Genomic DNA, 142875 nt, shown 5'->3' on the forward strand with positions numbered 1-142875 from the left:
CACACACACACACACACACACACACCCTCACAAAGGAACTCTGTTTCCCAGGCTCCGTCCCCCCCCTTGGATCCCCCCAGTCTGAGTGCACTCTACACACACACACACACCAGGCACTCACATGTCTGTTTCCCTGGCACACATGCCCTGCCCCTTGCACATGCCCACGTGCCCACCCACCCACCTAGCCCCACGCCCTGTTCCTCACTCCCTGCAAAGGAGCTGGATTCTTTCTGTTTGGAAGTGACACATAAGGCCTCACATGAGAGGCTCCAATTTGGAAACGACCCAGGGGGCTGGTGTACCCCGGGGGGTGGTGGTAGGAGCAGGACCCAGAGGGCTGAGCAGGCAGGGTTGTGCCTATATCCCCCTCACGCCCAGGGTGTGAATATGGAAGTGTGGAGCGGGGTGCCTCGTCCATGCACTGCAGAGTGACCCTCACAGGTGCATCCCCCAGTTCCCAGGTCACCACGCAGCCTGAGTAAGAGCAGGTGTGGGTCTGGAGTCAGGGCGAGTGTGTATGCGTCTGTATTCAGCATGTGTCTGAGTGTTGCCCAACTGTGGGACTTGCTAATTCTGACAAGCGAGGCAGCCTTTACCTCCCTGCTTGCTCCACCCCCAGCTTCCACTTGGAAGACAGACAGACAGGCAGGCAGACAGACAGCTCTCCTCCCAGCTTGTCAAATTCTGTCTCCCTTGACTCCCACTCAGGGATCACAGGTGTGTGCACCTGGGAAGTGATGAACTTGCCCTCCCCACCTACCTGAGCCCCACTCCTTGGTCCACCCCTCACCAAGTCCCACAGGCTGGATTGGATTTCTGTGTTGAGTTTCCTCAGAGATGGAATCCCCCCCCCCCCCCGGGGGGGGGGGACCTTTGTCATAGAGACCTGAGCTCTGCACTGCCCTCACCTGGCCCTAAGACCTCCCAGGAAGCTGACGGTGGGAGGAGGTATGGGAGGCTGGTGCTGGAGCTGTCCCATGTCTTTTGTCCTGGGGTGCCTGGGAGGGTGGGCTGAGATTGTCTGCAGCCCTATTATGGGTATGTTTGGACTAAGACCCTGGGCTCAGGGCTCTGAGATGTCCAAGAGGGCTCAGGCTCAGATTCATCCCACCACTCTTCTGCTGCCCATTTCCCCCACCAAGCACCCCAATTCAGTGTTGATGTCTTAGGGTCATCTCTGGGCTTGGAGATCAGGTGGAGGGCAGAGAGTGAAATCCTCCCTCCCCACCCCACAGGTGGCAGGGACGTGTTGGGGGCATCTCTGCCTCCAGGGTATTAGAGCGGTCACCTAGTCCTCCTTCTTTCTAAGGAGGAGTCTCAGACCAGCCTGTCCCACCCCAGGGTCAGCCAACAGGTCAGGGGTCAGAGGTCAGCCTCTGGCTGGGTTGGGGCTGCCCCCTACGGGGCTGGGGTTGGGGCTGCAGAGCACTTGTGCGCATACACGTGGCAGAGAGTGGGGGTGTCAGGCCTCCACGCTCCACATCCATTTCCGAGTCTGAATCAGGCTCTCTCTTTACCTCCACCCCCCTCCCCAATCTCCTTGGTCTCCCTTTTTTTCTTCTCCCCCGCCTCTGCACACGTCCTTTTAGAAATAAAAACACTTATTTTGTAGGCGGGAGGGGAGGGTGTCCAGCTTCCCCCCTGCCTCCTCTAGAGTGCTCCCCCCACCACCACCATAGCGTGTTTTTAAAATTTATTATCATTTTTCCTTCAGGTCCCTGAGGCCCTAGAGACGAGGGGTGGGGGTGTGGGGTGGAATGATCTCTCCAAACCCCACCCCACCCCAAGGATGGTTTGCCCGTTCAGACTTGGTTGGGTCCCGCTGACCAGATGGGGAAACTGAGGCAGGAAGGGAGAAGGGGAGGTAGGGCCGGGAGAAGCTCTCCCACCCGGCTCTCTCACCGCCCCCGCACCCGCGCCCGATTTAGCCGTGGGGAGGCTGGGAACATTGTCTTTATTTTAAGCCGCCCGAGTGAAGCACGAACGCTGCAGCTCGCCACAAAGGGCTCCGCTGGGCGGCGACAGGCTGCGCACGTGGGGGCTGGCCCAGCCCCGGCCCAGCGCGACCCTCCACCCCCAGGCCGGTGGAACCCGGGCTGGCGCTGGACACCCTGGTCTCGCCTCCCCCCGCGCCGGCAGGCTGGCTGGCTGCTGTTCTGAGCTCTTTGCCCCACAAGCTCCAGGACAGCAGGTGCTCTGAGTGCGAATCCAACCGGGCTTCTTCCTAGTTGAACCACCCCTGCAAGTCAGGGTCTCTCTCTGCAGGCCAGGCATGCCTGCCTTTCTCTCTCTAATTTTTTAATCATCTTTATTTATTGGATAGAGACAGCCAGAAATTGAGAGGGTAAATGGAGATAGAGAGGAAGAGAGAGAGAGGAGACAGACAGACAGACAGACAGAAACACACACACACACACACACACACACACACACACACACACACACACAGAGAGACTTGCAGCATTGCTTCACCACCACTCGCAAAGCTTTCCTTCTGCAGGTGGGGACCAGGGGCTTGAACCTGGGTCCTTGAGCACTGTAACATACATGCTTAACCAGGTGTACCACCACCTGGTCCCTGCTTTTCTTTCTCTCTTTTCCTTCCTTCCTTTCTAATCTATATTTTATTTATTTAGTTAACTACTTAATGAGAGAGAAAGAGACACCATAGCACTGCTCAATTTTGGCTTATGATGGTGCTGGGGATTGAACATGGGACCTCAGAGCCTCAGGCAGGAAAGTCTTTCTGCAGAACCATTATGCTGTCTCCCCAGCCCTAGGCCTTACTTTCTTCATCAGCACCACAGGGGTTTGAAAAAAAAATCTGCTTGACAAGGGCAATGTTGGATGATTAGTCACAGCTAAATGATTAGTTTGCTGCAAGTGAAAGGCCTTCTTGCTGTTCATTCTCACTGGGTCGAGCTCAGTAAGCACCTAACACTTCATCTGTTTATGGAGTGCCACCAGGGCTATCCCTGGACTCGGTGCCTGAACGGCTCCACCATTCCCACAGGCCATTTAAAAATATATATTCTTGGGAGTTGGGCGGTAGCATAGTGGGTTAAGCTCAGGTGGCACAAAGTGCAAGGATCGGCGTAAGGATCCGGGTTCTAGACCCTGGTTCCCCACCTGCAGGGGAGTCGTTTCACAGGTGGTGAAGCAGGTCTGCAGGTGTCTATCTTTCTTTCCCCCTCTCTGTCTTCCCCTCCTCTCTCTATTTCTCTCTTTCCTATCCAACAACAATGACATCAATAACAACAACAATAATGACTACAACAATAAAACACCAAGGGCAACAAAAGGGAATAAAAATATTTAGAAAAATAAAATATATATATTCTTATTATTTATTGGATAAAGACAAAGATAAATCAAAAGGGAAGGGGAAGATAGAGCGGGAGAGAGAAAGAGAGACACCCACAACACTGCTTCACCTCTCATGAAGCTCTCCCCACTGTAGGTGGGGACAGGGGGCTTGAACCTGGATCCTTGTGCACTGTAATGTGTGCATTTAACTAGTTGTGCCACCACCTGGCTTAGAGACTCTTTTTGACAGAGGTAAGAGATAGAGAGAAGGAGGAGAGAGAGAGAGAGAGAGAGAGAGAGAGGAGATACACCTGCAACACTATTCCACCACTTGCGAAGCTTGTCCCTGCAGGTGGGAAAGGGAGCTTGACCCCAGGTCCTGTGCACATGTTTTGTGTGAGCTCTACCAGGTGAACCACCACTGGGCTCCACAGGAAACTCTTCAACTGGTTTGCCTCTTATTGTAATATTCTGTGGCAGATTCTTTTCTCACTCCCATTTTGCAGATGAGTAGATTTGCACGTTGTGCCTGTCCCCAGGGCTTCCTGGAGGTTGTGCTCTGCATCCCTGGGGACACTTGAATGGCTAGGGGATGCAGAGGAATGTGCAGGCTGCAGTTCCAGAAGTGGTAGAGAGCAGAGGGACAGTATTTAGAGAAAACCAGCAACCAACCCACCAACTAGCCAACCAGCCAACAAGCCTGGGGATCTAGGCTGATGGTCGCCCTAGGAGGGAGGCACTCTGCTCTGGGAGGTACTCTAGCTGTGTACTCACTTGTAATCCCTCTGTTCATTTATTCATTTACTTCTATTGATTTTATTTATTTATTTATTTTAAAATACTTTATTTATTGGATAGAGACAGAGAAAAATTAAGAGGGAAAAGAGAGAGGAAGAGGGAGGAAGGGGGCTCGACCGCTGCAGCACTGCTCTACGACTTGGGAAGTTTTTCTCCTGCAAGTGGGGACTGGGGGCTTGGAGCTGGCTCCCTATATATGGCAACATGTGAGCTCAACCAGGTACACTGCTATCCGGCCCTTACTTTTAAAAAAAATTTATTTTAGTTAGACACCTGAGAAAGAGAGAGAGTGTGTCGGTTAGTTTGAGGCTTCAGGAGACTGAAGTCAGAACACCACTCTGGTGTATGTTGTGCTGAGAATTGAACCAGGAACCTCAGGTGAACAAGCCCAATGCTCTACTAGTTGAGCCACCTGCCCAGTCGCAAGCCCTATGATTTGTTTTTAATGCTTAACATTTATTTATTTATTTATTCATTCATTTATTTATGTTTACCAGAGCACGGCTCAGCTCTGGCTTATGGTGGTGTGGGGGATTGAACCTGGGACTTCAGGTGCCTTAGAGATGGAAGTTTCTTACATAGCCATTATGCTGTTCTCTCTCCCCTCCCTCATCCCACCAGTTTAAATTTTTTTTTTTCTCCAGGGTTATTGCTGGGCTCGGTGCCTGCACCATGAATCCACCACTCCTGGAGGCCATTTTTCCCCCTTTTTGTTGCCCTAGTTGTTGCAGCCTCGTTGCGGTTATTATTGCCATTGTTGACGTTGCTTTGTTGTTGGATAGGACAGAGAGAAATGGAGAGAGGAGGGGAAGACAGAAAGAGAGGGGGAGAGAAAGATAGACACCTGCAGACCTGCTTTACTGCCCGTGAAGCGACTCCCCTGCAGGTGGGGAGCCAGGATCCTTACACCGGTTCCTGCGCTTTGTGCCACGTGTGCTTAACCCACTGCGCCACTGCCCGACCCCCCAGTTTAAACTTTTATCCATTCCAGAAGTTCAAACTCAGAAACACCACCACCCACTGCTACTGCTTTTGTCTTGGGAAATTTGAATGGGTGATTCTCTTTGCTCAAGACTGACCCAGGAGACCAGCTAGATGGTGCTCAGTACCCCAGGCTAGGGGGCTTGGGCTGGTGGTCCCATGGGGGGGGGAGGGATGCGAGGAGACCAATCCCAGATTTAAAAAGACAAAATTATCATCCACGGTGGGGCTGTCATTAAAGGAGGATGCGGGGGTGGGCGGGAGAAAAGTGGCTGCGACAAGGACATCATCCTGGGGCAGGAAATCAAAATCTGGGTTCCCAAGTTCAAACTAGAAGCACTTCCTCTCCACCTTTTGGGGGCTTCATTTCCCTGGCCTGGCTGGGACCTTCTGGGCAGGAGAGTGTCCGGAAGCAGATCCACTCCACCCTCCTGGAGCTTCAAGGTCAGTTTCCCAAGAAAGAGTGGGATGGGATGCCAGGATGAGGGGGTTGGTAGTGCATGCTGGGAACCAGGACAATAGCCTGGAAGAGTTGTCTGTCCCAGGGGGCATCTCTAAGCCTTCTCTGTCCCACCTGTGATGCCAGATCACTGAGTCCCGGTCACTTACTATCACAGTGGATGCAGCCAGCTGGGGGGGGGGTGGAGTGGGGGGCGGGAAGCGCACTTTTCTTTGTTATGGAGGCCCCATGCTTCCTGCTTAAATATCTGTGGACTAGGATAGCTTGGAAAAAAGTCTGCTTTACTGGGAGTCGGGCGGTAGCGCAGCGGGTTAAGCGCAGGTGGCATGAAGCACAAGCACTGGTGTAAGGATCCTGGTTTGAGCCCCTGGCTCCCCACCTGCAGGGGCATCGCTTCACAGGTGGTGAAGCAGGCCTGCAGGTGTCTATCTTTCTCTCCCCCCTCTGTCTTCCCCTCCTCTCTCCATTTCTCTCTGTCCTATCTAACAATGATGACATTAATAACTACAACAACAAGCAACAAGGGCAACAAAAGGGAAAATAAATAAAATTAAAAAAAAATCTGCTTTACTGAGATGACTTTGCTTCACAGGGTTGTTAAGCGTCTCAGTGCCCAAGTTTCCCAATACATGGTGTGTGTGTGTGTGTGTGTGTGTGTGTGTGTGTGTGTGTGTTTAGGCTCAGATCTAGGCTGATGGGACACTGCTGGAGAGAGATGGAATGAAACTTTGGGCTCGGAACTGGGGCCTGAGCTTCTTGTCCCCAGGGCTCCACCTTCTTAAGTCTCCACAGCTGAATCAGTTTGCTTGGGAAGTCACTTGGGTAAGTAAGGCAGGACCAGTTTGGGCCTTCCCTACCTCAGGCCTGGTTAAACTTGCTTCTTTTCTTGTCTTCTTAATTTTTTTTTAAAAAAATTACTTATAAATAAAAAAGAGAAATTGAGAGGGGAGGGGGAGATAGAGAAGGAAAAAGACAACGGGCTGGATGGTGGTCCACCTGGTTGAGCACATATGCTACAATGCGCAAAGACCTAAGTTCAAGTCCCCGATCCCTTCCTGTAGGGGGAAAGCTTTGTGAGTGGTGAAGCAGGGCTGCAGGTATCTCTCCGTCTCTCTCCATCTTTATCTCTCCCTTTCCCCTTGATTTCTGCCTGTCTCTATCCAATGAATAAAGATAAAAAAAAGAGAGGGAGAAGGAAAGAGACACCTGCAGCCTGGCTTCACCACTTGTGAAGCATTCCTCCTGCAGGCGGGGAGCAGGGCTTTGAACCTGGGTCCTTATACATGGTAATGTGTGTGCTTAACCAGGTGTGCGACTGCCTGAGCCCTTCTTTCCTTTCTTCTTGTTTTTAAAAATTTCTTTTGGCTGGGAGTATGGACCGACCTGCTAACGCCCATGTTCAGTAGGGAAGCAATTACAGAAGCCAGACCTTCTACCTTCTGCACCCCATAATGAACCTGGGTCCATATTCTCAGAGGGCTAAAGAATAGGAAAGCTATCAGGGGAGAGGATGGGATACAGAGCTCTGGTGGTGGGAATTGTACCCCTTTTACCCTATGGTCTTGTCAGTGTTTCCATTTTATAAATAAATAAATTAAAAATAAAAAATTCTTTTTCTCTTTATTGGATTGGACAGAGAGAAATTGGGGGGGCGGGCAAGTAGAGAGGGAGAGAAACAGAGAGATGGCTGCAGTGTTTACTCCATTGCTAATGAAGCTTCCTCTCTGTAGGTGGGGAGTTCAGGCTCAAACCTGGGTCCTAGAGCATGTTTTTTTTTTATGTTAACTCACTTTTATTTATTTATTTTTAAATTTTTTATTTAAGAAAGGATTAATGAACAAAAACATAAGGTGGGGGGGTACAACTCCACACAATTCCCACCACCCAATCTCCATAACCCACCCCCTCCCATGGTAGCTTTCCCATTCTCTAGCCCTCTGGGAGCATGGACCCAGGGTCGTTGAGGGTTGCAGAAGGTAGAAGGTCTGGCTTCTGTAATTGCTTCCCCGCTGAACATGGGCGTTGACTGGTTGGTCCATACTCCCAGTCTGCCTTTCTCTTTCCCTAGTAAGATGTGTCTCTGGGGAAGCTGAGCTCCAGGACATATTGGTGGGGTCTTCAATCCAGGGAAGCCTGGCCAGCATCCTGGTGGCATCTGGAACCTGGTGATTGAAAAGAGAGTTAACATACGAAGCCAAACAATTTGTTGAGCAATCATGGATCCCAAGCTTGGAATAGTGGAGAGGAAGTGTTAGGGAGGTACTCACTGCAAACTCTAGTGTACTTCTGCTTTCAGGTATATATTTTGTAGTAGTTTATGGATACGTGTGAACATAAGCTCTCTCTCACAGAAACTGGTGTATATCTACGTTATGGGACTTTGTTAGAAAGTGAACTACCTGAGTTGAAATTAGAGTGTACTATGAAAGGAAAGGTCTCACCCGAGTAATGAAGCTGAAGGGTTGTCATTCCACACGTGAAGTCTCTGGACACAGTCTGAGGTGAAGCATGTTGAGGTGGCAATCGTTGTGTTGGTTAGGTTGTGATCGGCGGATGCAATATTATTTGGTTTGGATTGGGAGATGCATACGGGAAAGTGGGCCCTATCCAAGGGTTCCAGGACTGGGGAAGTAGAGGCTCTATAGTGGAGATGTGAGGTTCCTGCTGTCTTAGGGTTCAAAAAGACAATCGATAGTTAATGTTATCATCACATTATTTGTTAATTGGGTTAACTTTTTAATATATAGGCTGTGTATTTGATATAAGGTCCTAGAGCATGTTAACGTGAGCACTTAACCTGGTGTGCCACCGCCCAGCCTCCCACTAGCTTCCTCTTCTGGTCATTCCCCTTATCCTTAACTCCTGGGTGTGTATGCCTTGCCTTGTCCCCAAAGAGAGTGATATTAAAGCTCAGAGCCCACTATGCAAAGAGCAAGATGGATCCAAAGAGTGGAACCTCTGCCCTGAGACTTCTGCCTACCTGGCTGGGTCTACCTTGCAGGAGGAGTGAGCATGTGAGCGGCCAGGGGGCTGCCCCTTATCCTCCCCCCCTAGACTGTGGCATCACAGCCTTCCTTGGTTTGCTGTAGCCCTTGGTCTTAGCGCCCACTTCCCCAGTTTGTTCAGGGGCTTCCTGCCACATCTGCCCCTCCCCTAGTGGTAAGCCTGGCTCCATGTCCAGCAGGCTTATCTGGTGCCAGGAGCTCACTTTCCTTCTAAGGGAGAGGAGCTTATATATTCTTCTAAGTTCATATTCCTCCTTCATGCCCTACAGTACTGGTCTTTCTTTTTTTAAATTTTATTTTATTTGATAGAACAGAGAGAAATTTAGAGGGAGGGGGAGATAGAGAGGGAGAGAGACACCTGCAGTACTGCGCCACTGCTCATGAAGTTTTCCCCTTGTAGGTGGGGACCAGAAGCAGATATTCTTGTGCATGATAATATGTGCACTTAACTAGGTGCACCACCACCCAGCCCCTTTCTCTCTCCCCCCTCTCCATACATATATATATGTGTGTGTGTGTGTTAATGAAAAACTTACAGAGAGGGAGACACACAGAGAACAGTGCTCAGCTCTGGCTTTTGGTGGTGCTGGGGATTGAATCTGGGACCTCAGAGCCTCAGACATGATATATATATATATTATATATATAATATATATATTATATATATATATTTCATAATCACTATGCTGTCTTCTTGGCCCAAGTGCTGGCCTTCTGTTGCCAGGAGTGGGGGAAAGGAAGGCTCAGATCTGACGCTCAGGAGGGAGTAGAAGCTGGATGTCCTTCGCTGAGTACCTACTACTGGTTACTGCATTCAAAAAGCATTCTCACTCCTCCCTAACAACCCCATTCATGACCTCGGTTTTTATCAAGAGAAAACTGAGGTCCAGAGAAAAACCAAGGTCAACTCAGCTGGCCCTTTGGCACCTTCACAGTGTGTAGGTTTGGGCCCCAGCTTGGAACTATTTGTATGACAGAGGGGGCTGCTGGGAAATTGATTTAACTGGTGCTTACATAGTCCTGACTGTGTGTTGGCACTATTGTCAGTGTCTTTAGCTGACTTACTTGTAGGAACCCAGCAGAGTAGCTAGAATCACTACCCCCATTTTATAGATGAGGACACTGAGGTGCTGGGAATCGCAGTCATTTCTTAGGTCCATTTCTCCATCCATTGCTTTTGCCCCATATCCTAAAGTGCCTATATCAGAATGGTGGTGTGTTCATGTTGTTCTCCCCTTACTGCTCCTCCATCCTACCTTGGGAGTCCCCCCTCCCCTTGTCCCCACGGATTCCTGGACGATGGGCAACCAGGCTTTCTGTGAGGGCTTAACCTGACCCTAGTCTCCTGATTCCCCATTTCCTGGATCAGCGCCCCACCCCCCCTCCTGGAGCCTCCAGCCATCCCCAGCCCTGAAGGCCTGAGCAAGGATGGGCGAGCTTGCTCAGACCTCAGAGGACTCCTGTTTATGCTGAGGCGGACACACAGCTGTGATTAACAGGCACAATTGAGTTAGGGTTCCAGCAGGAGGCTGTGGCCTGAGAGGGGTGGGGCCTGCTGACTTGAATGCTTCTGGGGCACAAGGAAGGGGGTTTGCAGGAAGCTGGGGTTCCCTAGAGAAAGATGAAGAAGGGGGTGCACCCAAGGGGTGGGGGTGGGGTTGGGGAGCCTGTGCCTCTGCCTGTGACCTTCTTCCTTTTTCCAGCTCCCATCAGAGGAAGGAAACCGACCACAGAATGACAGGAAAGCAGGCAGGGAGCAGGGAGGACAGGCTGAGTTCAGGTTGGGTTGGAAGATGGGAAGCCACCGTTTGGGTCTCGAGATGCCTCACTTCTGGGCTGAAGTTGTATCTGTGTTTTTCTTCTAGATATGCAGACCTTTCTCTCTAGAACACATGCCCTACCCAGTCTAGCATTTCTCTTTTCTTTTCTTTCTTTTCTTTTCTTTTCTTTTCTTTTCTTTTCTTTTCTTTTCTTTTCTTTTCTTCTCTTTTCTCTTCTTTTCTCTTTTCTTTTCCTTTCTTTCTTTCTCTCTCTTCCTTCTTTCTTTCTTTCCTTCCTCCCTCCCTCCCTCCCCTCCCTCCCTTCTTTCTTTCTTTTCCTCCAGGGTTGTCATTGGGGCTCTGTGCTGGTACCATGAATCCACTGCTCCTGGCAGCCATTTTTCCCATTGTTTTTTCAATTGGACAGGACAGAGAGAAATTGAGAAGGGAGGGAGGAGATATAGAGGGAGAGAGAACAAGAGACACCTATACACCTGATTCACCATTTGTGAAGGGTCCCCCGAGAAGGTGGGGAGCGAGGGTTTGAACCTGGATCCTTGCGCGGGTTCTTGCGCTTGGTACTGTGTGCACTTAACTGGGTTCACCACTGCCCAATCACCTTCCCTCCCTTTTAATATAGTTTTTATTATTTTCAGTCTATGTTTTTTTTTTTTTTTGCCTCTAGGGTTATTGCTGGGGCTCAGTGCCTGCACCATGAATCCACTGCTCCTGGAGGCCATTTTTTCCCTTTTTGTTGCCCTTGTTGTAGCCTTGTTGTGGTTATTATTGTTGTTGATGATGTTGTTCATTGTTGGATAGGACAGAGAGAAATGGAGAGAGGAGGGGAAGACAGAGAGGGGGAGAGAAAGACAGACACCTGAAGACCTGCTTCACTACCTGTGAAGTGAGTCCCCTGCAGGTGAGGAGCCGGGGGCTCGAACCAGAGTCCTTACTCCGGTCCTTGCACTTTGCGCCATGTGCACTTAACCTGCTGCGCTACCGTCTGACCCCCCAGTCTAGCTTTTCTAACAACAGTAGCTGGAGGGGTGACACCGTAAACCACCAGGCATGGAGTAGGGAGGATGCAGATACAAGCTCAGTCCTGGTTCAGTCCATGTCATGGGACCCTTTTGCTTCCTTGCACTACATTCTAGGAATAGCTCTAACAGCCCTCCTGGTGACCCCCTTCCCCTTCTCCCCCTACCAAATTTTCTCCTTGAAGTCATTGGCAGCAGCGGGCACGCTGTGCAGCCCGGAAAGCATGTCCTGCTTCCTTTAGATGGAGGCACCCAGCCCCACCCCAAGGAGACATTCTAGAGTTGTGCTCAGCACCCTGCTGGACTTTGAGGGGCAAATCACTCTCCTTTTTCTTTTCTCTCTTTTTTAAAAAAGTATTTATTTATTCACACAAAGTGCAAGGACCGGCAGAAGGATCCAGGTTCGAGCCCCTGGCTCCCCACCTACAGGGGAGTCACTTCACAGTTGGTGAAGCAGGTCTGCAGGTGTCTGTCTTTCTCTCCCCCTCTCTGTCTTCCTCTCCTCTCTCCATTTCTCTCTGTCCTATCCAACAACAACGACATATAATAACTACAACAACAATAAAAAAGTATTTACTGATTTACTTTGGATAGAGACAGAGACGTTGAGAGAGAAGGGAGGAGACAGAGAAGAGAGAGAGAAAGACACCTGCAGCCCTGCTTTACCACGTGTGAAGTTCCCCCCTGGAGGCGGAGGCTGGAGTCCTAAAGCTGGGTCCCTGTGCATTGTGTCACATGCACCACCACAGGGGTCCTTCACTCCCCTTTCCTGACTTCTGGTTTCCAGGAAGTGAGATAGCTTGTCTACTATTCCCCAGAGTCTACTGGGGAATGTTAATAGGTGTAAGTTATTAGGAAATAAAGGGACTCATGATAAGATGGGACATTAATTAGGTGCTCTTTATTGCAGGAAACTACAGTGCCTGTTGTTGTTGTTATTAAAGTGCTGGGGAATGAACTCAGGATTCCCGCCCCCCCCCCAACGCAGTACATGGCCTGAGTTACATCCCTTGGCACTAGCAGAGATTAATTTTTTTTTTTTTTTAGGGAAGAAGACATAGCATATGCTATGTCTTATGTGCTTATACAAAAAGACTTTCATGTGTGTGAGTTCTACTTTGAATACTTCTCGTTTTGTGGCAAATGCTTCTCAAATTAAAAATACTATTAGTATTACAGCTGTTAGTGAAATAAATGATTCTATCTGAGGCATCAAGGTCCTAAGCATCACCATAAACCAGAATGGACAGTGCTCTGGTTACAGAAAAAAAATGATTAAAAATTATATTTTATTTATTTATTATTATTATTTTTTTTGAATAAATAAAATTTTTTATTGGGGAATTAATGTTTTACATTCAACAGTAAGTACAATAGTTTGTACATGTATAATATTCCCCAGTTTCCCATATAACAATACAACCCCCACTTATATTTTATTTTTAAAAAATATTTTATTTATCTACTAGAGAGAGAGAGTGGGTGCCACATGGTGGCACATCTGGTTGAGTGCACATTTTACAATGTGCAAGGATTCAAGTTCAAGCCCCCAGTCCCCACCTGCAGGGAGAAAGCTTCACGAGTGGTTAAGCAGTGCTACAGGTGTCTTTCTCTCTCTATGTATCTTCCCCTTCCTCTCAATTTCTGGCTGTCTCTACCTAATAAATAAATAAATAAAGATAATAAAAATAAAAAAATGAAACTGAATTCAATCAAATAAATTAAAAAGAGAGAGAGAGAACCAGAGAATCACTCTGGCATATGTAATGTTGGGAATTGAACTTGGGATCTCATGCTTGACAGTCCAGTGCTCTAGCTACCAAACAACCTCCTGGGCCTTTAAATGCCAAATGTGAACTAAGTGTCTCTAAGGGCAGAATACATGCAATGTCTCCCAAACTGAGAGCTCACCCCAAGAGGTGAGGACAAATTTACAAGTATTCCCCCCCCCCCAAGTCTGGTTTTAGACAAGGAAACTCCTTGTAGGCAAAAGTATATATTGATAGATTAGGAACTAGAGCATTCTGGTGAGATGGTTGTGGAGAGTGAGGGAGAATGGATGGCAAGTGTAGGGGGCCAGGGGGGATGTAATGGCAAGTTTGATTCAGCAGGTAATCTTGGGACAGGGCTGATACTAAGAGCCAACAGTTGATCCACAGAAAGGAGAAACACAAAGCAGAACTTGGCCTGGGTTTGGTGTATTGCACCAAAATAAAGGACCCTAAGGGGTCGGTGGGTTTCAGGTCCTGGTGCATGATGGTGGAGTAGGACCTACTGGAGGTGACAGTGTTTTGCAGAAAGCTGAGAAATTTTACACATGTACCAACAACTGTGTTTACTGAAAACCATTCATCATCATCATCATACTACTGCCAACAGTTAAGCATAAAGGGTTATTTTACAGATGTGGAAACTGAGTCCACTCATTCACTCATGGCTACATAGAAATCCAGTGGCCATTCCCAAACAGACATGGTGGGCCTAGACCTCGAACAAATCCCTCTCTCTATTGTTACTGGTCATCTATATCAGGAACAATAAAACAGATGCCTTTGTGGGCCCCCATAGAACCTTGCCCCCAACTTGAATCAACAACGGTAGAGAATGTTCCATAGTCTGAAGGGAGGCTGGACAACATGCTCTATGCTACACCTGAAGAAGATGGGTCCTGATATTGGGGCAGCTTGGAATGTTCCTACTCATGACCACAGAATGTGAGCTCAGATCTACAGGGATGCAGAGATCACATAGGCTCCTAAGCTGAATATGGTCCCCAGATCACATCAAATCAACGGGGTTTACAATCAACAATATTCATACACCTCTCCCATATTTTGGAGCTACTCTCTTCCCTGATCCATCTTTCTGGTCCTTTTTCCAAACATGACATCATCTCCCCAGACAATAACTAGGATCTACCTGCATATCAGATTTCAGGCTCAGGGAAAAAAAAAGTAGTATAGCCACAGGCCCTTTGGAATATAACTAAAATATGCCTACTAGCTATCTACAGAATGGAGACGCCCCCCCCCCCCCCCCAACTGTTGATCTGCACTGTTCCAGCCTTTAGGTCCATGATTGGTCAACAACTTGTTTGACTTTATATGTTAACGCTCTTTTCAGCCACCAGGTTCCAGATGTTATCATGATGCCAACCAGACTTCCCTGGACAGACAACCCCATCAATGGGTCCTGGAGCTCCAATTCCCCAGAACCCCTACCCACTAGGGAAAGAGAGAGACAGGCTGGGAGTATGGATTGACCTGTCAATGTCCATGTTCAGCAGGGAAGCAATTACAGAAGCCAGACCTTCCACCTTCTGCAACCCACAATAACCTTGGGTCCATACTCCCAGAGGGTTAAAGAATAGGAAAGCTATCAGGGGAGGGGATGGGATATGGAGTTCTGGTGGTGGGAATTGTGTGGAGTTGTACCCCTCTTATCCTATGGTTTTATCAATGTCTCTCTCTCTCTCTTTTTTTTTTTGCCTCCAGGGTTATTGCTGGGGCTCGGTGCCTGCACTATGAATCCACTGCTCCTGGAGGCTATTTTGTTGCCCTTTTTGTGCTTGTTGTTATAGCTGTTGTTGTTGGATAGAACAGAGAGAAATGGAGAGAGGAGGGGAAGACAGAGAGGAGGAGAGAAAGATAGACCCCTGCAGACCTGCTTCACTACTTGTGAAACGACCTCCTGCAGGTGGGGAGCCGGGGGCTCGAACCAGAATCCTTATGCTGGTCCTTGCGCTTTACACCATGTGCGCTTAACCTGCTGCGCTACTGCCCGACTTCCCCAATATCTCTTTTTTATAAATAAAAAATAATAAAAAAAGAAATCCAGTGGCCAGCCACTAAACCAAAATTGTGTCCACTCCTTGTGAAGTCAATCTGAAGTTCCCAGACTGCTTTCTCTTCATCACTTCCTCCTAGAAACACTTTCTGTACTTAGCTTCTGGATCCCTCAGGTTCTCATACCACTCTTGGTCGTTCGCTTTCAGTCTCCTTTGCTACCACATTTATTTATTATTATTATCTTTATTTCCTGGATAGAGACAGCCAGAAATTGAGAGAGAAGGGGGTGATAGAGAGGGAGAGAGACAGAGAGACACCTGCAGCACTGTTTTACCACTGGCAATGCTTTCCTCCTGCAGGTGGGGACTGGGAGCTTGAACCCAGATCCTTGTGCATTGTAACACATGGACTTAACCAGGTGCACCACCACCTAGACCTTTTATTGTTATTATTTTATGTAGCACCAGGGTATAAACCCAGGATCTCATGCTTGAATGGAACCATTGAGTCACCTGTCTGGCCAAATTTTATGTTCTTTTCTTTTAATAATTAAAATATTTTATTTCTTTATTTTGGATACAGGCAGTCAGAAATTGAGAGAAAAGGGAAAGATAAGGGGGAAAGTGTGTGTGAGAGAGAGAGAGAGAGAGAGAGAGAGAGAGAGAGGGAGAGAGAGAGAGAGACGTTTGTAGGGCTGCTTCACCACTCTTGAAGCTTCCCCCCTGCAGGTAAGGGACAAAGCCTTGAACTACAGTCCTTCCACATTGTGGCATGTGCAGTCTACCAACGTACTAGATGTACATCATTTTTTATTAGTGATTTATTTTTGATTTACAAAATTATGAGATAACATGGGTGTAATTCCACACCATTCCCACCACCAAAATTTTGTGTCACCATTCCCTCCACTGGAAACTACAGCAGTTCTTCCAAGGTTACAGATATGTTGACTATTATTTCTTTTTTTATTTTTTAAATTAAAAAAAATATTTATTTATTCCTTTTTGTTGTCCTTGTTGTTGTACTTTAGTGATTGTTATTACTGTTGTTGTTATTGATGTCGTCATTGTTGGATAGGACAGAGGGAAATGGAGAAAGGAGGGGAAGACAGAGAGGGGGGAGAGAAAGACAGATACTTGCAGACCTGCTTCAATGCCTGTGATGCAACTCCCCTGCAGGTGGGGAGCCGTGGCTTGAACCGGGATCCTTCTGTTGGTCCTTGCGCTTAACCCGGGAATTACTACCTGACTCCTTCCCCCCCCTTTTTTTTTTAAAGAGTCAGGGGAGATAGATATAGAGATGAGAGATCCCACAGCACTGATCCACCATCCATGGAGCTCTCGCTCTGGTCCTCTTCATGGTGCTCCTATGTGGTGCCAGGGTTTGAACCCAGGGCCACACACAGCAGTGTATGCACTTTACCCAATGAGCTATTGCCTGACTCTGCCTTCCAATTTTATGGTCTTGATTGGAGAATCAAGACCATTCAATATTCTTTCCTCTGTAAACTGGGGCTTATCTTAGCTCTGTATCATTGGGTTAAATGAGTCAAGCCATGGAAAGTGCTGGAAGAGTGCCCAGCTAAGAATGAATGCCGAGTCTGGGGCTGTGATTACCGTTATCACCGTCATTACTGCTACCTGCCAACTCCACTTGACATCAAAAATCATCTCAGACATGACTCACCCCAAACCTCAAATCTGCTTCCTCTACAGCCTTGCAGTAGATGGCAACCCTGTCCTTCTAGTCACTCAGGCCCCGGGCCTTGAAGTCACCTTGACTATTATTTGAGTTGCATCACAAATCGAACACACTGAAAAATCCTGTTGTCAGGGTGGTAGTACATCTGGTTAAGTGCATAGATTACCATGTGCAAGGACCCAGGTTCAAACCCCCGTCCACACCTACAGAGGGAAACTTCAAGCGGTGAAACAGGGCTGTAGGTATCTCTCAGCCTCTCTCCCTCTTTATCTCCCCCTTCCTCTCAATTTCTCTGTTCTATCAAATAAAACAAATAAATAAGGTTAAAAAAAGAACTTCAAAAAAAAAAAAGGGGGAAGGAAGGAAGAAAGGAAGAAAGAAAGAAAACCCTGTTTTCTCATCTTTAAAATATGCTCAGGGTGCACCCTGTGTTGTGGGCCCCTGTCATCTCTCACTTGGATTACAGTCTGCACACCAGTGTCACCACTCTTACTCAGTCTCATTTACAGTCTGCTGTTAATGCAAGGACCTGGGTTCGAGTCCCTGGTCCCCACCTACAAGCCTCACGAGTGGTGAAGCAGGGCTGCAGGTGTCTCTCTGTTTCTCTCCCACTCTATCTCCCCCACCCCTCTCAATCTCTGGCTATCTCTATCTAATAAATTAAAATGATAAAAATTAAAAATAAATATTGTATTCATTTATTATTTATTGGATGGAGACAGAAAAATCAAGAAGGAAGAGGAAAATATAAAGGGAGAGAGACTCTCACTTTCTACTTCTCCTCTCTCAATTTCTCTCTAGTCTATCAAATAAATAACTAAAGTCTAAAAAATTATGAAGACAGAGAGAAAGATTTCTGCAGCCCTGCTCCACCACTTGTGAAGATTCCTCCCTGCAAGTGGGGACCAGGGGCTTGAACCCATGTCCTTGTGCACTATATAACATGTGTGCTCAACCTGATGCCCCACCTTGCCCTTTATTGTAATATGCATGCTCAATCTGATGTTCCACCTTGACCTTTTTTTTTTTTTTCAATTGAGAGAGAGACCAGAGCACAATTCCATTATAAATGGTGCTGGGAACTGAACCCAGGAACTCATTCATGCAAGACAGGAGCTCTACTGCTGACCTTCCTCTCTGGCTTTGTGACTTCTCATGTTTTTCAGAGTAAAACCCAAGCAGACTCTGCTTCCCTCCTTCACTGCATTTCCTTCCTCAGACTCTACAACACTCTGTTCTTTCTAGAAGACACCAAGCACTTTCCTGCCTCAAGGTCTTTGCATTAATGTTCCTTGGCCCAGGTTCTAGTAAACATCCCAGCTTTCTATAAGGTGAAGGTTCTGATGAGCTCATACAACAGGGCTTGGGGCAGCAGGCATAGAGAAGGGGCCAAGGGACCTTAACTGAGGCCAGGCTACAAAAACCCTTGAGAAGTGAGCAGTCCAGAAATGTGTGTGCCAGACTAAAGAGTCATCGTTAAGGTATGCCAATCTCTTGCCCTTATTCAGTTTTTGTTGTCCTTATTTTTTGTGTGTGACATGGTTAGCTTTGGAGTGATTTGGGAAGTGCAATAATAGAAGGTAAGTGAGGAGGGTATCTAGGTCTAAGTAGAAACTGTTTCATTAGGTACTTTAAAGTATCTTTTTAGTTCTTTCTACTTCTTGCTTCATTTATTGACTCACTGAAAATTATTGTGCACTTTTGCTTTAAGGTATGTATTTTTCCCTAACTTATGGGTACATGCACATATGCCCTGTCTCATGGGCCCTGGTCTATATCTAGGTTTTGAGGTTTTGTTAAGAAGTGTGCTACTCGAAATGGAGTTAAGGAGTCCTGTGAGCTAGGGAAGGTCTCAGCAGAGTAATGAAGCTGAAAAGTTGACATTCCATGCCTGATGTCTCTGGACACAGTCTAAAGTGAAACATGCTTAGGTGGTAGTAGTTGCATTGATTATTTATTGATTGATTTATTTATTGCCTCCAGGGTTATTGCTGGAGCTCAGTGCCTGCACTTCTTGTTGTTTATCATTGTTGTTGTTATTATTATTATTGTTATTGCTGTCATTGCTATTGGAGAGGACAGAGAAAAATCAAGAGAAGAGGGGAAGACAGACAGGGGGAGAGAAAAATAGATACACGCAGACCTGCTTCAATGCTTGTGAAACGAGCCCCCACCCCTAGGTGGGGAGCCAGTGGCTCAGACTGGGATCCTTCCTCTGGTTCTTGAGCTTCGTGCCATTTGCTCTTAACCTATTGCACTACCGCCCAGCCTGTTTGTTTGTTTGTTTATTTATTTATATTTTTTCTTATCTTTATTTATAGGATAGAGACAGCCAGAAATTGAGAGGGGAGGGAGGGAAAGAAAGGAAGAGAGACAGAGACACCTGCAGCCCTGCTTCACCACTCATGAAGCACTCCCCCTGCAGGTGGGGACCAGGGGCTTGAACCTGGGCCCTTGCGCATTGTAGTATATACATTTAACCAGGTGCGCCACCACCTGGCCCTCTATTTATTTTCTTTTAAGTAGTTTATTTATTTATTATTGGATAGAGATAGAGGTAAATTCCGAGGGGCAAGGGAGATATAGGGACAAAGACAGAGGGACAAAGACAGAGAGACACCTGCAGCCTTGCTTCACCAATTGTGAAGCTTTCCCTCTGCAGGTGGGGACCAGGGGCTTGAACCTGGGTCTTTGCACACTGTAATTTGTGTGCTTAACCAGGGGCGCCACCACCTGGCCACATTAATTTTATTTGTATATTTATTATCATTTATTTATTTTTAAAAGTGACATATTTCTTTTTAAAAATTTAAATATTTATTTATTCCCTTTTCTTGCCCTTGTTGTTTTATTGTTGTAGTTATTATTGATGTCATTGTTGTTGGATAGGACAGAGAGAAATGCAGAGAGGAGGGGAAAGACAGAGAGGGGGAGAGAAAGATAGACACCTGCAGACCTGCCTCACCACCTGTGAAGTGACTCCTCTGCAGATGGGGATCCGGGGACTCAAACCAGGATCCTTAAGCTGGTCCTTGTGCTTTACGCCATGTGCACTTAACCTGCTGCACTACCACCCGACTCCCGACATATTTCTTTTTTTATTATTTATTTTCCCTTTTGTTGCCCTTGTTTTATTATTGTAGTTGTTATTGTTGTTGTCGGTGTTGGATAGGACAGAGAGAAATGGAGAGAGGAGGAGAAGACAGAGAGTGGGAGAGAAAGATAGACACCTGCAGACCTGCTTCACCGCCTGTGAAGCGACTCCCCTGCAGGTGGGGAGCCGGGGGCTCAAACTGGGATCCTTATGCCGGTCCTTGCTGTGCCATGTGCGCTTAACCTGCTGCACTACTGCCTGACCCCCCAAAAGCCAACTATTCTATCGCATATAACGTGCACTCTTTTATCTGTATATTCTTGTAAAATGGATATGATTTTTTTTGTGTGCTGATATCTTTACTTCCTTAAATGGCGTTGAAAATAAATCTCAGTCTATTTCTCCTTTCATTTAACCCTCTGTTCCAGAATGCTCTCTCCATAGTTTACCTAGACATCTAGGTTGTTGCCACTACTCATGACCTCAGCCTCTGTAGTGGTGCACTTGAACTTTCTCCAGAACCAAATAAATGTGAATTACAATGAGGTGCTTTTTTGGGTGCTTCTGGATGAAGTAAACTTCATTGTTGATGAAGTAAACATACCACTTTGCTGGAGAATAGGTTGGCAATATTTGTGTAAAAGTCTTACATATTTTTGATTCAGTAATTTCACTTTTTATGTTGATCCCAAGGGATACCAGATAGATGTATGGAAGTATTACCATGGCCTTGACTATGATTGGAAAGAGCTGGAAAGAACCTGCGTCCACCACTGGTAATGATAAAATGAATGATGAAGAGTTGAATCTTGGAGATATGTAAAGGATAAAGAGAAACAGACAGTGCTTTAAAAATCTTGTGTGTGTCTCTCTGTTTGTGTGTGTCTGGAAGAGATGGAAGAGATGAGAAAGAGATGGAGTCTGGGAGGTGTTTGTGAGGAGAACAGGAATAAAATAATACGGTGGAGGTTTTGAGTGATGAATAAAAGGAATATACTCTGTGTGCCCCCAGAATTTGTAGAGTGGGTCTTCTGTTTCTGCTGCCAGTGTAGGCATAACCAGTAAGTCACACGCTTGTGAATTCTCCTGTCTCCTCCATCTCTTAATACTACTGCAGGAAACTAGAAATGGGTGGAGCCTCTTGTTATTCGCTGTGGCAAACTGCTGCCTTCATTGTTTCTCCCGCCCCATGGCACAACCAAAGAAAATAGAGTCCATTTTACTCTAAACAAATAAACAAATATAATCCAGGTACTCTGAGAATGACTCAAAGTATTTTGAGTCTGACACAGAGCAGTAGATCCAAAGACACCCAGGGAATGTGTCAGTTGTCTAGAATGTCAGCCTAAAGACTTCCACCTTCTGCTCCCCATAAAGATCTTTGGTCCAGGGCGGGGTGTTGGTGCACCTGGTTGAGCGCACATGTTACAGGGCTCAAGGACCCAGGTTTGAGACCCCGGTCCCCACCTGCAGGGGAAAAGCTTTGCGTGTGGTGAAGCAGGGTTGCAGGTGTCTTTCTCTCTCCTTCTCTGTCTCTCCTTTTCTCTCGACTTCTGACTGTCTCTATCCAATAAATAAATAAAAGATTATAAAAAAACATAAAAAGATCTTTGGTCCATATTCTCAGAGGGATAAAGAATAGGGAAACTTCCAATGGAGGGGAAGGGATATGGAACGCTGGTGGTGGGAATTGTATGGAATTGTACCCTATCTTATCCCACAATCTTGTCAATCATTATTAAATCACCAATAAAAATTACTAAAAAAAAGTCAGCCTATAAAGATTGAAATCAACTGAGTTTTGACCACTTGAAGGTGTCAGGTTTGGAGACATTTTTATTTTTGATCACCTAAATAGAATGAAAAGCAGCAGAACAATCTGCCTTCATCAGTAGTTTTTCATGTTTTAAACTCAAAATACTTAGAGCCATTCCCAGAATTGCTGGGTTATATTTTAGCAAATCACTTGTTTAGAGCAAAGAGGCTGCCCACATCTTGAAGGTAGTGACTGAAGCATGTGTGTGTGTGTGTGTGTGTGTCCTGATGAGCAGAAAGAAACAGTACCATCTGAGTCACCTGTAAGCATTCTCAATTAATAGTTGAGTGGGTTCATTCAATACAAATAGTATTACAATCAGTAGGACCTAATTCAACAGGTGAAAATTTTCACTCTGCAAGCTCAGAATGAAACTAAGACTTAAAAGAATTTGCTTTTGGGTAAGGATCTGGTTTGATCCTCCGGCTACCCACCTGTGTGTGGGGGGTCACTTCATAGGCAGTGAAGGTCTGCAGGTGTCTATCTTTCTCTCCCACTCTCTGTCTTCCCCTCCTCTCTCTTGATTTCTCTGTCCTAGCAACAACAGCTGTGACAACAACAATAATAATAACGATGACAACAATGGTAACAAAATGGGAAAAATGGCCTTCAGGAGCAGTGTATTTGTGGTGTTCATGGTGCAGGCACCAAGCCCCAGCAATCACCCTGGAGAAAAAAAAAAAAAAAGGAAAAAGGAAAAAAGAAAGAAGAATTTGCTTTTGGGAGCTTTGGAAAGCTCAAAAACTGGAACATAAAGTATCAAACAAATATCTATTTAAAAAATAAAGAAAAGAAACCACTAGGTGGGGGAGAGCCAGTGTGAATACAGGGCCAAATGTTCAGGTCAGTAATGAATGACACGGAAAGATGTTCATGAATTATTATGGGATACAATTCTAGAACTGGGAGTCGGGTGGTAGTGCAGCGGGTTAAGTGCACATGGCACAAAGCGCAAGGACAGGCGTAAGGATCCCGGTTCGAGCCCCCGGCTCCCCACCTGCAGGAGAGTCACTTCACAGGCGGTGGAGCAGGTCTGCAGGTGTCTATCTTTCTCTCCCACTCTCTGTCTTCCCCTCCTCTCTCCATTTCTCTCTGTCCTATCCAACAATGACGACATCAATAACAACAATAATACAACAAAGGCAACAAAAGGGAATAAATAAATATTAAAAAAATTCTAGAACTTTAGTAGGCATGTGACTGCTCTTTTATAACTGCATGTAATTTAAATTAATATGTTTTTAATATTTACTATATATGCAAGTGATTAGTAATGATTTAATTAGTGATTTAATAATGATTGACAAGATTGTGGGATGAGGGGTATTACTTCACACAACTCACAACACCAGAACTCCATATCCCATCACCTCCACTGGAAATTTCCCTATTCTTTATTTTTCTGGGAGTATGGACCAAAGATCTTTATGGGAAGCAGGAGGTGGAAAGTCTGGCTTCTGTAATTGCTTCTCCAATGGACATGGGTGTTGACAGGCGAATCCATACCCCCAGCTTGTTTTTGTCTTTCCTTGGAGGGGTAGATCTCTGGAGAGGTGGAGTTCCAGGACACATTGGTGAGGTTATCTGGCCAGGGAAGTCAGGTTGGTGCCACGGTAGCATCTGCAACTTGGTGGCGGAAAAGCATTAAAATACAAAGCAGAAAAAATTGTTTACTAGTCAGGAACTTAAAGGTAAGAGTATAGTAGATGAAATTTGGGGTCTTCATGTTGGAAAGAGCTGGGAAGTCTATCTTAGGAATATTCCAAGGGGCCCATGGCTTTACTAATTCTTTGCTGAGCCCCACAGCTAAAATGCAGGTGGGCTAAGAGTATTGTCTGAGAAGATGGCATCAGAGTTGAGGACAGGACTAGGAAGCTGGATCAGGGGAGTGTTTCTTATATATTTGGATGGAAATATAGCAGTATGTTAATGGTGGATATTTTTGGAATATGAGATTAGGAAATTGTTGAAAGTCTTTTGCTTGTTTATCCCTACTGCCCAATATTATTATTATTATTATTATTATTATTTTTAATCAGAACACTGCTGGTTATGGTGGTATGGGAGAATTGAACCTAGGACTATGGAGCTTCAGGCATGAGATTCCATTTGAATAACCATTATGCTATCTATTTGCCAAACCCCAATATTACTTTATAAATGTGGATTACCTGTATGTTTTTCTTCAGAGTTATTATGGAAATATACAAATTAAGTGAAGTCCTGTGACTAGTGGGGGAGATAGTGGTTAAGCATTTCATGCCCAGATTCCCAGGGTCCCAGGTTGAATAATATGCCAGAGTTAATCAGTGTTCTGGTTTCTCTGTCTGCCTCTGTCGTTAAAATCAAGAAGTAGATTTTGAACTAATAAAGTGAAGACATTGTGGGTGGGTCCAGTCTCATTTTCTTTTTCTGGTGGAGTTGAGGGCCTTGGGCTGGGTTCGGCATTTAAGGAGTATCTCTCCCTATGTCACCATCTTTCTCATTATCTTCTCTGAGTGAGATTTATTGAACTGATTTCAAATCAGGTAAAAAAAAAAACACCTTGGGAGTTGGGCAGTAGCATTGCAGGTTAAGTGCACATGGTGCAAAGCACAAGGACCATCGTAAGGATCCTGGGAAAATAAATAAATAAATAAAATATAAAAAAAAAAAAACCAACAAAACACCATTTGGGGAATCAGGCGGTAGTGCAGTGGCTAAGCACAGGTGGCGTGAAGCACAAGGAGCAGCATAAGGATCCCAGTTCGAGCCCCTGGCTCCCCACCTGCAGGAGAGTCACTTCACAGGCGGTGAAGCAGGTCTGCAGGTGTCTTTCTCTCTCCCTCTCTGTCTTCCCCTCCTCTCTCCATTTCTCTCTGTCCTATCCAACACCGACAACAACAATAATAACTACAACAATAAAACAACAAGGACAACAAAAGGGAATAAATAAATAAACATAAGGAAAATTAAAAAAAACACCTTTTAGGGAGTCGGGCTGTAGCACAGCGGGTTAAGCGCAGGTGGCGCAAAGCACAAGGACCGGCATAAGGATCCCGGTTCGAACCCCGGCTCCCCACCTGCAGGGGAGTCGCTTCACAGGCGGTGAAGCAGGTCTGCAGGTGTCTGTCTTTCTCTCCTCCTCTCTGTCTTCCCCTCCTCTCTCCATTTCTCTCTGTCCTATCCAACAACGACGACATCAATTAACAACAACAATAATAACTACAACAATAAAACAACAAGGGCAACAAAAGGGAATAAATAAAAAAAAAATAAAAAAACACCTTTTGATGCTGCCTACTTAGAGTACTCTCCCTTCTCTCTCTCTCTCTCTTTCTCTTTATTTCCTTTTTGTAGCCCTTGTTTTTATTGTAGTTATTATTGTTGTTGTTATTTATGTTGTCGTTGTTGGATAGAGCAGAGAGAAATGGAGAGAGGAGGGGGAGACGGGGGGGGGGAGAAAGATAGACACCTGCAGACCTGCTTCACTGCCTGTGAAGTGACTCCCCTGCAGGTGGGGAGCCAGGGGCTTGAACCGGGATTCTTACACTGGTCCTTGCACTTTGCACCACATGCATTTAACCATCTGCGCTACTGCCTGACTCCCTCTCTCACTTAAAATTTTTTTTTTTTAATTTAAGAAAGGAGACATTAACAAAACCACAGAATAAGAAGGGTATAATTCCGCACAATTCCCATAACCTGATCTCCATATCCCATCCCCTCCCCTTATAGCCTTCCCATTCTCTATCTCTCTGGGAGTATGGATCCAGGGTCGTTGTGGGTTGCAGAGGGTGGAAGGTCTGGCTTTTGTAATTGCTTCCCCGCTGAACATGGGCGTTGACTGGTCGATCCATATTCCCAACCTGCCTCTCTCTTTCCCTAGTAGGGTGGGGCTCTGAGGAAGTGGAGCTCCAATACACAATTGATGGGGTCGTCTGTCCAGGGAAGTCTGGTCAGCATCTTGCTGGCATCCGGAACCTGGTGGCTGAAAAGAGAGTTAACATACAAAGCCAAACAAATTGTTGAACAATCATGGACCTAAAGTCTGGAATAGTGCAGATGAAGTGTTGGGGAGTATTCCCTGCATGCTCTTGTGTACTTCTGCTTTCAGGTATATATTTTTCCCCTAGTTTATGGGCACGGGTGAACCTATGCTCTATCTCAGGGGACCTGGACCATATCTAGGTTTGGGGACTTTATTGGGGAGTGGACCACCTGGAATGGAATTAGAGAATACTATGAAAGGAAAGGTCTCACCCAAGTGATGAAGCTGAAGGGTTGTCATTCCACACCTGAAGTCTCTGGTCACAGTCTGAAGTGAAGCATGCTGGGTGGCACTCGTTGCATTGATTAGGTTGCGATCCGCAGACGCAATATTATTTGATTTGAATTGAGAGCAGCATGCAGAAAAGTGGGCCCCACCTTAAGGTTCCAGGACTGGGGGAAATATAGGCTCTATAGTAGAAATGTAAGGTTCCTGTTGTCCTAGGGTTCAAGAAGACAATGGATAGTTATTGTTATCATCACATTATTTGGTGATAGGGTTAACTTTGGAAAGTCCCTTTGATAGGGTTTGGGGTATAATACCCAGCATCTTGTATATAGCTGTGCTACCGGTTGCTCCTCTCTCTTTTTAATTATCTTTATTTATTGGGTAGAAACAGCCAGAAATTGAGAGGGAAGGGGGTGATAGAAAGGGAGAGAGATGGAGAGATACCTGCAGCCCTGCTTCACCACTGGAAAAGCTTCCCCCTGCAAGTGGGGACCAGGGGCTCAAACCTGGGTCCTTGTACATTGTTATATGTGTGCTCAACCAGGTGCATCACCACCAGGCCCCAAATACTCTTTCTTCTCTTAGAATTCACCCCTCATCCTCCTTCAGAGCTTTTGAATCTGTCTCTCCGTGGGCGTAGTTAAAGAATCTGAATCCAGAGGTGGACTGAGTTTAGCAGATGACTCCCTCCCTCCACCCAAGAATCAGAGAAGCAAGGTTTGTGAGGAATCTGAAAATTGGGATGCGATGGGATGGCCAAGTTTGGAACAACATATTTTCTTAACTATCATACACATGCCCCCGATCATGGGTCATTTGCAGATGAGAAGCACAGCAGTGAGGACTGGCAGCATAGCTCAGTTGGACAACGTGTTTTGCCATGTGAGTAACCCAGGTTTGAATCTGCCCCCCACCCCACACATGCCGAAGGAAACTGCAGTGCTGCTTGCTTTCTCTTTCTCTCTGCTTCTCTGCTCGATCTAAAAAAAATGTTCAGCAATGATTTCATTTACTTTGCATATTTCCGTAATAACTCTGGAGAAAAACGTACAGGTAATTCACATTTACGAAGTAATATTGAGCAGTTGAGGGGGGAAAGAAGATGGAAAAGGGGAAGGTGAAAGAGAAGAGAAGGCAAAGAAGAAAGAAGGAGGAGAATAGGAGGAAGAGAAGGAGGAGAAAAAGGAGAAGGAGGAAGGAGAGGAGAAGGAGGAAGGGCAGGTAGGAAAGAGAAGTCAGATAACAGCTGAGTTAGCATCAGAGAAATGGAGATGGGCAGTTCAGCCGCCTCAATTCCCTTCAGCTACTTGGTCCCTCTCACTCACAAGTTTGAACTCAAGTTCTTGGCCTTAGGTTATTAATTAATTAATTAATTAATTAAAAAAGGAGACATTAACAAAACCATAGGATAAAAGGGGTACAATTTCACACAATTCCCACCACCAGATCTCCATATCCCATCTCTTCCCCTGATAGATTTCCTATTCTTTATCCCTCTGGGAGTACGGACCCAAGGTCATTATGGGATGCAGAAGGTGGAAGGTCTGGCTTCTGTCATTGCTTCCCCGATGAACATGGGCATTGACTGGTTGATCCATATTCCCAACCTGCCTCTTTCTTTCCCTAGTGGGGTAGTGCTCTGGGGAATCGGAGCTCCACGACACATTGGTGGGGCTGTTTGTCCAGGCAAGTCTGGTTGGCATCATGCTAGCATCTGGGACCTGGTGGCTGAAAAGAGAGTTAACATACAAAGCCAAACAAATTGTTGAACAGTCATGGACCTAAAGGCTGGAATAGTGCAGATCCTGCTTTCTGTCCCTTTCCCAGCCATGACATCAACTCCCCAGACAATAACTTGGACCCACCTGCATGTCAGATTTCAGGCTCAGAGGAAAAAAAAAAAACTAGTATAACTACAGGCCCTTTGAAATATAACTAAAATATGCCTACTAGGTATCTACAAAATGGAGGGCCTTAGGTTCTGTGGAAGACCCTTGCGCTTTTTCATTAACTTTCCATAAGCAAATTTGAGAGCCTTATGGCTGTTTACTACCCTGAAACAAACAGCAATTGGAAAGGACAACCAATGTTTTGAATTGTGTTGCTCTTTTTTTTCTTCTTTTTCTTTTTAATTTTTTTAAGAATTACCTTTATGTATTTATTTATTAATTTAAAAATTATTTATTCCCTTTTGTTGTCCTTGATGTTTTATTGTTGTAGTTATTATTTGATGTCATTGTTGTTGGATAGGACAGAGAGAAATGGAGAGAGGAGGGGAAGAGAAAGATAGACACCTGCAGACCTGCTTCACCGCCTGTGAAGTGACTCCCCTGCAGGTGGGGAGCCCGGGCTGGAACCAGGATCCTTACTCAGGTCCTTGTGCTTTGCGCCACCTGCGCTTAACTCGCTGCACTACCACCTGACTCCCGGTCTTTATTTATTTATTGGATAGGGACAGCCAGAAATTGAGAGGGAAGGGGTGATAGGGAAGAGACAGAGAGACACCCACAACACTGCTTCACCACTCACACAGCTTTCCCCCGGCAGGTGGGGACCGTAGTCTCCAACCAGGTCCTTGCACATTGTGGTATGTGTGCTCAACCGGATATGGCACTACCTGCCCCCCCCCTTTGATTATTATGTTGTTTTATTGTTGTAGTTATTATTGTTGTTGTTGTTGGATAGGACAGAGAGAAATGAAGAGAGGAGGGGAGGACAGCGCGGGAAAGAGACACCTACAGACCTGCTTCACCACCTGTGAAGCGACTCCCCTGCAAGTGGGGAGACAGGTTCGAACTGGGATCCTTTCTCCAGTCCTTGCGCTTTGTGCCACATGTGCTTAACTGCTGTGCTTCCACCCGATCCCCTGTTTTTTTAATTAGTGATTTAATAATGATCAACAAGATTGTAAGGTAGCAGGCGTACAATTTCACAAAATCAGCACTACCAGAGTTCCATGTCCCATGCCCTCCAATGGAAACTTCCTATTTCTTACCCCTCTCTGGGAGTATGGACCAAAATTCTTTATGGGGTGCCAGAGATGGAAGGTCTGGCTTCTGTAATTGCTTCTCCAGTGGACATGGATATTGTCAGGTGGATCCATACCCCTAGCCTGTTTGTTTCTTTTTTAAAATTTCTTTATTGGGGAATTAATGTTTTACATTTGACTATAAATACAATAGTTTGTACGTGCATAACATTTCCCAGTTTTCCATATAACAAGACAACCCCCCACTAGGTCCTTTGTTATCCTCTTTCTTTCTTTCTTTCTTTCTCTCTTTTCTTCCTTCCTTCTTTTCTTTTTTTCTTTCTTCCTTTCCTTTTCTTTTGCCTCCAGGGTCATTGCTGGGGCTCAGTGCTTGCACTATGAATCTACTGTTCCTGGAGGCCATTTTTCCCATTTTGTTGCTCTTGTTGTTGTTATTATTACTATTGTTGCCATTGCTACTGTTGTTGTTGGATAGGACTGAGAGAAATCAAGAGAGGAGGGGAAGACAGAGAGGGAGAGAGAAAGGTAGACACCTGAAGACCTGCTTCACTGCCTGTGAAGTGACTCCCCTGCTGGTGGCTGCAACTGGAATCCTTATATGGGTCCTTGTGCTTTGCACCATGTGCACTTACCCCGGTGAGCTACTGCCCCATTAGGGAAAGATAGAAACAGGATGGGGCGGAAAGCCTGTTTCTATCTTTCCCTAGTGGGGCAGGGGGCTGGGGAGGTGAGTTTGGGGATACACTGGTGAGGTCATCTGCCCAGGGAAGTCAGGATAGCATCATGGTAGCACCTGCAACTTGGTGACTGAAAGGCAGTAAGATATAAAGCAAATTGTTTAATAAACAAGAACCCAAAGGTAGGAATAGAGCAAATGAAACTAGGGGTCTTCTTATGGGAAGATGCTTGGAAAGTATGTGGCCCATGACTTTAGTAATTTTTGCCTGAGCCTGATAACTAACATGCAGGTGGACAGAAAGTATTGTCTATTGTCTGGGAAGATGGTGTCAAGAGTTTTGAATGGGACTAGAAAGCTGGATTAAGGTAGAGAGTAGCTCCCATATATGAGGAAAGTATATTAGCTGCTAACCCCATTGATCTGACCTCCTTTTAATGAATATGGGAGAAATTTCTCACTTTGAAATCACTTTCTGTCTAAGTGGCATTTCCTTTACAACTAAGAGCAGTTTTTGTATATTTTTGATTAGGTCTTCCAACTTATTTATTTTTTCAAATCTGTTTATTTATTTTTGGATAGAGACTGAGAGAAATTGAGAGGGGAAGGGGAGATAGGGAGGAAGAGAGACAGAGAGACACCTGCAGCCCTGCTTCACCACCCATGAAGCTTTCCCCCTGCAGGTGAGAACCAGGGGCTTGAACCTGGGGTCTTGCACATTGTAATGTGTGTGCTTAACCAGGTGAATCACCACCTTGCCCCTCCAACTTATTTCTTAGAAAAAAGAAAAGTGGGAGAAATGGCCTGAAAGATTATGGAATGCCTGCTAAGGTGTGTTCATACACATCCAAATGAATTCATCCTTCAGGTGGAGTTACTTGATAAACTTGATGGATTGGAGAGTAATCCCTTTATCTGAATGTAATTGTTACTATGAGAGGCGTGTGTGTGTGTGTGTGTGTGTGTGTGTGTGTGTGTGTGTGTTTTAGGACCCAGAGGATGCAGACATCACAGGATGTAATATTTTACCCAAAGAGCAATGGGCTTTATTCAAATGACTGCAATTCTGCAGTTCTTTGTGTTGTCTAATAGAGCTTTATTTGAGAAAGATTCTGAGACTATGTCAGACAATGAATTAATTTTGACAGCACTTTAATGGAAGTGAGTGAACAGAATATAATGCAGAGAAGCATGTGGACACGCTGTGGTGAGTGGGCTGAGGATGTTGTAGACAGGCACTGAGGGATGGAAAGAATGGAAGCAAGAGGGGGTTGGGCGGTAGCTCAGCGGGTTGGGTGCATGTGGCCCAAAGTGCAAGGACCGGCATAGGGATCCTGCAGGGGAGTCGCTTTATGGGCAGTGAAGCAAGTCTGCAGGTGTCTATCTTTCCCTCCCCCTCTCTGTCTTCCTCTCCTTTCTCCATTTCTCTCTGTCCTGTCTAACAATGAATGACATCATCAACAACAATAATAACCACAGAAAGGTTACAACAACAAGGGCAACAAAAGGGGGAAAAATGGCCTCCAGGAGCAGTAAATTCATGGTGTAGGCACTGAGCCCCAGCAATGACCCTGGAGGCAAAAAAAAAAATGGAAGCAAGAGACTGTGAGAAAGACAAAGAGTCAGGAATTTGGCTGAATGCAAGAAGAACAAAGCCTGTATGCAATTTAGTGGTGACACTAATCTATACGAAGTCTAGATTAGAAACTGATTAGCAGCTACAGGATACTCAGAAACAGATTCTCTGCCCCTGGTCTGCTCCAATGTTACACAGATAATACCAGCCCATTCTGAAGTCCTCTACACGTAGAAAGACACAGTGCCCCCCCCCCCCCCAGTTCAAGCCCTGGCTCTCTCCACCTGCAGGGGAGTTGCTCCACATAAGCGGTGAAGCAGGTCTGCAGGTGTCTCTCTTTCTCTCTCCCTCTCTGTCTTCCCCTCCTCTCTCCATTTCTCCCTGTCCTATCCAACAACAACAACAACAACAACAACATCAATAATAATTACTACAACAGTAAAACAACAAGGGCAACAAAAGGGAATAAATAAATATATATATAAAAGAAACACAAAGTGCTCCATCATGTGATGGCCCTGCTCATGGGCCTGATTCCCAGAAGCTAACAGGGATAGTTAGGAGACTATAGACCACCCAACCATTGCCCTTCTTCAAACTTGAAGCAGCTACACAAGATGAACTTTTACTCTTCAATACCCCCTGTCGTTTTCGACGGGTTAGGTTGTTTCTGCCAGGCTGGCTTCACGGGCAGGTAACAGACGACCAGGGACTCATAGTTGAGCTGTAGGCAGTATCTCTTTATTCATGCAGGACGCAGCACAATCTAAGCCGAGCTGAGCTAAACTAAAGGTAAAGTACTCTAAAACTCATAATGCTGTCTTTATATATACTTGACAAGTAGGGTGGAAACAGGGTGTGACATAGAGAGGGTGGAGAGAAAAGTGACTGGTGACAATCAGAGTGTGACAAGGAGGGGGGGTGGAGCAAAAACATATCATGACACAGTGGGGATTGAACCAATGCCCTGGAGGGAGGTGCTTGTTAACAGCGGTTATATAAATAGAATGAAGTGGTTATGTAAATAGAATAGTGTTAAGCAGGGGGGATTTAAACCAAATGAAACAGAAGGGGTCTCATGCATACCAACAATTCCCCCTTTCTTTTTAACTAATGGCCATTGTGGGGTGAACAGAAACGTATATCGTACAGGCGTTTTCAAAAGAACTGGCATAAGACATGGAAAACAAAATAGGCGAACAGCAATAACCAGTGTGATGTCAAGTGGAGCTTTTCTTGCCTCAAAGGGCAAGGCCTAGCAGGCGAAAGGGCATTTTTTGCCTCTGGGAATGCTTTATGCCTCTGTGGGCATCTCTTGCCTCTTGGGGCGCTTCATGCCTCTGTGGGCATAACCTAATAAGGAGGGGGAGTTTTCTGCCTCTGGGACAGAGCCTGCAGGCGAGGGGACATGGTCTATAAAGTCTCAAGGCAACTGGCTGAAGTTAGTCTTTGAGAAACACAGCAGCATGTACCAGTAAGTCTGATGGAGGTGTCAGTCTAAAGTAGCTGACCACAGAAGAAAATGTCAAGGGATGAAACGCTGTACGTCTGTCTTGATGGGGAATGTCGGCCACCAGAATTCTGCTTTTCTGTAGAGAGTGAGCTTTGGAGTCTGTGAATCTGTTTCTTCAGGTCATGTCAGGTCTCATCATTGGTTTCCGGGGGCGATGTCAGAGAACAGGGGTCTAAATGGATTTCTAGAAATTTTTATTTGAGTAGATGCTTTTTCATGTGAAGACTTTGACAGCTGAAATTTACTTACTTGTCAAACAAAACTTGTAGCAGATTAGAAGTTTACTATAATTGATAACTCTATTAAAATTGGAAGTCTTTTTTAGTATGATTTTAAGGTTGTTTAAACAGTTTAAACTCAATAAAATGTGGAAAGGTAAACAGAAGAACCACGGTTAAAAGCCTCAGGCATGAGAATAATTAACATAATCATTGCACTATCTGTCCCACCCATAACTCATACAGTTTTCAGGATTAAATGTTTCAGATTTATGTCAAGACGTAAAAGAGAAATCAAAGGAGGAAAAAAACAATTTTTTGGATTGTTTCTGGATGTCTCTAGAAATCATGGCTGCGTCCAGCATTTTTTTTTTTTAAGTCAATGTCAAACAAAAATTTAGTCATTTAAATCATTCTCTTATGAAACGCAACTTGAACCAGATTATCAAGATCTCACCATGTAGGATTAAGAATCCCCGGAGGGCGACCTAGTCTAAAAAGGTCCTCGAAATTCTATTTAGGGTGTTTCTGACTGTTCCTGCTGGATTGTTTCAGGCACCCATTTTTAAAAGCGTCTTCTCATTGAAGAAAGAATCCAATCAGGAGAGTAGAACTAACCACATGTCTCCGTACTTGGGAACTGCCAGGGTACTCGAGAATGTTCTTCAAATTAGAGTAGTCCTTTTCCATGGGAAACATTCGAGAAGAAGTCCAGAAAGTTTTAGGGGAAATCTCTATGTATATCTCAAGGTCTACGATCACGGTCATAAAGAACCAAACTGTGGCCCGGAGCAAAATGTAGTCCTTTTCCTCAGGAAACATGGGAGAGGGAATCCAGAAAGTCCAAGGAGAAATCTCCGTGCATCTCCCAAGCTCTATGATCCCGGTCATAAGAAACCAAAGTTTCCGGTGAGGGAACCGAAGTGTGGCCCAGAGTAAAATGTTCCAGAGACAGAGAAACTGTCTCATAATGAAACAGTAGAGGCTTTGGCAAACCTCTTCGTAAGTAGAAGAGAAGACCATAGTGCATAGGTAGGCAAAGTCTTCACTTATCTGGGAGTTGCGCAGGTCTGGTCTCACGTTGGGCGCCATATGTCATTTTCGACGGGTTAGGTTGTTTCTGCCAGGCTGGCTTCACGGGCAGGTAACAGACGACCAGGGACTCATAGTTGAGCTGTAGGCAGTATCTCTTTATTCATGCAGGACGCAGCACAATCTAAGCCGAGCTGAGCTAAACTAAAGGTAAAGTACTCTAAAACTCATAATGCTGTCTTTATATATACTTGACAAGTAGGGTGGAAACAGGGTGTGACATAGAGAGGGTGGAGAGAAAAGTGACTGGTGACAATCAGAGTGTGACAAGGAGGGGGGGTGGAGCAAAAACATATCATGAAACAGTGGGGATTGAACCAATGCCCTGGAGGGAGGTGTTTGTTAACAACGGTTATATAAATAAAATAAAGTGGTTATGTAAATAGAATAGTGTTAAGCAGGGGAGATTTAAACCAAATGAAACAGAAGGGGTCTCATGCATACCAACAACCCCCAAAATGAATTTTGGTCCCTGTCCCCAGAGAAGGGTATGCCAAGGAGAGGTTAGGGCCAGACACAGGGGCTAGGGAAGGGTTTCCTGAACAGGATGTCCACTCAGAATCAAGCAACCATTATGGGATGGACTTCGATAGACCCCAATGCAAAAGAGGCATCTTGGAATGAACATGGATGACCAATAGCAGAAGGGTCCACTCGCATGGGTTCACCTATAAACTGCCTATAAGAATCTTGCCGGAACAACAAAATAGACCCCTTTGTAGGTCCCCCATAGGACCTTGCCCTTAACTTGGATCAACAAAGGTAGAGAATGTTCCATCCTCTGAAGGGAGGCTGGACAACATACTCTATGCTACACCTGAGGAAGATGGGTCCTGCTATTGGGGTAGCTTGAAATGTTCCTACTCATGACCACAGAATGTGAGCTCAGATCTACAGGGATGCAGTGGTCACATAGGCTGCTAAGCTGAATATGGGCCCCAGATCACATCAAATCGATGGGGTTTACAGTCAACAATCTATCTATCTATCTATCTGTCTGTCTGTCTGTCTGTCTGTCTGTGTGTGTGTAAAAGCTATTTTAAAAATTATTTATTTATTTATTCCCTTTTGTTGCCCTTTTTAAATTGTTGTTGTAGTTACTATTGTCATCATTGTTGGATAGGACAGAGAGAAATGAAGAGAGGAGGGGAAGACAAAGAGGGGGAGAGAAAGAGAGACACCTGTAGACCTGCTTCACCACTTGTGAAGCGACTCCCCTGCAGGTGGGGGAGCTGGGGGCTTGAACTGGGATCCTGATGCCAGTCCTTGCGCTTTGTGCCACCTGCACTTAACCTGCTGCGCTATGCCGACTCCCCTACAGTCAACAATATTTATACCCCTTTCCCATATTAGGGAGCTACCCTCTTCCCTAATCCATCTTTCAGGTACTTTTTCTAGCCATGCCATCATCTACCCAGACAATAACTTGGATCCACCTGTATATCAGATTTCAGGCTCAGGGAAAAAACAAACTAGTATATCCACAGGCCCTTTGGAATATAGCTAAAATATGCCAACCAGCTACCTACAAAATGGAGGACCCCCCAACTCTTCATTAGCACTATTCCAGCCTTTAGGTCCATGATTGGTCAACAATTTGTTTGGCTTTGTATGTTAACTCTCTTTTCAGCCACCAGGTTCCAGATGCCAGCATGATGCTGACCAGACTTCCCTGGATAGACAACCCCAACAATGTGTCCTGTAGCTCCAGTTCCCCACAGCCCCATCCTACTAGGGTAAGAAAGAGACATGCTGGGAGTATGGATCCACCAGTCAATGCCCATGTTCATTTGGGGAAGCAATTACAGAAGCCAGACCTTTCACCTTCTATGATGACCTTGGGTCCGTACTTCCAGAGGGTTAAAGAATAGGAAAGCTATCAGGGAGGGGATGGAATATGGAGTTCTGGTGGTGGGAATTGTGTGGAGTTGTACCCCTCTTATCCTATGGTTTTGTCAGTGTTTCCTTTTTATATATAAAAAAAGAAAAGAATCTTGCCAATAAGCAATAGCTTCATGGGACTCATACCACCTTACGGTTAGTATGACTTTTCTTTTTTTCTTTTTTTCATTTTTATTTATGAAAAGAAAACACTAACAAGACCATAATAAGATAAGAGGGGTACAACCCCTTACAATTCTCACCACCAGAACTCTGTATCCTATGGAAATCTTTTTTTTTTTTATTTAAGAAAGGATTAATTAACAAAACCATAGGGTAGGAGGGGTACAATTCCACACAATTCCCACCACCCAATCTCCATATCCCACCCCCTCCCCAGTAGCTTTCCCATTCTCTATCCCTCTGGGAGCATGGACCCAGGGTCATTGAGGGTTGCAGAAGGTAGAAGGTCTGGCTTCTGTAATTGCTTCCCCGCTGAACATGGGCGTTGACTGGTCGGTCCATACTCCCAGTCTGCCTCTCTCTTGCTATGGAAATCTTTTTGCTTAACAATTATGCAACCCTAGCTTTTTTTTTTTTTTTTTTTTTTTGCTTCTAGGGTTATTACTGGGGCTCGGTGCCTGCACTATGAATTTACTGCTCCTGGAGGCCATTTTTTCCATTTTTGTTGTCCTTGTTATTGTTATCATTGTTATTGTTGTTATCACTGCTGTTGCTGTTGGATAGGACAGAGAGAAATTGAGAGAGGATGGGAAGACAGAGAGGAGGAGAGAAAGATAGAAATCTACAGACCTGCTTCACCACTTGTGAATAGACCTCCCTGCAGGTGGAGAGCCGGGAGCTCAAACCGGGATCCTTACACTGGTCCTTGTGTTTTGTGCCATGTGTGCTTAACCCACTGTGCTACCGCCCAATTCCCACCCCCTTTTTAAAATTTAATAATGAGCGACAAGTCCATTGGATAAGAGGGGTACAATTCCACACAATTCCCACCACCAGAGCTTTCCATCCCACCCCCCCTCCATTGGAAGCTTTCCTATTCTCTATCCCTCTGGGAGCATGGACTCAGAATCATCATGGGGTGCAGAAGGTGGGAGGTCTGACTTCTGTAATTGCTTCTCCGCTGGACATGGGCGTTGGTAGGCTTATCCATATCCTCAGCCTGTTTCTATCTTTCCCTAGTGGGGCAGGGCTCTGGTGTAGTGGGATTCCAGGACTCTCTGATGAGGTCATCTGCCCAGGGAAGTCACGTTGTCTAGCCCTGTTTCTTAAGCACATTTTGTATCTCCAAGGATTGAATATTTCTTTGTGTACCTGGGTCTTTCCTCTAGAGAATTACTCTCTTATTAACAAGAACCACAGGCTATGACTAGACGGTGGTGGGTTTGAGGGAGAAAAGGTGACTGTTGCTTAGGAAAGCTCTGAGCTGCTAACAAGATAAAAACCAGGGTAAATGGCAGATGCAAGGAGATCCATGCCAGGGGACAGAAAAAAAAAAAAAGGAAAAGAGAAAACAAATGGTAACAGGAACAGGAAGTCAAATGGTAGCCGCCCTTCATCTGTGTTATGGGAATGAACTGGAGACTCAGGGTAGGCCATTCACCGTAACTCAGGGCCTTCCTGCTCCACAGCTATTGGGTCAAGCTGGAATGAGAGATAACTTGGTGGACCAAGGAGCCTCTGGTTTGAGCCCCAGCATCTCATGGGAGCGTCATAGTTGACACTAGAGGAATTTCTTGATGGAGGAAGGGTATGGTGGTGTCTCTCTCTGTCTCTTCCTTCCTTTCTCTCTCTCTCTTTAATTTTATTAGTGATTTAATATTGATGTACAAGACTACATGTCAACAGGGGTATAAATCCATTCCATTCCCACCACCAGCCTCTGGATCTTCAGTCTCCCCACTGCAAGCCACCACATGGGCCAGCCATCATCTCTACAACTATCTGTCCACATTCATACATCATTGCCCCATTTTCTTCCTGATCCAATCCTCTCTTCCCCTCCAAGTCACTCATGACAATATTAATACCTCCATATGTCCCTCTCCTTGTCCTTCTCTCTCTCTGGGTGCTGATGGAGCTGGAGTTCAGTTCCCTCTTATCTACCTCCTATCACTTCTCCCCCACAGGGGGTACGGATCAAGGTTGTTTGGGGGGCGCAGAAAGTAGGAGGTCTGGCTTCTGTAGTTGCTTCTCCACTGGACATGGGCATTGGCAGGTCAATTCACACCCCAGTCTGTTTCTGTCCTTCCCCAGTGTGGGGAGAGCGAGGTTCTAGGACACACTGGTGAGGTCGTCTGCCCAGAGAAGTCAGGATGGAATCATGGTGGCATCTGTAACTTGCTGTCTGGAAGGTGGCAGGACATAAATTGTGTCTCTTCCTTTCTCTTTTTCCTTTTTACCAGAACACTGCTCAGCTCTGGTTTATGATGGTGTGGGAGATTGAACCTGAGACTTCGGACCTCAGGCATGAGAGTTTCTTTGCATAACAATTATGCTATCTACCACCACCCCTCTCTTCCTTTCTCTAAAAAATAAAATAAAATGAAATGAGTAGGTACATGAGCTAGTCAAATGCATTTTTTCTAGATTTTTTTTTTTTTTTTTAAGTTTCAGCAAAGATACAGGAACTGTTTTACTCCCTGGTGGTAAAGGTATTAGGAGTAAGGCTGGAATGGCCAGGGGTCGCTTTGTGTAAAATTTAGTGAAGAGCAGTTAAACCCAGCAGGCAAAGAAAAGCAGAGAGGAGCACCAGCAGGGTTCTGATGACATCCGTGTTCCTATTGTTCACAGAGCCGGCTCCACCTCTGAGAGAGCATTTTGTCATTTGCTTTTATGCTTAAATTAGCTCAAGCTGAATTATCATCACTTGCAGATATGAGTCCTGACTAATACAGGTTTGGATGGAGGGAGCTACTTATTGCTCAGAATATTTAAATTCAGAAATCCAGGAGAATTCAGATAGGGTTTTTATGCTAATTCCCAGTCAGCATTCTTTTCTTCTTATTATATGTTTGTTCATTTTTTGCTTTGAATTCTGAGCACTGAGTCTCCTTTTGGCATATTGGGCCATTTGGTCCCCAGGATAACCTGGGACTAGCTTTTTCTCTCTTTCTTTTTTCTTCCTTCCTTCCTTCTTTCCTTTTGTTTATTTATTTTTATTATTAAACTGGAATTTTATCTATGTAAAATTATTTATTTATTGAATAGAGACAGAGAAATTGAGAGGAAAGGGGAGAGAAGAAGGAGATGGGAGTGAGAGAGAGAGAGAGAAGGCAAGTGTAGATGTCATAATGGTTATGGAAAGAGACTTTTATGCCTGAGGTTCCAAAATCCCAGGTTCAATCCCCTGCACCACCAAAAGCCAGAGATGAGCAGTGCTCTGGTTAAGAGAGAGAGAGAGAGAGAGAGACTTACAGCACTGCTTCACCATGAAGCTTTCCCCATGCAGATTGGTATGAGGGGCTTAAACCCACTCCTTGCACATTATAACATGTGCACTCAACCAGATGTGCCACTATCTGGTTCTCCTTCTCCCTCTCCCTCTCCCTCTCCCTCTCCCTCTCCCTCTCCCTCTCCCTCTCCCTCTCCCTCTCCCTCTCCCTCTCCTTCTCCTTCTCCTTTCTACTTCTCCTTCTCCTTCTCCTCCTCCTTCTCCTTTCTACTTCTCCTTCTCCTCCTCCTCCTCCTCCTCCTCCTCCTTCTCCTTCTCCTTCTCCTCCTCCCTCTCCTCCTTCTCCTCCTCCTCCTCCTCCTTCTCCTCCTCCTCCTTCTCCTTCTCCTCCTCCTCCTTCTTCTTCCTCTTTTACTCCTCCTCCTCTCCCTCCTCCTTCTTTCTTCTTTTTTATTTTTTTAAAAAATACATTTTATTTATTTATTTTCCCTTTTGTTGCCCTTGTTGTTTTTTATTGTTGTAGTTATTATTGATGCCGTCATTGTTAGATAGGACAGAGAGAAATGGAGAGAGGAGGGGACGACAGAGAGGGGAAGAGAAAGATAGACACCTGCAGACCTGCTTCACCGCCTGGGGAGCTAGGGCTGTAACCGGGATCCTTATGCCTGTCCTTGTGCTTCGAGCCACGTGCACTTAACCCGCTGCACTACTGCCCAACTCCCCTTCTTCTTTCTTTTTTTCTCTCTCTTTTTAATTTTTTTATTATCTCTTTTATTGGATAAATAAATAAGAAGCCAGAAGTCGAGAGGGAAGGGGGTGATAGAAAGAAAGAGAGACAGAGAGACACCTGCAGCCCTGCTTCACCACTCGTGAAGCTTTCCCCCTGCAGGTGGGAACTGGGGCTTGAACCTGGGTCTTAGCACATTGTAATAAGTGTGTTCAACCAGGTGCGCCACCACCTAGTCCCATTTCTTTCTCTCTCTCTCTCTCTCTCTTTTTTTAAGGAATAGTTTTTTTAATTGTGGAATTAATGTTTTACATTCAACAGTAAGTACAATAGTTTGTACATGCATAACATTCCCCAGTTTCCCATATAACAATACAACCCCCACTAGGTCCTCTGAATCCTTCTTGGACCCGTATTCTCCCCACCCACCCACCCCAGAGTCTTTTACTTTGGTGCAATAAGCCAATTCCATTTCAGGTTCTACTTCTGTTTTCTTTTCTGATCTTGTTTTTCAACTTCTGCCTGAGAGTGAGATCATCCCGTATTCATCCTTCTGTTTCTGACTTATTTCACTCAACATGATTTTTTCAAGGTCCATCCAAGATCGGCTGAAAACGGTGAAGTCACCATTTATAACAGATGAGTAGTATTCCATTATGTATATATACCACAACTTGCTCAGCCACTCATCTGTTGTTGGACACCTGGGTTGCTTCCAGGTTTTGGCTATTACAAATTGTGCTGCCAAGAACATATGTGTACGCAGATCTTTTTGGATGGATGTGTTGGGTTCCTTAGGATATATCCCCAGGAGGGGAATTGCAGGGTCGTAGGGTAGGTCCATTTCTAGCCTTCTGAGAATTCTGCAGACTGTTCTCCACAGAGGTTGGACCAATTGACATTCCCACCAGCAGTGTAGGAGGGTTCCTTTGACCCCACACCCTCTCCAGCATTTGCTGCTGTTACCTTTTCTGATGTATGACATTCTCACAGGAGTGAAGTGGTATCTCATTGTTGTCTTGATTTGCATTTCTCTGACAATCAGAGACTTGGAGCATTTTTTCATGTGTTTCTCAGCCTTTTGGATCTCTTCTGTGGTGAATATTCTGTCCAAGTCCTCCCCCCATTTTTGGATGGGGTTATTTGTTGTCTTGTTGTTGACTTTGGCAAGTTCTTTATATATGTTGTTTATTAAACTCTTGTCTGATGTATGGCATGTAAAGATCTCCCATTCTGTGAGGGGTCTCTTGGTTTGGGTAGTAGTTTCTTTTGCTGTGAAGAAGATTTTTAATTTGATGTAGTCCCATAGGTTTATACTTGCCTTAGTCTTCTTTGTAATTGGATTCATTTCATTGAAAATGTCTTTAAAATTTATGCAGAAAATAGTTCTGCCAATATTTTCCTCTAAGTATTTGATAGTTTGTGGTCTAACATCCAAGTCCTTGATCCACTTGGAATTTACTTTTGTATTTTGTGAAATACAGTGGTTTAGTTTCATTCTTCTGCATGTTTCAACCCATTGTTTCCAACACCATTTATTGAAGAGACTCTGCTTTCCCCATTTAATAGTCTGAGTCCCTTTGTCAAAGATTAGATGTCCATAGGTGTGGGGGATCACTTCTGGGCTCTCAATTCTATCCCACTGGTCATTGTGTCTATTCATGTTCTAGTACCAAGCAGTTTTGATGACAATGGTCCTATAATACAATTTGAGACCTGGGAGTGTGATGCCTCCAGTTCTGTTCCTTTTTCTCAAGATTGTTTTGGCAATTCTAGGTCTTTTCTGGTTCCAGATAAACATTTGCAACATTTGTTCTATTCTCCTAAAAAATGTGCTTAGGATCTTAATGGGGATAACATTAAATTTGTAGATGATTCTGGGTAGTATATTCATTATGATGATGTTAATTCTACCAACCCATGAACATGGAATATCTTTCCACTTCTTTGTGTCTTTTTCAATTTCCTTGAGTAGTGACTCATAATTTTCAGTATACAAGTCTTTCACTTCTTTGGTTAGGTTTACTCCTAGATATTTTATTGTTTTAGTTGCTATAGTAAAAGGAATTGATTTCTGGATTTCAATTTCTTCTAACTTAGTGTTTTCATAGAGGAATGCCACTGACTTTTTTTTTTTTTTTTTCCTCCAGGGTTACTGCTGGGCTCGGTGCCTGCACCATGAATCCACCGCTCCTGGAGGCCATTCTTTCCCCTTTTGTTGCCCTAGTTGTTGCAGCCTCGTTGCGGTTATTATTGCCATTGTTGATGTTGCTGCCACTGACTTTTGAATGTTAATTTTACAGCCTGATACCTTACTGTATTGCCTGATGATTTCCAAAAGCTTCTTGCTGGATTCCTTAGGTTTTTCTGTGTATACTATCATGTCATCTGAAAATAAGGAGAGTTTGACTTCTTCTCTTCCAATCTGTATGCCTTTAATTCCTTGCTCCTGCCTGATTGCTATGGCAAGAACTTCCAACACTATGTTGAATAGTAATGGTGATGGTGGATAGCCCTGTCTAGTACCTGATCTGAGTGGAAATGCTTCCAGTTTTTCACCATTGAGTATGATGTTGGCTGTAGGTTTGCTATATATAGACTCCACTATCTTCAGGAATTTTCCATCTATTCCCATTTTTTGTATTGTTTTGATCATAAAGGGATGCTATATTTTGTCAAAGGCTTTCTCTGCATCTATTGATATGACCATGTGGTTTTTGGTCTTGCTTTTGTTGATGTGGTGGATCACACTGATTGATTTATGTATATTGAACCAACCTTGCATGCCTGGGATAAACCCCACTTGGTCATGATGAACAATCTTTTTGATATACTGCTGTATCCGGTTGGCTAGAATTTTGTTTAATATTTTCGCATCTATGTTCATCAGAGATATTGGTCTGTAGTTTTCTTTCTTGGTTGTGTCCCTGTCTGCTTTTGGTATCAGGGTGATGTTGGCTTCATAGAAGCTGGCAGGGAGTATTCCAGTGTCTTCAATCTTCTGGAAGACTTTTAAATTAGAGGTATTAGTTCTTCTTTGAAGGTTTTGTAGAATTCAATTGTAAAACCATCTGGTCCAGGACTTTTATTTTTGGGAAGGTTTTTGATAACTGTTTCAATTTCATTAGCTGTGATAGGCCTGTTCATGTTATCCATTTCCTCTTTACTTAGTTTTGGAAGTTGGTAGGTATCTAGGAAATCGTCCATTTCTTCCAGGTTCTCTAGCTTGGTGTCATATAGTTGTTCATAGAAGCCTCACATGATATGTTGAATTTCTGCAGTGTCTGTTGTGATATCTCCTCTTTCATTTAGTGTGTGATTTATTTGTGTCTTCTCCCTTTTTTGTTTTGTGAGTCTGGCTAAAGGTTTGTTGATTTTGGTTTACTCTTTCAAAGAACCAACATTTACTTTCGTTCATCTTTTGTGTGGTTTTCTTATTCTCAATGTTATTTATTTCTGCCCTAACTTTAGTGATTTCTGTCCTTCTGGTTGCTTTATGGTTCTTTTGTTCTTCTAGGTCTTTAAGATGTGCAATCAGGCTGTTTATTTGTGCTTTTTCTTGTTTCCTAATGTGTGCTTGTATAGCTATGAACTTCCCTCTCAGTACTGCCTTAGCTGTGTCTCATATATTTTGATAGTTTGTGTCTTCATTTTTTTGAAGTCTCTAAACATTTTGATTTCTTCCTTGATTTCCTCTTTGACCCAGAAGTTGTTAAGAAGTGTACTGTTGAGCTTCCACATTTTGGGACTATTACTAATCATTTGTTGATTGTTAAGTGTTAGTTTAATTCCACTGTGGTCTGAGAAGATGCTTGGGATGATTTCAGTGCTCTTGAATTGGCTGATGCTGTCTTTGTGGCCTAACATATGGTCTATCCTTGAGAATGATCCATGTGGATTTGAGTAAAATGTGTATTCCAGTTTCTTGGGATGAATGACTCTGAAAATGTCCAATAGTGTTGTTAAAATTGAGGGGCTCCAGCAGACCGGGCTAGCGTCGCGGCGGTAGACAGAGACTCGTGGACACACGGCTGGGCAGGGAAGCTGTATTTCTTTATTTAGGAACAACGATTTATAAACTAACACAAACTAATCACCAAACAAAACTCTCCTGCCTCCTTCTCACATGGTGGCTCCAAGAACTCTCCAACTCTCAAACTCTGGAACCCTGGAACTCTCTCGGGGTTCCTTGGGGCGGGGACAAACGGGCCTGCGAAACTAGCAGGACTGAACCAATTTTCTTGGCAAAGGGAGAGCTAGAACAACCCAATGTAAAGCATACAACACAATAGTTCTAGTTTATCTTTTCATTTAGCTCCCTTATGTCTTTATTGATTTTCTGCCTGGATGATCTGTCAAGTTGAGGGAGTGGGGTGTTGAAGTCCCCTACTATGACTGTGTTGCTGTTAATATATTGCTGTAGCTCTTTCAGTAGATGTTTGATGTATTTAGATGGCTTCTCACTGGATGCATAGATGCTAATAATTGTTAAGTCCTCTTGATTGACTGATCCTCTGAGCATTAAGTAGTGTCCATTCCTATCTTTTTTAATCTTATCTATTTTAAAGTCTATAGTGTCAGATATGAGAATAGCTGTTCCTGCCCTTTTTTTTGTGGGCCATTGGCTTGTATGATAGTTTTCCATCCTTTCACTTTAAGTTTGTGTTTTTCTTGTTGAGTTAGGTGGGTTTCCTGTAGACAGCATATTGTTGGGTTGTATTTTCTGATCTGTCTTCCTACTCTGTGTCTTTTAATAGGTGAATTAAGGCCATTGACATTTATTGATATCAAAGATTGAAGATATTTTAACACCATTCTTGTAGAGTTTTAGAGTGTTCTGATATATGTCCTATTTATGATGGTCTGACTGTTTATAGAAGACCTTTCAGAACTTCTTTCAGGGCAGGCTTGGTGATAGTTGATTCCTTCAACTGTTGCTTGTCTGAGAAGGTTTTGATGCCTCCATCTAGTCTGAATGACAGTCTAGCAGGATATAGTATTCTTGGCTGAAAGCTTTTCTCATTGAGCACTCGATAGATATCTTGCCATTCTCTTCTGGCCTGTAGTGTTTGTGTGGAGAAGTCTGCTGCTAATCTTATGGTTTTTTCTCTGTAGGTGACTCTTTGTTTTTCTCTTGTAGCCTTCAGGATCCTTTCTTTATCCTTATTCCTTTCCATTCTAAATAGGATGTGTCTTGGTGTCTTTAAGTCTGGGTTAATTCTGTTTGGGACCCTCTGGGCTTCTTGAATCTTTATATCTTTGATGTTGTCTAGACTAGAGAAGTTTTCAGCTACTATGGCCTGGAAAATGCTTTCTTCCTCTGCCTCTCTTTCTTCCTCTGGTAAGCCAATAATGCGTATATTGTTTCTTTTGAAGTCATCCCATAGGACTCTGTTGTTGTTTTCAGCATCTCTTAATCTCTTTTTGAGATCTCTTACTTCTTTTTTAGTTGTCTCTAATTCATCCTCGATCTTGCTAATTCTGTCTTCAGCCTCATTGATTCTATCTCTCTGCACTCTACTGTTTTCTGGAGTTCATCTATTTTGTTACCCTATTCTGATACTGTTTTAGCTTGTTCAGCTATTTGTGTTCTTAGCTCAGCTATTTCAGCTGTCAGCTCTCTAATAACCTTGAGATAGTTAATGTTTTCTTCCAGAGTCTCACTTGTTGTTCCTGTATTTCTGATTACAATTCTTTCAAACTCTTTACTCACTCCTGTGATTATTTCCTTAGCTAGTGTTTGGATGTTGAACTTGTTCTTCTTCTTCTAGTGTTTGCCCTTCTTCTGTAGCCAGTCAACAGCGTCAGGTTGAGCCTAATGTAAAGTTTCGAGACCTCCTTTGAATCTGGAGAGGTGGCAGTTGTTGACTATGTGGGTCATAGTCTGTCTGTAGCCGCAGGGGCAGTTCGGGTCATCTCTGGCTCCCCAGTGATGGAACATAGCGGCGCACCGGCCATGGCCTGTTCGATAGCGATTGAGGAGGGCCCAATCATAACGTGCTAGGTCAAAGCCGGGTTGACGCTTGCAGGGTCTGTGATGAGGTGTTTGTTCTTTACCTCAGCTGACTGCCAACTCTGTTTCCAAGAGTCTGGAACAGAGAAGTTCAGTGTAGGTGTAGGGGACCAGATTGGGTGACGAGACATCAAGCGTTGGACAGGGTGGGCGAAGATATCCGCGTATATTGGCAGGCCGGGTCGAGCGTAGACGTGGGAAATGAACTTAGATGATGCCACATCCCGACGAATATCTGGTGGGGCGATGTTGCTAAGAACTGGCAGCCATGAAACTGGGGTGGAACGGATGGTTTCAGAAATTATCCTCATGGAGGAATATAATTTGGAATTGACCAAGTGGACATGGGGGCTACGGAACCATCCTGGGGCACAGTATTCTGCAGTGGAATAGCATAATGCCAGAGAGGATGATCGTAGTGTGGAAGCGCTCGCGCCCCATGAAGAGCTGGCCAGTCTTGCAATGATGTTATTCCTCGCGCCCACCTTTGCTGCAGTTTTTACGAGATGTTCGTGAAATGACAGAGTGCGATCGAGAGTAACGCCAAGATAGACTGGCTGGGCTTCATGCCGGATTCTCATATCGCCAAGCTGCACATTAAGCTCACGCGAGGCCGAGGCATGGTGTAGATGGAAAACAGATGATACCGTTTTTGCAGTGCTAGGGATTAGTCGCCATTTTTTACAGTAATCAGATATCAGAGACATGTCTTTCGTGAGTGTTTCCTCGAGGATGTCGAACTTGGATGCCTGAGTTGCACAGCAGATGTCATCGGCATAGATGAACTTCCTTGAAGAAGTTTCTGGGAGGTCATTGATGTAAATATTAAATAGCGTAGGAGCCAGAACAGAGTCCTGGGGGAGGCCACTTGAGACAAGTCTCCATCTGCTAGACTTCTCACCCAGATGCACCCGGAATCTTCTGTTTTGGAGAAGAAACGATATAGTGTTGGCCACCCATGGAGGCAGGCATCTTGAGATCTTGACTAGGAGACCACGGTGCCAGACTGTGTCATAGGCTGCTGTGAGATCAACAAAGACAGCACCCATCTTTAAATTCTTCTGGAATCCATTTTCAATGTAAGTTGAGAGGGCCAGGGCTTGTTCACAGGTAGATCTTCCTGGGCGGAAACCTGTTTGGGCGGGTGATAGGAATTTCTCTGTAAGAGGAGAAATACGTGACAGAAGCAGCCTCTCAAGGAGTTTGTAACACACGGAGAGGAGAGAAATTGGTCTATAGCTGGCGGCCAGGGTTGGGTCTTTCTTTGGTTTCAAAACCGCTATTATCTTCCCACGACGCCAAACTTTGGGCATAGACTCAGATTCCAAGATGTGGGACAGGAATGAAGGGAGCCACTTCTTTGCCGCGGGGCCCAGGTTAAGAATGAGTTCTGGGGAGATGTTATCATAGCCAGCAGCTGTTCCCGGTTTAACCCTCTTCAAAGAGTTTGAACTCATTATTTTGTGCTTCACCCTTTGGGGGGCTTTTAGCTGGACTGTTGTCCTGGTTAGTTTCTCCAATATTTCTTCTTGTTGGTTTACCCATTTTATATATTATGTTATGAGTTCCCTCTCTTAGTACTTTTCAAATTACTGATCACTATTTCCTGGATTGACTTGTGTCTAAGTAAGGTAATTAAAGGGTTCACAGTGGTGGAAGTTAACAGTTGTTTCAATAGTATTTTAATCCCTGAGTTGGAGCTCAGTGATTTAAAAGCCTCTTTTTTTTTTTTTTTTCTTTTCTGTAGGCTATGGGAGCCTGAGGGTTTCTAAACTATAAGTAGGCTTCTTAGCTTAATCACTGACACCTGACCAAGAGATAAGGCAGGGTGTGGCAGACATAGTCCAGTGGTTATGCAAAGAGACTTTCACAGCCCCACAGCTATGCCATTGAGGTATAGGTCTCCTGAGTTTCCTGATTAGATCTCTGTCCCCCAGTGTCCCTTCCTGCCGCTGCTCCAGATTCTGAGGACAGTAGCAATGGAGACTCAGAGTTGCACTTGGTGAGTCTCTGGGGAGTCCTCTCCTCCCTTCAGTTGTCCCCTTGTTGGTGGAGCAGACTGGAGGTGGTGTCTCAACTGATAAACCGCCGGACTGTTACCAGCCACTTAGTCTCTCCCTAGGCTCCTCTCTGTCACCAGCAATGTGTGTTTGCACTCACTGGTGATTTGGTGGGTTCCTGTAGTCATTCTAGTCCTGTCTTGTTTCGGTCCCAGGTGGTCTTCTTTGGTATTCCTAGTTGATCCAGGAATGGAGAGGAGAGGAGAGAGACAGATCTGCTGCTGCTCGTAGCCCTGCCTCCGGAAGTTTCTCTTTCTCTCTTTTTTTCTTTCTTTCCTTCTTTCTTTCTTCCTGGGATGGAAACTTACCTTTCTCAGTGCGGTTGTGCCGCCCGTCTATAACCGTGTGTGTGTGTGTGTGTGTGTGTGTGTGTGTGTGTGTTCACTGAGATTAAGCTTCTTGCTTAAGTAGCCTCTGTTACATTTGTGTCACAGCCTAGAAGGCCCAGTGTTACATCAGATAATGTGGGTCATCTGTCCATTATCCTGGAAAAATGTCTTTCTGGTTTGGTCAGAAGCTTTGGTAGCACTGTCCCATTGCTGAGGTATCCTGGCTGTGCTTAGACACTAGGTCTTTCAGTTCCCCACACCCATGTGTGGTGGTGGATGATGGCTCCATTCTCAGTGTCTGGTGAAAGAAGACTGGATTCAGGGGCTGGGCAGTGGTGCATGTAGTTGTGTTCATATGTTACAATGCACAAAGACCCAGGTTCAACTCCCTACTCCCCATCTGTCAGGGGGAAGCTTCATGAGCAGTGAAACAGGTCTGCAGGTGTCTCTTTTTTCTCCCTTTCTATCTCCTCTTTCCCTTCCAATTTCTCTGTTTCTCTCCAAATAAACAAACAAATAAATGTGTATAGAAAGAAGACCAAATTCTATTTGGCATTTCTATACTGACAGGGACTGGCATGACTTGCATCTGGTCTTGTCAGTCGTGACCCTGAAACAGTGATGAATTATTGCCAAACCTCCATTTGGAAGGAAATCCTAGGTGCTCACTGACCCAGATTTTTTTTTTCTTCTTTTACATCTGGCAAGAAATCTGAGCTTTAGGACCAAAGTGCCTGCTGTTTTGAGCAGAAGAGCAACAGCTTGGATGATGATTCCTGGAGTTTTGTCGACATTGGAAAGCAGAGTGGAGTTTAGAGGAAGAAGATGGGGAAGCAGATGTGGAAGGACCAAATACATTCAAGTTCAGATAGGTGGGCAAAGGTAGCTTAGAGCTTGGGTTCAATCTGGCAAATAATGAAGGCAGTGCCTCCCAGCTATGCAGGAGAGAAGGTGACACATGATACCTGCATACTTCGGTGGCGGAGGGGGGGAGGTATGTTAAGAGACCAGAGTTAATGGGTCATAAATTAAAAATATATAGGACTGGGCCTTTTAGAGCACTAAATTACATGCCTGAGGCCCCAGAGACCACAAGTTCAGTCCTTAGCACCACCTTATGCCAGAGCTGAATAGTGAGTGCCCTTGTTATCCTTCTCTGCCTCCTTTCTCATAATAAATATGCAAATAAATCTAAATAAATAAATATTATCACCTGCTAATGAGATGGTATCAGTTCCATTTTGGGGAAGTGAAAAGTGCAGGGTAGTTTTGATTGAAAGTATGGTTTCAATACACCCACACAAAGGAAATAAATTCACATGATTCATAACTTTCAGACCTGAGCATTAGTGGAAGAGTGTACAATGAACCACAGGAAGGGCAATACTCTGCTTCAACACTTGCAAAGTCTCCCCCCTGCAGGTGGGGACCAGAGGCTGGAACCTGGGTCCTTGTGCATTGTAACGTGTGTATTCCTGCACCATCACCACCTGGCCCCAACTGGAGCCTTTTCTAAGAAGTGATATATAGAAACATTCTGCTTGGTGGTGGACTCCCCCCCCAAAAAAAAAAAAAAGCTATGAGAGGTGACAGATCAGAACTGGGGCTGATGGTCACCTTGCATAAGCCCTGATGAAATGGAGAGAGTGCATAGTGAAGCCTCTGGGGTCCTGACACCTGGTTCCATGTTTTACGAGGCCTGGATGCACTGTTTCCCTGGATTCCTTGAAATATTGCAATAAATACTTACCTGGCAGGAGAGATACCATGATCACAAAATATTACAATAAGACCTCCTTTCCTCCCAGGAACTAATTTGAGAGATCTTCCCCCTGCAACTAAAAGGCTGTTGACTAGAACAGATGTTAAGAGAATGATCAGTGTGACAGTTACAAAGTGCAGAACTCAGACCTAGTGGGGTTGAGTTGTCATGTGGAAAACTGGGAAATGTTACCCATGTACAAATGATTGTACTTTACTGTCAACTGTAAACCATTCATCCCCTAGTAAAGAAATTAAACAAACAAACAAAGTGCAGAACTCAGCTGGGTGAACCACTCAGTAGGTCAGAGTGACTACAGAATTGTGTGTATGTGAGTCTGGGGAGAAGGGGTGTTAAATCATTTGAGATGAAAGGGGACCCCCTCCCAATCCTGTTCTCTTTCCTATCTTGGCTGCTCGCCATTTCTTGGCCCCAGCTGCTGAGAGTTATTTCTAGATGAAGTCAGAAACAGTTTTTTTTTTTTTTTTTTTTTTGGTCTCTAGGACTCTGAGCCTAGAATCGCCTACTCAGGGATATCCTTTTTGCACACCCTCTCTCTACCGCCTGCCCCAGCCCCCCTGTACACCTCCTTTCTAAGGTACTACGTTAGATTCCTGTAGTAGCTTCTCTCTCTCTCTCTCTCAACCTCTCTCTCTCTCTCTCTCTCTTAACCTCTCTCTCTCTCTCTCTCTCTCTCTCTCATGGGGCTGGAGAGACAGACAGCAGCTTTCTGCAAGGACCACTGTTTTTTCTTCTAGTCAGAGCTCCTAATGCCAGCTACTATTCTCTCTTTTTTCAAACCAGAGTCTTTAAAAAAAATTAAAAAATATTTATTTATTCCCTTTTGCTGCCCTTGTTGTTTAATTGTTGTAGTTATTATTGTTGTTATTGATGTCATTGTTGTTGGATAGGACAGAGAGAAATGGAGAGAGGAGGGGAAGACAGAGAGAGGAAGAGAAAGATAGACACCTGCAGACCCGCTTCACTGCTTGTCAAGTGACTCCTCTGCAGGTGTGGAGCCGGGGGCTTGACTAGGTTCCTTATGCTGGTCCTTGAGCTTTGCACCACCTGCGCTTAACCCACTGCACTACTGCCTGACTCCTCCACTATTCTCTTTTTAATTTAATTAATTTATTATTGGATAGAGACAAAGAGAAATTAAGGGTGGGTGAGAACAGAGACAGAAAGAGATAGAGAGACACTTGCAGCTCTGTTTCACCACTTGTGAAGCTTTACCTCTTCAGATGGGGACGAGAGGCTTGAACCTGGGTCCTTGTGCACTGTGATGTGTGCACTTAATCAGGTGAGCCACTGCCTGGCTCCTAACCACAATTCCCTTGCCCAGTCTGGGTAAAATTCTGCATAGTTCCAGGGTTTTCCCATGTGCCTCCATCTCAGGTCATGGTAGGTGGGGATGGTAAGATGGGGGTTCAGGACTTGGAATAGGAGGGCGGGGAGTATCCAGGTAACTTTACCTTCGTCAAGATAGTGGAAGGGAAGGTTCTGTTGTTGATCCTGCTGCTGGTGCAGGGCTCTGTGGCCCCTGTGCCACTGGGGAGGAAGGAGTGGGTTAGGTAGTATAGTACTCTCACGTGGCAGTGATGGATAGAGATAGTGGCCATGTATCAGCAGTTCTGCAGGGTGTTGTGGGAGGCCATCAGGAGCTGGGGGAGGACCACCAGGGCTACAATCTATCTCAATAACTGGTTAAAACTTGAATTCTTTTTTTTCTCCCATTGTTGTTATTGTTGCTGTTGTTGTTGCTGCTGCTGCTGTTGGATAGGGCAGAGAGAAATGGAGAGAGGAGGGGAAGACAGAGAGGGGGAGAGAAAGATAGACACCTGTAGACTTGCTTCACCGCCTGTGAAGCCAGGTGAGGAGCCGGGGGCTCGAACCGGGATCTTTGCATTTTGCACTATGTGTGCTTAACCTGCTACTGCTTAGCCCTCAAATTCTTTTTTTCCCCCAAAATACTAATCTTACTGAGGTTTACTTTAAACAATAATATTTTGTCAATTTGTGAGGCAGCTGACAAATTTTGATACATTTATACATTTAGTACACCGAGGAGATAGCGCAGTGTTTATGAGAAAAGAACTTCATGCCTGTGGCACCAAAGGTCCAGGTTCAAACTCCAGTCCCAGCAGAAACCAGAGTTGAGCAGAGCTCTGGTTAAAAAAAAACCTGGAGTTGGGCGGTAGGGCAGCGGGTTAAGCGCAGGTATCGCAAAGCACAAGGACCCGCGGAAGAATCCTGGTTCAAGCCCCCGGCTCCCCACCTGCAGGGGGAGTCCTTTCACAGGCGGTGAAGCAGGTCTGCAGGTGTCTTTCTCGCCCCCTCTCTATCTTCCCCTCCTCTCTCCATTTCTCTCTGTCCTATCCAACAACAATGACAATAAGAATAACTACAACAATAAAACAACAAGGGCAACAAAAGGGAAAATAAATATAATATAATAAAATAAATCCATATTATTACTGTATAGGGCATTTCTATCACCCATTCCCCCCAAATACTGTATGATATTCTTTCTTGTTAGGAAGTGATCAGTCGGGATATGGTGTCAGAACATATGGGAGTGAGGCAATAGCTTCTTCAACTCAACTAAATGTTTTTGAGATCCATCTATGTTTTAGCGTACCTATGACTCATTAAATTTTTTTAAAAATTTTTATTTATTAAAACAAGACAGGGAGAGGGAGTCGGACGGTAGCACAGAGAGTTAAGAGCAGGTGGCGCAAAGCACAAGGACCGGCGGAAGAATCCCGGTTAGAGCCCCTGGCTCCCCACCTGCAGGGGAGTCGCTTCACAGGCAGTGAAGCAGGTCTGCAGGTGTCTTTCTATCCCACTCTCTGTCTTCCCCTCCTCTCTCCATTTCTCTCTGTCCTATCCAACAACGACAACATCAATAACTATAACAATAAAAAAAAACCCAGGACAACAAAAGGGAATAAATAAATATTAAAAAAAAGAAAAAAAAAACAGGGAGAATTCGAGATCATTCTGGCATATGGAATGTCCAGGACTGAATTCTCTACCTCGTACTTTCACGTTCAGCACCCTACTCACTGAGCCACCTTCCAGGTCCACAACGACCCTGAGAATTTCATTAGATGGATATACCATGATTTACTCATTCACCTGTGTATACCATGACTTGTTTACTCATTCACTTGCTGATGAACACTTGGATTGCTATTACAAATAAGGCTGCTGTGAACATTTATGTACTAGGTGTGGACATATGTTTTAATTTCTCTTGGGTAAATGCCTAGAAGTGGAATTTCTGGGTTCTATGGTTAGTGTATAGTAACTGTATCAGAAACGATTGGATTGTTTCCCAAAGTGGTTCCCACATCTTGTATTCACACCAGGAATGTATGAAAGCTCACTTTCTTTCTAGATCACACTGGGGTCAATATTATGAATTTCAGTCATTTGTATGAATGTAAAACTGTGTATCATTTGCATTTTTTGCCTCCAGGGTTATTGCTGGGGCTCGGTGTCTGCACCATGAATCCACTGCTCCTGGAGGCTATTTTTTCCCCTCTTTTGTTGTCCTTGTTGTAGCCTTGTGGTTATTATTATTGTTGTTGATGTTGTTCATTTTTGGATAGGACAGAGAGAAATGGAGAGAGGAGGGGAAGACAGAGAGGGGAAGAGAAAGACACTTGCAGACGTGCTTCACTGCCTGTGAAGCGACTCCCCTGCAGGTGGGGAGCCAGGGGCTTGAACCAGGATCCTTAGCCGGTCCTTGCGCTTTGCGCCACGTGCGCTTAACGTGCTGCGCTACCGCCCAACCCCCCTCATTTGCATTTTTAAATGACTGAAGTTGGTAAGCATCTTTTCATTTGCTTTTTGGCCATTATATATCTATGGTGAAGTGTATGCTCCAATATTTTACAGTGTCTCAATTATTAAAAATATTTAATTAATTTATTTTGGATAGAGACAGAAATTGAGAGGGAAGGTGGGGGGAGTTATAGAAGCTGAGAGAGAGAGATGGAGAGAGAGCGTGAGAGCTGTAGCACAGTTTCATCACTCCTGAAGCTTCCCCTCTGTAGGTGGGGAAAAGGGGTTTGAACTTGGCTCTCACACACTGTAATGTGTGTATTATATTGTATGCATCACCACCTGGCCCTGCAGTGTCTGACTTTTTTTTCCCTTTAGAGTTTTGGAGTTTTTTTTTTTTTTTTTTTTTTGGCCATACTGCAAATTTTTAAGTCTGTTTATATACTTCTTTTCTTTTCACAAGTTGGTCCTGAAAATCATGCCCCCTCCCCACCTCTTTTTAACCAGAGCACTGCTCAGCTCTGGTTTATGGTGGTGTGGGGGATCGAACCCGGGAATTTGGAGCCTTAGGCATGAGAGTCTCTTTGTATAACCATTATGCTATCTACCCCCGCCCTAAAATTCTAACTCTCTTGGCCTCTCTGAACTCTTTTATTCCATGAGGTTGACAGGCTGTCTTTAAACATCGGATATTACGTTGGGATCAGCAGATGCAATATCATTTGATATTAGTTGAGAGAAGCATGCAGGAAAGTGAGCCCCACCCTAGAGGTTCCAGGACTGGGGGAAATATAGATTCTATAGAGGAAGTGTGAGGTTCCTGCTGTCTTAGGGTTTAAGAAGACAATAGATAGTTATTGCTGTAATCAAATTATTTGGCAATTGGGTTAACTTTGAAAATCCCTTTGTTAGGATTTGCTATATCATACACAACATCAGCATAATTTATGTCCTTTGACATTCTTTGTATATAGATGTGTCTTGCCACCAGTTGCTTCTGTCCATACTCAGAGTAATGACACCAGTTGCTTCTGTCCATACTCAGAGGGATAAAAAATAGGAAAGCTATCAGGGGAGGGGATGGGAAATGGAGCTCTGGTGGTGGGAATAGTGTGGAGTTGTACCCCTCTTATTCTATGGTTTTTATCAGTGTTTTCTTTTTATAAATAAAAATTAAAAAAAATAGGGGGCCAGTGGTAGTGCAGTGGGTTAAGGGCACATGGCGCCAAGCACAAAGACCAGTGTAAAGGTCCTGATTCGAGCCCTGGCTCCACCTGGAGGGGGGTCACGTCACAGGCAGTGAAGCAGGTCTTCAGGTGTCTATCTTTCTCTCCCCCTCACTGTCTTCCCATCCTCTCTCAATTTCTCTCTGTCCTATCCAACAACAATGAAAGCAATAACAAAAATAGCAATGATAAACAATAAGGGTAACAAAAGGAAAAAAAATAGCCTCCAGGAGCAGTGGATTCCTAGTGCAGGCACTGAGTCCCAGCAATAACCCCAGAGGCAAAAAAAAAATTGTATATTTATTTATTTTTGTTTTTGGACTTTAAATGCAGGGTCTCACATGTGTGCTACGACTGAACAACACTCCAGGTTCTGCCATGTTCTCTCTGAATTCCACTTCTTTGCTCTGCAGTCCAGAAATTGTCCCCCAGAAGAAAGCCAGGGTGGTGATAAGTGGTTCCACATCATTTGTTTCTTTTCTAGCAAAAATTACAGTCCTTGAGTGGAGGGTAGATAGCATAATGGTTATGTAAACAGACTCTCATGCCTGAGCCTCCAAAGTCCCAGGTTCAATCCCCTGCACCACCATAAGCCAGAGCTGAACAGTGCTCTGGTTAAAAAATAAAAAATAAAAAATAAAAAATTACAGTCCTGTGATGCCTGTTGGTCAAAGTCTGAAAATGATTTCCTTTGGTTTTCTAATTATTTTCAGTGGGAGAGTTATTTTGCATCTTGTTATTCTTTCAGGCTTGGAACTTTATCCTTCCATTTTTTTCTTTCTTTTTTTTTTTTTTTTGTTTAGTTCTAGAGATTGAGCCCAGAGCTTCATACATACAAAGTATTCTACCATGAAGTTATGTTTCTGGTCCTTTTACCCCATTCATTAGAAAGAGACTTATTTATTTATTTATTGCCTCTAGGTTTATCACTGGGGCTTGGTGCCAGCACTACAAATCCACTGCTCCAGGTGGCCAGTTTTTCCATTCTTACTGGATAGGACAGAGAGAAATTGAGCCGGGAGGGGAGATAAAGATGGAGAGACACCTACAGACTGCTTCACTGCTTGTGAAGTGACACTTCCTGCAGTTGGGGTGCCAGGGGCTCAAAATGGGATCCTTGAGCGGATCCTTGAGCGGATCCTTGCGCTTGGTACTATGTGTGATTGATTCAATGTGCCACAGCCCAGCCTCCTGAAAGGGAACATCTTTTTTTTTTTTTAATTTGAATTAAAATTTTTTTATTATCTTTATTTATTTATTGGTTAGAGACAGTCAGAAATCAAGAGGGGAGAGGGAGATGGAGAGGGAGAAAGACAGAAAGACACCTGTAGCACTGCTTCACCACTGGCAAAGCTTTCTCCCTGCAGGTGGGGAGCCAGGGCTTGAACCTGGGTCCTTATGCACTGTAATGTGCACTCAACCAGGTGTGCTACCATCCATCCCTGGAAGGGAGCTTCTTTATTGAGAAAGTGGCATTTATGGGAAAGCTAGCCAGCATCATGCTTTATTGTGAAAAACTAGATGCTTCCTTTTAAGCTCAGAAAATAATTTGCTACTTTTATTAACATTGTGTTGAGGTTCTCAGAAGAACAAAAATAAAGAAATGAAAGAATTTCAGAAAGGAGAGAAGGGAATATGCCATTATTTGTAGACAACAAGATTGTACAGAAAATCCTAAGAAACCCACAAAGAACTACTAGGCTAAAAGGTAATTTTAGCATGATAGCAGGATAAAAGCTCACTGTACCAAAAATAAAGTGGATTTTTATATAAAAGCAACAAACAACTGGCAACTGAAGCAAAAGTACCATTCAATATTAATACCCAATAATTGAATAAAATATGAACTTCCTAGGGAGTAATTTGATAAATTGTGTGCAAAGCCCATACACTGAAAATTACAAAACATTATTGAGAAACATTAAAGATGATCCAGATAAATGGAGAACTATATCATGGACTGGAAGACTCAATAGTCTGAAACTGTCAATTATTCCCAAGATGATATAATGATTAAATGTAATACAAATAAAAATTGCAGTCCTTTATTGAGTAGAAATTTGCAAGTTTATTTATTATTTTTTTTAATTCAAAGGATCTTGTCTGGTTAAAACAATGTTGAAAAAGTTAAACATAGTTAAAGGATCTAATTATCTGAGTTTAAGACTAATTATAAAATGGCATGAATTAAGATAGTGTGGTATTTAAATAAAGATAAATAAAAGGAACCGTGCACCAGAATAGAGTCCAAAAATAGAGCCACAAGAACCTTTTGATCTTTGCCCAACAGATCTAGAAAATTCTGTGAAGAAAAGAAAATCACAAATGGAGCTAGAACAGTTGGAATGCAAAAAACAATGACCACTTGCCATATATTATTTATACAGGTAGCTCAGATGGAATCTAGATGTAAGAGCTTTTTAAGTATTTATTTAATTTGTTTACTTTAATGAGAGAGAGATACATACTAGAACACTGCTTAGTTATGGTTTATGGTGGTGCTGGGGATTGAACTTGGGACCTCAGAGTGTTAGGCATGAGAGTCTTTTGCATGACCATATGCTGTCTCCCCTGTCCACTAAATGTAAAAGTTAAAAACCAGAAAACTTACAAGGAAGTGTAAGAAAAAATTATAGAGTCCTTGGGTATGGGAAAGGTTTAAAAGGCAAGACACAACAATCATGAACTGTCAAAGAAAATTCAGTAGTCTGGACTACATTGAAAATGTAAGTTTTGCTATTCGAAAGTCAGTGCTCTAAAAATAAAAAGGCAAACTATAAGTTTGGAGAAAATATTTTCAAAACACAGATCTGGCAAAGAACTTGTTTCTAAACTACACCGAGAAAGCTTCCAACTTGATTGTAAGAAATCAAAGAATGAGTTATAAGAGTGTGCAGAATTTCTGAACAATTTGCAAAGAGGCTCTAGGTGAAAATAAGCATATAAAAAGTTGTTTCCTATCTTATTAGTGAAGTTAAAATAAGATCTACAACAAGCTACCACCACAATGGCTAACATTTCATGCATTGATAATACCAAGTGCTGATGGTAAAAATGTGGAGCAACTGGAACTCACATAGACTGCCGGTGGGGATATGTTGTGTTACAGATACTTTAGAAAACCGGCTATTTCTTAAAAAGTTAAATATAGCCCTCGGCTCCCCACCTGCAGGGGAGTCGCTTCAGAGGTGGTGAAGCAGTTCTGCAGGTGTTTGTCTTTCTCTCCCCCCTCTGTCTTCCCCTCCTCTCTCTATTTCTCTCTGTCCTATCTAATGATGACATCAATAACAACAACAACAATAACTACAACAACAAGGGTAACAAAAGGGAAAATAAATATAAAAAAGTTAAATATATATCTCACAGACTGTTCAGACATTTCCTCCCTGATATTTACTCAAGAGAAAGTGAGGCTATGCCCACACAAAGAAAGGGCATGAGGCAACTTTGGTGGTGATGGGTTTGTTCATTGTCTTGATTGTAGCGATGGTTTCAAGGGTGTGCGCATCTGTCAAAACTCATTAAATTGTACATTACAAATACGAGCAACTAATTGTCTATTACATTTCATTAGGGCTGCAAAATCTATTAGTTAAGATGTCTTTGGTTGCAAATAACAGAAAAGTCAACTCATAATGGCTTAACAATGAGAATTTTAAATAAAATTCTCACACTTTGCATTTAGAGTATAGGTAGGTGGCTTCAGGATTGGGTAAGTCAGGGACTCAATGCCATCATCAAACCCCAGATTAGTTCCATTTTTTTCCCACTATGTCACTCTTAGTTGTTGCCTTAGTCCTTGTTCTGGCTTTCCTCTTGCATCACAAGATGACTGCCACAGTTCCAGACATCCCATCCAGGCTCAAAATTGTCTTCCATCTAAATCTGAATTCTCACTACAGACAGGAAGGTGCATGCAAGAGGCTCTGGGTTCAATCCCTGGCACCACATGAAAGGGCAACAAAGTCAAAGTAAATGAAACTCCATGGATGGGAGAATAGTACTGTGTTCTTTCTTTCTCTCCCTCTCTCTCTCTCTCTCTCATAAAAATAAGATAAAAATTAGCTGTAGAGTGCATGCCTGAGACCCTAGCTGTAATCTGGCATTGCACTGAAAAAAAAAAAAAGAATCAACCAACTTTAGTACCAGTGGGCTGCTTGGTTTCCTCTATGAGTGTGGCTCACATGGGACCTGCTACTACAGTGAGCTCTTGGGAAAGGAGTTTAGATGGAGGAGGAGCTGCCAGGGAAACTGATCTCAACTGCATTTAGCCCGTTGCTCCAGCTTTTTACAGTGGGGTCAGCTCTCCTTCCTCTTCTTCTCCCTCCTTCCCTCCCTCCCTCCCTCCCTCCCTCCCTCCCTCCCTCCCTCCCTTCTCTCCTCCCTCCTTCTCCCCTTCCTTCCTTTTTTGTTTCTTTCTCTCTTTTTAGAACTTAACTTGATCTTATCCATTCATAACATATTTAACAGATTTATTTATTTTGAACACACACACACACACACACACACACACACACACACACACACCCCAGAACACTACAGGGCTCTGGTTTCTGATGGTATTGGGGATAGAACCCTAGATCTTGGAGCCTCAGGCATGAAAATCTTTTTGCATAACCATTATGCTGTTTCCCCAGGCCAGGAATGACTTCCAGTTGAGACAAGTGAGACACAGAAAAACCTTTTAATGATGCAATATTGGTGGCATCTGTTCAGAGATGGAAACCCCAGAGAGGCTCTTCCTTGAACCACAAATCCCAGCACTTTGTCTTCTGTTTCCCTTCCCCCTCCTCGTGTGGAGGTCTAAGGGCTTGTAGGACCTTCACTCTTGGGATGTCTGAAAGGCCTCTTCTTAGCGCTCAGAGGCGGATCTTCTATCTTGCTGCGGACGGGAGCTGGACCATCTGCTTCTGCTGTTCTTTTTGCTGTCGGCTTAGTTTCCCTTTCCTCCTGAGGTTGGGGAGAAGGGGTGGTGAGGAAAAATGGTGTCCTAAGTGTGCAGCCTTCAAGGCAGGGCTTGGAACTGGGGACTCCAAGAGCTCTATACTCTGCTGCACCCAAGACCTCACTCCCTGCCCATAAGATCTAGGCTCCCTGGGAGTCCCAGAAAGAACTCGAGGAGATCCAGCCAGTTGAGGAGTACTAAAAGCCCTGGCCTTGAATCTCAATGCATGTGTGACTTGGGTTGGTATGTATGTGTTGTATTCCCTGCTTCTCTCTGGATGGGGACCAACCTGTTCTCCAGGTCCTGCACTGTGTCCGGAAGTGGCTGGCCCAGTGTCTCTGGCAGGAGGACTATGGCAGCACTGGCGGCTACGGGCACAGCGCCAAAGATGAAGAGAGGCATGGAGGGGTAGAACTCGGCGGTCATGCTCACCAGCGGGCTCACGATGCTGCCCACTCGCGCCATGGTGCTGCCCATACCCAGGCCGGTCTGCCTGTGGATCCCAAGGCATGCAAGACTGCTACATAAACCGCTGTGCCTGCCCTCCCCCCCAGCCTTGTGTATCATTCTTAAGATAGGTACGTATTTAAAAGACAAAGACATCTTGGCACATGAGAAAGCAGTGCTATCTGCTTATCTGGCAGATTGTAAAATATAGTTGACCCTTGAGCAACTCAAAGGTTAGAAGTGCTGACCCCTTTCATGCATAGCTTTTCACTTCACCAACAACTCAACTCTTAGTCATCTCTGGGTGTCTTTGAGCTACTGGTTTCAGACACTAAGATCTGTGGAGATTCAAGGCTCTCAAAGTCATTCTTTTTAGATCCTTGAGTACTGAGTTCATCAATTCAACCAAGTGTAACTTAGATACAAAGGGCAGCTGTATTTGTTGAAAAGAATCAGTGGGGGAGAGGTGGGGGCACACCTGGTTGAGCACACATGCTCAATGCTCATGGACCTGGGCTTGAGACCTCAGTACTTACCTGCAGGGGGAAAGCTTTGTGAGTGGTGAAGCAGTGTTGCAGGTGTTTCTCTGTCTCTCTTCCTCTCTATCTCCCCTTTCCTTCTTCATTTCTGGCTGTCTCTATCCAGTAAATAAATAAAAATAAAAAAATTAAAAAAAAAAACTGTCTAAAACAAACACACAAAAAACCAAGAATCAGTGGAAGAGGACACTTGCTGTTCAAACTCAAGTTGCTTAAGGGTCAGTGGCACCACCTATATGAAAGTGGTTATCTGATTACTTTCAAGTTGGTGATGTTTGGTTTCAGACAAAATTTAGATTTGGTGGCAGTTACTTCTTGTGCTTTGGATACCAGGATATGTTGTCTTGGAGACACGTCTTCTTGTCTCCCTATTGTGCCCTTTCTGAGATGTCACACTCACCGGATCATGGTGGGGTATACCTCCCCAGTATAGAGGAAGATGCAGTTGAAGGAGGAGGCGAGGCAGCCTTTTCCCAGCACAGCAAGGGAAGTTCGAACAATGGTCTGATCTAGAGAGAAAGAGAAAGGATGGGCTTCAGCCATTGGCATTCAGAACACACACACACACACACACACACACACACACACACACACACACACACACACACACACCCCACTGATGAAGTTGAAAAGGTACCGGGAAGGTCCCTTTTGTCTGGGACATGAATACAGGGATCCTATTATAATTAGAATAGAATTGAGGTTCAAAGCAGGGATTTGGCACAAAGATCATTTCCAAGACATCTGGACATGAGCTGGTGGGTATTTGGATTGTTCTGATTCTTCAACTACTATGAGTAATGCTGTTGTCAATATTCACGTGCAAGTCTTTATATGGAGATGAAAGAACGGAAGCTGAAAAATAAAAGAGAGAGGGACCAGAGCCCCGTTCTGTCACATGTAGTGCCAGGGTTGAACCTGGGGCTTCACACATTCAAGGCGTGTGTTCATGAGTCGCCTCCCTGACCCCTGTGGTAACTTCAGTCGTCATTGGAATAAAACATTTCTGGGGGCAGGGGGTGGGCAGTGGCATACCTGGTTAAGTGTACACAGTACTAGGCTCACACACCCGGGTTTGAGCCTTGATCTCCACCTGCAGCAGGGATGCTTCATGAGCTGTCAAGCAGGTCTGCAGGTGTCTATCGTACTCTCTCCCTCTCTTTCTCCTCCTCTCCTCTCAGTTTCTCTCTATCCTATTAAATAAAATGGGGGAGGGAATAGCTGCTGGGAGCTGTGGATTCGTAGTGCCAGTACTGAGCCCCCGTGATAACCCTGGAGGCAAATAATAATAACAATAATAAATAAATTTCCTACCTCATGAACAGACTAAGCGAAACAAACAAGAATAAACAAACATCATAAGGAAATAGAAATCCAACCGTGCAGATTAAAAAGACCAGAAGTGGGGGCCAGATCTGTTCCCCTTCCTTCTGAGAGGTTGGGTCACGTGGGGGATGGGACCAAGGATGAGAGACCAAGGTGCTCGTGGGTGCTCACCCTGGGGTACCACCCCATTGACCAGGATGCAGATGCCAGCCAGCAGCAGGGAGGCCATCTGGGCAGGCCGGCGGCCCAGGGAGTTGATGACAAGGAAGCACACAAGCTTGGCGGGCAGATCCACAGCACCAAAGATCACCTGGATTAGGTAGATGCTGACCCCAAAGCCCTGGAGGTCCATGACCAGTCCATAGTAGGCAAAGCTAGTGGCAAACCTAGAGGGGAGAGACGAAGGAGCTTGTTAGGCAGGTTTCATGTGGGAGGGGCGCTTAGGCCAAATCAAGTGCCGTAGGCCCTGGAGAATCTGGAATCTCCCTTAGATCTTCCCAGACATTTAGTAGACAATTTAAGGACTGGCATAGCCCTCAGATACCCCCAATATCTCAGTCTTCTGATAGTCACCATTCTCAAATGAAGTATTCAGAATACCTTTTCTTTTCTTTTCTTTAAATGTCTTAATTATCTTTATTTATTTATAGCTTAGAGACATCCAGAAATTGAGAAGGAAGAGGGTGGTAGGGAGAGAGACACCTGCAGCCCTACTTCACCACTCACAAAACTTTCTCCCTATAGGTGGGGACTGGGAGCTTGAACCTGGGTCCTTGCACATTATAACATGTGTGCTCAACCAGGTGCGCCCCCTCTGGGCCCCTTCTAGTTTTTCTATAGTAGTTTTGCTGGAGTCACATAGTTTTGTATCTTTATTTTAATTTAAATGGTTTATTATCTTTATTTTATTTGTTGGATAGAGACAGTCAAAAATTGAGAAGGAAGGGGGAGATAGAAAGGAAAGAGACAGAGAGACACCTGTAGCACTGCATCACCACTCGCAAAGCTTTCCCTCTGCAAATGGGGACTGGGGGCTCGAACCTCAGTCTTTGTGCATTGTAGCATGTATGCCCAACCAGGTGTGCCATCACCAAGCCCCTTCTTTATTTTATTTTAATTTTTGAGAGCGGGATGAGGGAGAGCAAGCCAAATCTTTAATAGTCATCACCAAGACTGGGGATATTCCTCCACTTGTGCTGACGGCTCTATCTTAGCCGACTGGGCTTCAGCGAATGACCTCTCCCTACTATACGATCCCAAACAGCCAGGCTCTTTTCACAGTGCTAGATGGAATAAAGACTCGTCACCCGACCTGTGCTGGATTAGCACAGTCAACGGCCAAGCCTTTCCCGCTACAAGACAAGTTCTCAAGATCTTCCCGCACAGTCATCACTGCCCAGCTATCATCCACATTGGTCTCCAGCTCCCACTGATTCTGTGCTCGGAGAAACTAAGATGGAACTTTCGGAAAGCAAACTGGCGTCTGTTCAGTGATCTTACCAACAAATCTATTCCTGCAATTCCAATTAACTCTATCCCCTCTGAAGATTCCTACAGGCGCTTCCGCCAAGCCATCTTCAAAGCAGCTTCCCAAGCCAGTCCTCGTGGGAGACGTGCTAACTATACGCCTTGTCTTGATGCTGAATGCGAGCAACTACTAAAGCAGTATGATGAGTCGGGCGACCCAGCTGTGGCTGACCATCTCATTGCCTCCCTGGATGCAGCACGTCAAGTCCGCTGGCAACAACTCACGGAAAGTCTGAACTTCACCCACTCAAGTAGGAAGTCCTGGGAGCTTCTTCACAGACTGGGTGCCGGTAGCCAACCCCCTCCCATCTCCCATCCTCCCGTATCTCCAAACTCAGTGGCCAGTCACCTAACTCAAGTTGGACGTGCTAAGATCGACCCAGTCTGGAAAAGAGAAATTTCCCATGAGTGGTCATCCCACTTCCGGTTATCTTGTCCATCTCCAAAAATCTCTCCCTTTACACTGTCTGAACTGGAAGACGCTTTGAAGAGGGTTAAACCGGGAACAGCTGCTGGCTATGATAACATCACCCCAGAACTCATTCTTAACCTGGGTCCCGCGGCAAAGAAGTGGCTCGCTTCATTCCTGTCCCACATCTTGGAATCTGAGTCTATGCCCAAAGTTTGGCGTCGTGCGAAGATAATAGCGGTTTTGAAACCAAAGAAAGACCCAACACTGGCCGCCAGCTATAGACCAATTTCTCTCCTTTCCGTGTGCTACAAACTCCTTGAGAGGCTGCTTCTGTCACGTATTTCTCCTCTTACAGAGAAATTCCTATCACCCGCCCAAGCTGGTTTCCGCCCAGGAAGATCTACCTGCGAATAAGCCCTGGCACTCTCAACTTACATTGAAAATGGATTCCAGAAGAATTTAAAGACGGGTGCTGTCTTTGTTGATCTCACAGCAGCCTATGACACGGTCTGGCACTGTGGTCTCCTAGTCAAGATCTCAAGATGCCTGCCTCCATGGGTGGCCAACACTATATCGTTTCTTCTCCAAAACAGAAGATTCCGGGTGCATCTGGGTGAGAAGTCTAGCAGATGGAGACTTGTCTCAAGTGGCCTCCCCCAGGACTCTGTTCTGGCTCCTACGCTATTTAATATTTACATCAATGACCTCCCAGAAACTTCTTCAAGGAAGTTCATCTGTGCCGATGACATCTGCTGTGCAACTCAGGCATCCAAGTTCGACATCCTCGAGGAAACACTCACGAAAGACATGTCTCTGATATCTGATTACTGTAAAAAATGGCGACTAATCCCTAGCACTGCAAAAACGGTATCATCTGTTTTCCATCTACACCATGCCTCGGCCTCGCGTGAGCTTAATGTGCAGCTTGGCGATATGAGAATCCGGCATGAAGCCCAGCCAGTCTATCTTGGCGTTACTCTCGATCGCACTCTGTCATTTCACGAACATCTCATAAAAACTGCAGCAAAGGTGGGCGCGAGGAATAACATCATTGCAAGACTGGCCAGCTCCTCATGGGGCGCGAGCGCTTCCACACTACGATCATCCTCTCTGGCATTATGCTATTCCACTGCAGAATACTGTGCCCCAGGATGGTTCCGTAGCCCCCATGTCCACTTGGTCGATTCCAAATTATATTCCTCCATGAGGATAATTTCTGGAACCATCCTTTCCACCCCGGTTCCATGGCTGCCAGTTCTTAGCAACATCGCCCCGCGAGATATTTGTCGGGATGCGGCATCATCTAAGTTCATTTCCCATGTCTACGCTCGACCGGACCTGCCAATATACGCGGATATCTTCGCCCACCCTGTCCAACGCTTGACGTCTCGTCACCCAATCTGGTCCCCTATGCCTACACTGAACTTCTCTGTTCCAGACTCTTAGAAACAGAGTTGGCAGTCAGCTGAGGTAAAGAACAAACACCTCATCACAGACCCCTGCAAGCGTCAACCCGGCTTTGACCTAGCACGTTATGATTGGGCCCTCTTCAATCGCTATCGAACAGGCCATGGCCGGTGTGCCGCTATGTTCCATCGCTGGGGAGCCAGAGACGACCCGAACTGCCCCTGCGGCTCCAGACAGACTATGACCCACATAGTCAATGACTGCCACCTCTCCAGATTCAAAGGAGGTCTCGAAACTTTACATCAGGCTCAACCTGACGCTGTTGACTGGCTACGGAAGAAGGGCAAACGCTAGAAGAAGAAAGCCAAATCTTTAGGACTCTGGGGTTGGGAGAGGTTAGACTTTGCAGAACCTGCCTCTGGTCCTGGGGTAGGCGTTCTGCTTCTTAAATATCAAGACCCTCACTCACTGAAGCTCTGAGTTTTGTATAGAACCCACCACCGAGGACAAAGCCCAAATTCGAAAGCAAAGAATCCATTGGTAGGATGGTTTCTTCCCCTATGCTCTCTTAACTGTCATGGAGTTGCTATGGTGATGGCACTGGGGAGGAAGCACAGGGGAAGTATGGGGATGTTGCAATGGGGAAAGGGCAAATTTGGGTTTATGTCAGCCTGGGCTCAAGTGGTGTTTCAGAGATGAACTTTAGGTGTCATAGGCTGGACCTGCACTTTTGGCAGGCAGCCTGAGTCCACAGATGTCTCTGAATGTTTTGCAAGCCCAGCTGGTTTCTGTCTTTGCTATGTAGTTCTATCAGCTGCGGGACTGGGCTCACCAATCTTGATAAAGTGTTTCCCTACTGGAACGGAGATGATAAAGGGAGAAGATAGAGATGCCCATTTGGGAAGCTGGAACTGAGCTGAGGTTGGGGGGTCATTTGGTTGTTCCAGACTCTTCCTGGCAGAAGAGTCATTGCTCCTTGCTCAGAATGAATTTTCTCTCTTCCCACCCATTACATCCACACCCTCCCCAACCAGCCTTCTTCTTCCTCTTCCTCTTCTTCTTCTTCTTTTAATTTTATAATCTTTATTTATTGGATAGAGACAGCCAGAAATCCAGAGGAAGGAAGAGACAGAGAGGGAGAGAGACAGAGAGACACCTGCAGTTCTGCTTCACCACTTGGAAAGCAGGTGTAGATCACGGGCTTGAACCCAGGTCCTTGCACATTATAACATGTGCAGTCAGTCAGGGGCACCACCACCCGGCCCCCCAACCAGCCTTCCATCCTCCATGTTTGTCTGTTTGTCCATCTGTCTGAACCTACCATAACAAGGAGAGGCAGAGGAAGAGACGGCGGAGGGTGGGGCAGCGCAGCAGCTCCATGGCTGAGGCCTGACGGTGGCTCAGGGTCAGCTCCTTGTGCAGATTGGTCCGGAGAACCTGCCGGAAAGGGGCGTGACTCAGGGCCTGGACTCCCCGGGACCTGCCTCTTCACTTCCACAAGGTGAAACTCAAGAGTTTCACATTAAACCTGTGACCCAGAGCAAAGCCCAAATCTGAAGCCAAAAACTGGTGGGTAGGATGTATCCTTCGAGCTCAGTAAGGACCTAACACCTGGCTCAGGGAAGCCCTTTGGGGCCTGGGACTCTGGGTTCAGGGTTTGAGGGTGGAAACATGGTGGTTGTCTCAGGAGATCTTGGCAGGGGGTGTGTCTCACCTCCATACTTAGCTTGGCCCCCTCTTCCTGCTTCCCGTTGATCTGGGCCACTCTCTGCAGTGTCTTCAGGGTGAGGTCTAGCCTACCTGAGGAGGAGTACCAGCGGGCGGACTCGATGAAGAACCTGGGAGTGGGGTTTGGGGGTGGTTGTCAGTATAGGATTTGTTATAGTGGGCAGGGCAGGGCTGGGTGGGGTGGTGGTTGTCTCCAGGATGTGGGTTTTTCAGGAGACCTGTGATAGATAGATTTTACTTTTGGGCTGGGAATGCAGGGGTTTCACCAAATCTCTCTCTCTTGGACCACAAAGCAGGGCCCTGCTGGTTGATGCCTCAGTCCCCATTGTGGGAGCTCAACTCTGGGATGCTGGGATAAGGGAGCAGTGCAAGGAGGCTGGAGAACCTGGCTGGGGCGGGTGGGGGCAGCCTGAGGAGAAGCAGGGGAATGCTGAAGAGCTGGATACCCAGGGGCATGCTTTCCTGCCTAAGTTTCCCTCCTGTCACAGGGAAGCGCTAGCCTGGGCTTAACTTTTTTTTTTGCCTCCTGTTGCTGGGTCTAGGTGCCAGCACTTTGAATCCACCACTTCTGGTCTGGGGAGACAGCATAATGGTTACGCAAAAGACTCCTGCCTGAGGCTCTAAGATTCTAGGTTCAAACCCCAGCCCATCATAAACTGGAGCTGCACAGTGCTTTGATACATCTCTCTCATTCACTCTCTCTCTGAAAAACAAATAAAATGTTAAAAAGAAACTTAAACAAAAATGAATCTACCACTCTTGATGGTCATTTCGCCTTTTTTTCCTCTCCATTTTATTGGATAGGACAGAGAGAAATTGAGAGGGGAAGGGGAGAGAGGGAGAGAGACACCTGCAGATCTGCTTTGCCGCTTGTGAAGCTTTTCCCCTGCAGGTGGGGAGCTGGGGGCTCGAGCCCAGGTGCTTGGGCGGGTCCTCTCACTTAGTACTATGTGGCTTAACCAGGTGTACCACTGCCCGGCCCCCTAAGCTTAACTTTCTCTGATTCTTTTTTTTTTTTTTTTAAATATTTATCCCCTTTTGTTGCCCTTGTTATTTTATTGTTGTAGTTATTATTGATGTCGTTGTTGTTGGATAGGACAGAGAGAAATGGAGAGAGGAGGGGAAGACAGAGAGGGGGAGAGAAAGAGAGACACCTGTAGACCTGCTTCACCGCTTGTGAAGTGACTCCCCTGCAGGTGTGGAGCCGGGGGTTCACACCATGTGTGCTTAACCGCTGCTCTACCGCCTGACTTCCAACTTTCTCTGATTCTGTGGTGTGGATGTTTTCATTTCTGCAGCCTTGTGGCTGCCTGAAGTCCCAGCCACCCCATCTGTTCTGGGCCCCCACTCACCAGGAGTAAACAAAAGCAGCGAAGTAAGGCACAGAGACCAGGAGCTGCAGGTGGCGCCAGTGGGGCACAGCATAGGCCAAGCCGGCCAGGAGGAACTGGCCCACACTGTACACGTAGCCGATCAGGGTGCCCACCCAGGCCCGTGTGTGAATGGGCATCCACTCCACATCTGGAAGGAAGGTTAGGACAGCATGGAGCAGCTTCCTGGGCTGCCGGGAGGAAGGAGACACCCCCATGCCTCCCACCCCACACATGGAAAGGGAAAGACCCCATCATCAAGCCTTGATCTGTGGTCTGCAGAGTTGGGGGAGGTGGTTTTCAGTGGAGGGAGGAATGAGGCGGGGTGGGGGAGACCAGCATGAGGAGCTGGGTTTAGAACTGTCCCCTCTGCTTTTCTGCTGTGTTTTCTTCTCAGCCCCAGCCCCTGCTTTGACCAGGGCCTGCTTACCCTTCTGGCCCTCGAGTCTCTACTCAACCAGACACTTTCTGATCCTCCTCAGTGAGGGCCTGGATCTGGCATCAGTGAGTAGGGCAGCTGGGAGTAGGGGTGGGAGGGCCCCTGCAGCCTGGGGAGTCCCAGTGGCAATGGCCCTGTTTCTCTGCTGTGCTCTGCACCCTCCCAGCCTTCTTTCTTTGTGGGCTTCTGACCCCGCATCTCAGGCAATGACTTGGAAACTTAGACTCAGCTTGGGGCTGGATTCTCTAGGTGTCCTTCTTATACCCTCACGCAGTCCTAGTTCATTCCTTTAGTTTGGAGGATCCCAAATCCTGAGATTCCTTTCTCCCCAGCCAGAGGCTCCTCATGTGAGAAGAGGGGGTACAGGAAATAACCTGTCAGAGGATGCACACTGGAGGCTTCTAAACAGACCATGTTCAGAGCACAAGTGAGTTGGGTCTACATGATGCTGGCCTTCCCGATGTTAAAAACATTATGGTTGTGGGCCAGCAAGAGAGCTCACCTGGATAGGGCACCTGCTTTGTTATGCACATGGCCCAGTTTCAAGCCTGGTTCCACTGCACTGATGGCTGTGGCATCTTCTTCTCCCCCTCTCTGTCTCTGTCTTTCTAAAAAAAGGTTGACGCGGAGTAGTGAAGCCCCAGTGGCAACAGCCAACTCCAAAATTTCAAAATTGATTTCCAGCATGAAAATATTGGTGGGGCTGGGTGGTGGAGCACCCAGTAGAATGCGCATATCACCATGTGTAAGGACCAGTCCCCACCTGTATGGGCCGGGAACTTCATGAGTGGTGGAGTAGTGGTGCAGGTGTCTATCTATCTCCCCTATCCCTCTCAGCTTCTCTCTCTTTTTTTATATTTATTTTATTTATTTATTCCCTTTTGTTGCCCTTGTTGTTTTATTATTGTAGTTATTATTGTTGTTGTCGTTGTTGGATAGGACAGAGAGAAATGGAGAGAGGGAGGGGAAGACAGAGAGGAGGAGAGAGAGAGATAGACACCTGCAGACCTGCTTCACTGCCTGTGAAGCGACTCCCCTGCAGGTGGGGAGCCGGGGTTCGAACCGGGATCCTTATGCCGGTCCTTGTGCTTTGCGCCACCTGCGCTTAGCCCGCTGCACTACAGCCCGACTCCCCTGCTTCTCTCTTTTTAAACTGTGAGCTTCCTACTCAGATTTATTTAAAAAAATGTTCTATTTTAGTTATTTAATTAATTAATTATTGGATAGAGACAGAGAGAAATTGAGAGGTGAGGGCGAGTAGAGAGTGAGAGAGACAGACACCTACAGCTCTAGTTCACCACTCAGAAGCTTTTCCCCTGCAGGTGAGAGCCAGGGGCTTGAACCTTGGTCCTTGCACACTGTAGTGTGTGTGCTTAACCAGGTGCACCACTGCCTGTCTCTGTAGAAAAAAAATATTGGGGGGAGCTCAGTGGGTTAAGAGCACATGGCTCAAAGCGTGATGACCAGCGTAAGGATCCTGGCTTGAGCACCTGGCTCCCCACTTGCAGGGGAGTCACTTCACAGGCGGTGAAGCAGGTCTGCAGGTGTCTTATCTTTCTCTCCCTCTCTCCGTCTTCCCCTCCTCTCTCCACTTCTCTCTGTCCTATCCAACAATGATGACATCAAGGGAAACAATAATAACTACAACAATAAAACAACATGGGAAATAAAAAAGGATAAATATATAAATAAATATATATATATTTAAAAAAATATTGGGATGAGGAGTCAAGCAGTAGCGGTGGGATAAGCACATGTGGCATGAAGCACAAGGACCGGCATAAGGATCCCGGTTCGGGCCTCCGGCTCCCCACCTGCAGGTGGAGTCACTTCACAGGCAGTAAAGCAAGTCTGCAGGTGTCTATCTTTCTCTCTCCCTGTCTTCCCCTCCTCTCTCCATTTTTCTCTGTCCTATCCAACAACAATGACATCAATAACAACAGAAATAGTAACTATAACAATAAAAAAACAAGGGCAACAAAAGGGAATAAACAAATAAAAAAATATTGGGATGTCTGACATGAGTTAGGAAGGGGGGAGGATCTGACACCTGGAGTGTCATGGCTGAAGCAGCTGGAAGCTGTTGCCCTATCTTGAGTCATTCTCCTTTGGACATCATCCTAGTCACTCCTTGATGCCTCTCATACCTGACTGGCTTGTTTGTGGACCTGCCTGTGGCGTTTGCATGCTGTGTCTATGATGATGATGATGATTGATGATGATATTGATGCAGTCCAGGGCTTATAGCATGTAAGAAGCTGCTGAGCAGCCTCCCAGGCCCAGCTTCTTTCATTCAGCACTTTTTTTTTTTTTTTCTGGAAGAGCAGGGTGGGAGGAAAAGACTGACAGAAAGAAGAGAGACACTACAGCACGGCTTCACCATCCATGATGGAGTTCCACTGGTGTGATTCCTGGCGCTCCCAACTTGTGCTGGGACTAAAATTTAGGGCCTCGTGCACTCTACCAGGTGAGTTATCTCCCTGTCCTACTATCCCATGTCTAAATGAGGAGTCAGATTGGTGTGGGCCTGGGCAAGAGATCCTTAAGTTGGCAGGGAGAGCAGACACAAAGACTGGACTCAGCAGGGACGGGCAGAGAGGGGAGGTGGGCAAGGGACCGCAGGGCTGGATAGGCAGAGAGGGTTGTTTAGGGATCTGCCCTGCCCTTTGGGGACCCTCACTCAGCGTCATGCAGTTGAGGGCGATACTGGCCAGCGACATGCCCGAGAGGAGCCGGCAGATGCAGTAGACGGGGAAGTTGGGGGCAAAGGCCGCGCAGGTTCCTGACACAGCTGTCTGCAGGTAGTTCAAGATCAGCACCTTTCGGCGGCCCAACCTGTGGGGGAGTGGGAGGGGAGAGCTGTGACAGGTGTCTGGACTGGGTGTTTTTGGAGGACCTGCAGAGGAGCTTCTCAAACCAGCAGTATTTGGGAATGCCCACCTCCTCCCATGTAGACCCCTCAGCTCAGCGGGGAGGAGAGGGTTATCCAGAACTGACCTGTCTGCCAGGTGCCCGAACACCATGGCTCCAAGCAGCACCCCGACCATGTACAAGGACTGAGCCAGCTGGCGTAGGGCCCTGTGATGGCACACAAGGTCCCACTGTGGGGAAGAGGCAAGGGTCAGGCATGGGACATAGGACAGTTCTCACCCTCCTTCAGGCTGGCCCTGAGCTCTGTGCCAACTCCCCTTCACTGCTAACCTTTCTACTCCTAGGAGCTGGGAATCATTTCTCTTTCTTTCTTTCTTCCTTTCCTTTCCTTTCCTTTCCTTTCCTTTCCTTTCCTTTCCTTTCCTTTCCTTTCCTTTCCTTTCCTTTCCTTTCCTTTCCTTCCCTTCCCTTCCCTTCCCTTCCCTTCCCTTCCCTTCCCTCCCCTCCCCTCCCCTCCCCTCCCCTCCCCTCCCCTCTCCTCTCCTCTCCTCTCCTCTCCTCTCCTCTCCTCTCCTCTCCTCTCCTTTCCCCTCACCTCCTCTTTTCTTTCTTTTTCAAGTTTTTTTAAAAAAATCTTTATTTATTTATTGCATAGAGACAGGTAGAAATCTAGAGGGAAGGAGGTGATAGGGAGGGAGAGAGACAGAGAGACACATGCAGCCCTGCTTCACCACTTGAGAAGCTTTCCCCCTGCAGGTAGGGACTGGGGACTCAAACCTGGGTCCTTGTGCATGGTAACATGTGCGCTCAACCAGGTGTGCTGCCACCTAGCCCCCTCTTTTATTTTCTTTTCTTTCCCCAGTGGAAAGAGACTTAACACAGCAATTCAAGATTCACAGTAGAAATGATCAAAATTAATTATCCATTTTGACAGAAGTTCTCCTTTTGCATTTAAAAAACTTTTACTGCTCTAGTTTCTTCTCCATTCTTTCTCTGTTAAATTCCCTTCTTCTTTTCCTGTGCCAGTACATAGCCAATCTCCTCTCCCCTTGCTTAGAGAGTATATCTCTATCTAGGATAACTGCCATTAAATATTTCAATCACCCCCCTTCTAACTTTATATTTAGGTAGTACCTGTGGCCTTCTTTCCAACCCCTCCTCCCCAAGCTACTGTTAACTGTCCATCTTCCAGAGTTGAGATGTGGCATTTTATTTTCTGGGTTATATTTGCTGTAGGAGGAAAAAAAATGTGTGTCTGTGTTTATCATTCTTGGATTTGCTAAAGTAGATTCTCCAGTCATTCTTTCAAACTGGGTGTGTCAAAAATAAAATTGATAGATTCTTTAATATCATAAAATATATTTTTTCCAATCCTCAAAATGTAATCCAGTTTGGCTGGGTAGATGATTCTAGGTTTAAAATGGAGATATTTCTTGACTCTGCAACTCCTATATCCACCCTTTCTCCAAAAATCCCTATCTTGACCCCTTTTCCCTGTCTCCCCACTTTATCATTTGGAGAATTTGAGAGAGAGAGAGAGAGAGGAAGAGAGAGAGAGCGAGAGAGCGAGAGAGCGAGAGGGAAAGAGGGAGAGAGGGAGAGAGAGAGAGAGAGAGAGAGAGAGAGAGAATGTGTGTGCTTGCCTGTCACAGGGGAAGGCAGAGACTACATGATGCATGGTGGGGAGCCCCAGGTAGCCTCACCTCTGTCACGATGGTGGAAGGGAAGGTACTATTGTCGTAGATCCAGCCGTCTATGCAGGGCTCTGTGGCCCCTGTGCCGTTGGCTTCTGTGCCATTGGGGAAGGAGGGATGGCGAGACGTGAAACGGAGACAGGATTGGGGCCGCCCTTGGCTGTCCCGGGGCAGCCAGGCCTCCAGCTCCCCGTCCTGGCTGAGGTTGGCGTGGGCAGGCGGGCGGCAGTGGTGGGTGGGGATGGCAGCTGTGTAGTTCTGCAGGGTGTTGTGGGAGGCCATCAGGAGCAGGGGGAGGACCACCAGGGTGACCTGGATCTGCTGGAAGCGGCCGACGCCCCCCACCTGCTTAAGGAGGTCATTGAAGGCCATAGGGCCAGGCCCAGCCGAGTGGCTGGGGGCTGAAGACGTCCAGTCCCAGCACCTCTGTCTGCAAATCTGTCTGCCTGCTGTCCTCCGCTGGTGGAGAGGGGCTGCTGCTGCTTCCGCTAGGGGCTGAGTTGCTCCTGGAGCGGAATCTGAGCTGGCTCGGTGGGGGGACAGCAGCCTGGCCCACTGCCCCTCCTCCTCCTCTTTCCTCTCTCTCTCTCTCTCTCTCTGTCTCTCTCTCCCCTTGCTCTGTCCCTCACTTGTAGTCTCTCCTCACTTGTGGGGGTTGAAGGGGACCAGCTTCAGGGTCTGCTGTAGCCTTGACCCCTACAGTATTTAATCCTTGGTCTGGAGGGAATGAGTTAAAGTGTGACTTGGTATCAGAAGGATTAACCCTCCCAGTATCCCTGTGTCAGTGGAATTTCTCCAAGTGGGTATAAAGGGCAGGAGAGGGCGCACCGAGTGGGGTGCTGGGAGGGAGGGATGTACTGGAAGGGGCCTGCTGGGCATCTGGGGACAGGAAGGGGCAGAGTGGGACCTATTTTTTTGTCTTCCTTTTCACGAGAAGATTGGGTTCCGGGAAGTGTGGTGACCACTTGAAGGAGTTCAGTCTTTTTTAGTGGAAATGTCCAAATAATGTTTGAGAAAGGTTGTCCAGTTAATTTACATTTCAGAGCCACAAATAGAAAAAAAAATTCAGCATAAGTATGTCCCTGATACTACGTGAGAGACATTTCTATTGATAATTTTTTTCATTGATAGGAAATTAAAATTTAATGGAGCATCTTGTGTTTTTATTTGCTAATTTGGCAACCCTGGTGTTTGGCTTTCTGGGCACAGCTCAAATAGCACCATGGCTTTGTTCAGTTGGAAGGGATAATAGAGGTCAAAGGCTGTGTTTGAAGAGTGTGATCTGAGACCTACTAGATACATGATGTAGAGGTAGATTTTTTTAAAAGTTTTTTATTTATAAAAGGGAAACACTGAGTAAACCATAGGATGGGAGGGGTACAACTCCACACAATTCCCACCACCAGAACTCTGTATCTTATCACCTCCCCTGATAGCTTTCCTGTTCTTTAACCCTCTGGGAGTATGGACCCAAGCTTATTATGGGATGCAGAAGGTGGAAGGTCTGGCTTCTGGAATTGCTTCCCTGCTGAACATGGGCGTTGACAGGTGGATCCATACACCCAGCCTGCCTCTCTCTTTCCCTAGTGGGGAAGGGCTCTAGGGAAGTGGAGCTCCAGGACACATTGGTGGGGTTGTCTGTCCAGGGAAGTCTGTTCGGCATCATGCTGACATCAAGAACCTGGTGGCTAAAAAGAGAGTTAACATACAAAGCCAAACAAATTGTTGACCAATCATGGACCTAAAGGCTGGTATAGTGCAGATGAAGAGTTGGGGGGGGGTGTCCTCCATTTTGCAGATAGCTAGTAGGCATATTTTAATTATATTCCAAAGGGCCTGTGGCTATACTAGTTTTTTTTTCCCCCTGAGCCTGAAATCTGATATGCAGGTGGATCTAAGTTATTGTCTGAGGAGATGGAATCATGGCTGGAAAAAGGACCAGAAAGCTGGATCAGGGAAGATAGTAGCTCCCTAATATGGGAAAGGGGTATAAATATTGTTGACTGTAAACCCCATCGATTTAATGTGATCTGGGGCCTGTATTCAGCTTGTGTGACCTCTGCATCCCCCTAGATCTGAGCTCACATTCTGTGGTCATGAGTTGAAACATTCCAAGCTGTCCCAGTATCAGGACCCATCTTCCTCAGGTGTAGCATCCTCCTTTAGAGGATGGAACATTCTCTACCATTGTTGATCCAAATTGAGGGCAAGGTACTATGGGGGCTCACAAAGGAGTCTATTGTGTTGTTACTGATAGAGATGACCGGTAACAATGGAGAGAGGGATTTGTTCGAGGTCTAGGCCCATCCTGTCTGGGAATTTCAGGACTCCCTGAATAGGACCCCAGCTGATGGGGTGGCCATAGAGGTAGATTCTCTGTGTCTGAGGGAGAGGAGAGCTTAGAGTCTTCTTCCTAAGCCACCATCTTGGATGAGTTCTTTGACACTGATTGATTCTAACAGTGACTTCGTTTTTTCACCTTCTTGTTTATTTTGATTGATATTTCCCCCTTTGTTTTGTGTCTCTGTCCATGGGTTGTTTACTTGCTTCTGCTAGGAGTATAAACTTACTTTATTTTCAGTCATAATCCCAAGACAATCACTTGGTTCCTGGATCCTGGTCATTTAGTGGCAGTGCTGAGCTCTGATTGGATGAGTTTCTATGTGACCTGATTGGTTGGGTCATGGGTTGGGGAAGCAAAAAAAAAAAAAAGAGGCTGTGGATTCCTGTTTTGAATTTGCATAATTATATAAAACCTGGACTCTGGAGTGGGTCTACTTGGATCCAAATCCTTATTCCACACTCACGGGAGCAAACTCTCTCCTACACTCTCCTGTGTCTCAGTGAACTTGTTTATATCAAGTGGGGCTGGTAGTGGTGTCTATCTCATTGCGTTGCTGTGGGGCCGTGGGTGTCAGCTGAGCTAGTACAGGTACAGATCTTAAAGTTACCCTTTCCTGGCAGCTCAACCATTACAAGGTGTCTTCTTTGTTTCTTATAAAAAGGCGAGACTATCACATTCACTTTAGAAAGAAGTAATTGCCTAAGCACATATACTCCTGAGAATATTGATTCTCTGTACTCTAGTGAATGCTTTGGTGGGTAGAGTGGGAGATTTGCATGCACGAGGTCCTGGGTTCGATTCCCAACATTGTATGTGCTGTAGCAGAGTGGTACTCTGGTCTCTCATTAAATAAATATATCATGGGGGTCGGGTGGGTTAAGTGGTGAAGCAGGGATGCATTGGATCGACCTTCTCATGGTGCATCCTGTGAGTACCCATTCATTGGGGAAACTGACGATCCTTCCTAGCCGACTGAATCCACATGGATCCCAGTCACTTTCAAAGCCAGCAACAAGCAGCTCCTGACAGCTTTCAACCTGACGCTGTTGACTGGCTACGGAAGAAGGGCAAACGCTAGGAGAAGAAGAAGTGGTGAAGCAGGTCTGCAGGTGTCTGTCTTTCTCTCCTCCTCTATGTCTTCCCCTCCTCTCTCCATTTCTCTCTGTCCTATCCAACAACGAATGACATCAACAACAACAATAATAACCACAACAAGGCTACAACAACAAGGGCAACAAAAAAGGGGGGAAAAAAAGGCCTCCAGGAGCAGTGGATTCATGTTGCAGGCACCGAGCCCCAGCAATAACCCTGGAGGCAAAAATAAATAAATAAATAAATAAATAAATAAATAAATAAATAAATAAATAAAGTGATTCTCCCAGGGTCAATTTTGCCCTCCTCCCTATCCTCCCTGGGGACGTCTGAGTGGGGATAAGCAAGGCATTTTTGCTTGTCACCTCTAGAGTGTGGTTCTGTTGGTTTCCAGTGGGTAGAATTGAGGTGAGCATCCTGCATCTCACAGGCCATCTTCCCACAACCAAGATTTGTCTCCTGTCCACCATGGAAATATTATCAAGACTGGGAAAACCTGCTCTAGATGTCACAAACTTTTTTTAAATTAAAAATTAAAAAAACTTTATTTATTTTATAAAGACAGCCAGAAATTCAGAGGGAAGGGGGAGATAGATAGATAGATAGATAGATAGATAGATAGAGAGACACCTGCAACAATGCTTCACTACTCGAAAAGCTTTCCCACTGCAGGTGGGGACCGGGGAGTCAAACCCAGGTCCTTGCACATTGTAATACGAGTCTTCAACCAGGTGTGCCACCACCCACCCAGAGGCCCTAAAATGTCACAAACTTAAGTTGTATGGTTCTTTATTCCTTACCTGCTTGGCAAAGGAGAACACAGTCACACAGGTGATGCCTGTCCAAGTATTTCTCCCAGTCACCATGCTTCCTCTACTCTCTGCATGAGCAGAATAGGTCAGTCTGTACTTCTAAGTGTCACAGCTCTGCCCATGTCCAGTTCTACTTGGCAAGTTTTGCCACCAGAGTGGCTGAACCAGGCCCTCGGATATCCTGTTGTCTCACCATGTTCCCTTTCTCTCTTCCATACAATGTTGCACAATGAATTTGTTAAAAAAAGGGCTGCAAATAAAACTCAAAAAGATAATAGTACATGAAATTACATAGACAGAAAGCCTTGACAAAAAAGTAAGTTAGAAAATATTGAGGGCTGCTGAAATACCTCACTTGGAGAATGCATTGCTTTGTCATTTGTGTGATCCAGGTTTGAGACTAGCACTCAACATGCTGAAGGAAGTTTTAGAACTGTGTCCCCCTACTCCCTCCTGCACTCCCCCCAGTTTCTGGTTTCTCTTGTAAGGAGTCAGGATGTCCTATTATATTAGTATAACACATTTGTGTGTTATATTCTGAGGGCATTTACTGCCTATTGAGGTCTTGGGACACACCAGGTCTTAGACTCATTTGAACTCCATCTGTTTAAATCTAGAGTCAATTTAAAAGCCTTTTTACCTGCTGCTCTAGCATGGTGATTGCCCCAAATGAAGATCAATTGTTCTCATATGGACAGAGAAGAGTCAGGGAGGCCCAGGGAAGGATGTGACTTGGCCCAGCTCCTTCCTCCCACCCACTGGGGGACCCAGATGCCTGATAACATTCTCAAGGCCAATGTACATATGAGCCTGGCAACATGGGGATGTGAGGACAGCTGGACAAACAACTTGGGGGTTCTGAGGTCAGTCTCCTGCTAGGACTTGGTACTTTCATGGGGTTGTAGGCAGAATGCTGAGAGCAGTGGGGGATGTGGTAGGCCCCTCTCTGTGGCTGTGCCTGACCCCACCTTGGAGAAGAGCTCCCTTCCTAGTGCCTGGTCATCTCCAGCCAGCCTGTGTGTGGAAAAGTCCATCTGTAGACTACGGGGACTGAGTTATAGTTGGCTTCTGGGATGATCCAGTTAGCTGGGGGATTCCCCATCAGTCCCCCAGCTCATAGAGAGTTTCTAGATAGAAATACTCCTGTGGCAAATGACTCACAGTTGGACTCTGGCCATGCTCATTGAGAAGGGATTGAATTTGGGGACTTCTGATTGGCTGAGAGCCGGGTCTCTGTCAGATCTGAACGCATGTAGGTGGGGACATTATATTCCACAGATAAAGATACTGAAGCCCAGAGTAGGTAAGGGATTGACCCATGAGCCCACAGCCCTTTTGACTCCATGCCCCTCTGCCTTGCTAACCAGCTATCAACACATCCTAGCTGTCCTGAGATGTCTCCATCTTATATCACTTTATTCCACTGTGACTGGCTACAGGGGATATTTATTTATTTATTTATTTATTTCAGATAAGCAATGTACAAATCATAGAAAATGCTCTTGCTCTTGCCAGCGCTTCACTTCAGTGTTCAGACGCAGGAAAGGTTACTGCATGAGGCGGCCATTTTCGCTACCTCCACGTGGCCCAACCTGCCTCTCTAGCACCCAACTCTGAGGTGCCAGCACAAATAAAGATTTGTGTTTCCTCTTCACTCCAGACCCCCTCTCTCTCTTCTCCGTGGCCCACGCACAACAACACAGGATAACTGGTTTTGGGAATGAGGAAGTATGCTGTGGTGTCAAGGAATGCAGGGTCTTTGTTAGGCGGGGAGGCTAATGGGGGGACAGATCCTGGAGGCTGTGGCCTCCCTTGCTCAACCTCTGGTAGAGAGAGACTGACAGGGTGGTTGTGACCCCAGGCACCAAAAAAAAAAAAAAAAAAAGAAAATGCTCTTGCTCAGACCACCACCTGCCCTACAAGTGAGCTTGAAACAACTGACCCAGGGACAAATCTGACAGATGCCAACTGTTCACTGGACCTCTAGTAACATTCTCAGCAAGGAGCGGAGCCACAAACTTCAATGATTCATAGCCTGGGGCCCCTCATCCATGGGCAGTGCAGAAATAAGAAATTCATTCAAAGGCTATTGGTCAGACAGGGCCGGCGGCCAGCGACAACATGGCTCAGCATGAAGACATTGCTGGAGGGAGCTGATCCATACTGGATGACAATTCACTAAGCCAGATGGAAGCCTGTGGAGAGAGGGAAGGAACTGGGAAGCAGCAGGCACTAGAGTCATAGAGGGATAATGATAAAATGGAGAGAAGGTAGAATACAGAATGGGGAATTGAGGTGGATCACCAGAGGGCTCAGTACTTTCTGAGCAGCACCCTAGCACCCCAGGAGCCCTGACCTTATGGCAGAGAAGTACAATCTGGGTATCTTCTTATTCTTTCCAGGGTGTATTTTGTAGTAAATGTCCTGAAATGGTATAGGAGTGGGCATGGTCTCCTGGGAGACTGTCTGAATTCTGGACAGCTGGAATATGGATGTCTAGGTAAAGGCCTAGAGTTCTTCCCTGAGCTCAAGTCTTCTCTCTTCAGGTTGACACTGAATCATGCCAAGGGGAGGTACTGATGACACTGTTATCAGCTGACCCTATGTCAAGTGCAGTGAAGGTGGCACGGGGAGAAGTCAAGTGCTGGGTATGTGTGAAGTGGGGGGTATTGTAGGAGCCGAAGGAAGTAGAATGACCACGAGGTATTTGAGACAAAGCAGGTAAAACTTTCTGTGACTGTTGTGGTTGTCCTTGGTGGTGGCGGTGGTGACTGGTAAAGAAGCCAAAAGAAGTTTATAATATGTGATGTTTAAAGAGGGTTTGGTGGGGGGGTCAGGTGGTAGCACAGCAGGTTAAGTGCACATGGTGCAAAGTGCAAAGACCGGCGTAGGGATCCCAGTTTGAGCCCCCTGCTCCCCACCTGCAGGGTGTCACTTCATAGGTGGTGAAGCAGGTCTGCAGGTGTCTGTCTTTGCTCTCCCCCTCTCTGTCTCTCCCTCCTCTCTCATTTTTTCTCTCTTCTATCCAACAACAACAACATCAATGGCAACAATAACGACAACAACAATGGCAACAAAAGTGAAAAAATAGCCTCCAGAATCAGTGGATTCATAGTGCAGGCACCAACCTCCAGCAATAACCCTGGAGGCAAACAAAAAAAAGGGGAGGGGGAAGTTGGTAACACGTGTACGCACCTTTGTCAAAATGTTGAATGCTACAGTGAATACATGTTTTTGTGTGTAAATTTCACCCCCCCAAAGCAATATATTTAGGAATATATTTAGGAAGACGTGATAAAAAGAATACAGACTGCGAAGGTAGCATATGGTTCTGCCAAAGACTTTCCTGCCTGGGGTTCTGAGGTCCCAGAGTCAATCCTCAGCACCACCATAAGCTAGAGCCGAGCAGTGCTCTGCTCTTCTCTCTCTCTCTCTCTCTCTCTCCTTCTCTCTCTCTCTCTCATTAAAAGAAAATAAAAGAAGTGGAATGAGGCTGAATTTCAGTCTGTGAATTGGAGGAGATTTTAATGTCAAAGCCATTCCCCAGAGACCCACCCTACTAGGGAAAGAGAGAGAGGACCGACCAGTCAACGCCCATGTTCAGCAGGGAAGCAATTACAGCAGCCAGACCTTCTACCTTCTGCAATCCACAACAACCCTGGATCCATACTCCCAGAGAGATAGAGAATGGGAAGGCTATCAGGGGAGGGAATGGGATATGGAGATTGGGTTATGGGAATTGTGCGGAACTGTACCCCTCTTATTCTATGGTTTTGTTAATGTCTCCTTTCTTAAATAATAATAAAAAAATAAAGTCAAAGCCATTGTACTGAGAAAATAGCATCATAGCTATACAAAAAGATATTAGTATCAGAGGCTCTGAGATTTCAGGTGCAATCCCCAGCATCACCATAAACTAGAGCTGAACAGTCCTCTGGCAAAAATACACAGGTATATTTTTATAGGTATTTATTGCAGGTGGGGAGCTGGGGTGGGGGGCTTGAACCCAGATCCTTGGGCAGGTCCTTCCTCTTAGTACCATGTGCACTTAACTGGGTGTGCCACTGCCTGACCCCCAAGGTTATAAGGTTTCTTGCTAATAGAGTTTTATATTGAGTTCATATTGAATAATAATATATGCATCTATTGAGTTCAAATCAAATATGATGTTCAGGGAGAGAAGGAGAGAAAAAGACACATCCACACCTGCTTCGCTGCTAGTTAAGCGCCCACCCCCCCGCAGGTGAGGAGCCTGGATCCTTGTTCTGATCCTTGTGCTTAGTACTATATGTGCTTATCTGGGTTCACCACTGCCACCCCCTGCCTCGTGTTACTTTATAGAAGACACTAAACTCATCCACGAGGCCCCATCCTCATGGCCTTGTCTAAACCCAGCTACCTCCTCAAGACCTTACCTCCAAATACCATCACCTAGGGAATTAAGTTCTCATGGCATGAACTTGGGCAAAAACACTGCTGTCCATAGCAAGGGCCCCACCTAGAAATACCGCCTGTGCAGATACCTCCAGGTCCCAACCAGCATGAAGCAGGACAAGACCAGAGGGACTGCAGACAGACACCAGGCCTCTCCCCTGCTCGTTCTAAGTCTTTTATCTATGCTCCACTGGGCAGCTCAGAAATAGTAGTAAACATTTCTTCTCGTAGTTCCAGAAGGTTGAGAAGTCCAAGATCAAAGTGCTGATATAGAGAGATGGTCCTGGGGACGTGGGAGTGGGGGAGGTTATGGGGAGAATTGTAGCAATTACAAGACACCCCAAAGGAGACTGAGAAAAAGCAGTCAGAGGACAGGAGGCAGCAGCAAGTATGTGGCATTTCAGAAACCAAGGAAGGAGGGTGTGGCTAACCGAGCTGCTAAGGTCAAACAGAGGCGCGATTAAAAAGTAACTTATGGCTTCAGTGCAGAGTGGTGATGCATGCCCCTGGGGAGAGAGCTGAGTGCAGTGGGGAGATACAAGAGATTACAGAGTGGAGGCAGATGGCTCCATGAATAGTTTTCTAGGTAAAGCAGTGATGCAAGTCTCTCTTTCTCTCTCTCTCTCTCTCCCTCTCTCTCCTTCTCTATCTTCCACTTCTCTATCTCCTCTCAACTTCTCTGTCTCTACCCAAAATAAATGAATTTTTTTCTTCAAAGGGGAGAGAGAAATAGTGTGGTCCCTGGGGAGAGATATGGCACCAGTGGGAGTTTGTTTTTTTCTTAAACTAGGAGAGGCCTGAACATATTTAACCGGTAATGGGAAGTGGGGAAGAGAGGGAGAGTAGGCAGAGACCCACAAGGGAATGGAGATCGATGTTGGTGGGAGGGGGCTGGATTTTCTGCTGTGACTGCAGGGAATCAGGCGACATGGTGACTGGCATTTCAGGCTGGCAGTTGTCCTCAGATGTGTATACCACAGTCCATACACTCCTCAGCACATTCACACATGCTCATGTGACCACGTGTCCCTGGCTTGCACGTACCCGAGACCCATATATGTTTGTACTTACATCCATGCGTGCGTGTGTCCACCCAGTAACCTGCCCCCTGCCTTGTCCCCACCCCTCAGCAGCCTGGCTTGAGTCTTCACTGTTGTTTATTGAAACCTCCTGTTGAAGAAAGGGGTGGGGAGGAATAATGGGAAACTGTGCTAGGATTGAGCTTTTGGATGGGGTGGTGATGGTAGCACAGGGGACCTCAGGGGGTGCTGGGAGCCGGTGGGAAGGGCTGAGCAGAAGAATGTCAGGGCCTGGGCTACAAGGAGGGTGGAGGCAAGTGTGAGTGTGGTTCAGGCCTGTGGCTGAAACTTCAGACTGGCCAGGCCTGAGCTGGGGGCAGTATTGATGGAGATAGCTTCACCAAGTTCTCACAAAGCTTTGTGCTATCACAATGGCCTGCCCAGGAGCCTCTAAGGTGCCTGTGGAGCCAGGAGACAGGTAAGGCCTGGCTGGGATTAGTGTCTGGAGGGCAGGGAAAGAGCCGACTCTGATGTTCCTTAGCTGGGGTCCAGTTCTGACGCAATGGGCTGTAGAGGGATCCTCTGGGATGCATTTTCCACAGTGACTTCTTGTTTTTGTTCCTTTGCCTGCAGGAACCTGGGGGCAAGACAATTCAGGCTTTAGACAGATTTCCTCAGGAGGAGACCTGATGGGGCCAGAGGCAGGGGACTGACCATTTTTCCACGTCTTCGATTGACTCTGGCAAAGGCCGATTGAGGGTCTCCATGAGGAAGAAGGCAGCACTCCCTCCCAGCAAGGTGACAGTCACAAAGATGACATTGGGGATGAAGGGCCGCAGCTCCCCTGTGATTTTCACCAGTGGGGCCGTCATGCTTCCCACTCGGGCCCACAGGGTCGTTATGCCCAAGCCTGTTTGCCTGGGAAAATCCAGAGCAGAGATTGGCAACCTGTTTATCAGTTTCTTAAAGGAATGGCTCTGGGACTCCTGGGTGGGTGGGGGTGGGGCGGGGCAGGAGCGTGCCAGAGTTTCCCCTAACCCTGTATCCTCTGGCTGGGCTGTCTTGAGGCCCTAGGCTTACCGGATGACTGTAGGGTATAGCTCGCTCGTGTAGAGAAAGAGGCAGCTAAAGGAGCTGGACAGGCATCCCTTCCCAAACACAGCCAGCACTGTCCTTGGGGTCTGAAAGTCTGCAGAAGGAAGAGAAGGTGGTGGGCTTGGTTGTTCTCAGTCCTCAACAGGCCTTTTCTCCCTTTTTGTCTTAGCTGCTAGGAAGCTCAACTCTAGACTAAAAGTGAAAGCCCTCAGCTATTTTGAGTGCTTTGTAGGCTTGTGGCATGCTGAGTTGGTGTTTTTCCCAGACTCTAATAGCCTATTCTAAACAAATATATATTTATTTATTTACCAGAGCACTGCTCAGCTCTGGCTTATGGTGGTGCAGGGGATTGAACCTGGGATTTTGGAGCCTCAGGCATGAGAGTCTCTTTACATAACCATTATGCTGTCTATCCTTACCCCCTATTTGTGTTTTAGATATTTTTTTATTTACTTATTTTATTTGAACACTGTTCAGCTCTGTCTTATGGCGGTGCTAGGGGTTGAACCTGGCACTTTGGAGTCTCAAGCATGAGATTCTCTTGTATAACCATTATGCTTTCATACCCACCCTGTGTTTTGTTCTGGTCCTAAAACATCCCAGTTCTCTTTGGAAGGTTATCAGTGTATCAGCACCCCCACATACAGATAAAATAAACGTGGCTTTTCCAAGGTCACAGTGGAGTGGGTTGTGGGGTCTTCCTTGAGCATGGAGTCCTGCTATTTCCCCACCGCCTCCATCTTTGGCAGTGATGTCACCCAGGCCACATCCACTCCTATAAGTAAACCCTCACGTGGGTGGGTGATACAGAACTTTAGTGGTGGCTGTGGTGTGGAACTATCCATTGTAATCTTACAATATTGTAACATACTATTAATGACAAATAAAGAATTTATTAAAAAAAAAAAAAAGAAAGGTAAGTCGTCATGCTGCCAGATGCCATCTGTGCTCAAGTCTGGAAAGAAGGTTCTCTATCATCGATAGAGATCAAGACACCCAAGTTCCAGAGAGTGCCGAGTAACATAGCGGGTCAGGGTAACACAGTGCATTCAAGATGAGAAAAAAAAAGTGCATTCAAGGCAGAGCCCATAGAAACAGAGCTCCTGGGTAACCCACTTTTCAGCCTGCAGAAGCCCTCGATGTCCAAGGACATGTTGTTTGCTTCCATGGGGGAGCCTTTTTTCACAGGGTTCTGGGGTGGTGTTTGTTGGTCTGCTTCTAAATTCTGCTTCTAAGACCCCTTCTGTTTCATTGGTTTAATCCCCCCTGCTTAACACTATATTCTATTTACATAACCACTGTTCACTAAGCACCGCCCTGCCTCCAGGGCATTGGTTTAATCCTCATTGTTTTGCAGGCTTTTTCCTTCTCCCCACCCCCTATCCTACATATCCCCACCCCCTATGCCCACCCCCTATCCTACATCCTCTTCGGACCTGACACTTCTGCCTCAGGATATATAAGGACAGGATTGTGATTAGAGATAGCCTAGATTGTGCTGTGTACCACATGAATAAAGACTGAACTGCATACCACTCAGCCATGAGTCCCTGGTCGTCTCTGTCTCCCGGCCATGAAGCTAGACCAGCAACTGGTGCCCCGAACTGGGACCGGCAAATGGCGCCCTGACAGTGGTGGTTGGGGGGGGTGCATTTTAGCTCCTCACCTGAGGGCACAAAGATGAGAACCAGGATGGACCCTCCTGCCAGGAGAAGAGTAGTGGCCAGGGTGATAGGGCGGCCCACGTGGTTCATGGAGAGGATGGTGATGAATTTGGCAGGGATGTCCACTCCGCCAAAGATGAACTGGAGGATGTAGATGTTGAATCCAAATTCTCCCACGCTAAGAGCCAAGCTGTAGTAGGCAAAACCAGTGGAAAACCTGAGGGCCAGAGAGGGATGGATTTAGCAGGCTGCCAGAGTGAGTTCTCTCCTCCTGCTCAGCACTGGGTCAGCAGGATAATGAAAAAAAAAACTTTTTCTAAAAAAATTAATTATTTGTGGTCCGGGAGGTGGCACAGTGGATAAGGTGCTAGACTCTCAAGCATGAGGTCCTGAGTTCAATTCCCAGAGGCACATGTACCAGAGTGATGTCTAGTTCTTTCTCCTCCCATCCCTCTCATTAATCAATCAATAAAATATTTAAAAATAAAAATTAACGAATTAATTTCTTAGCGACAGAAATAGAGAAGGAAGGGGGAGGGAGGGAGAGAGAAAGAGAAACACCCATAACACTGCTTTTACCACTTGCAAAGCTTTCCCCCTACAGGTGGGGACTGGAAGCTTTAACTCAGGTCCTTGCACATGTGCTCAGTTAGGTGGGCCACCACCTGGTCCCTATATATTTCTACATTCTATGCTGCTCAGCTCTAGCTATTGGTGTTGCTGGGAATTAGACCTGGGACATTTTGCATGTAAGTCCTGTGTGCTATTGCTGCACCATGCCCCACCCCTCCCCAGGGGCTGCATGAATGCTATTTTGAGGTCACCAAGGTGGCATCTGGGCTTAGTGAGAAGGTGCTGGGATTTACCAGTTATGTCTGACAGAAGCAGGGTCTAGGGCCTGATGGCCTGTGTGCTGAATAACATACTCCAGAGACACTCAGGACCAGGGCGGGGTGGGGGTGGGGGAAAACAGAGATTAAGGAGGCAAGTAAACGGTCTCTCTCTCTTGGGAAGTAGTTCACCATCTAGAATGGGGCAGGTGAACACTGAGTTGTGAGGATCCATGGCAGAGAGGCTCAGCATAAGGTAGAGGCAGGGTGTTGCCCTGTGGATGTGACCCCCAGGGGGCAGACATTGCTGGCTGGATGATGTGGGTATGGGGCAGGCCTGAGGCTGGGAAGGAGAGGGGATCCCTGGATTCCTCTTGCAGGTAAGCCTGGTCTTGACTTCAGGGGCACCTGTTGGGGTTGTGGGTCACTTGCTCACCACCCCTGCCTTGGTAGAGGTGCTTCTGGTGTGTGCAGGGAGGTGTGGTGGGTTACCAGGCCAGGGAAAGACAGAAGGTCACACGGCGTAGGACGGGCGTCCGGAGCAGGTCTGCTACGCCGTACTTGGTCTTGGCCAAGGAGATCTCCTTCTGCAGGATGTGTCGGAGATCCTTGGGGGAGAGGAAGGGGAGGAGATGCCATTAGTGACTGGCAAGTGAGCAGGAAGAGGAAGAAAGAGGGGGCAGTTTGCAGACCTGGCTTCTTTGGAGCAGCTAAATTAGAGCATCAGTTACGAGGCTGGCTCTGGAGCAGAGGAACAGAGGCAAGAGGAGGGGATGGTGAGAGAGCCTCCCTGCTGCAATTGCTCCTGGCCCCTACCTCCAAGCTGAGCTTGTCCCCTTCCTCCTTCTTGCCATTGATGGCAGCCACCCACTGTAGCATCTTCAGGGCCTTCATGGACTTTCCCGACAGGACCAACCAGCGCACGGATTCTGGTATCCACCTGGGTGGTTGGTTGGGAGGCAGAATCGTCACAGGGGTTCCCTCTCCACCCCAGGAAATCCTTCCAGACAGTCCAGAAGAACGAACAACCAGTTTCAAGGGGTCCAGGCCCAGAAACCCCAGCTACTTTCTCTGCAGCTTTCCTGGAACTTAAACTCGGCTGACGTTTGCACCTGGGCTGCCTGCAGCTGGCACGAATTCCAACCCTCTCTGCCCCCCACCCGGGCTGCTTGTTATCCTTGGGTGTCTTCCTTAGCGAAGAGCCTCAGGCCCTAGGCAGGGAAAGCACGACATGTTTGAGTCTGGATGCCTGGAGGAGGGCTCTTGCTCCCCTTGGGTGGCATGCAGGCAGGCCCTGGGTGCAGATGAAGCAGGGATGCAACCCCATGGCATCTTGGGAAGACTGGGCCTAGGGTTAAGCTTGTGGTCTAAGTGATGGGTCCTAGAATCCTTCCATTATGTCAAGGATCCATTCTGCTAGGGGAGAGCACAGAATAGGGTCTTCCTTATTCTCCCCTCTCCATTCCTTGGGCTGTGCTTTTTGGATCAGATCACTTCTAGGTGAGGAGGCCCTGATGTGTGGTGTTAGGATCAGTCTGGCTAGGGAGTGGGGGAGATAGCATAATGGTTATGCAAACAACTTCTCATGCCTGAGATTCCTAGGTCCCAGGTTCAATCCCCTGCACCACCATAAGCCAGGCCTGAGCAGCGATCTTGTAAAATAAGTAAATAAAATAAAAATAAACTAAGATAAGGATCAGTCTGGTTCAAGGTGGGATCAGCTCTGGCTGTGGCCCCCAGCCCCTGGTGTATAGGACCCATTCTGGTGAAGCCCTTGGGAGAGTGGATGTGGGCCACCTGGCCTCAGGTCAGTGAGTCCAGCTGAGAATAGTGACTTGTTGCTGTCTGCCTGCCTGGCCTGGTGATCCCTGTTTTTGCTCAGACCATCCCCAAGAGTCTCAAGGATTTCCTCCCAAACACCAAAGCCAGGGCCAACTCTGCTTCTTCCTGTCTCTGAGAAATGACAGCACTGACTTCTAATTAGTAAGCCAGCCAGTGAAGCAGCTACCTCCAAGTACTAGGCAGTCTTAGCATCATTTAAGAAAAAAAAAATAAGGCTGTGGAAACCTGGTTAAGTAGGACTATGCAGAAGGACCTGGGTTCGAGCCCCTGCTCTCCACCTGTAGCAGGGATGCTTCATGTGTGGTGAAGCAGGTCTGTATGTGTTTCTCTCTCTCTCTCTCTCTCCCCTCTTAATTTCTCTGTCTTATTGAATACAAAAAAAGGAAAGAAAAAATATCAGTCTGAGGAGATAGTATAATGGTTATGCAAAACCCCCCCCAAAACCCCCCCAAAACCCTTTTGTGCCTGAGGGTCCTAGATTATGGGTTCAATCCTCAGCACCACCATAAGCCAGAACTGAAAAGTGCTCTGATAACAAACAAACCAAAAAACCTCCACATAGATTTAAAAACCCAAAATCAGATATATATTATTTATTTGTTTACCTTACCAGAGCACTGCTCAACTCTGGCTTATGGGAGTGTGGGGGATTGAACCTGGGACTTCGGAACCTCAGATATGAGACTCTCTTTACATAACTATTATGCTGATACCTGCATAATACCCCCCACCTGATATTTTTCTTTATTACTATTAATAATTATTATGATGATATAGTTTGAATTCTACCAGGGTTATTGCTGGGGCTCTGTGCTGGCACTATTAATCCACTACTCTTGGAAGCCATTTTTTCTTTCTATTTTATTTCATAGAACAGAAAGAAATTGAGAGGGGAGGTGGAGATAGAGAGGGTTAGGGTTACCTGCAGACTTGCTTCACTACCCAAGAAGCATCCCCCCACAGGTGGGGAGAGGGGGCTTGAACCCAGTTCCTTGCACATGGTTATGTGTATGCTCAACTAGTTTGCCTAGCCCCTCCTTTATTTATTTTAACTAGATCACTGCTTAGCAATAGATTTTAGTGGTGCTGGGATTTGAACCTGGGATCTCTTGCATGCAAGTTCAGTGAATTACTCCTGTGCTATCATTCCAGTATCTTATCACTGTTTTGCCTAGAAAAATCACTAAGCTTGGAGTGGGTGGGGTTCAACCCAAGTCATACATGCAGGCTTCTCTGCTTATGCCCTATTCTACCCCGAACCCTGACTGACCCTCTCTCTGCTTTCTAATCCCAAGGTTGCTCACCTCAGGCTTGTCCTCATATTGATCATGAGCTCTTGGCCCCTTTGGGGTCTCTGAATCAGGCCCCTCTTTCAGCTTTCCCTTCCTGGTCTCTCCCAGCCAGCTGTCCCCAAATGAAGGACTTCTCTTTCAGAATACCTGTCTGCTTTGTGTCTCAGACTCTTCGTGTCCATAGTCACTTCCCCTGAGTCTGTGATACTCACCTATTTGCGTCTGTCCTATTGTGCTGGCCCTTGGTCAAGTCTTACATCACCACATTTACCAAAGCATATCCTCTCTTCCCATGGGAAACAGGGTGGCAGGGGTGGGGTGGGGGGAATCTCCAGTTTTTTGTGTTCCTTGTCCACCTCAATTTACCTTCCTTTAGCTTCAGGCAGCTCCCAAAGGCTCCCCAGAAACCTGCCCTTTCCACCCTCTTTCTGCCTTTGGTTCTGTAATGCCCCCCCAACCCTGCCTCCACAGGAACACCCTTCCTGGCTCTGAGACAGCAGTGCTCCAAGACAGGCAGAGCTGGGCACCTGGTTAAGTGTGGTCTCCCCTGTTTGGGCCATGGTTCTAAAGGGGGGGCTGTGGAGAGGAGGACCACATACCAGGACAGGAGGAAGAAGGCGAAGAAGGGAATGGACACGGTCAACTGAAGCCAGCGCCACTGGGGAATGGCGTAGGCCAGGCCAGGCAGAATGAACTGGCCGACGGTGTAGAAGTAACCAAGCATTGTGGACATGATGGCTCGCATCTGGGTGGACATCCACTCGACAGCTGCAGAAGGACCACAAGGACCAGATTAGGGGTCTGCTGGGTCCTGGGTGCCTCTCCACGAAGAGACACCAGCTCCTGGCCCCCACTTTCCCATGACTACTTCATCTAACCCTGAGCCTGAGGGTTCATGGTCCCCATTTCACAGATGCTACTGAGGCCCAAGAAGGGTTCCAGTTGAGATCTGCTTGACTCCCTCCATGCCTGTCTTGACTGCCTCTTACACGTTGACTGAGAGGGGTCACGGGATGCTCCTGGTTGAAGCAGGCCCAGCTCTCTCTCCAAACTTCAGGTTGAAGTGTCCCTGCCCCCGACCTCAGTGGCTCACTCAAGATGGTGGTGCTCAGGCTAATGCCCGAGATGCTGAGTCCGCACAGGAAGCGGAAGGCCATGTAGGTGGGGAGGGTGGGGCTGTAGGCAGCGCCTGAGCCTCCAGCAGCCAGCAGCAGGTAGCTGCAGGTCAGAATGGGCTTGCGGCCAAACCTGTGGTGGGAGGAAGAAAGGAGGAGCAAGTTAGCCTGCCAAAGTGAGTGACTCTGCAGGTCTTGGGGGGGGCAAAGGGCTGGACACTCACCTCCCATAGGGTCAGAGGAGGCATGTAGCTCCCTCCCTCCACCCCAGCCCAGACTCTGCTTCACTGGCAGCTGTCCCCCCACAACCAGTCTGCAGATAAATGTTGAGTTAATTAGTGATTGCCTCCACCCCCAGCTTAGTTGCCTGACTTGAGGTCAAAGGGTCATAGGTCTAAGCTTTTCCTATAACTCACCACTACACAGCTCTGTCTGAACCCCTTTGATACTCTTGCCAGGATTCTGAGGAGACTAGAAGGTTTTGGGACTGAGAGGAAGTCAAAGTTCAGAAAGGGATTAGGGTTTCCCTGAGGCTACACAGCAAGGAGGCTCTGTCCCTCCTCCCTCAGCTCATTAGTTCTTTTTTTTGGGGGGGGGGTTGTCTGTTGGACAGTGGGGTATGCATGAGTGGGAGCAGAGAGGGGTGGGGCTGTCTCTCCCCTTAGAAGGTCCCCATGCCTCACCTGTCAGAGAGGTCTCCCAGCACGAGTCCCCCAATCAGTATACCCGCCATGAAGACCGACTGGGCCATCTCCTTCAGCTTGTTGGAGCTGCACACCAAATCCCACTGCACCAGAGAAAGGGAGTGCCGGCCCTCAGTGAGATAGGCCATGTTCTGTGCCCCCCGAAGCCTACCCATGTGCTTGTTCACTTTCCTAGGACCCTCGCTGGACTTCCCTGGGCCTGGTAACCCAATTCCCAGCACCCAAGCACCAGGTGCTCAGGGCTCCTTGGGTCTGCCTGTGATCCCTGACCAGACATCCCTCGAGCGTGTCACGTGGCATCCAGAGTCAGCTGGACGGTCTTGTGAAGCTTCTCCCTGCAGCTGGGGAGCAGGGGGTTTGACATGGTAACATGACCCCCTGGTACATTACTGCTGCCACCTACTGCCTCCCTCCTTAGACTCTCTCTTCCATGCACTCAAGTCTTTTCCACTCAAGCTCTCCTTCCCCTCCATACTCACTCCATTCCTCACGTTCCTTCACAGTCAAATCTCTAGTGGTATAGGAAGGGGAAGGGATGGAGCAATGGTAGGGTGCAAGTCTTGCATGCCTAAGGCTCCCGATTTGATGTCTGGCTCCAACATACCTGAATGGTGCTCTGACTCCTCTCTCTAGCTTCTTCCCATGTGAAACTCAGTCTTACAAGAAATAAATAAGATAAATCATATATATATACACACACAGACACAAACACACACACATGTATATATATATATGACAACTATGAACTCCCCAAAGTAAAAAATGTTTATAGTTATTATGTATATATGTATATGGTTATAGTTGATATATATATATATCAACTATATATATATATACATGTATATCCCCTCCCTCCAAAGTAAAATCTCTTTTTAACCAGAAATAAAGAGGTAGGAGGGAAAGAGAGACAGACCAGAGTATTTATCATTTGTAATGCTCTTTCCCCACTTATCCTTTCTTGCTTCCCCCTTTTTGCTTTTTATTTATTTATTTATTTATTTGTTGGATAGAGATAGAGAAAAATTGAGAGGAGATAGGGAGATAGAGAGGGAGAGAGACAGCAAGATACCTACAGCTCTGCTTTACCACTTGAGAAGTTTTCTCCCTGAAGGTGGGGACTGGGGACTTGAACCTGGGTCCTTGTGCACTGTCATGTGTGCATTTACCCAGGTGTGTCACTACTTGGCCCCTTTTCTTTTAAAAAATAGGTAAGAAAACCCCACTATAGTATTTAATTTAAACTATGTTTTAATTTTATTTAAAAAAAAAGAGGTGGGGAGGGAATGATGCCAGAGCACTACTCAGCTCTGGCTTATAGTAGTGCTGGGGATCGAACCTTGGACCTTAGAGCTTCAGGTATAAAGGTCTTTTGCATAACTATTATGCTAGCTCCCTAACTCTCTTGCCTATATTTTTTCTTTAAAAAAATTATTTATTTATTCTCTTTTGCTGTTGTTTTATTGTTGTAGTTATTATTGTTGTTGTTGGATAGGACAGAGAGAAATAGAGAGAGGAAGGAAATACAGAGAGGGGGAGAGAAAGACACCTGAGAACTGCTTCACCTCCTGTAAAGGGACTCCCCTGCAGGTGGGGAGCCCTGGGTTCAAACCGGGATCCTTCCACCAGTCCTTCCGCGTTGCGCCACCTGCGCTTAAGACGCTGCGCTATCGCCTGACTCCCTCTCTTTTGTTTTTGTTCCCAGGGTTATCACTGGGGCTCAGTGCCTGCACTACACCTCCAGCTCCTGGAGGCTATTTTTCCCCTTTTGTTGCCCTTGTTGTTTATCGTTGTTGTTGTTATTATTGTTGCTGTCATTGCTGTCGTTGTTGTTGGATAGGACAGAGAGAAATGGAGAGAGGAGAGGAAGACAAAGAGGGGGAGAGAAAGACACCTGCAGACCTGCTTCACTGCTTGTGAAGCGACCCCTCTGCAGGTGGGGAGCCGGGGGCTCGAACCGGGATCCTTACGCTAGTCCGTGTGCTTTGGGCCATGTGCGCTTAACCCACTGCGCCACCGCCCGACCCCAGCTTATATACATTTTGTCATCCCTGGGGCTTCACCATTCTGGGTATACTTCCCCCCCTTTCTTCTTATATTTACCCCCTTTTCTTTCTCCCTCAATGTTTTCCTGGGGCTTTTCTGGGGTTTTCCTTTCTTTTAATCCATTTTCTCAGGAAATGCCATCTGCAACATCCTAAGACCTCAGGTACCATCTTCTGATGAAGACTCCCAACCTTTCTGCTGCCTTAAGATCAGGAGATTCAGCCACCAACTTGAAAACTCCATTGGGATAATGTCATGTGGGCTTCCCAGCATCCACAGGGCAGGTCACCCCTGTGCCCCCTTCCTGTTAGGTCTTGTTCTTGGTTATTGCTAGCCCTTGATTCTTCCTCTCCTACTTCACAACTGTTTGCTCCTCCAGTTCTCAGCTTTTGAATATTTCTTGGATCTATTCTTTTAAAGAACTTTTTCCCCCTTTTGTTGCCCTTGTTAATTTTATTATTGTAGTTATTATTGTAGTTTTTATTGATGTCATTGTTGTTGGATAGGACAGAGAGAAATGGAGAGAGGAGGGGAAGACAGAGAGGGGGAGAGAAAGATAGACACATGCAGAACTGCTTCACCGCTTGTGAAGCGACTCCCCTGCAGGTAAAGAGCCAGGGGCTCGAACTGGGATTTTTACCCGGTCCTTGTGCTTTGCGCCATGTGCGCTTAACCTGCTGTGCTACCGCCAGACTCCCTAAAAAACTTTATTATTATTAATTAATTTATTTATTGGGTAGATATAGCTAGAAATTGAGAGGAAGGGGAGATAGAAAGGAAATGAGACAGAGAGACACCTGTAGCACTGCTTCTCCACTCGTGAAGTTTTTCTCTTGCAGGTGGGGACCGGGATCTTGAACCTGGGTCCTTGTGTATTGTAACATGTGTGCTTAATCAGGTGTGCCACCACCTGGCCCCAACCCTATTCTTCAGTTTCAGATACTTCTGTTTTACTGCATGTTGCACTTAAGTTAATAATAATGGTGATTGTTTTTCAAAAAAAGCTTTATTTACATGTGTTTGTGTGTGTGTGTGTGTGTGTGAGAGAGAGAGAGAGAGAGAGACAGAGGACATCAGGGCACCACTCTGGTACATGTGATGTTTGTCAGGGACTGAATTTGGTAGCTTATACTTGAAAGTCCAACACTGTCCACTGCATCGTCCCCAGACTGTAAATGGTGACTACTTATGAAGGGTTTGCTTTGCACTGGCACTGTTGGTTTTGAGTGAACACTTCCTAGGCTTTCAGGTTCTCACTCCTCACAACCATTCTCTGCTAGAGTTCCATCACCACCTCCAGTTTACAGGGAAGGAAACCAAGACCCGAAGAGGATTTCTAGAATAATCTGTACACACACACACACACACACACACACACACACACACACACACACCACACACACACACACACACACACACACACACACACACACACACACACACACACTGGGGACTGCTCTGGCATATTTTTCTCTCCTGTGTGGTACTTGGATTAGAACCCAGGAACAGAAGTCAGGAATGAAGCCCAGGGCTTCACATGTCACTTTTATGCTCTACCACTGAGCCTCCTCCCTGCCTCTCCTTGTAGCTGTTCTTTTCTTATAACCTGAGTGGTTTTCTCAAGCACCGTCCCGTTCAGGTTTCTGTCTTGCCTAGCCCTCTTACAGGCTTCCTCCTTCCCTTTAAGAGAAAATTCTTAAAGAAAAAAAACACTGTTGACACAGGTTTGTGAAATTCTTTGTGCTCTGACCCCTGCCTACCTGTCTGGTTTAATCTCTTACTAATCCCCAGCAGGCACCTTTGTCCAGCTAACCCAAATTACTGGTGTAATGAAGTGGAGAATTTTACTCATCAGAGAGAAGTCATAAGTCTATTTTGCAAGTAAAGCAGTGTGTCTCTGTGTGTGCATCAGTGTGCAGAGAGACAGTTCACATACCCCAGGGAGCTCATCCCACTTTTCTCTGCTGGAAAAGTTGAGGTGGGTCTGCCTGGCCAGCATGCCCAGTGGCCATTCTGGCTGAGAGGGGAGTCTTCAAGGTGTGTGTGTGTGTGGGGGGTTATGCAGGAAGGTGGGTGGCGGGGGGAGGTGACTGACAGTGGGTGCTTAGTGGGACTTCTGGCATGCTGTGGAAAGCCCTGTTAGGAACCTCTAATGACCAATGTCTTCCTAAATTTCACCCTTCCCCCCTCAGAGTAAAACAGCACCTTTCCTGGGTGGCCCCAAAGCTCACTGGGGCCGTGGTGTTTTTATGAAACTGGGTTGGAAGATGTATATGTGACTTATACCTTGGTTCCTAATTACTCAGCTTTTCAGATTTATTATGAGGGTGTGTGTTTCTGTACACACACACACACACACACACACACACACACACACACACACACACCAGAGCACTGCTCAGCTCTGGCATAAGGTAGTGCCAGGGATTGAATCTGAGGCCTCTGTATCCTCAGGCCTGTAAACCCTCTGCTCTGATAGGCTGAGCTATCTCTGACTCTCAGCTTCAATTATTTATTTTATTATATTTATATATTTATTGGGTAGAGACAGCCAGAAATCAAGAGGGAAGGAAGTGATACAGAGGGAGAGAGACAGAGAGACACCTGCAACACTGCTTCACCACTCGCAAAGCTTTCCCCCTGCAGGTGGGGCAGGGGGCTCAAACCTGGGTCCTTGCACATTATAATATGTGCGCCCAATCACGTGTGCCACAACCTGGCCCCCTCAGCTTTATTTAGTTGAAAAGGGAATCTCTGGCCAGGACTTGTATGTATTTTCCCTTCCTGTGGTTAGTAATGATCACACACCAGAGTGACTCTGGGGGCTGTGGGTTAAAGATGGGGTTGGCATTACTCTGGGTCCCTGAATGATTCTCCAGAATAGGAAAACCCCTACCCTGAAGTGCTCATCTTGGGACTGTTGTATGAGAAAGAATGACTTCTACATCCTTTAGGCCAGGGAATAATTGTAGACTTTTTTTGGTTATGGTGGTCTCACTTGTTTTGCTGCATCCTACAAGAAGCCTCAAATGGAAATCTGTTTTCCTCACAACCGTTGTGTTATTTAGTGCCTTAAAAAATTGGGAGGCTCACTAGGGAAAGAGAGAGGCAGGTTGGGAGTATGGATCAACCAGTCAACGCCCATGTTCAGTGGGGAAGCAATTACAGAAGCCTTCCACCTCCTGCATCCCGCAATGACCCTGGGGCCATACTCCCAGAGGCATAAAGAATAGGAGAGCTTTCAAGGGAAGGGATGGGATCGAGAGTTCTGGTGGTGGGAATTGTGTGGAATTGTACCCCTCTTATCCTGTGGTCTTGTTGATATTTTTTATTTTATAAATAAATAAATAATAAATAAATGAAACTGGGGGCTGGGTAGTGGTGCAGCTAGTAGAGTGCACATGTTATCAAGTGCAAGAACCTAGGTTTCCACTTATAACGGAAAGCTTCATGAGCAGAGCTGCAGGTGTCTTTCTTTCCTCTATTTCCTCTTTTCTCTCTCCTCTCTGTTTCTATAAAGAAATAAAAAGAGGAAAAATCAATTTGGACAATGGGAGATAATGTATTTGGTGGGGTATGTGCCTTAACTCTGCAAAGAAAAAAAGACAGTTTTCCCAACTATGACACCATCGCCCCAGACAATAACTTAGGTCATCTGCATATTAGATGCCAGGCTCAGGCAAAACCTAGTAGGGTCATGGGCCCCTTGGAATATACCTAAAATAGACCTACTAGCTTTTTCCAAAACAGAGACCTCAAATCTTCATCTGCAATATTCATGCCTTTAGGTTCATGATTAGTCAGCAATTTGTTCTGCTTTATATCTTAACTCTTTTTCAGCCACCAGGTTCCTGATGCTACCATGATGCCAATCTGACTTTCCTGGGCAGACGACCCCACCAATGTGTCCTGGAGCCCCACTTCCCCAGAACCCTGCCCCTCTAGGGAAAGAGAGAGACAGGCTGGGAGTATGGATCGACCTACCAACATCTATGTTCAGTGGAAGCAATTACAGAAGCCAGACCTCCCACCTTCTGCACCCCATGATGATTCTGGGTCCATACTCCTGGAGACATGAAGAATAGGAAAGCTATCAGGGGATGGGGTGGGATATGGAGTTCTGGTGATGGAAACTGTATGAAACTGTACCCCTCTTATCCTATGATTTTGTCAATATTTCCATTTTATAAATAAAAATAAAAAAGGAAAACAGAAAAAAAAAGCCTTAGGTTTGAGTCTTGGCACCATCTGGAAGTGTCTAGCATCAAGTGAAACCCTCTGGAAGATGGAACAGTGCCGTGGTGTCTTGACCTCTCTCTTGTTCTCCTCTCTCTATATAAATAGCAAGTGTGAAATAAAAAATATGAAAAACTTGGCAGGGAGAAGTGATCTTATGCATGGGTAATGCTCTGGCACTAAACAGACAAGAAAAATAGTCATTCTTCACCAGAGGGTCAAAGTTGGACCTGCTTGGATTAGTTTAAGGCCCAACTCTTGAGTCTGAAACGGGCTCTGCTGGGTCTTGGCTTCTACCATTGCAGCTGAGATCACATGGGCTTCTGAATGACTTTCTACCAGACAAAGGTGCAATTTATAAGAAATGGCATTCCTGGAATAGACTTCGTGTCTTATTTAAATCATGTCACAATTCCTACAATGACCTACATGCTTCTGCTGGATCTTCTGTCTGTGTCCCCAGATTCTCTGCTCTCAGCTGCTGTCCTCCTCTTCCTCACATCCAGCACTGTCCTGCAGGCAAGTCAGGTATCTTAGAACCAGGCAGATGGCATTCTGGAACATTCTTCCTTCACATGGCCACCTGTCTTTTTTTTTTTTTTTTTTGCCTACAGGGTTGTTGCTGGGACTCAGTGCCTACACTACAAATCTACTACTCCTGGAGGCTATTTTTTCCTTTTTGTTGCCCTTGTTGTTTATTGTTGTTGTTATTACTATTACTGTCGTCATTGCTGTCGTTGTTAGATAGGACAGAGAGAAATGGAGAAAAGAAGGGGAAACAGAGTGGGGGAAAGAAAGATAGACACCTGCAGACTTGCTTCACTGCTTGTGAAGCAACCCCCTGTAGGTGGGGAGCCGGGGGCTCGAACCAGGATCCTTATGCCTGTCCTTGCGCATCCTTATGCCGGTCCTTGCGCTTTGTGTCACGTGCACTTAACCTGCTGCAATACCACTTGACCCCCAACCACCTGTCTTGCTCTTCATCTCCTCCTGATCTTTGCTCACATGTTAGCATCTCAGTGAACACTTGCTTGACCACCCTTTTAAAAAATGACAACCCACCCTGAGGTTAGGCGATAGTGTAGCAGGTTGAGCACACTCTGAACATGTGTGAGTCCTTGGGTTTGACCCCTGGTGCCACATGGTAACGTCACAGACAGCACCACAAAACCCACATGGATGGTGGTGTCGCTCCTCTTCCTAAGTGTACAGAATTAAAGAATTGGTTTGGGGAGGCCCATCAGTGGCATTGCACATTTGCAAGACCCTCTGTTCACTCTCTGGAGCTATATTAGGTCGCTGTACAACAATTTATATCTATGTCTCTTCCTGATTTGTTTTTCTCTTTTAAAATTTTTTAAATTTATGTATTATTAGATAGAGACAGAGAAATTGAGAGGAGAGGGAGAGAGAGACTGAGAGACACCTGCAGCCCTGCTTCACCACTTGTGAAGCTTTTCCCCTACAGGTGGGGACTGGGGGCTTGAACCCAGGTCCTTGTGCATTGTAATGTGTCTGCTTAACCAGGTGCACCACTGCCTGGCCCACCTGACTTAATTTTTTCACTTGCAATTTTAAAATAAACATTTTTGTTAGTTTTTAAAAATATATATTTCATTTAAATTATATGTAAATATACACATACAAATATATATCTTCAGAGAGAGGGAGAGAAAAAGAGAGAGACCAGAACACTGCTTATCTTTGGTTTATGGTGGTGTGGGGGACTGAGTGCCTCAAGCATGAAAGTCTTTTTGTGGGGGCTGGGCGGTCGGTCATGCAGCGGGTTAAGTGTACTTGGCGCAAAGCGCAAGGAATCTGATTCGAGCCCCCGGCTCCCTACCTGCAGGGGAATCACCTCACAAGTGGTGAAGCAGGTCTGCAGGTGTCTGTCTTTCTCTCCCTCTCCCTGTCTTCCCCTTCTCTCTCGATTTCTCTCTGTCCTATCCAACAACAATGACAGCAATAACAACAATAATATTAACAACAATGATAAACAACAAGGGCAACAAAAGAGAAAAAATAGCCTCCAGGAGCAGTGGATTCATAGTGCAGGCACTGAGTCCCAGTGATAACCCTGGAGAGAAAAAAAAATAGAATAGAAAGTCTTTTTGCAGAACCATTATGTTACCTCCTCCTGCCCCCAACTGTATTTACACCATCAGATACAAAAGCAATTTTCTACCCTTTCTTCCTTTCTTTCTTCCTTCCTTTCTTTCTTTCTTTCTTTCTTTCTTTCTTTCTCTCTCTCTCCCTTCCTTCCTTCCTTCCTTCCTTCCTTCCTTCCTTCCTTCCTTCCTTTCTTTATTTCTCTCAAGAATGTCTTCTTCATGAGGGCAGGTCTGACTTGCTCACTATGGTACTTTCTAGGTCTGTGCCCAACAGGTAGTAGCTGCTCAGTAAATACTTGCTGGACTGAATGGTGCTCTGCCTGCCCCTGCCCCCCTGCCCCCCACATGTGGTCAAGGGTTTCTAGGCGAAGGATGTCAGTGGGGGTTGGGTCTAGGCCAAAATTTCTGGGGCAGGGCTCTCTGAACCTTAGCCAGGAGTCAGACCAAGGTGGGAAAAGGGGAAAAAATGCCAGGAAGGGGGTGAGGGTACTCAGGGTAGGTTGGAGTAAGCAGGTTGGAACTGTGAAGTAGGTGTGCTGGGAGGTGGGCAGTCAGGGATGGAGGAAGACAGGGACCAACTTCTGGAAGGGTCTATTGGGCAGGTTCTCTGCTTCTCCAGCAGGGACCCATGTGGGGCTACAGGGCTCTTATGGCCCTGGAGACAGGCCAGAAAGACTCAGATCCCAGAGAAGAATCACAGGGGGCTTAGAGGGAAGGGCCTACTTATTCAAGGCTAGACTCAAGCCTCTGGTGGTCACAGTCCAGAGCCTCAGGAACCCCAGACTCAGCAAGGCTGAGGCTAGGTGGTGCAGGAGTTCTGGCTACAACTTCTCTCTAGGAGGCCAGAGCCCCCAGTCCACACTCCCCACACTTTCCAGACTGAAAAGAAAGGCCTTTGTTTCCTTGTAATGTTCCAATAAAGCTCCTTCTGAAAAATTCCAGTCTTGTCTCTGTTGAACCCAGAGAAAGGAATTTGTGGCCACCTTTGCCAGGAAAGCTTAGGGGGTCAGAAGGGGGGAGGGACCCTGGACTTTGCCAGCTCCTGGCACCAGCTGAGTCCTCTGCTCTCAGCCCCTTCTAGCGGGGAGCTCCTTATTATCTCATTCTAGAGGGGACCCCTAGGTCACTGCTTGTGAGGGCAGAGCTGGTCCTATGCTGTTTCTACCTGAGAAGAGGGGTTGGGCTGGGGTGAGGGAAGGGGACTTACTGAGCTGGGACAGCAGTCTCACCTTAAAATCTTTCCCCCCTCTCTTTCTTTTCTCCCCCTCTCTTTCTTTCTTTACTTATTTCTTATTAAATTTTGTGGAGCTTAAGTCTCACATGTATTTCACCCCTTCTCCACTGACTTTTTCATTCAGATAAAGGAGAGAGAGACAGAGAGAGAGAGAGAGAGAGAGAGAGAGAGAGAGAGAGAGGAACTGGGGAGACGCAAAAGAACTTTCATGCCTGAGGCTTTGAGGTCCCAGGTTCAATCCCCAGCATCATCATAAACCAGAGCTGAACAGTACTCTGGTAGCAAAGCAAAGCAAAGCAAAGCAAAGCAAAGCAAAGCAAAGCAAAGCAAAGCAAAGCAAAGCAAAGCAAAGCAAAGCAAAGCAAAGCAAAGCAAAGCAAAGCAAAGCAAAGCAAAGCAAAGCAAAGCAAAGCAAAGCAAAGCAAAGCAAAGCAAAGCAAAGCAAAGCAAAGCAAAGCAAAGCAAAGCAAAGCAAAGCAAAGCAAAGCAAAACAAGCAAAACAAAACAAAACACCAGAAAGACAGATCCTATAGCGTCGGTATTTCCCCCTATGTGGTACTGGCTTTCCCACTTGACCTATGCTCATGGCAGAGTGGGTACTCTGCCTAGTGAACCACCTTTCTGCTCCCACGGTGGGGGGCATTTATTTTTAGCTGAGAGAGACATATACATCAGGGCACCCCTCTAACACTTGTATGCAGTGTTGGGACTCAAACCTGGGTCCTCACACATGAGAGGCCAGTGCTCTACCTCTGAGCTATCTCCCTGGAGCCTTGCTTCACCTTTCTCATTTTCTGGTAGGAACTAGGTTCTCTTCTGGGTAGGTGGGGGGGGGAGTGTCCTGAGTTCTAGGGCACATCTCCATAGATCCCAGCAAGGGCAGCAGCAGAATGGAAGGCTCTCAAGGCGCCAGGCCCTGTGCTCAGAGCTGTCCTCAGGCCACCTCCCTCGATTAGGTCTGTGTGATGGATGAGGAGATGTGGTCTTTTGGGGACTGTGCCAACACTAAGGAGAGGCAGGGTCAGGACGTGGACTCTGCGGCTTTGCTTCCGGCTCCAGGTCCCACACCTGGTTCACCTGGGAGCCTGGCCTCTTAGCAGGGTCACTGGGACCAAGCTGGCTGTGAGACGCCTCTCCTTCCTCATCACCCTGTACCTTCCTCATCACCCTGCCCTCCCTGGCCCTCCGGAGACCCCCAAGCAGGTAAGGTCCAGCTAGGGTTTCTACCACATGGGGAAACTGGAAGCCATATTCCCCAAGCAGGGAAGAACTGACTTGCCACAGATTGAAGCAACCAGAGATGGTTCTTCCTTGCTGGGAGGCTGGTCCCAGGGCTTGGTGGGGTCCTGCCACCTCCCTGGTTGGGCAGGGGCCCCTTCTAGGGGCTCTCCTTGCTGAGAGTCCTTAGGGAACCAGGGGCTGATGCAGACCTGACTCGGGAAGGGGGTGGGGGGAGAGTGCAGCTCCTTGAGGCAAATCCCTGCATTCTACCGGAAGGCACTTGCACCTCACCCTCACCCTTGGACCGGGTCTCACTATCCCGCATGACTGCTTAACCGGATACAGGACGGCAGGGTCTGTTCTTGGCCTGCCACTATGCAGGGGAAGTCACTTGTTCCTCCTGACAGGCTCTGAAGGGATCTGCCTGCCTTCATCCTGCACTAACTGGGTTCTTACTAAGCACCTAGTGCTGAGATGGGGGGTGGGAGAACGGGGGACCCATTCATGCCCAGACACTGGTGATGCCCCTTGTCCACAGGGCCCACAGCCCATAGTCTCCAGGTCCTTAAGGGCTCTAAGGGATGAGGGAGCATGACTACTTGGCTCTAACCCTTGACTCCACCATTTAAGAACTGTCGTGCTTGGAGCCGGGTGGTGGCACACCCAGATGAGCACACGTGTCACTATGCGCAAGGACCTGGGTTCAAGCCCCCGGTCCCCGCCTGCAGGGGAGATAAGCTTTGTGAGTGGTGAAGCAGTTCTGTAGGTGTCTCTGTCTTTCTCTCTATCTCCCCCTTCCCTCCCAATTCCTGGCTGTCTGTATCCAATAAATAAATAAAGATAATAATAATATAAAGAACTGTTGTGCTTTGAGCCTATGACCTGCCCTTTATATTCTCATCCATAAAACTGGGATAATCAGAGACAGGGAGTAACATGCTGCCTCCTATGCATGAGAGCCTGTGTTTGAGTCCTGGCACTACAGGGGAGACCACGAATAGCACCAATCACCAACGTGGATGGAACTCCACGGATGGGGAGCCATGGTGGGTGGTGGGGTGCTGATGTTTTGGACTCTCATCCCCTCTCTCCTTCCACCTCCCACTTAAAGGGAAAAAAATAGGAATACAGCTTGAACTGGGCGGGGGTGGGTCAGCGGTGTGGCACGTGCATGAGGGTGGGATTGGGCTGGGAGGCTGAAAATGAAAGTACTGACCTCAGAGGGTGTTGTGAGGGTGAAAGGGGTTAATGCAGTCAAGTGCTGACAAGCACTGAGGAGCTGAGAAGTGTGTCATTTACACAGACAGTACACACCTAGGCAGGGTGGTGCAGTCTATGGACACCCGTTTCCTTCCTTCCCTTTCTCCTCCCCTCTCCTCTCCTCTCCTCTCCTCTCCTCTCCTCTCCTCTCCTCTCCTCTCCTCTCCTCTCCTCTCCTCTCCTCTCTTCTCCTCTCCTCCCCTCCCCCCTCCCCTCCCCTTCCCTTCCCTTTCTCTTTTCCTTTCTCTTTCTATCCTTTCTTTCTTTCTTTCTTTTTTTCTTTTCTTTCCCTTTCTTTCTTTCTTTCTTTCTTTCTTTCTTTCTTTCTTTCTTTCTTTCTTTCTTTCTTTCTTTCTTTCTTTCTATCTTCCTGCCTCCAGGCCTATTGCTGGGGCTTGATGCTAGCACTACGAATCCACCACTCCCAGCAGCCATTTCCCCCTTCTTTTCTTTTCTTTTCTTTTCTTTTCTTTTCTTTTCTTTTCTTTTCTTTTCTTTCTTTTCCTTTTTTTTTTTAAATTTGATAAGACCGAGAAAAATTGAGAGGGAGGGGAGATGGAGAGGGAGAGGGACAGACACCTGTAGATCTGCTTCACCCTTTGTGAAGCATCCTCACTACAGGGGGGTGGTGGTATCAGGGGCTTGAATCCAGCTCGTTGCTGGGTTTCTTGTGCTTAGTACCATGTGCACTTAACTGGCGTGCCCCAGCCTGGTCCCAAGACCTCTGTTTTCCATGTGATCTGACCTTGACCTAAACATTTTTTTCTTTTTTTAAAGATGATCGATAGATAGATATTACAGCAGCACCCAAGCTTCCTTTTGTGGTTGAACTTGGTCACCAACGTGGTAAGGTAGCACACCGCACAAGTGAGCTGTTTGGGCAGCCCAAGGGAAAGCTCAAAGTGATGTGTGGATGTGTACAAATTGCTTAGGGCCTTTGGTTGGTGGTTAAGCCCGGTGAGTGAGTCATGAGGCTGTGAGGTCCTCACTGTTCTCTGCAGGAGTTCTGCTTGTCTATCTGGGTTCTGTGTTTTGCGGAGGACCTGATGTGGTGGCTTTCACTCCAGTCTGCTTTCCTGGGGGACTAGATGTGTCACATTTGGACACTTTATCATGGATGTTGAGGCATCTTTGAGCCTGCCCCACCCCATGATCTTTGATGCCCCTCCCCTAACACCCCCTCATCAGTTCATTTAGCATGTCGTTTCTTTTCTTTTCTTTGCCTCCATGGTTATTGCTGGGGCTCAGTGCCTGCACTACGAATGAATCCACTGCTCCTGGAGGCCATTTTTTCTCTTTTGTTCCCCTTGTTTTTATTGTTGTGGTTACTATTATTGTTATTATTGCTGTTGTTGTTGTTGGATAGGACAGAGAGAAATCAAGAGAGGAGGGGAAAGACAGAGAGAGGAGAGAAAGATAGACACCTGCAGATCTGCTTCACCATCTGTGAAGTGACTCCCCTGCAGGTGGGGAGCTGGGGGCTCGAATTGGGATCCTACACCAGTCCTTGTGCTTTGTTCCATGTGTGCTTAACCCACTGCGGTACCGCCCGGCCCCCACCGAATAAGCTTCTTAAGCTCTCTGGGCTTCAGATTCTCCATCTGAAAAATGGGCTTACAGTACTAACACCTTTGAAGGAAATATATAAATATGGATGCATAGGAAGGCTGACAGTGCTGATATTTACAAAGTGCTCAGAACAGTGCCTGGCACATAGCAAGCACTTTTAAGATAAGTATTCACTCAAGAAATGAGCAATAGGGGGCCGGGTAGTGGCACACCTGGTTAAATGCACACATTACCATGCACAAGGACAAGGTTCAAGCCCCCACTCCCCATGTGCAGGAAGGATGCTTCACCAGCAGTGAAGCAGGCCTGTAGGTGTCTATCTTCCTCTCCCTCTCTATCTCCCTTTCCTCTCTCAATTTTTCTGTGTCCTATAAAAAAAATCAATGAATAACAAGGGAAAGGGAAATAGCATAATGATTATGCAAAGAGTTCCTCATGCCTGAGGAACCAAAGGTCCCAGGTTCAATCCTCTGCACCACCATAAGCCAGAGTTGAGCAGTGTCATGGGGGGAAAAAAGAAAGAGTAAAAGAGAAAAGAGAAATGACTACTAAACATGTAGACTCTGTATTCAGATAGTTCTGGATTAAAAATCTACCTCTGGGGAGTTGGGCGGTAGCACAGCGGGTTAAGTCCACATGGCGTGAAGCACAAGGACCGGTATAAGGATGCCGTTTTGAGCCCCCGGCTCCCCACCTGCAGGGCAGTCACTTCACAGGTGGTGAAGCAGGTCTGCAGGTGTCTGTCTTTCTCTCCCCCTCTCTGTCTTCCCCTCCTTTCTCCATTTCTCTCTGTCCTAACAACGAAGACATCAATAACAACAACAATAATAACTACAACAACAATAAAAAAACAAAGGCAACAAAAGGGAAAATAAATAAATGAATAAATAAGCATTAAAAAAAATCTACCTCTGGGGGCTGGGCTGTAGTGCAGTGGGTTGAGCGCACATGGAGCACAGCGCAAGGACCGGCGTAAGGATCCCGGTTCTAGCCCCCACTTGCAGTGGGGTCGCTTCACAAGTGGTGAAGCAGGTCTGCAGGTGTCTTGTCTTTCTTTCCCCTTCTCTGTCTTCCCTCCCTTCTCAGTTGATCTCTTTCTTATCCAACAACAATGACAGCAATAACAACAATAATAGTAACAACAATGATAAACAACAAGGGCAACAAAAGGGAAAAAAATAGTCTCCAGAAGCAGTGGATTCGTAGTGCGGGCACCGAGCCCCAGCGATAACTCTGGAGGCAAAAAAAAAAAGGGAAAAAAAATGTCTACCTCTTGCCAGGGTGTATGCAGCCCTGGGAAAGCCAAGGGCATCAAGTCAAACCTCAGTTTCCTTAGCTGTTGACTGGAGGTAGTAACTAAGACTCCTCTTGCTCAGTAGGTACCCCCACCACACCCCAGCATGCCCAATGTAGGTTCTGAAGCTGTGCCAAGACTCCGAAACTCTTTGATGAGACCAAAGCAAGTTCTTGTCCTCAAGGGGGCTCATGGGAGAGTGAAAACATTACCTTGTGCTCACAGCTCAGATGCCACCTCCTCCAGGAAGCCTCACGGGAGCTCTGAGTTGACTTTCTCCTTTGAACCAACATGGATATTTCTCCCCGTGTCTCTTATGAGTATTCACTTTAAATTCCAATTCTGAAATGAACCAGCTGTGCAATCTGCACCCTCAGTCATCTTCTCTGAGTTTTAGGGGCTTTTTTTAACCCCTCATTTTAATCTGTAAAAGGGGGCTGGGTAGTAGCGCACCTGGTTGAGCACATGCATCACAGTGCACAAGGACCTGGATTCAAGTCCCTGGTCCCCCACCTGCAGGGGGATAGCTTCACAAGTGGTGAAGCAGTGCTGCAGGTGTCTCTCTGTCTCTCTCCCTCTCTATCTCCCCCTTCCTTCTTGATTTCTGGCTGTCTCTATCTAATAAATAAAGATAATAAAAATAATAATAAAATAAAATCATTAATTTGTAAAAGGAGATAAAATCACCTTTCTAGAGTAGACATGGTAAGCACCTCACAAGAGCCTGCGGAGCTTTGATTAATGCCACTTTTCATTTCCTAGAACTCTTCCTGCCTGGCCTTCCCTGACTGGCCAGTCGGCCTGTCTCAGAGGCTGACTTCCCTCTGCAGTTCCCAGACACACGGGTGAATGACTCAGTGAATAAACAGAGAAGTGAATGAACGGAAGGGACTAGAGGTGTTTATTGCACCCACACAGGGGTGGTCATCCTTCTGCTTGGGCCAGTCTCTCTTCCACACACCCTCCCAACTTGGGGTCTTTGCACAAGCTGGGATTATCCTCCTTTCCTTTGGTGCCTAAATATTTGAACTTTTTTCTTTTTCCTTGAGTGTTATCATTGTGTCTCAGAGTTGGCACTAGGAATCCACTGCTCCTGGTGGCCACTTTCCCCCCATTTTATTGGATAGGACAGAGAGAAATTGAGAGAAGAGGGGAAGATAGAGAGGGAGAGGGAAGACAGACACCTGAAGATCTGCTTCACCGCTTGTGAAGCAACTCCTTTGCAGGTGGGGAGCTGGGGCTCGAACTGGGATCCTTGTGCTGGTCCTTGTGCTGCATACTACGTGCACTTAACCAGGTTGCCCAGCTCTACCAGAGTACCACTTAGCTCTGGCATAAGCAGTACCAGGCGCTGACTCCGAGGCCTCGGGCATGCCCATTATGTGTCCTATTGCTGAACTGCCTTCTGGACCACTGGGTAATTTTTAATTTTTTTTTCTTTTGGGGGGAAGGTGGAGGGAAAGGAGTAGTCAGGGCCCCACAGAGGTGTGATTTCGCCACTCTGGGCTAGTTTTTCCTTTTGATAGAGAGACAGGGAGAGACCACACATTATAGTACTAGAGTTTCTTCGGACACCATCATTCCTCCCACCAGTGCTGGAGCTCAAACCTGGGATCAAGATCGTGATAAGGCACACACACACACACACGCACACGCACACGCACACGCACACGCACACACACACGCACACACACACACACACACACACACGTACCTGGTGAGTCTGGTCAGTTATCTATCTTCCCTCCTTGCTCCTCCCTCCAGTCTTATTTCTACTTCCAGGTCAGTTTTCTATGAAAGCCTCCTCCACTACCATGCCCCCCTCACCCACCTCCCACCCCCAGCCCCATACCCAGGCCAGGGGTAGGTGTGTCTAAACTCACAGCAGGATATATTTTGGAAGCCGTAGCTTTGTACTTCTTTGTGCTGGATTTTCATTAATTAATATTTCCCCTACCTGGCTGTGGAGTGAGGGTGGGGGTGGGGTGGCAAGGGGAGCAAGGGCAGGCCTTTTTTGTAGCCCCCAACCTCCATGACCTTGTCACAGCAGGACCTGTCATTTAGCAAGATGGAACCACACCACCTCTCAGTTCCCAGGCTACTGGGACCAAGTCCTTCACTTCTGCCTGCCCAGAACCCTGTCCCCTGCCCCAGCCCAGACTCCAGCCTGCTGCCCTATCCTCTATGGCTGCAGGGGAGGTGGGGGGGGGTACCTCAGTCACGATGGAATCCCCGGAGCTGATGTTGTAAACCCAGCCGTCCAGGCACGGCTCGGTGGCCCCCTGGGTGTGGTTGGGCAGGCTGGCATTGGGCGGGTAGGCAAAACGCAGGCAGCTCTCTGGCTTCCCATTCAGGTCCGTTGGGAGCACCCAGGGCCCCAAGGAGGCGTTGGGGGGTGGGTGGCAGTGGTGGGCGGGGGTGGCCGCTGTGAAGATCTGCAGCAGGTTGTGGTTGGCTAAGCCCAGGACAGGGAGACCCAGCAGAAACACGTTCAGGAACTGGAAGGGGCCCTTGCTGCCCAGGTGGTCCAGAAGCTCGGAGAAGGTCATGGCGCCAGAGCTGCAGGCAGGGCACCGGGCCCAGGAGAGGTCTGTGTGCATGTGTGCGTGAGGCCCAGGTGGGCACGTGGATGGGCATATGTGGGAGGGTGTGCCCGGCCCTGGGGTCTGTGTGAGTGTGTGAGTGTGTTGGGCCTGGGGGGCTGGGTGGGGAGAGACACCCCCTACAGATTGAGAGAGGAGATGCAGCGGCATGGACTCAGCTGCCTTTGTAGACGTGGTCATGGGTGTGGGTTTTTTTGGGGTGTGTTCAGGTGGCATACAAGGACAGAGCTGTGTGTGTGTGTGTGTGTGTGTAGTGTGAAGGCAGGTTTGTGGGTGTGAACCCATCCCTGCTTGGGCAAGCTGGTCACATACTCTGCCTTGGATATAGTTCTCAGGGTGGCTGGACAGGGGTGGGTGAGGGAGGTCCCTAGTTACCAGAGTGGACACAGAGTCAGTAGAGCTCAGGGTACCTGCTGGGAAAAAAACACTATCTTCCTACCCCCCGACACACACACATACCCAAGCCCAGAGCTTCCTGCCTTTTGACTGTACTCCCACTCTGGAACAGCAGAAGAAACCCAAACAGCCCCAGAAAGAAGAAATAAGGAATCCGGGCCAGTTGCAGTGAGAAAGAAGGGAGTAGTCTGAGGGGGCTTCCTAGGGATTTCTGGGTGGCTCAGATTGGGGCTCCCCCATCTCTCCTCACCTGGTTGGCTTGACCTGGCTCCCTCTGGTGGGGCTGGTGGACAGCGTGGCTGAAATCCTTGTTCTGCTTCAGATTCTGGCAGCTTCTGTCGTTGGGCAACTGAGCTCCAACACACTGTGTTTGGCCTTCTGCAGGGGGGCTTATATAAGGCATAAGCTGTTTCCCCAGGGTTAATGTTTGACTTTCTTTGGAGGATTAATGGCACCAGCTGGGAGGGTGCTGTGGACCCATCAAGCCCGGCTTTCTCAAAGAGCTGCCTCAGCAGAACCCTGCTGGACCTGGACCTGGAGGGGGTGGTCAGGTCGGCTCACCTAGGGAGTGTGAGTGGGGGTCTGGCCTGAGTCCTGAGGGCTTGGCATCAACTCTCAGCTGATATCTGAGACTCAGAGCTGAGAAGAGCCAAAGAGTGAGGTGCTGAAAATCTCTGGGCTCCTGCTTTCAACTCCTGAGAAAGGAACCTGGTGACAGGCCTCTCAGGAGGCCTCAGTGATAGCAGAAAATGCCTGCGTCTGTCCTTGAGGGCTCGGGAGACATCCAGGGCACCCCATCTGAGTCTTGGACTTGGGAGAACATCCCAACTCTTCTTTTTCTGCTCCTTCTCCTCCTGCTTCTCCTTCTCCTCCTTCTTTCTTTACAGTTGACCAAAGCACTGCTTAAGTCTGGCACCTGGTGTTACTGGGGATTGAACCTGCCACCTCTCAAAGACAAGTACTGTGCATCACCCTACCACTATCTCCCTGGCTCATCATCTTTACTTTTGACAGTCTCTTCTGATTGCTTTCCTGCAGGGACAAACTTCCGTTCCTATTTCTTGAATAAAAATATAGATGATACAAAAAAAAAAGCAAAAAAAAAAAAAAATCAAGCAGAAGTCATTCTGCTTCATTAGAGTTGGTGTTCTGGTATTTGTCCATCAAGGCCTCTCTTCATCAGAATCTGCAGCCGAGGTGCCGTTTTCTCTAAGCAGCCAGACCTCTTCAAATCCACCAGTAGCCCTGTTACTGTTCTAGTACTGTAGACGAGGAAACTGAAGTACGGAGAGCTGGGGCCAGGAGGTGGCGCACCTGGTTAGGTGCACATATTACAGTGCACAAGAACCCAGGTTTAAGTCCTTGGTCCCCACCTGTAGGGGGAAAGCTTCATTAGTGGTGAAGCTGGGCTGCAGGTGTCTCTCTGTCTTTCCCTCTTTATCTCCCTTTCCCATCTCAATTTCTCTCTGTCTCAATCCAATAATAAATTTTAAAAGAGAGAGAGAAAGGGAGAGAGAGAGAGAGAGAGAGAGAGAGAGAGAGTTTAGGCCACTTGACCACAGTTCCCCAGCCAGGAAGTGACATATCTCGGGGGTGGAGGGAGGGCACTGCACTGCTCCTGTAGCAAGAGTACCCAGCCTGCCATTTGCTACCTGTGTCTACCTCCAGGGTTGCCTGGGAGATGCCCAGTCCACCTGTTTGTGGGGAGTGAGGAGGTGTGCCTACCAAAATCTTCCCTTCCTTGCTGCAGAGGGACTTCTCAGTCTCTCTCTCATTCCCCCCCCTCTTGGGGCAACATCCAGCTTCCTGGGCTCAGGCTGGAGCCCCCACCCCTTGAAGTCTCCCTCTGACCTGCCTGCCCCCCCCCCACCCTGGCGCAGGTCAGCTGGTAACTGGGCCTAGCCCCTTCTCCCTGCCCCCACCTGGAAGCAGCAGTAATTGATGTTCTCAGAGGCAGGATGAGATCCGGAGTCATCAAAGGAAGATTAAATTATGCTCCCAGGCAGCCAAGGGGTTGTTTGAGGAAGGTTCTCAAACTGTGAGACTTGCAGAGAGCTGGGCCAGTGGTGCCCCAGCCATCCCCACCCCCACCCCCCTGTTTCTGACATTCACCCTCAGTGAGGTTTTCTGACTTCTAATTGGCTCTGGGAATGCTGCTTAAAGGAGCCTGGTGATTTCCTACTGAGGCCACTGGGTCCCAGCCAGAGCGGCCAGAGCGGCCAGAGCTCACAGGTCCAAGCTGCCGGCCCCGTATCCCCAGCTCCCAAAGACTGTGCTTGCTTGGATCCAGAATGTCTGAATGGAGAAGCTTCTGTTAGCTCACAGGAAGTGAGCAGATGCATTCCTATGACCTTGGGCCAGTCATCTGCAAGAACCTTTGTTTCTCTCCATTAGTGAAGTGGCTTAAAATAAATAAATAAATAAAGCAACAACAACAAGCCCAAACAGCAGAATCTTTTATTCAGGCAATACGTTGGGGTTTACGAGGTCATTATATAAAGCCGACCATCAAGGAGATGGAGGCTCTGGTTAAGGTGAGAGGAGGAGGAGGAGGAGGAGGTGGAGAGAAAGTGACCAGAAGACCACTCCCTGCAACTTAGCCTCTCTGTTGTCTTTTTCTTTGGATATATTTTAGCAGTTTTTATTTCTGCTTGGCCTCTCCATTACATCAGAACATACATTGTGCTGTATTTGCTGGATCCTAAAATCAATATGTTGGAAAAAGCTTGGAAGAAAAATCACAGTGAGAGGGTGCATTTGGGAAACTTAACATGCTCAATGCATTAAAAAATGTGGGACAGGAAAGTAGATTGCTTTCTCTCTTTCTCTCCCCACACTTCCTCCCTTGGGTTCTTTCTCCCTCTTCTTCTTTCTTTCTTTCTTTTCAGCCTGTTTCCTTTAAGCTGAATCGGGTTCAGTCAGTTTTTCTTGTTCTCTGCTGGGTCCAAGCCCAGATGTGTATTTGGAGCTGGAAGAACCCGAACAGCCATCCAGTCAGAGGAAGGAACTGCAGCAAGTGAAACAGGTGGGTCTTACTTCCTGTGAGCAGTGGGGGGATTCTGGGTACAGCCATCAAGTCACAGGAAGGAACTGTAGCAAGTGAAACAGGTGGGTCTTACTTCCTGTGAGCAGTGGGGGGATTCTGGGTACAGCCATCAAATCACAGGCAGGAAGTGCAGCAAGTGAAACAGGTGGGTCTTACTTCCTGTGAGCAGTGGGGGGATTCTGGGTATAGCCATCCAGTCAGAGGAAGGAACTGCAGCAAGTGAAACAGGTGGGTCTTACTTCCTGTGAGAAATGGGGGATTCTGGGTACAGCCATCCAGTCACAGGAAGGAACTGCAGCAAGTGAAACAGGTGGGCCTTACTTCCTGTGAGCATTGGGAGATTCTGGGTGGCTGGTCAGTTACAGAGGGGACACTGAACTTTATGTGCACCATTCATTTTTCAACCTGCTTATTTGTTCATCTGCTTATCAGTTCATCTTTCCTCCTTACCATGCATGCATTCATCTCTCCATCTATCTTTCCATGCATCCACCCACCCAAAGTGTCTCATGCTTTGTTTATATGATGAGTTAAGAGCTATGGCATCTGGCCTACTCTCAGGTCTACTTGTCTAAGAATACATTGGCCCAGAGACCATTACAACACAAAGATTAACTTCAGGGGCCAGGCAGTGGCATACCTGGCTAAGCACACACATTACAGTGCACAAGGACCCGGGTTCAAGCTCCCAGTCCCTACTTTCAGGGAGAAAGCTTCACGAGTGGTGAAGCAGGGCTGCAGGTGTCTCTCTGTTTCTGTCACTCTCTATGTCCTCCATCACTCTCAATTTATCTCTGTCTCTATCCAATAATACATAAATAAAACAATACCCCCCCAAAAAAACCCACAAAGATTAACTTCTTTGAAAGACTAACAGGAGAGGCCCATATAAGTTCCTGTGGTCACAAGAGAGGGCAAGAATGACTAAATTTGGGGATAGGTGGTGTTGCATCTGGTTCAATGCACATATTACTGTGCTCAAGGCCCTGGGTTCAAGCACCTGGTCCCCACCTGTGGGGGGGAGCTTCATGAGTGGTGAAGCAAGGCTGCAAGTGTCTCTCTGTCTCTTTCCCTCTCTACCTCTCCCTCCTTTCTCAATTTCTCTCTGTTTCTATCTCATAAGTAAACAAACAACCCCCCCCCCAAAATGGAATGACCAAAATTGAGGGTTTGCTCAATTTTGGGATTGTGGGATTGCTCAGAGAAGGTGGACTTTGTTGATTGGGAGGGGGTCACCAGGTGGAATTTCAGAAAGGCCTGTAGACCCAGGGGTGTGAGGGCAGGGTTTTCTGGGTGGGGGTGAGGTGGTGAGGGGTGGGAGATAAACTGGCTGGATTAATTTGGGTGGAACCCCTCTTTCCACTCAGGGACATTGCCGGTGGTCTCAGAGGGACTGTGGGCTTTAGGTGGGAAAGAGGGCACTCTTGAGGCTTGGTGCCTGCCTGCAGGGTCATGCTCACTGGTGCCTGAACTTACTTTGTTAGGAGTCTGAATTTTTTGCCTCTTGTGAAGGCTCCAGATGTTTAAGGGCCATTAGAGTCCTCCAGCTGTCTCTGCCCCAGGTGCTGGCTGTCACCTGCCCGTCTGCTCACTACCATTCCTGGGTTCAAGGCAGAAGCTGTAATGTTTTTTTTTGGGGGGAGCCCTCTCTGCTGCTCAGATTGTGGCTCTGGGTGGGGATGGAGAGACTTTCAGTAAATTTCCAAGGGCCAGAGGCTGAAACTCTAAGCCACCACTATCAGCTTAGGGACCCAGGTACAGCCCCAACCCTGGATGACCCAGGCAAGGGGTCATGCTTCATTCTCAAGCCCCAACTCCCCATCTTTGCACCTGCTGCACCAGATGATTGTGAGATATTCCCCATGGAACTAGGGAGCTCAGGGTAGGAGGGAGTGGGGGTCCCACAGGACTGAGTTTCAGTCACCATCCCATCATTTGCTATGTGTGGAATGTAGGACACTTGATGTCACCTGCTGCTGGGCTGTGCCTAGAATGTGTATGGCTCTGTGTTTCTTTCTGGGATAGACACACACACACACACACACACACACACACACACACACACACACACACACACACGGTATCAAAAGCCCACACAGTAATAGCATATAGAGTCCATATAATGCTAACTTGAAGGCCAGTCCTGGAGTGCCAGGTCTCTGAAAGGCTGAGCAAAGACAGAAAAAGAGGAGAAAGAGAAGTTTGTGGGAAAAGGGAGAGGAACTCCTTTGGCCCAGAACCCCCAGGTTGGAAGTTATTTTGAAGTCCTTCCTGGGCACCCAGCCTATGTCCTGGGTCCTGTCCATCACTGCCAAGCTCAACACGTTGCCAGGCAGCTTGGGCCCCAGCACCCAGGACCCGCCTAGAAGGGGGAACGGCAGCGAGAGACGCCCCCTGCTGGTGTCTATTGGGAACTGCAGCCCTCATCCAGGGCCCAGGAGGCGGAGTTTTAGAGGCGCCCCCCACGCCCCCTTGCCACCCCCAACACACACAGGGTCCAGTACAGTTTTTATGTGGTTCCACAAACTCCTCCACGAAGGACAACTGCCCTAGAACCTGAGGCGGCGGCATGAGGCAGCAGGGGTGGCGGGAGGACTTCCATCTGATTTTTAGTTGCAGTTCATAGGGGGCAGATGGCACTGCCCCCGTGTTCCTGGCATGGCTTCTTGCCCATGTGATGCCTTCAATCAGAGTTGTGGAGGACGCCCCCTCCCCAGAGCCTGGTGCTGTGACCCAGTGGGGTGGGCTAGGTGTCGCCCACTCGCCGCTGCAGGGTCCGAGCCATGCAGAGCGCAGGTCCAGTCTGAAGGGGGGCAGCGCCCGCCCAGCGTTGCCATGGGGACGTGCAGGCTCGGGGGTGCCAGAGTTTTCAGATATTTTAAAAATAGCTTGAAATCTGGACTTTTGTGCCATATTTCCCCAATTGTGTAGGCGACCCCTCCTCCCACCTTCTGGGATCCCTTTGTCTTTTTCTGCTCCCACCACCTCTGGCAGCCACACACCTCTCATCAGGTACCGCCCCTGGAGCAAGGTAGGGTGTCCCTGGGGTTGTCCCACACCTCCCCCCTGCTGGACCTCAGAGTTAGCTGAGCAGGGCTGCAGGGACTTTGCTTAGTGCACCTGTTTCAGGCTGCCATCAGCCTCTTGCAGAAAGGTGTCAAAGGAGGAAGGAGAGGGAGATAAAACAGAGCAGGGCTGGGGTGGGGTGCGAGGGGTGATTTCACAGACCCCAATATGAAGAATGGAGGGCACAGAGACCCAGGAAAGGCATGCCAGGTGCCAGGTGCCCTGAGGACACCCTCCCTCACCCTCACCCCCTGAGGACTCTACCATAGCCTTGTGGTTTCCCCTCTGTGATCATGCCATGGTGTGTGTGTGTGTGTGTGTGTGTGTGTGTGTGTGTGTGTGTATAATGGGGACCACCCTGTACTCTCTTTGTATCTTTTCTTATAATAAAAAATATTGTTATCTGTATTGCACAGACACAGCCAGAAATCTAGAGGGAAGGGGGAGACAAAGAGGGAGACAGACACCTGCAGCCCTGCTTCACCACTTGCAAAGCTTTCCCCCTGCAGGCGAGGACTTGGGGTTCAAACCCAGGTCCTTGCGCACTGTAGCATGTGCCCTCAGCCGGGTGTGCCACCACCTGCCCTCTTCTCTTAATATGTTTCACTTGCTGTCCCCAAGGAGGCCTCCTTCTCGCCTCCTCAAGTGTTGCTTCCACAGAGAAGGCTTCCAGAATTGAACCTGCTGGAGTCTAACCCCCACTCTATTTATTGCTTGGATAGAGACAGAGAAAATTCTAGAGGGAAGTGGGAGAGAGTGAAGGAGAAAGACAGAGACACCTGCAGCACTGTTTCACCACTTGTGAAGCTTTCCTCCTACAAGTGGGGAGCCGGGGCTCAAACCCAGGTCCTTACGCATAATAACCTGTGCACTCAACCAGGTGGACCACCCCCTTGGTTCAGTCTCCACTCTAGTAAGGCCTTTCCTCCCAGGCTGCGGGCTCTTGACGACTTTTATTAACACCTGAGATTATGCTTTTGCTTAGTATCTAGTTCCTTGATTTATTGGCCCAGAAGCCAGGTGGGCAAGACACCCAGTTTCTCTTCAAGCACCATGACCCCCAAGTCTTTATAGGAAGCTGCCTTTGCAGCATGACTCCCCCGCCTCCTTCTCTTTGTCTGGACTTGAGCTTCCTTGCTTGCAAGATGTGTTGAGAGGAGGGTGGGTGCCTTGACCTGTCACAGTGTGCAGCTATCCTGGGTCCTGGCGGGAGCTTGGAGAGTCTCTGACAGCGCCCCGCCCCCGGTGGGCCTGCAAGCTGCCTACTTCCTGCCCAGGGCCCCTACACAGGCCTGCTACAGTTGTCCCCCTTCAACCTGCCAAAGGAGCTGAGGGGAAAAGATGGGCTTCTGGGAGCAGATGGTGTGGGAGAGAAGAAGCCGCGGATGCCGGAGGGGTGTGTGGAGCCTGAAAAGCCTCAACTGGGCTGCCCTCTCCTGGTCCTGGGGCATCAAGCCTCCCCTTTTGGGGTGGTGGTGGTGGTGGTGGACAGATGAAGCTTTACTAAGGGCTCCTGCATTGCAAGGGACTTGGCTGTGGGGACCAGCTGGGTGACAGAGACACCTGCAGGCAGACAGAGAGCTCTGCTTAGGGTGGGTTGGGGTTGGGAGGTGCTGGGGGGATAGTCTAGACCTGTAGTTATTGAACCTGTAGAGTGTAGCATTACAGCTGGGTGCTTATCTTGGATGGGCGGTTCTTGGTAGCATACCCCAGGGCCCTGATGTCATCTTAGTTTTCTTTCTTTCTTAAGCATTTTAAAATTTATCTTTATTTAATGGATAGAGACAGCCAGAAATTGAGAGGAAGGGGGAGACAAAGAGACAGAGAGACACCTGCAGCATTACATCACCATTTGTGAAGATTTCCCCCTGCAGGTGGGGACCAGAGGCTAGAACCTGGGTCTTTGTGCATTGTAACATGCGTACTCAACCAGGTGAGCCATCACCTGGCCCTCCATTTCTCTCTCTCTCTCTCTTTCAATGTGATTTATTTATTTATTATTATTTAAAAAATATTTATTTATTTATTCTCCTTTTTTTTGCCCTGGTTGTTTTTTATTGTTGTAGTTATTATTGTTGTTGTTATTGATGTCGTCGTTGTTGGCTAGGACAGAGAGAAATGGAGAGAGGAGGGGAAGACAGAGAGGGGGAGAGAAAGAGAGACACCTGCAGACCTGCTTCACCGCCTGTGAAGCGACTCCCCTGCAGGTGGGGTATTTATTTATTTTTATTAAAGTATTGCTCAGCTCTGGCTTATGGTGGTATAGGGAGTTGAACCTGGGACATCAGAGCCTCAGTACTGCAAGTCTTTTTTTTTGTCTCCAGGGTTATTGCCAGCACTGGTCCTGGAGGCTTTTTTCCCTCTCCTATTTTTTACTGAATAGGAAAGAGAGAAATTGAGAGGGGAGGGGGCCATAGGGGAGAGAAAGATAGACACCTGCAGACGTGCTTCACTGCTTGCGAAATGACCCTCCTGCAGGTGGGGTGCTGGGGGCTCGAACCGGGATCCTTGCTTGGGTCTTTGTGCTTGGTACTATGTGTGCTTAAGCTGGTACACCACTGCCTGGCCTCAGTCCTGAAAGTCTTTTGCAGAATCATTATGCTGTCTCCCCATCTCATCTTAGTTTTGACAGTATAATCGATGGAATTCAGAGAGGTGTATAGCCTAATAGCCCCAGGGAGGGTCTCTAAGTCAGAGGAAAGACTCAGAACCCAGAACAAGGGGGTGGGGTGAGTGCCCAGCCTGCCACCTCCCAGACATGGAGCTATGGGCAAGTCACACGTGCTTTGGGGGATGCTTTGGATCCCCCAGCTGTGACATGGGAGCAGGGTCCGTGCCTGTGGGTAACACCTAGCACACGGTAGGCCTTCACCCATGGGTGTCGACTGCTTTGGTTGGTGGCAGAGGGAGCTCCTGAGGGCAGGGGACTAGCATCTTGGGGCTGTCTCCCAGCACTGGGGACGGCGTGGGCAGGGAACAAATGTTCGTCAGATGAATGAACAAGATGCAATCTGACAGGGATAAATGTCAGTTCCTGGACTCGGATCCAAGGGCCCAGCTGCACTTGGGTGTGATGGGGGGTAGGATGGGGGGAGTGGATGGTGAGGGCTGGGGGGGTGGAGGGAAGAAATGATGTTGCCACCAACAGTACATGTGAGGGGCGACTGAAGCTGAGGGAAATTTTGGCCAACCGGAGCTGGCTGCTGGAACCCACCAGGGCTGACTGGGGCAACCTTATTAGAGGCCCAGAGCTCAGAAGGAGGGAGTCCACCTCCTTTACAGAAGCTGCGAGAGCCACATACCTTCCCATGTGGCCCCAGCGGAGATTAAATGTGGCATCAGCAGGAAGGGTCAAAGAAATCGGCCACTGAGCCTGGAGAGGGGACAATCAAGGTGCCCAAGTAGGGGCATTCAGTTTGCCTCTTCCTCTTGCTTCAGGACAGTCAATGACTCTCAGGCTCTGTTTCCTCATCCGGAAATTGTGCAAGCTACAGTCTGGGGCCCAGTGACTGCTGGAAAGGGCAGGAAATGGGAGCTGGAGCATTTAGCACAAACACCCCTCTCCCTCCATAAGCAACTCCCCTCCCCTCCCTCCCGTGCTTTGGGGTTGTTCAGACAGAACAGCCCGCAGGGAAGCTGAGAGAGGAGAGGAGTGGGTATCTGTCTCTTTTGGGGGGTGGTCCCAGGATTACAGGGGTGACCCCCTCCACTCCCTCTCCTCTATTGCATTCTGGTCACCTTCCCTTTCATCTGCAAGTTTCTGAGTGTACGAGTGTGAGGTCACGTGTGTAAAAGGCTGGGCTATGGGTTGGTCTTCCTCCCATCAGCCTTGTGCCTGTTGTGCATCAGGCTCTGTGTGTGTGTGTGTGTGTCTGTGTGTGTGTGTGTGTGTGTGTGTGTGTGTGTGTGTGTGTGTCTTCTGCGCGCCATCTGGTGGCCACATGAGGATACCGCATGTAGCTCCTGTGGAATCAAATAGAAAAAGGTATATATATATATAAATCCTGGATCTCCAAAAGCTGAGAAATGGATAAATACAGCGTATACACACAGCTGGAATTCAGATACAAGCTACAACAGGAATGAATCCTGAAAACACTGTGCTAAGTGAAATAATCCAAATGCAAACAACACATATCATAATGCTTCATTGATGGCAGGTTCTTAGAATAGGCAGATTCATACATACAGAATGCAGCAGAGCAGTTACCAGGGGGCCCAGGGGGCCCAGGGGGAGGATGAGAAGCTGGTGTTTATGGGGCTCAGGATTTCTGTTAGAAATGATGACAATATATATATATGTATATATGTATATATATATATATACATATATATATTGAAATGGATAATAGTGATGGTATCTTGACATGCTGAGTGGATTTGATACTGCTAACCTGCCAGCTTAAACATGATTAAAATGGTGGCTTTTATGTGATATAAATATATATATACATATATATATATATGATCTGAAATGATTAAAAAATGTGGAATGCTTCAGAAATTTGCATGTCATCATCCATGAGCCAGGCATGCTAATCTAGGTAGTTTTCCAGTTTTAGTATATGAGTGGCTGAATGAACTCTGCTATACATATTTTAGCCCAATCCCAAAATGGCAGCTACTAGGGGCTGGGGGTGACTGAGTGCACACATTACCACTAGCAAGGACCTGGGTTCTAGCCCCTGGTCTTCACCTGCGGTGGGGGAAGCTTCATAAGTGCTGAAGCAGTGCTGCGCGTGTCTCTCTTCTCTGTCCCTCTCTGCCCACCCCCTTCCCTCTCAGTTCCTCTGTCTCTGTCAACAAAATGGGAGCCAGTAATACCTCACCACCACCATTCTGCTTTACCCCAATCCCCCACCAAAGATGGAAAATGGTTTCCTGGATGGATTTTTAGGCTTCACTCTAGCCTATGTCCCACCACCTTAAAATCTTTTTCCAACCAAGCAGACAGAGTATCTAAAACCTAAATTCTATCAAGTCTCTCTCTTCCCCCATCTCTCTTCTGTGTAAAATGCTGTCTAGTAGCACAGGCTCTGGTGAATATATATATATATATATATATATATATATATATATATATATATATACACACACACACACACACACACATATATACACCGTGGAGCACGTGGATGGAGCTAAATAGTTCATTTGATCCACAGAATTTTCTTCAAGAATGGGAGCTACTCACTGCCCTAATCCAGCTTTCTAGCCCTTCTCTCTACTCTGACACCATTTTCTCAAACAACATTTATATCCAACTTCAGGCAAGCTATCAAACTCAAGCAGAACTATCATAATTATGTGCCCCCAGGAACATGTCTAAGATGGACATTCTAGCTTTCTTCTGCCCTAAGATCCCTAATTTCATCTGCTCTATTCTTACTTTTTGGTTCCTGTTTATTGACCATTTTGTCTCAATTTGTCCTGTCACCTTCCAGACAGCAAGTTACAGATGCCACCATGATTCCATCCTGATTTCTCTGGGCAGATGACCTCACCAGTGTGTCCTGGAACCTCGCTCTCCAGAGCTCTGTCCCACTGGGGAAGGACAGAAACAGGCTGGGGGTATAGATCGACCTGCCAATGCCCATGTCTAGTGGAGAAGCAATTACAGAAACCAGACCTCCTATCTACTGTGCCACCCCCCCCCCAACAACCTTGATCCATATCCCCAGTGGGGAGACGTGATAGGAGGTAGATAAGAGGGCTCTGAACCCCAGCTCCATCAGCACCCAGAGAGAGAGAAGGACAAGGAGAGGGACATATAGAGGTAGCTATGTTGTCATAAGTGGCTTGGAGAGGAAGAGAGGATTGGATCAGGAAGAAAATGGGGCAATGATGTATGAATGTGGACAGATAGTTGTAGAGATGATGGCTGGCCCCTGTGGTGGCTTGCAGTGAGGAGACTGAAGATCCAGAGGCTGGTGGTGGGAATGGAGTGGATTTATACCCCTGTTGATATGTAGTTTTGTACATCAATATTAAATCACTAATAAAATAAAAAAGAAAAGGCAACATGCTCTCTAGGCTCCTTCCTTTGCCTTTCAAGATTGGAGCCCCACTAACATCTCCTCTCAGAACTTTCTATTTTTTTTTAAAAAAAATTTATTTATTTTGATTGTGTTGCCCTTGTTTTTATTGTTGTTGTAGTTGTTGTTATTGATGTCATTGTTGTTGCATAGGACAGAGAGAAATGGAGAGAGGAGGGAAAGACAGAGAGGGGGAGAGCAAGATAGACACCTGCAGACCTGCTTCACCGCCTGTGAAGCGACTCCCCTGCAGGTGGGGAGCTGGGGCCTCGAACTGGGGTCCTTACACTAGTCCTTGCGCTTTGTGCCAGGTGCGCCTAACCTGCTGCGCTACTGCCTGACTCCCCCTCTCAGAGCTTCCTGCCCTCATCTCCCCAAATGGCTCCTCAGTGTTGTCTTCTGGCCAACAGACCTCTGACCATGCTACTGATTCTGTCTTGAACCCTCTCAACTGTCCTCTGCTCAGATGTCACTTTTTCTTCCCTATTACTTCACTCCTTCCCACTCCTTCATATGCTGCCTGGCTTCCTGCTTTTATCCCCACTGCTCTAACCTGCTCCAGCGACCTGTATGTGCAGCACTCGGCATTATTTGGAATTACCTTTGCCATATCACTGCTTTATTCACCTGGCTGGGCTTTGGAGGGTACAAGGAGAAACCAGTCACATTTGCTTTGTTGCTTTTCTCTTGCCCTCCCTTGAAAATATCTCAGCCAGGTGTTGCTCCACTGACTTCTTCCAAGGATTAGATTGACTTCCGTTTCAGGTGCATAAAAAAAAAATTACTGAGGGAGTCGGGCGGTAGTTCAGCGTGTTAAGCGCATGTGGCGCAAAGCAAAAGGACCAGCATAAGGACCCCGGTTCGAGCCCCTGGGTCCCCACCTGTAGGGGAGTCGCTTCACAGGAGGTGAAGCAGGTCTGCAGGTGTCTTTCTCTCCCCATCTCCTGTCTTCCCCTCCTCTCTCCATTTCTCTTTGTCCTATCTAATAACGATGACATCAATAATAACTACAACAATGAGAAACAACAAGGACAACAAAAGGGAAAGATATCATTGAGGAAATGTACACTGAAGGAATTGGGGGTGAAACGTTGTGCTGTCTGAAACTCGCTTTCGAATAATTTGCTCAAAACAATGCATGCACAGGGACACCATCCAACACCAACAACTTTTGAAAATCTAGGTGGGGTGCTGGGAGGTATTGCACCCGACTGAGTACAAATGTTACCATGCACACGGACCTGAGTTCAAGTGCCCTGTTTCCACCTGCAACGGGAGGGCTGCCTGAGTGGTGAAGCAGTGCTTCAGGTGTCTATGTTGCCCTCTCTCAACTTCGGTCTTAACAAATAAAGAGATAAGAAAGAAAGAGAGAAAAAAGAGAGAGAGAGATAGGAAGGAAGGAAAAAAGTTCCTGGGGGGCTGGGTGGTGGTACACCTGGTTGAGTGCACATGTACAGTGCACAAGGACCCAGGTTCGAGGCCTTGGTCCCCACCTGCAGAGGAGGGGGAAAGCTTTGTGAGTGGTGAAGGAGGGCTGCAGGCATCTTTCATTCTCTCTCCTTATATCTCTGTGTCCTACCCTCTTGATTTCTGGCTACTTCTAGCCAATAAACAAAGATAATAATAAAAAATACAGAAAAAAAGCTCCCTGGAGTGGTAGATTCAACCCGCAGGTACCAAGCCCCCATAATAATCCTGGTGGCAATTAAAAGAATAAAAACTAGGTGGTGAGTATAGGATTTTTTTATTGCACAATTTGCACTCCCCTGCCCCCAGCTCTCTATGAATTTGAAATTTCTCACAAAAAAATTGGGCAAAGAGAAAACTACAACTACAACAATTTTTTTGGTCAAGTTAAAAAAAAAAAGCAGCACCAAAAAAGCGAATGACCCCCTCCAAAAATGGGCAGAGGATATGGACAAAACATTCACTTCAGAGGAGGTCCAAAAGGCTAACAAACATGAAACAGTGATCCAGGTCGCTGATTGTCGGAGAAATGCAAATAAAGACAACATTAAGATACCACCTCACTCCTGTGAGAATGGCATACATCAAAAAGGACAGCAGCAACAAATGCTGGAGAGGCTGTGGGGACAGAGGAACCCTTTTGCACTGCTGGTGGGACTGTAAATTGGTCCAGTCTCTGTGTCCAATTTGTGTCCAGATCCCTCTTCTGCATCATCCGCATCCCCGCCATCTCCATCATCTCCATCTCCCTCTTCTGCATCATCCCCATCCCCGCCATCTCCATCATCTCCATCTCCATCTTCTGCATCTTCTGAATCCCCCTGCCATCTCCATCATCTCCATATTTCTCTTCTGCATCATCTGCATCCCCGCCACCTCTATCATCCCCATCTCCCTCTTTTCCATCATATGCATCCCCACCGTCTCCATCGTGGGTTCATTGTTCTAATAGCCTTCTTGAGTTCTCCAGACTTTTCACCACAGAGGTTGCCCAATTGAAATTCCCACCAGCAGTGCAATAGGGTTCCTTTGACCCCACAACCTCTCCAGCATTTCCTGCTTTTATCTTTTCTGATGTCTGACATTCTCACAAGAGGGAAGTGGCATCTCAGTGTTGTCTTTACTTGCATTTCTCTGACAATCAGAGACTTGGAGCATTTCTCAAGTGTTTCTCGGCCTTTTGCATCTCTTCTGTGGTGAATATTCTGTTCATGTCCTCCCCCCATTTTTGGATGGGGTCATTTGTTGTCTTGTTGTTGAGATTTTCAAGTTCTTTATATATTCTGGTTATTAGCCTCTTGTCTGATGTATGGCATGTAAAGATCTTCTCCCGTTCTGTGTGGGGTCTCTTGGTTTGGGTAGTAGATTCTTTAGCTGTCCAGAAGCTTTTAAATTTTATGTAGTCCCGTATGTTTATGCTTGTCTTAGTCTTCTTTGTAATTAGATTCGTTGGGGGGGATAGGACACAGTCTTTTGGTGGTGGGAATGGTGTTTATATACACTCCTATTAATTTGTAGTCCTATAAATCACTATTTAATTAACGTGAGAGGGAAAAATTGATTGTATGTCTTAAACTTTTTAAAGCACAGACTGAATCTTTTTAATACATAGGCTGAGTTTTTGATATGTTGACTCTGAAATGCCTTGACCAGGGAGAACAGAAGCAACTAGTGGCACAGCTATATACAAGATGTTGAGTATTATACAGCAAATCCTAACAAAGGGACTTTTCTAAGTTAACCCAATTACCAAATAATGTGATGATAACAATGACTATCTATTGTCTTCTTGAACCCTAAGAGAGCAGGGACCTCACATTTTCACTCTAGAGCCTATATTTACCCCAGTCCTGGAAACTTAGGGTGGGGCACACTTTCCTGCATGCTTGTCTCAATTCATATCAAAATATATTGCATCCGCCGATGACAACCTAATCAACGCAACGATTGCCACCTCAGCATGCTTCATTTCAGACTGTATCCCGAGACTTCAGGTGTGGAATGCGAAACCTTCAGCTTCATTACTAGGGTGAGACCTTTCCTTTCACAGTATTCTCTAATTCCATTCCAGGTGGTTCACTTCCTAACAAAGTCCCAAAACCTAGATATAGACCAGCTACCCTGAGATAGAGCGTATGTTCACATGTATCCATATAGCTGAAAGCAAAAGTACACAATAGTCTGCAGTGAGTACCCCCAACACTTCATCTGCACTGTTCCAGCCTTTAGGCCCACAGTTGTTCAACAATTTGTTTGGATTTGCATATTAACTATCTTTTCAGCCACCAGGTTCCAGATGCCAAGAGTATGCCAACCAGACTTCCCTGGACAGACGACCCCACAAGTGTGTCCTGGAGCTCCGGTTCCCCAGAGACCCACCCTACTAGGGAAAAAGAGAGGCAGGCTGGGAGTATGGATTGACCAGTCAACGCCATGTTCAGTGGGAAAGCAATTACAGAAGCCAGACCTTCCACCTTCTGCATCCCACAACGACCATACTCCCAGAGGGATAAAGATCCCACAATGTCCATACTCCCAGAGGGACCCCACAATGTCCATACTCCCAGAGGGATAAATATTAGGAAAGCTTTCAGGGGAGGGGATGGGATATAGAGATCTGGTGGTGGGAATTGTGTGGAGTAGTACCCCTCCTATCCGGTTTTGTTAATGTCTCCTTTTTAAAATTAAAAACAACAACAACAACCAACCAACCAAAAAACTCCCAGTCCTGTCTAAATAGAACTATTTTTTTAAAATATTTTATTTTATTTATTTATTCCCTTTTGTTGTCCTTGTTGTTTTATTGTTGTAGTTATTATTGTTGTTGGATAGGACAGAGAGAAATGGAGAGAGGAGGGGAAGACAAAGAGGAGGAGAGAAAGATAGACACCTGCAGACCTGCTTCACCGCCTGTGAAGCGACTCCCCTGCAGGTGGGGAGCCGGGGTTCGAACCGGGATCCTTATGCCGGTCCTTGTGCTTTGCGCCACCTGCGCTTAACCCGCTGCGCTACAGCCCGACTCCCTAAATAGAACTATTTATCTCCAACCCACTATAAACTTTCTCCCTGGAGGGAGAAAGAAAAGAAGATGAAAAAGAAAAAAGAAAAAGAGAAAGGAGGGAGGGGGAGATTATTAATTTTTCTTTCAGTGAGTGCTGGCTGCCAGATGGGGCTCAGTGTCGATAAATTTTCCCTCCTCTGTCTGTGCACTGAAGGCCACCCTGGCCCCACCTCCACTGCACCCCTGGAATTTTTTTAATATTTATTTTCCCCTTTTAGTTGCCCTTGTTTTTTATTGTTCTTGTTATTGATGTCGTCGTCGTCGTTGGATAGCACAGAGAGAAATGGAGAGAGGAGGGGAAGACAGGAGAGGTGGAGAGAAAGAGAGACACCTGCAGACTTGCTTCACCTCCTGTGAAGCAACTCCCCTGCAGGTGGGGCGCCGGGGGCTGGAAACTGGATCCTGACGCAGGTCCTTGCACTTTGCGCCTCCTGCGCTTCACCTGCTGTGCTCCCTCCCCTGGAATTTTATAGTCAACAGTACGCCCCTCGGCAGAGCCCTCTGGGTCTCCGGGATGTGGAAGGGTCACCAGCCTCCACTTTCTCTATCCAGCTTGGGGCCTCTGTGAACCTATGGGTATTCTGTTCCCAGAACCCCAAGAACAGGAGTGAAGAGAGGCTTCATTTCCTTCTGTTATCACAAGGGCTTTGCCGCACAGCTGTCATAGGAAGGAAGAGGTCAGAAGCCTCACTGGAAACAACTCTGACTGCCCTAGACATGAGGCACTCCCTTCCCAGGCGTTCCCAGGCATGGCCGCGGGCACTGAGATAGTCTGAAATAGTGGGAATTGTGGCCAGGGGAATGCTCAGTGGGTAGAACACAGGACACGTGTGTGTGTGTGTGTGTGTGTGTGTGTGTGTGTGTGTGTTGAGTCTGGAGTTCGTCCCTGGCACTGTCTATGCCTGGGTGGTGTTTCAGTTTGCTTTTTCCCTTTCTCTCTCTCTCCTTCTCCCTCATTTTCCCTCCCCCTTTCTTTCTTAATAAGCAATTAAAAATGAGTAGAGGACCAGGGAGATAGCTCAGCTTGCTAGCAGCTGCTCCTATACCTGAGCCCAGTAGGTCATAGGTAAGATGCCTGATGCCGAAGGATATATAAATGTGACTGATGCTGGAGGATATATAAATGTGACAAGACTCTTGGTTTGAAATGAGAACTACACATAAAGCTTGAATTTTTCCTCCCTTTCCTTAACTCCTCCCTCTATCCAATCCTCTTGCAAATCTTCCTGGCTCCACCCCACCGGGGGACCTAGTCCTGCCTCATCTCTCTCTCTTTCCTTCCCTGTCTCCTTCCTGCTTCAGGTCACCTTCTCCTGTCTTCTGGGTCTCTGCACAGTCATTGTCCAACTGGTCTCCTGCTTCCCTTGCTGTCTCCTATAATTCCTTCCCAACCCAGAAGCCACGAGGGTGTTGGGAACCTGAAGGCAAGCTGTGTGGTCCTCTTCTTAAATCCTCCAGGTCCTACCTCCCAGCCTCTGTTCATCTGTGAAATGAGACCATTTTTGGAAAGATGGTAGTTTAAGGTGTACTAGGTTAAGATGACAGCTGGATACAATATTTTATTTTATTTATAAAAAGGAAACACTGACAAAACCATAGGATAAGAGGGATACAACTCCACACAATTCCCTTCACCAGCACTCTGTATCCCATCCCTTCCCCTGATAGCTTTCCTACTTTTTATCCCTCTGGGAGCATGGACCCAGGGTCATTATGGGGGTGCAGAAGGTGGAAGGTCTGGCTCCTGTAATTGCTTCCCCACTGAACATGGGCGTTGACCGGTCGATCCATACTCCCACCCTGTCTCTCCTTCCCTATTGGGGCAGGGTTCTGTGGGGCTCCAGGACATATTGGTGGGGTCGTATGTTCAGGGAAGTCTGGTTGCCATCATGGTAGCATCTGGAACCTGGTGGCTGAAAAGAGAACTAACATATAAAGCCAAACAAATTGTTGACTAATCATGGACCTAAATGCTGGAGTAGTACAGATGAAGAGTTGAGGGCGGGGTCCTCTGTTTTGTAGATAGCTAGTAGGCATATTTTAGTTATAGTCCAAAGGGCCTGTGGCTATCCTAGTTTTTTTTTTTTTTTTTTTTCCCTGAGCCTGAAATCTTACATATAGGTGGATCCAAGTTATTGGGGGAGATGGATATCATGGCTGGAAAAAGGACCAGAAAGCTGGATTAGGGAAGAGAGTAGACCTCAAATATGGGAAAGGTGTATAAATATTGTTGACTGTAAACCCCATCGATTTTATGTGATCTGAGGCTCATATTCAGTTTAGGAGCCTATGTGACCTCTGCATCCCTGTAGATCTGAGCTCACATTCTGTGGTCATGAGTAGGAACATTCCAAGCTGTCCCAATATTGACCCATCTTCCTCAGGTGTAGCATAGAGTATGTTGTCCAGCCTCCCTTTGGAGGATGGAACATTCTCTACTGTTATTGATCCAAGTTGAGGGCAAAGTCTTATGGGGGCCCACTAAGGGTTCTGTTTTGTTGTTCCTGATAAAGATAGCTGGTAACAATGGAGAGAGGGATATATTCTAGGTCTAGGCCCATCATGTTTGTTTGGGAATCCCGAATAGGGCTCCAACTGATGGGGTGGCCTGCTAGTGACTAAAGAGTCATTGTTAAAGTAGGAGCTGGGGACAGTTCTATCCATACAGATACCCCATGTACTGAAAAGAGGAGGACTGAGGGCATCTAGACTAGGTTAGTTGAAAAAAAAAATCACTTTTTGTCTTATCTAGTCAAGGAGGCATTTCCTTATATAGCTTGATGTTTAAGAGAACTTAAAAGTTATTTGTTTTGTGAGAGAGACCAGAGCATAGTTTTGGCGATTTGTGGTGTTGGGGAATGGAACCTGGGGCCTCACCATACAAGTTCTATGCTCTACCCACTGAGCCACTTCCCCTGCTACTTGAAAGACTCGAGGATTTACCTGACAGGTTAAAAGTCTATTCCAGTGTCATCCACAGCAGCTATTTCACTGAGCAGATATTCCAGCAGGACTCTACTTTGCCCTCTGCCATGGGGGTGGGGGTCCCTCCTTTAGCGAGTGCTCCTGCCATAAAGATTCAAGCCAGTGACTGGACTTGGGAGGGGACACTGTCCCAGGACTCCCAGGGAGGGTTTATTCCAAGGCCTCTTGGGGGAGAGGTGTTTTGCAGTTGGTGATTGAAAACAGACTAACTTTGAATTGAGGAGAGTTTATTAAAAGAATCAAGTTTAGAACTCAACCCAAGAATAGTTCTCCTTTGGCTTTGAGAGAACTGGTCCACAGATTGGGTCCTGGTATAGAGATGTCATATACTCTTGTGTATGTGAAAGGAGGATACAGTTAGCATTTATTTGAGGAATACTACAAAGTAGAGAGAATCAGGAGCTAACATGTTACAATCCTGGTGTTATCTTTATGTTGAGGCAACCACTATGATCATTAAGTGTTTTTCATATATAAAATAAAGTAATATATAACTTTTTAAAAAAAAGTTTATTTTACTAGAGCCCTGTTCATCTCTGACTTATGATGGTGCTGAGGACTGAATTTGGGACCTCAGAGCCTCAGACATGAACGTCTGTTGCAGAACTTTTATGCTGTCTCCCCTGCAAACTTCTTTTTCTAGTTCTCCTGTTAACCTGTTCACCAAGGAACTGGTAGTCAGTTGTCATGGTCATGCTAGTCTTCCTGGGTCCTTGATGGTTTATGAATATCATGTCTCAGGTCACTGTGGTCTGCTTTTTTCAGGAACTTTGAGGAATGACCTTTATAACATTTTATTAGTGATTTAATAATGATTAACAAGATTGGAGGATAACAGGGGTATAATTTCATATAATTCCTTCCATCAGAGTCCCATATCTCATCCCATTTACTGGGAAGTCTCCTGTTCTTTATCCTTCTGGGAGTATGGACCAAAATTATTTATGGGGTGCAGAAGGTGGAAGTCTGGCTTCTGCTGAACATGGACATTGGCAGGTCAATCCATATTCCCAGCCTGTTTCTATCTTTCCCTAGTGGTGTAGGGCTTTGTGGAACAGAGCAAGCAAGTGCTGACTTTTAGCTCATACTTATGTTCAAGAAAGATGGTGGCTTCTGGTTGATTTATTTGAAAATCTCCAGCCCCTTTAACAGGAAGGTGGATAGATAGACACCTGCAGAACTGCTTCACTGCAGGAAGGGTGCTGGAAGCCCTAGGTGTGGGGGCAGTGGGCTAATCTCACTCAGTTCCAGGCCAAGGACCAGATAGGCTCAATAAGCAAAGCTGTCCTAGAAGATGGCTTCCATGCCAGTTCTGCCCACTCTTGGAACAAGAGCCATCTTGGAGCATGCTGGGAGATAGAACACAGGACTTGGTAGAATGGGGTCCTGAGTTTGAACCCCAGCATGTCATGTAGCGAACTGATGTCTGTTCTCTCTTATTAATAACTCATCTCTAAACAAACAAACAAACAAACACACCAGGAAAACCAGAGAATCATCTTGGTTTAGGTGAGATCCATCCTGACCAATCACGTGAGCTGTCCCTTAAATGGGGGATTTTTGTAAAGAAGACCAGAGGCTATAGGAAGGTGGTAGTACTCCTGGTTTGCAATGAGAACTATGAATTGTGTTGGGGCTGGGTGGTGGCTCACCTGGCTGGGTGCACATGTTACAATGTGCAAGGACCTGGGTTTGCATCCCCAGTCCCCAGCAGCAGGAGGAAAGTTTCACCAGTGGTGAAGAAGTGCTGCAAGTGTTTCTCTTTTTTTTCTCCTTCTTTTCCTTTTCCTTCTTCTTCTCCTTCTTCCTCCTCCTTCTCCTCCCTTCCTCTTTTAACTAGATAAAATGGGGAAATTGAGAGAGGACAGGGAGACAGAGAGAGTGAGAGGAAGCTAGCCAACTGCAAACCTGCTTCATCGCTCGTGAAGCGACTGCCTGCAGGTGGGGAGTAGGGGCTTGAACCTGGGCCCTTGTGCTTGGTAATATGTCCACCACCACCTGGTCCCCTCTTTCTTTCTCTCCTTCTCTATCTCCTCCTTTCCTCTTGATTTCTGGCTGTCTCTCTCCAATACATGATAATAATAATAATGTTGGGTGTAGATAGCATAATGGTTATGCAAAGAGATTCTCATGCCTGAGGTTCCAAAGTCCCCGGTTTAATTCCCCTCACCATCATAAGCCAGAGCTGAGCAGGGCTCTGTTTATTTATTTTTAAACAACAAAAACAAAAACAAAGAACTACACATAAAGCCTGAAATTTCCCTCCCTTTCCTTAGTTCCTTCTCCGTCCTCCATCCAATCCACCTGCAAATCTTCCTGGCTCCGCCCCACCGGGGGACCTATCCCTTCCTCATCTCTCTCTTTCCTTCCCTGTCTCCTTCCTGCTTCAATCACCTTCTCCTGTCTTCTGGATCTCTGCACAGTCGTTTTCCAACTGGTCTTCTGCTTCCATTGCTGTCTCCTATAATTCCTTCCCAACCCAGAAGCCACGAGGGTGTTGGGAACCTGAAGGCAAGCTGTGTGGTCCTTGTCCATCTGCTGACTCCCTCCCCCCTGCTTTACCTTTATCTGCAACCACTTAATTAGCTGCTTCGTGATTTACATTCAGCTGTTTTCTGTTCCAGGAGGACATACACCTGGAGGAGCAAGGGTCTTGCCTGTCTGGGTCAGCAGATCTGTGAAGAGGAAAGGAGTTGGGCCAGTGGAATAGCTCAGCTGGATAGTGTGGGGCTTTGCCATGTGTACAGCTCATGTTCCAGCCCTGCCTCTGCCATGCTGCCGCTAGCTTCACTTCTGTCGTCTCTTTCACTCTCTCTCTCTGCCTTCTTGTCTCGGTCAAGCAAACCAAGAGACCAACATCGAACCGAAAAACCAGGGTTATTCTCCCTCAGTACTGACTTGGCCTGTTGGCCCCATTCATCATAGAAGTTGGGGGGGTGGTGGGGGGAGGGGAAAATGCTGACTTTCAAGCCACAGAAATGTGATCTTGGAATTAGCTCTTAGCTTCAGTTCTCCAGTCAGGTGGTAGAGGAGGGAGTGCGCCAAGGGGCTCAGGTATCACCGTCTTTTCCTTTTCTCACACTGACCCCTGGTGGCCATTTCTACACACTACACCCAGCCTTGCCAAACCCTTAAGTCAAGGATTCTGTACTAGAGAACCCCGCTAGAGGGCAGTAGACGGTTTAAACCTCTAAGATGCAAAGCAGCTCTTTTTTCCCTTCCAGGGGATTGGGGTGCAGACAGCAGAGTGAGAGAGTGAGCCAGCCATTTATTAGGGCTGGTGGAAAGCAAGCTAGAGTCAGTGACAATAGAACACATTTAATTAACCAGCACATTTAACTAACAAGAACTTAATTGGCATTATTTTTTAAAATTTCTTTATTGGGGAATTAATACTTTACATTCGACAGTAATTACAATAGTTTGTACATGCATAACATTTCCTAGTTTTCTATATAACAATACAACCCCCTCTAGGTCTTCTGTCATCCTTCTTGGACCTGTATTCTCCCCCCCTCCCCCCGAGTCTTTTACTTTGGTGCAGTACACCAAATTGGTTTTTTTTTTTTTTAGTCTACCTGCATGTTAGCCATCAAGCTCAAACAGAAATCATTAGTCATGGGACCCTAGCAACCCCTTAAAATAGAATTCCTAGCTTTTTACCGCCCTAAAATCCCTATGCTCCCTCGCTCTCTCCCTATTTCCCTGCTACTGTTTATTAAACATTGGCTCTTCTTACTGTCTTCAGACTCTGTCATTTATTTATTTATTTTTTCATATTCACAGGTAGCTTTATTTAGTATTTAGAAAAATATATACAATAACTGGAACCTCAGTTATTTATTTATTTTTGACAAGAGCACTGCTCAGCTCTGGCTGATGGTGGTGTGGGGTTGGGTGGGGGGATTGAATCTAGGACTTCGGAGCCTCAGGCATGAGAGACTGTTTTCATGACCATTATGCTATTTACCCCCGCCTTTCTTAATATCTTACTGTTTTTCAGCCACCAAGTTGCAGATGATACGATTCCATTTGGCTATCCCTGGGCAGATGACCTTACTGTTAGAGGTAGTAGTTTTTAAAGTTCTTTTTATGCAATAGTTTTAGAAGCTCTTTTTTAGTTTAGTTTCTTACAGTGTGAGATGGAAAATTCCTTGCCATTTCCCCCTGACCACAGGACTTAATCAGTAAACCACAAGCTGTTTACCAAGACCCTGCATGCAGGCGAGGCTTATCAGGACCTTTGCACAAGGAAACTGTTTACCAGAAGGTTACAGCCAATGACAAGGGGTGACAGGGGGATGTGGTGACCATACTCTGGCTAAGTTTTATTGGTTGTGTGGTTTTGAAATGTTTAAAATTAGCCCGCGCTTTGCTTTGAATGGACCCCGCTTTCTGCCTGGTTTGAAATGATTGAATTCTGTGTTTTCTATAGCATATTATTGGATATAGGTTGATAAGGTGATGTGTTCCCCCCTCCCTGAGTGTATTCTGAAATCCTATAAATTGTGTAGTTTGAGCCTTGTTCAGGGTTAAGCCTGGTGGACTGCTGTCAGTCACCTCTCGACCCAGATTTGAATTCGTGAATAAACATCTTTGCTTTCTTGCAGTGGATGGTGGTTTGATTTCTGCTTGCTAACATTTGGAGGCCCCAGCGAGATCTCCTCAGACGGGGATTCCTGAGGACACCCCATCCCGGGTCCGGACCCTAGGAGGCCTTGGAGGCTCTGCCTGGCGCCGGTAAGTCAGGCCTGATTTTAGTGCATGGTACCATCTTGTGTTTTGTCTCCGCGGATTGGGTAGAGGCTTATGGATTGTGGGACGCCATGGTAATCCCAACCTCAGCACTGGAGGCGACGGCCTCTCGGTTGCAGGAAGGGGAGCAGGAAGAGACCGGCTGGCCAGGGTCTCGCTCCCGAACTAGTGTGGGGTGTGCCATGCCGCACTAAGGCTGGGTAATTCCTGAGACTGAAGTCTGACGGACCGTAGGGACGAGGACAGAAGTCAGAGGCCAGGTGCCAGTATAGCCAGGCCAGATGTGGGGGCTGAGACCTGCACAGTCAGAGGACTGGGGTTTGGCACTGGTTCGATGGTACTGCAGCTGCCAACAAAGGCTGCAATGGGAACCGCACCGCCCAGGGGGCTCAGGAGCTTTTCGTGGCAGGATTGGCTCCTACTGTTTGGCCCTGTTGCCGGCAGCGGCTCCACGGGGGGAGCTGTCGTGGCAGGACTGGCTCCTCTTCTCTGTGGCCGTCTCTCTCTCCCTCTACTGTTTGTTTGTGGCCTCTGCTCTTCTCTACACTTTGGTGATTCACGAAGAGATTGACCTTGCCAGTGCAACTGATGGAGTCCGGCTGGAGCTACTCTCCAGTGATTCCTGAAGGCCTGGCTTGTGATATCCTAGTAGTGGCGGCTGGTCAGGTAATCACCCACTCTTGACTGAATGAATGGTCTGTTGTGAACGCTCGTGTGCGTGTTGTGTGCCTTGCGGTCGATTGACTATGGGGCTTGATTGGGCTCTAACCTGCATGTTTGTGGAGTCGTCTCAGCTCAGTAGAGATTCTCAATTCATTGAGACTGAGGCCGGGGTTCACACGGCTACTCCTAAGCTAAGACTCCTTAAGGCTCCGCGAGGGGCCCGACCAGGCGAGTACAGTTGATTGCCTGTTCCCCCCCAGGGAGCAGTTCCTTTTTTCCAGTGTTGTCTTTGTCTTCATCTGTGTCTGTGTACTCAAGCATAGCAACCTGGAGTTCTCTTCAACCGAGGCTCTGTGCCCCCCTCCCCAGCAAGGGGGAAAGCCCAAGTGGACGCCTTTTGGGCTGATAGGAGGGGTACGGGAGGAAGAGAAGGGTGTGTGGTGCGCTGGACGGCGTGTCAGCACATGGGTAAAAGGGACCCTAGGGGTGATTGCTGGAATCATTGTTATACTGTTTGTTTTTCTTTTGTTTCATTTTGATGAGATGGGTCAGAGCCCGTCCAGAGACTATCCGCTCACCCCTCTTGAATGTGTAACCAAGAATTTTTCAGATTTCTTGAAGAGAGCCGCTGGGTTCGGAGCCCGGGTGGACATTTTCACACTGAAGAAGCTGTGTGAGAGGGAGTGGCTAACCTTCGGGGTTGGCTGGCCTAGGGCAGGAAGCCTTGACCTGGGAACATGCGCGGCGGTGCACAATGTTATCTTTGGGAACCCTGGGCACCCAGACCAGATGCCCTACATTGAGATCTGGTTAGGTATTGCCCACAACCGGTCCAAGTACTTGCAAGAGTGCAAGGGAAGCTGGAAGCAGAAGGGGAAGGACAGGGGTGCGTCTGGAATGTTTGTGACTGAGGGGAAACCCAGAGGCCGGCTTCCTGTGAAGCCCACCGCTCCGGTTTTCCCCGAGGCCCCTGAGTCTCCCCCGAGGGTGAGGAGGTCTAGGAGTGGATACCCCCATCCCTATCAGGTTTACTCAGGGGTTCCAAGAGTCCCAACCCCAGAGAGAATTCCCCAGGTGCCAGACTCCACCTCCATCATCGGGCCCCGCCCAGAGGTTTTGAGTCCACCCCACACTAGAGTAGGGACAACATTCGGACCAGAGCCCATATCCACTGGAACCTTCCCCCTGCGAGAGTTGGGGGAAGTGGATACAGGGAGGCGGCCTTTGAAGACGTACGTCCCCCTTAGGACGTCTGATTTGTATAATTGGAAGAATCAGAACCCCCCTTTTTCTGTTGACCCAGAGGGGGTGGCTACCCTACTCAAATCAGTTTTTTATACTCATCAACCCACTTGGGATGATTGTCAGCAGTTGCTGAATACATTGTTCACTCTGGAGGAGAGGGAGAGAATTAAGACAGAGGGAAAGAAGCAGGTTCAAGATCAGCGAGGGGAGCCGGCCATGGACCAGGGTCTGATTGAAGAGGTGTTCCCTCATTCCCGGCCAAGGTGGGACCCCAACACAAGCGCCGGACATGATGCCCTCACCAGGTACCGCCAGACTCTATTAAGGGATATCCGAGCTGCGGCCCAGAAGCCCACCAATTTGTCTAAGGTGACCGAGTGTAAGCAGGGCGCGAACGAGAGTCTGACTACCTTTTTAGAGAGGTTATACCAGGTGTATAGAACCTGGACGCCTATAGACCCCAAGGCCCCTGAAAATGGGCTGGCAGTCGCCTTCCAGTTCGTGGCCCAGTCAGCCCCAGATATCAAAAAGAAGTTGCAAAAGCTAGAGGGTTTTCAGGGGAAGTCTTTCTCTGAATTGTTGGCAGTAGCCCAGAAAGTTTTTGAAAATAGAGAAGACCTGACTACAGCCACCTTAGAGCTAAATAAGAAGATGACCAAGGTACTCCTGGCCCAAGAAGGAGGCCGGAGGGATGAGGGAAGGGGACCCAAGAGAAACAGAGAACCGGCTAAGGGTCGAAGCTGCCCTCCAAAAAAGAGTAAATGCCATTTCTGCAAGGAAGAGGGACATTGGAAAAAAGATTGCCCAAAACTCAAGACAAGAAAAAAGAGAGAGGAGAAAACTCCCTTGCTAGTAGAACTGGACTGAGGATGTCAAGGCTCCTCCAACCCCCGGGAGCCTAGGGTAAAACTCTCAGTAGGGGGAAATTTAATTGACTTTCTAGTAGATACCAGGGCCACTCATTCAGTACTTCAGCAACCAATTGGACCTATTGAGAAGAAAAAGGTTAGAATTATAAGAACAACAGGGGAAGCTAAGAGTTACCCAAAGTCTGTAGAAAGAGTTGCAGGACCAGGCTTAGAGACTATTACTCACTCCTTCCTGGTCATTCCTGAGTGCCCTGAACCCTTGCTGGGACGAGACCTCCTGCAGAAACTACAAGCCACTATTTCCTTTGAGGCCAGTGAGGGGCCCGTAGTTCAGGCAGGGGGAGGGGATCTTGCTTACCATGCCAACAAGGGAAGAATACCGCCTTTATGAAACCCCAAAGGATGCAGGTAACCAGGACTTGTTAACTCTGTGAAAACAGAAAGTCCCGAGAATATGGGCTGAGACCAACCCCCCAGGGCTAGCCAAGCGCATGATGCCTATAGTAGTTCAATTAATTAGCTCAGCTACTCTGGTTCACGTCCGACAATATCCCATGAGTCGGGAAGCCCAGAATGATATCAGGGGCCATATCCGATGCCTGAGGGAGGCTGGCATCCTGGTACCCTGCAAATCGACATAGAACACGCCCCTCCTGCCAGTTTGAAAGCCTGGAACAGATGACTACCGTCCAGTACAGAACCTGCATGAGGTTAACAAAAGGGTAGAGACTATCCATCCTACAGTCCCCAACCCCTACACTCTCCTCAGCCTCCTGCCCCCCGACCCAACATGGTACAGTGTTTTGGATTTGAAAGATGCTTTCTTCAGTCTTCCCCTAGCCCCGCAGAGCCAGCCCATCTTTGCCTTTGAATGGACAGACTCCAAAGAGATTTGGGACAACTGACTTGGACCCGACTGCCCCAAGGTTTTAAGAATTCTCCTACTTTGTTTGATGAAGCTCTTAGTAAAGATTTGCTGACATTCCGAGGAGAGCACCCCGAGTGCAGCCTTCTACAGTATGTGGATGACCTGATGGTTGCTGCCCCCTCCAGGAAAGACTGTGAAACAGTAACCAAGGACCTGCTTGAGGTATTGGAGAACTTGGGGTACAGGGTATCCGCTAAAAAGGCTCAGCTGTGTACCCAGACCATAACCTACCTGGGCAATCAGGTCAAAGAAGGACAACGGGCCCTGTCTGAGGGCAAGATACAGGCCGTCCTGAAGATCCTGACCCCCACTTCCAAGAGACAGGTCTGAGAGTTCTTGGGGGCAGTGGACTACTGTAGGCTATAGATCCCAGGGTTCGCTGAGCTAGCAAAACCCCCCTACACTGCCACCGGTGGAGGCGATACACCCCTGAAATGGACTGAGATGGAAAAAAGGGCTTTCCAGGCACTGAAGACATCCCTGGTGAGTGCCCCTGACCTGAGTCTCCCTGATCTTAACAAACCGTTCCAGCTGTTTGTAGCAGAAAATGCCGGTGTAGCTAAGGGGGTGCTTACTCAAACCCTGGGACCCTGGAAGAAGCCTGTCACCTACCTGTCTAAACGATTGGACCCAGTAGCCGCAGGATGGCCAGAGTGCCTATGGACAGTGGCAGCAGCCGCCCTGCTGGTAAAAGAGACTACCAAGCTGACTTTCGGGCAGACCCTAGAAATCGCCATGACCCACAACCTGGCCAGCCTACTTCACTCCCCTCCGGACCAGTGGATGACCAACTCTTGGGTCACCCATTATCAGGTACTGTTGCTGGACCCACCTTGCATTACTTTTAAACAGACTGCAGCTTTAAATCCAGCCACCCTGCTCCCCAACCCAGAGGAGGATGTCATCCATGATTGCGGAGAGGTTCTGGAAGCCCTGACCTCACTGAGAGCTGACCTGATGGACGTCCCACTGCCAGATACACAGGAGACCCTCTACACGGATAGAAGCAGCTTTGTGGAAGACGGTGTACGGTATGCGGGCGCTGCGGCAGTCACGAGCCGGGAGGTCCTGTGGGCTGAGGCCTTGCCTCAAGGAACATCAGCCCAGAAGGCGGAGCTGATCACACTCACTCAAGCACTCAAGTGGGGAGCAGAGAAGGTGAATATTTACACCGACAGTAGGTACGCTTTTGCTACCGTCCATGTCCATGGGACTCTGTACCGAGAGAGGATTGCTGACAGCCAGGGGAAGAGCTATCAAGCATGCCCAATAAATATTGATCCTGCTGGCAGCTGTTTGGGGGCCAGAAAAGGTTGCTGTCATCCATTGTAAAGGGCACCAGAAAGATGACTCAGAAGTCTCGTGGGGGAACCGGCTGGCGGACCAGACAGCCTGGGAGGCGGCCCAAAGACTAGTGGGGACCCAGGCCCAGTTGGTAGTGGCTACACCTGAAAAAATTATCAAAGGAGAAAAGCCTGAGTACTCTGAGCAAGAAGAGAAGCTGAGCCAGAAGCTTGGGGGAAAACCCAACAAAGAAAGATAGATCATCTTGGCAGATGAGAGAATTCTGCTACCCTAGTCACTGGGAAGACAGGTGGTCACTCAGACACATGAAGGTACCCACTTGGGGGGAAACAAATTGGCCAAGTTAATCAGTAAATTCTATTTGATAGTTGGTCTGCACAGGATTTCCCAGAGTGTGACAAGCTGATGTGCCACGTGTGCTAGAGTCAACGCCAATCCTGTGCAGGTGAAAGAGCCTGAAACCTGGTGGCGGAGAGAAAAACCTAGAGAACACTGAGAACTAGACTTCACCAAGATGCCTGGGACTCGAAGAAGATATAAGTACCTCTTAGTTATGATAGATACTTTTTCAAGATGGGCTAAAGCTTTCCCAACTAAGAAAGAGATTTCCCAGATAGTGGTGAAACAATTGGTCTTTAAAATTATCCCCAGGTTTGGGCTCCCTTATTCACTGGGGTCTAATAACGGCCCGACATTCATTGCCAAGGTCACCCAACAATTGGCTGAAACTCTAAAAATCAAGTAAAAGTTACATTGCATTTATCGCCCCCATAGTTCGGGGCAAGTAAAAAAAAAAGACTATTAAAAAAAGTTTAACCAAGTTAAAAATAGAGACTGGTGGGGACTGGGTTTCTCTCTCACCTTTTGCCTTGCTTAGAAGTAGGAATACCCCCTATGTGTCTAGATTCACCCCTTTTGAAATCGTGTATGACAAGCAGCCAACCCTGGTACCCCAGATTGAGGCTAAAAAATTGGCTGAGGTGTCACATGACAGTCTCCTTAAGTCTCTACAGGCCTTGCAGGTGGTGCGTGAGAAGGCCAGAGCTGCTGTCCGGGACATGAAACCTGGAACCCGGAGGGAGGAGAGCCAAGGCCGCACCCCCTTGTTTGAGCCTGGTGACTCTGTGCTGGTAAAGAAGCTGCATCCTGACCACCTCGAGGCCCGGTGGGAAGGACCATACACCGTGGTCCTGAGTACGCTGACTGCTGCAGAGGTCGCCAGGAAGCACCACTGGATTCATCACCACCGTCTGAAGAGGTCTGCCACTGACACACCCGGAGCAGAGGACCTGAGAGGAGGATGGCGTGCCGTGCCCACCAGAGATCCAATGAAGGTCCGGCTGGTCTCCTGTTGACCCTTGTGCTTTTGCTTTGTTCCGGCTTGGGTCTTCATGCCACCCATCCCCGAGTGTCCTCACTGTTCATGTGAGAACTAAGAAATAAAAAAGGGAAGGTGATTGCCAGCCTGCCAACTGGTGGGCAGCCTACATTTGCCTTTGATTTGTGTGATTTGTTTGGCACAAATTGGACCAATATAGTCGAACAGTTCGTGTTTGAGCAAAGAGATAGAAAAGAGAAGACAGTCTCTAGAACTGTGGACACTACAGACAGGGTGCGGCTCCATTGCTCCAAAGAGTCGCCTTTGGGACAGACCCTATTATGTCTGCCCCAAAGAAGGCGGCCCCACCAAATGTAAAAGATCTCTGGCGACAAATATTGATAAGCACTTAAAGTTCTCAAAGGTGACCCATCCCGGCGCCCCGACTGAGCCAGGTACTTGCAACTTAAGGGACTGTAACCCTATGGAAGCGAAGGTTGAGACTTGGCACGAGACTGATTCATAGACGGGAGGGAGAACGTGGAGCATCAAGATACCCTTCCTTAAGAGTGTCTCTGAGACTTTATTCACTATCCAATTGTGGGTGCTACCATGGACTCAAAATCCTATTGGGCCCTTGAGGCCTATTATCTTAGGTGAAGACCCCTGTCCCAGTTCCCCACCGTCTTCGGGGACAAGGAGAAAAAATGAAACTGATAAAAACCAGACTGACATTGTACCAAGTGGCACTAAGCCACCTGACATAAAATCTTTACATCCCAGGGTGAAGCCACTAGTGAGAACCGTGGAATTAATGTATCACCTCTAAAATGAGTCTGACCCTAAAATAACTAGAGACTGCTGGCCGTGTCTGCACCCTGAGCTTCCCTATTATATAGGCGTGGCTGCCTTTGCAGATAATGGTAGCCAGAAGGAGGACATTAGGAGACTAACTTTATCCTCCGGAAATTCTCAGAGTTCTGAGTGCAAGTGAGGAGTGCAGCCCCACATGACCTTGGGAGATATTCAGAGAAAAGAAACTTGTGTTGTTACGGCCAGTTTTAAATTGGACTCCTCCCCCTATAGGGGCAATTGCAACCAGAGTATCAGAGTTAGTAAAACCCAGGAGTGGGCCACTCTCCTCAAGGCCCTCGAGGGAACCTGGTGGGCCTGTACTTCAGACATGACTCCCTGTATCACCCCTTATGGGATGACTAAGAAGGACCTCTGTGTTTTGGCCCACATTCTGCCACATGTATACTATTCCCAGGGTAAGGCAGGGTGGGCGCACCTTGAACGGCAAAGGACGGACCACCTCAGGCCAGTAAGACAGAAGCGCGGCATCCTGGTAATAATTCCCTTGCTTGCAGGGGCAGCCATAGCAAGATCAGTGGCAGTAGGAGCTACGGCCCTGGCCAAGGAGACCACTTTAGTAAAATTAGATCAGCAAATCAATCAAGATATGGCGACACTAGAGGGCACTATTGAGTCCCTGGAAGAGTCACTATCCTCCTTGGCCAAGGTGGTCCTGCAAAATCGTAGGGGGCTTGATTTGCTATTTATGAAACAGGGAGGATTATGTGTGGCCCTAAATAAAGTCTGCTGTTTTATGCCAACCACTCTAAAATGGTAAAAAAGACTTTAAGTGAAGTTAAGACAAAAATAGAGGACAGGGCAACTGCCTGAGAAACCTGAGCGAGGGCAGCTGGTTTACCAACCCATTCTCTTGGTCCCCTTGGTTGACAATGCTGATTAGTTCTCTGGCGGGGCCTTTGCTCACCCTGCTCCTCATTTTTACCCTGGGTCCTTGTCTGTGGAAATCTTTGATCTCCCTAATCCAGAGACGAGGTAAAAAGGTAATGCTCCTCGAGACTTACCTTAAGACAAGATATATTGAGACTTATTCAGAAAAAGAAGAAGATAAATCAAAGATTTGATTC

General features: G+C 46.9%; 2 protein-coding genes across 8 annotated transcripts; both read right to left on the reverse strand.

The window, feature by feature from the left end:
* Nucleotides 1–59941: 59941 nt before the first annotated feature.
* SLC22A6 (solute carrier family 22 member 6) lies at nucleotides 59942–74682 on the reverse strand. Its single transcript, XM_060176346.1, has 10 exons — nucleotides 73991–74682; nucleotides 72414–72517; nucleotides 72097–72251; nucleotides 68960–69128; nucleotides 67594–67717; nucleotides 67201–67316; nucleotides 62705–62919; nucleotides 61608–61716; nucleotides 60511–60714; nucleotides 59942–60226 (listed from the first exon to the last, which is right to left on the reverse strand). Exons 1-10 carry the CDS (start codon nucleotides 74351–74353, stop codon nucleotides 60151–60153), a joined length of 1635 nt encoding a protein of 544 aa, XP_060032329.1. The 5' UTR covers nucleotides 74354–74682; the 3' UTR covers nucleotides 59942–60150.
* Nucleotides 74683–75620: 938 nt separating this feature from the next.
* Nucleotides 75621–110569, reverse strand: SLC22A8 (solute carrier family 22 member 8). Of its 7 annotated transcripts, XR_009545578.1 has the most exons (15): nucleotides 110443–110504; nucleotides 109407–109783; nucleotides 92204–92307; nucleotides 91499–91653; nucleotides 91005–91173; nucleotides 88088–88211; nucleotides 87764–87879; nucleotides 86444–86658; nucleotides 84763–84871; nucleotides 84397–84600; nucleotides 84209–84319; nucleotides 80172–80424; nucleotides 78218–78297; nucleotides 76552–76649; nucleotides 75621–75669 (listed from the first exon to the last, which is right to left on the reverse strand). XR_009545578.1 is itself a non-coding variant. In XM_060176347.1 (12 exons), exons 2-11 carry the CDS (start codon nucleotides 109740–109742, stop codon nucleotides 84220–84222), a joined length of 1632 nt encoding a protein of 543 aa, XP_060032330.1. In that variant the 5' UTR covers nucleotides 109743–109783; nucleotides 110443–110504; the 3' UTR covers nucleotides 80093–80424; nucleotides 84209–84219. The 7 variants fall into 7 exon arrangements, 5 of the variants coding, with proteins under 5 accessions (XP_060032330.1, XP_060032331.1, XP_016045161.2 ...); XR_009545577.1 differs by lacking the exon at nucleotides 75621–75669 and having other exon boundaries at nucleotides 75951–76649; XM_060176347.1 differs by lacking the exons at nucleotides 75621–75669; nucleotides 76552–76649; nucleotides 78218–78297 and having other exon boundaries at nucleotides 80093–80424.
* Nucleotides 110570–142875: the final 32306 nt, after the last annotated feature.

The sequence above is a fragment of the Erinaceus europaeus genome, chromosome 17 (assembly GCF_950295315.1).
Source record: "Erinaceus europaeus chromosome 17, mEriEur2.1, whole genome shotgun sequence".
Lineage (NCBI taxonomy): Eukaryota > Metazoa > Chordata > Mammalia > Eulipotyphla > Erinaceidae > Erinaceus > Erinaceus europaeus.

Bases quoted from the DNA above. Each gene is read 5' to 3' on its own strand.
- SLC22A6 (XM_060176346.1), bottom strand. From the start codon at position 74,353: ATGGCCTTCAATGACCTCCTTAAGCAGGTGGGGGGCGTCGGCCGCTTC. The intron at 62,920-67,200 runs GTAGGTTCAGAC...TCTCCCCTCTAG, and splicing joins CTCTGCCTCTCCTTGTTATG to GTTTGCCACTAGCTTTGCCT. The intron at 60,715-61,607 runs GTGAGTGTGACA...TGGGATCCACAG, and splicing joins GTATACCCCACCATGATCCG to GCAGACCGGCCTGGGTATGG.
- SLC22A8 (XM_060176347.1), bottom strand. From the start codon at position 109,742: ATGACCTTCTCCGAGCTTCTGGACCACCTGGGCAGCAAGGGCCCCTTC. The intron at 87,880-88,087 runs GTAGGGGCCAGG...CTCTCCCCCAAG, and splicing joins GGGACAAGCTCAGCTTGGAG to GATCTCCGACACATCCTGCA. The intron at 84,872-86,443 runs GTGAGGAGCTAA...TTCCTTCTGCAG, and splicing joins TCTCATCTTTGTGCCCTCAG to ACTTTCAGACCCCAAGGACA.